Source organism: Arvicanthis niloticus, chromosome 4, assembly GCF_011762505.2.
Source record: "Arvicanthis niloticus isolate mArvNil1 chromosome 4, mArvNil1.pat.X, whole genome shotgun sequence".
In the NCBI taxonomy this organism is placed as follows: domain Eukaryota; kingdom Metazoa; phylum Chordata; class Mammalia; order Rodentia; family Muridae; genus Arvicanthis; species Arvicanthis niloticus.
The window spans coordinates 120,185,321-120,329,499 of NC_047661.1; the positions used below are offsets into that span (position 1 = coordinate 120,185,321).

Consider the following 144,179-nt stretch of genomic DNA (forward strand, 5'->3'; position numbering starts at 1 on the left):
TGGGTTCCATTCCCAGCAGCCACATCAGGCTGGTCGCAATTACTTACAACTCTAGTTTCAAGGAATCTGATTTCTTCTTGTCTATGTGGGCACATACATGCTCATGGAACACATACTGACACTTAAGCACATACCTATAGAAAAAAATAAGTTTCTAAAATATAAAAATATTATTATTACTAATATAAGAAAAAAGTCAATAATGCCTCAGTGAAACAAATACCTACTGAGAATGTGTTGGATGCACAAAGCACCGTGGAAAATTTTCCAAACAGGAGACACCCCATAGTTCACTAATTTGCAAGACAGCGATGAAGAGCAGACATACAACAAAAAGATATTATATGCCTTTAAGCAAGGATTATGTTCACTGTTGAGCCAGCACTTTCAGTTTGCAAATGATAGACCAACTGTGAATAGATTCTGTCTTGAAATTTTAGTTGAGTGTCTTCCCAGCGCCCACCCCCTCCACGTTCCCACTAACTGTGGATACTAGTATTTAGTAGAGTGGGCAAGTGGGAGGCAAAGGTTCACAGGCTTTTGTTATTCAATAATTGAGCCACAAATACACCTCTTCATACCTACTAAGCCTGTCTGCTTAATCATCTCTTTATGCTAAAAGGTTTAAGGCCAATCTTCATGTCTTAAAACTACGTGTGTCAGAGCGTGACAGATTTACTTGTCTTCTTTGATGTCCTGGCTTGAAAGACTTGAGTGCCATCGAATGTTGATCATTTATAATAGACACCTGGGTGGTAGAAGTTCACAAAAAGAGAGGAGACCAGATTCACTGGAGTTTAAAAAAAAGAAAAGAAACACAAAACTTGAAACTATGCAATACAACAGTGTTGTAAACTTCCTACTGTACAGCTACCCTGCAAGTCTCTGCTTCTTCCTGATGTGAAAGACTCACCTTGAGTCTTTGAATGTAATATAACATTCAAGGGTTGTTGCCTTTTCCGTATGAATATGGCTCATATATGCTGGTACAACCCCTTAAGATTTTAGGTGGCTCTTTTAAATGGAAATGAAAAAATAAACCCACTCAAATCCTCCTCAATGGCTCTGATTATCTTCTATTTCACATAACATGTATTTTATAGAGGGGCTAATCAAAACTCTGAGTTCTCCACTTCATAAGTAAGTAGCACTTTTACATAGATAAATGTAAATAAAGACTGAGCACTCCGGTTGTATTCGTTATAGTCTTATTTTCAAAAATGTTAAGTACCTTAAAAGGTGCCCAATTTTCATCTGACTCCCAGATATACAGCTTTATCTTCCTCTCTTCATAAAAATACAAACAAATATTCAACAGGGTAAAAAAAAATCCAAACTAGAAGGAAACAGTCATGACTTGGCAACATGGAAGGACATAAAAAAAAGGATTAGTACGATTAGTACAGTGAAATTGGTTTATGTTCGGTAGCAGAGATATTTGAGTGTTACTGAAGCTGAGGTAGTAATGGGGACAGTCTGTGTATCCACTCTGGGTTCCAGGCCCCCGCCCACTCACTCTTTCCACCTCTTCATTGTCTACACACAAGAGCAACCGTGTTTTACACATTCACAAAGACCCGTGTCCAATGGAAGATACTTTAGCTGGAAACAAAAACAGAAATGGTGGTGGTGGGAAGGAAGAGGGGGATGCATCCTCTAGGAAGGTACACATTAGATGAACACAGGCATGAGATCCACCAGTGAAATATGATCAAGGGAAATGAATGAGACCACATCTCTGCATCCTAATCCATCAATAACACCCAGAAACATGGAACATGGAGATATGTTCATACTGTTATAGATAAGCTGAAGACACATATCCAAACAAACCACCCTCACAGTGGCGCCACCTGCTATAAGAAGATTTTTTTGAACAGGTGAAATTTGACCTTTAAAGAAAATAAAAGCTAATAGGATTGTGTCTTTAATTGATAAAGATAATTTAAAAAGTTTTGTGTTTTCATAGAAAACCAGTGGATGTTATTCACTTGCCATTTATTTAGTCATTTGAGGAAAAGTAAAAAAATAAAATATAATAAAGCCAAATGCATTGTTGTTTTCCTTCTGAACAATTTTGGAAACATCAGAATCTGAGTTGGATTCATTTAGGGGTTTTGTTACAGAGGAACAAAAGTAAGCTTCAATTTAGTACTAGACAGCATACACTCTGAGAAGTTACCAAATAATCTGCACATTGGAGGCATGGAAACATTAACTACATCCAGCTTTCCTGTAAGGCTTTTGGTATGTTTCTCTGTTCCTTTGCAGTGCATGTCTGGAAATGAGGGCATAGAACAGTAGGTTTGATGGAGACAAAGCTCAGAGACCACTTGTTCATCAAGGAGCTTGCTGTCTGTCTTTGATGAAACAAGGTCCCTATTGTTGGGATTTTAATACTATATTTATGAGATTTGATTGTCGTTCAGAAATGCTGCAAATGAGACCTGGGAGAAGCAGAAGGTCATGTTCTAGTGGGTCCCATTGACATTTTTGTCTGCCTATCACGTCTCCAGTAACCTCACCACCAAAGGCGGAATTGCTCGATTTAGACTAATCTAACCTTTTTTTTTTTTTTTTTTTGCTTTATTTCCCTGTTCAAACAAATATTTGAAGCACCCTTGAATAAATTTTATTCCCCCAAACTTAGCCTCGCCTAAAATAATTAATAGTAGTAGTACAATGCAGTCAAAGCCAGGGGGCGGGGAGAGGAGGGGAAGCCTGGGAAGCACTCACCATGGAGGTTTTCTTCAAAGATCCTTGTGGTATTCCACTTTTGAGACATGTTTAGCACAGACGTTAAGGATTGGCAATTTGTTTAAAGAAATGGGTAAAATATTTAAAACCACCACTTTATTTAAACTATTGTGTGTTCTTCAGTAAACATTCAGTACATGATTGAACCCTGTATGAACTTGTGCTTGCTGTAGATAGAATCCAAGCTGGAAAAGAAAAGGAGCTGCTATTGAGAAAAGGACAAAAAACTTACATCTGCTTTTTTTTTTTTTTTTTTGCCCACACACAAGCACTTACCCCCTAAAATACCATGTGAGTGGGATCCTTTATTAAAATGCCCCAAGGTTTTTTTTTTCTTTTTTTTCTCCCTCTTGGCCTCAAAGTGCTAAACTGAAAGCAAGCTGTTAACAGAAATGAGTAATTATTGAAGCTCTAACAGGCAGCTTTCATTGAAGTTGATTACAGCAGCCGTATAATCACTTTTACGGATGCGGTAATCACAGTAGCGGAGGACGCTTCACTTGGCTCTTATTGTTTTCACTCAGGGTGGAGGTAGGGGGCCTGCAAGAAGCCGGTTTTACCACCTCTGTACAATTTCTGCTGCAAAAGAAATCTAGGCAGCCCTGAATGGAGTTGAGAATCATTTATTCTTTCTTTATTAGCATTTTCTCCTCCCTCACACAAGAGTCGGTTGGAGTCAGGAAACGGCTGTTATTCAATATGCAAGCCAGAGGTTGTAATGACCACTTGGAAGGGTATGACCAACAATTACGGGCCTTAATGAATTGGTGTAATCTAGTTGAGACTAAACACTAGTCGCAACTCTGGACTGTCTCTTGGTTAAATTAAAAGAACAGCAATGCAAAGGAAGTTAACAAGAATTAATTAGTTAGATCGAACTGAAAACCTACTCATTAGAGATGTTATAGGCAAAGTAAAAAACCTATCTTCAGTGCAATTAGGTAGACAAATGAATTGTACAACTGACTGACTCACACCTGCTAACAGCTAAGGGCTATAGTGCTATGTATGGGCTCTGCTTTCTCCAGTTCACGCATACTTGAAGAGTTTAATGGCTCTTACACTCTCATATCAGCCTCCGTTCCTTCAGATTCTGGCTTGCACATTTGATCTGAGTACGACCCACTGCAGCAGGGTTTTACCAAGTGCTGAAGCAAAGGATATGTCTGGAACCTCCTCATAGGGTCCATTGTCTTTAAAGGCATCCCAGAGAAGGTTCTGGATTTTTTTTTCATCAGAGAAGGAAATGGCATCTTATAGGCTATCTGTTTGCAGATATGCCTGCTTTCTAATTACTGAACCTTAAATCACTAAAAGACAGTCTGTGGTGCCTGTATGTTAGAAGCAAATAAATATTAATAATAGGACGGTAACTCTAGAATGGTTTATAGAACAGTTGTCTTTAATGATGCAGGGGGCTTGGAGTGTGGCTGAAGGGAGGCACCCAGACAAGGTCTGCTTTTCTTTGGAGGGCTGTACACAGATAAGGACAAAAGAATCCCTGGACATCTCAAGCTGGGACTTTTGGGGGAACTGTTATAATAATCATGTATGTTGGCATTTCCCCCCCAGATGTTTCTGGGCCTCTTCCTCCTGTGGATGCTGTTCTGGCTTCCTTGACTCTTGCTGGAAGTCTTCAGAGCTTTCTGTTTCCCACATTTGATCCTTCACTGGGGTTGGAGAAAGGTATCCAAGAAAGCAGAAGCAGTAGGCAAAAAATTCTAGACATGGATTCATCTGCTTGTATTTATGAATGGGGTGACAGGCGAGGGGTGATGCAGTCTTCCAGCAGTAGGATTGAAGGACAGGAATCAGGAGTCAGAAGTTTACTTCCCAGGGCTGCTCCTGTGTCTCAGGATGAACTTGAAATAACCTCTCTGTAGCCCATATTTTTGCTTTTTTAATAGGGCTGATCACCAGAGTTTCCAAAATTTATGGGTCAGTCACAGGGGGGGAATTTCTACCAGTGCCCCCTTTCACCACCTCTTAATCACTTCCCTGCTGCCGCAGCCATCTCGGTGTTCTTTGCAGAGGCACCAGGAACTTGTTTCCACACCAGCCTCTCTTTCCATTTTCTTTCCCAGTCAGAGGGGCAGAGGACACCACAAGCCAGCAGAGGGCCCCAACTGCCCCAGCCCCCTCCTCACATAGCACTCTTGTCCCTTACAGCAGGCCCCCTACTGGTGTGACAGAGAAAGGAGACACCAAAGAGACAGGAGGAAGACACATATTAAATACGCGTTTGCTTAGAAGTGCAAGTCAGTGAGTTTCTGAAGCCCGGGCCATAGTTTCTTCAAGCTTCAGAGAAGGCTGAGGATGGCTAGGTTCACTACTTTGAGTTGCCAGAAGGGGAAGCAACAAGCATATCAGCTGCAACCAGTTCATTTTATTATGTCACTCTAACGGCGGTTACAAAACCCAGTGTAATTCAAGGGCCCTCCCAGGCCTCCATAACCTCTAACCTATAGAGAGAAAGCTATTGAGCAAAAGCTTCTTTGACATTTCAGCCACTTCTGCTAACACACAATAAGCACACAAGTCATCAGAGAATGAGTTTAGTTTATTTAATGCAGGTCTTCCTTGCTCTAAGCTAAAGAAAGCCCTTTATGATGCTACCCAATTACAGGTCAGAAATAAACGACTAAGGCAACAATGTAGGGTAAAGGCTACAGGAAGACAAAGACGAGAAATGGCCTCTTCAACTGAGAGCAACGAGAACAAACCGTGAATATGCTCAGAAGGGTCAGAATACAAAGCATGCTTGGAAGTTTTCCCAGTCTCGTTTGAGAGCCTGTAGACAAGGGTGAGGCAGCTGAGAGCGGTTAAGGTTTTCACCCCACAGGCAACTTGTCGACCCGTGGGAGAATCTTCTCGGGACAAGAGTGGCATTGTTAGAGACCTAACAAGTGACTCTTGGTCTCATCATGCTGTTTCCCTTTATACAGCTGCTGGATGGCTGACAGCTTTGGCCTTTCTATAGGGTCCATTCACTTCAACTTATCTAGATCTTAAAACCTCTTTTGAGCAGCTTCCTGTTGCCCAGAGCAGTCCTAGCAAAGATGGCGGCATTTCCACGTGTAGCTAAGATGAAAGGCACTTCTCTCTTTTGACTTACTGATTAGATTTGCGTTAGTTTCTTGAGCTTCTATAACAAATCTTTACAAACTCTGTGGCTTCACAGAATCTGTTATTTTAGTTCTGAAGGCTACAAGGTGCTAATGATGCCCTGAGTTAATCAACCAGTTCTAGAGAAATCTTCTGAGCGCTGCAGTTGACCCTCGGCAATACGATAATTGACAGTGTTGATTCTTTAATCCAACACATCATTTCCAAAAGGGTGTTCTCCCGTGTACTGGGCCCTGGAGATTCTTTAGGTTAAAAAAAATGTAGAGGTAGGAGTTAAGATGTACTAGAGTCAAATGAGTTGGGAAAATCTGAACTCCTCCTTGGGGAGTCACAAATCACAGTAGTTCACTAAAGGTTTGATCTGACCCATGCTTGGGAAGCTGTTCAGCACTGTCAGATTCATTGTTTCTCCAAACTTAATTGATCAAAAAGGAGCAAAAAAGGAAGAAGAAGAAAAGAAGAATAAAGAAGAAGAAGGAGTAAGAAGAGGAGGAGGAGGAGGAGGAGGAGGAGGAGGAGGAGGAGGAGGAGGAAGAAGAAGAAGAAGAAGAAGAAGAAGAAGAAGAAGAAGAAGAAGAAGAAGAAGAAGAAGAAGAAGAAGAAGAAGAAGAAGAAGAAGAAGAAGATAGAGAGACAGATATTATTAACCACCTCGGAATACACTAAGAAAAACAGGACTTCTGAAACGTCAATAAGCAAACTATTGAATACTCTTCCCTAAAGCTCTTCCCTACGTGACTCATAACCTCCCTCTTATCTTTTATTTACCTAGTTTGAAACAAGCTCAATTATAATGCAGGCTCATATCCCATGAATTTAGCATGGGTGTAAGACTAATCTCAAGCAGAACACATTTCATAAAAATACCCTTTGGAAATTCTTTCCAGTGTCTGCCAGTTTGGTCAAATCCAAAAATTATGAGAAGTAAACCTTCATCTCATTTCACAATACTTTCTTTATTTCTTGTCCCAAGCTTCCCTTCTACTTGGTGTTTAAATGTTGTGCCACTTTCATTCATGTGAGAATTAATTGCCAAGATGACCAAGTTCCATTCTTATTTGACCAGTAAAAACCTGTGTAGATTCAGGAAAATCAACCACACAGACTGTGATGACAAAGTCTCAGGATATGGAGATGTTTTAGTCTTATTACTTCATGGGATTATTCTGAGGATGCCATTTAAAAAAAGTTGTGAAAAACTGTAAGCTTTAAAAGCTCTCTTCCCTCAAACATTTTATTTGTTCTTAGTATGCAAGGGGGGAGGAGTTAGGCATATTTGTATTTTGTAAAAGGAGGAATATAATACCACCAAATGACAACATTCACATATAAACAAATTCCTAAGTCAAATGATGTTCAAGGGTGATACTCAGGGGTGATCCTTAGGGATAATGCTCAGAGATGATGCTCAGGGTTGATGCTCAGGGGTGATCCTTAGGGATGATGCTCAGAGATGATGCTCAGGGATGATGCTCAGAGATGATGCTCAGAGATGATGCTCAGGGATGATGCATAGGGATGATGCTCAGGGATGATGCTCAGAGATGATGCTCAGAGATGATGCTCAGGGGTGATCCTTAGGGATGATGCTCAGAGATGATGCTCAGGGATGATGCTCAGAGATGATGCTCAGAGATGATGCTCAGGGATGATGCTCAGGGGTGATCCTTAGGGATGATGCTCAGAGATGATGCTCAGAGATGATACTCAGAGATGATACTCAGAGATGATGCTCAGGGATGATGCTCAGGGATGATGCTCAGGGATGATGCTCAGGGATGATACTCAGGGGTGATGTTTAAGAAGCTGTTATGTCCTCATTGTGCCTCAAGAATGCTAAACAATAATTAAAAAGAAGAAGGAGGAAGAAGAGATGACAGACAGACAGAGTCTAAGCTTAGACCATAATGCCTCACACCTACACCAGCTCTTCATTTGCTTTAATCTTTCAATGCTTCCATCTTGGAATTCTTAACAATTTTCAAACAAGGTACTACATTTCCACACTACTGCTAGTTCTGGAACCTGGGGCCTTGGGAGTATACTACCACAAAACTGCTTACCCAGCCTGGTGGCCCCTCATTTTTACTTTATTTATGGGCCTTAGAATCATGTAAACCATCCCAAACTCAACCCTTCCTTCTTGCCTCATAACTCTATTAGGACGGTATTGAAATCCCCCCCCACACACACACACACTACTTTCCAGATGACATTAGAAAGCATTCTAACTTCATTGTTCCTACCACTTCACATCTGCAAGTAACGTTCACCACTAACACACTCCATCCCAGTTCACCAAACGCTAAAAACCAACTCTGGAACTATTCCAAGTCTTGAGTCCCTTCATATTTTAAGTTTATGCATTTTGAAAAAACCCAGGCCACAAAGCCAGCTAGAAAATTTTAAATTATGGGCGTGGCCCTGTGTTATTTTTAAGCCATTAAATGGATCCTTTCAAAGTTTGAACTTTCGCAAACTTACTTCTGTGCCGAAAGCTTTTTAATGATCAGAAAATGGGAATTTGCAATAAAAAATGTTGACACAAGCCCACTCCAGGGGCAGGGTTTCTCTGTTCCCATCACAGCACGTGGGCAAGGTGGTAAGAGGAGCAACAATCTGTAACTGACAAGAAGCAGAGTCGCAGGGCAGGCTTGGAGGTCAGAGTGTGAGCTTCTGAAGCTGGGATGGATTATGTCACTGGACTTCACTGAGCATTCCTGCCAATTCTCCTGGCTGGTAGAGTCAGTGCCTGCTTGTTTCACTGCATTTACTTCAAGGTACAATAAAGAATAGTGTTGGTTCTGCTTGCTCAGAGAAAGACAGAGCTGAGGAAAGATTGCTGATGGGTTAGGCTTTGATGCTAAGAAGTCACCATTATCTTAGCCAATGGAGGTTGCTGAATGACTTTTAGAGATCTCTCTCTCTCTCTCTCTCTCTCTCTCTCTCTTTCTCAAAATATGTATCTTTATCTTGTATAGAATCACTTTCAGATCTCTTAATGACTTTGCTCTTTCAGACTCAGACAGGACATGCTGGATTTTCCCTCCCATCCTTGGCTTTGGATGGAACTGGAATGAATGACATCAGTGCTCTTCTTCAGCAACAGTGACAGTGGCTTGATTCCTGGGGTCTGCATGTAGCCAAGCCATCTCACTTGCAGCCCATCAACGTCACCCGGATGGCATGGCTCATAACAAAGCTTGTTATCACTGGGGCTGACTCAACAGATGGAGTCCAAAGGAGTGTTTACACAAGTTCTGTAGAAATAGTGGCTTTTAAAACACATGGGCAATTTTATGGTAGATTGAAGAAGAAAAAAGAAGCTACTTATCATTTAGATTAGTTTTTCCTATAAGGTTGTGAAAAAAAAAATGTTAAGGGAGATTAATCGCAGATCCCGCCCCCAAAGGAAGGTATACCTGGTAAGCATTAGAATGATTTTTCAGATAGAAGCAGAAAGTTGAAGTTGAGACTTCAGTTTAACCAAACTGTATAGTATTTTCAACAAGATTGGTATTCCTTTAGCAGACACTGGTGAACACAGTACCCATAAGACAGCTAATGATCTTTCTCATTCTTTAAGGGACAACTGAAGGACAGTGATTTGAAAGTGAAGTCATTCCCACATATAACCTTAAAATTATTAAATACTTGAAGATCACCACGTCTCAAATATCTAACAGACCTTTCTGAAAACCTGGAGATGAGCTAAATCTATGTTGTCTTACCCAGTTGTCACCAACCACGTGTGGCTTTCAGGCATTCTTCAAAGTGTGGCCATTGTGACCAAGCAATTAAAGTTGGGATTTTGTTTAATTAAAATGAAAATTGCCACACAAAACTAGAAGCTGCCCTGATGCTGAAGCACAGATTCCAATCGAATGTCTGTGTTAGAGCAGAGGAAAGGGAGCCTGGGAATGGTCAATGCCTTGTGTAAAGTCCCACACCGACCTAATAAAAATGTCTTGTATGCTCAGCAGTGGTAGCCAGTGGATGGTCCATAAGGAAGTTCTGTGGGGTCCGGTGTAAAGTAAGAACCATGGGAGCAAGAGTGCATGTTGTCCACCCTCAGATCATCTAAGCCTTAGTGTTTAATGGCTCTTTACTGGTACTACAGTTTTCTATACACAAGATTCCCAATATTGTTTCAAAGCTACAGAAGAGGAGACATCTTAAAAATGAAAAACTCAATATTTGTTCCCTAATTTTCTTTTTATTTTGTACTCAGCTGATACTGATGCCTCAGAGCCATAGATGAAACCCCGGGTAGGAAGCTCATTAGGGTGTGATACAACTCACTGCAGTGTCACCATCATTAGTAAGTAGCCCTTTCACATCTCCTTCATAATCCCCGCAGTGTGTACAAAACGCCTCCATATGTAATGACATATGTAGTTCTCTGACTAGATCTGGGGCTTTGAATTGATGTCCTCCTAAAACACAAGCATGCAAGTTATCTGGGGAGCGCTGTAGTATCTTTGTAATGTACGTCAAAGAGCAGACGTGAGGTGAATCTAGGGGAGAGACAGCAGTGCCGTTTTAGTGACGTCAGATTTAACAAAGGCACACCCTGATGCTGTTCTGTAGCCAGGTTCCAACAAGGGTAGGGAACACAGAAGGCTTCTGAACCCAACCCACACTGCCAGGCCCTGGGTGGAGGGGGGGCGGGGCGGCGGGGGCGGAAGGCCATAAACTGGTGAGTGTGAGGAGAGAAAGGACAGGGGGAATGAATGGGAACCATCAAAAGCACAGGGCACTGTCCCAATAGGCAAAGGTAAAATGGTAGGGAGGGAAGGGAGCTGCGCATGCCCACAGAGGTGAGACACTGCCTTAAGGCAGAAGGTTGACAAGGGCGAATTTAGAGGCAGCAATGAATGACTCAACAAGCGGGCCTCTCCTATTCCCGGGGACTTCCTGGATCCCCTTGCATTCACTATGCTAGTAGACAATGGGAGAAGGGCACTGTGTGAACTGGATGGACCTGTCGACCTAGCTGCCTGAGTGGGCAGGCAGCTGAGTGGGCAGTTATCTCCTGAGCTCCCTGCGCTGCTGGCCTGCAAGTGACAAAACCTGCCCCAGCAGCTGTTCCCCTCCAGACTCCAGTTGTGCAAGCCCTTTTAAGTACATTGCATAAGGTCCACCTGTGCTGGCTGGTGTCAGGGCCTTAATAACCCTGTTCCCTGTTGCCACACTCCTTCAAGCAGCTGCCAGAGAGACAAAACCTCCAAGAACCCTTCCTTCAAGAAGGTGAGAAATAGCAAAGGGCAGGAAGCCTGGAGGCATGGCCCATACTGAGAAAGAAGGAAGAAAGGCTGATGGGAGTAGAGGTAAGCCTGCATGAGGATGGAGGAAGGAAACCACAGATCCTAGGTGGCGAGTACCCAAGTCCTGCCTCTAGACTGGGAGGAGAAGTCTTTTAAGCATTTTGGACGGTGAATGAACACCACGTCAGGAGTTGATCCTAAAGCTCCCAGACAAAAGGGAGCAGAGCGCACACACTTCCTGCCGCAAAGGTCCATTTGCTTAGCTGCTTTGTTTTCTCTGAATTACTCACTTTGGACACCAAGGGCTTCTTGAAGTAATCAAACAGTCCTCTCCCCCCCACCCAACCCCCAGCTCACCTTGGGTTGAGGTTCTTGGCTTTTCCTAGGAGACCACAGGACTTTTGCCATGATGTACATATCCATTCTGTTTTATTGAAAATCGATTTTATCCCATCATATATATATATATATATATATATATATATATATATATATATATCCTAAGTTCAGTTTCCATTCCCTCTACTTCTTCCAAGTCCTCCCCATATCTCCTCCCAACCAAACCCACCCTCTCTTTGTCTCTCATTATAAAACAGCCTTCTGAGGGATAAGTATTAAAGTAAGATTAAAAAACTAACACATCAAAACTGGACAAAACCGAAGAAAAGAGCCCAAGAGAAGGCACAAGAAACAGAGGCCTATTTGTTCACTTCACACAATCAGAAATCCCATGAAAAATACTAAACTGAAGCATGAATATGCAGAGAAGCTACTTGGTGAAAAAGAGAGGAAAGAAAAATATATAAATAAAATTAAATATATAGAAATAGAAAATAAGATAAAAAATAATTGAGAAAAGGAATGGAGGGAGGGAGAGAGGGGAAAAGAAAGAGAGAGAGAGAGAGAGAGAGAGAGAGAGAGAGAGAGAGAGAGAGAAATCTGTAGCTTTGGTGGTTTCTGTTATTGTTGATATTCAGTTTTAATCTGTGGTGGTCTGATAGGAGGCAGGGTGTTATTTCAATTTTCTTTTATCTGTTGAGACTTAATTTGTGTCTGAGTATGTGGTCAGTCTTGGAGAATGTTCCAGGGGGTATTGGGAAGAAGGTATATTCTTTTGAGTTTAGGTGAAGTGTTCTGTAAACATCTGTTGGGTCCATTTGGTTTACAATCTCTGTTGGCTTCAGTATTTCTCTGTTTAGCTTTTGTCTGGATGACCTGTCCATTGGTGAGAGTTGGATATTGAATTCTTCCACTAGCAGTGTGTGAGGGTCAATGTATGATTTAATCTGTAATTATGTTTCCTTATGGACTTGGGTGCCCTTGTGCTTGCTGCATAAATGTTAAAAACTGAAATGTCATTTTGGTGGATTTTTTTCTTTGATGAGTATGTAGTATCCTTCTAGATCTCTTCTCATTAGTTCTGGCTTGCAGTCTATTTTGTCAGATATTAAAAATGCTACCCCAGCTTGCTTCTTCGGTCTGTTTTCTTGGAATATCTTTTCCAACCCTTAACCCTGGGAGGATGTCTATTCTTGACATTACAGTGTGTTTCTTGGATGCAACAGAAGGATAAATTCAATTTTTAGATCCATTTTGTTACTCTGTGCCTTATTATTGGGGAATAGAGACCATTGAAGTTGAAAAATATCAATTGGCAGTGTCTGTTGATTCCCACAATTTTGTTTTTGGTGTGTGTGTGTGTGTTTCCCCCTATTGATTTTCTGGTCTGAGATTATTAATTCCTTGTGTTTTCTTGGACATTGTTAACCTCTTTATGTTGGAGTTTTCCTTCCAACCCCTTTTGTAGGGCTGAATTTGTAGATACATATTGCTTAAATTTAGTTTCATCATGAAATGACTTATTTTCTATATCTATCGTGATTGAAATTTTTGTTGGATATAGTAGTCTGGGCTGACATCTGTGCTCTTTTAGAGTCTGTATGTCTAGGCCCCTCTGGCTTTTAGAGTCTCTACTAAGAAGGCAAGTGTTATTCTAATAGCTCTGCCTTTATATGTAACTTGCTCTTTTTCCCTTGCAGCTTTTAATACTTTTTTGTTGTTCTGTATGTTTAGTGTTTTGATTATTCTGTGCCAAAGACAATTTTCTTTCTAGTCTAGTCTATTTGGTGTTCTGTATGTTTCTTGCACCTTGAGAGTCATCTCCTTCTTTAATGTAGAAAAAAATTTTCTTTTATGATTTTGTTGAAAATATTTTCTGTCTCTTTGACCTAAGTTTCTTCTTCCTCTATTCCTATTGTTCTTAGATTTGGTTTTGCACAGTGGCCCAGATTTCCAGGATGTTTGAGCCTAGATTTTTTTTTTTAATTTAACGTTTTGTTACACTAAGGTACTCATTTCTTCTATCGTGTCTTCAGTGTCTGAGATTCTCTCCTCCATCTCTTGTATTCTGTTGGTGAGCCTTATCTCTGAGGTTTCTATTCAAGTTCCTAAATATTTTCATTTCCAGATTTCCTTCAGTTTAGGTTTTCTTAATTGATTCTACTTCCACTTTTGGGTCTTGAATGGTTTTATTCATTTCCTTCTAAGGTTTGTGTTTTCATAGATTTCTTTAGGAGATTTATTTATTTCCTCTTAAGGATGTCTATCATATTCATAAATGCCATTTTGAGCTTTCTGTCTTATGCTTCAACTATGTTGCAGCACTCAGGACCTGCTATGGTAGAGTTGCTGGACACTGGTAGAGACATATTGTCCTGGCTGTTATTGTGTCCTTATACTAGCATCTAGACATCTGGTTTTAGGAAGATTGTACTTTTACAATCTTTTTTGTTCCTTCATTTCTGTTGTCCTTTCTGATTCTTCACACAGTGTACTAGCTGTGTGTTGCTGGTATAAAATTCTTTGAGGAACCTAAGATGTGTTGCTACAGAAAAAAAAATGTGTTTCTGTGTATTGAGAGGTGACACTTAGGAATGGAGACACACTAGAAGGGAGCTGGGGGTATCCACACCAGGAAAAAAAGACAGATGTTCTACCAGGATCTGCTTAGTCTCCGGGAGTGGGGCAGAAAGTGAGGAGAGGTTACAATGGGTAGTCTGTTACAGAGCTAGGGAGAAGACTGGGGGATTGGACATGGAGGAGAAGAGGGAGAGTGAGGATCTGGACTCTGCCTACTTGCTTCTCTGGGAGCTTGGCCGGCAGGTTTCCAGAGAAGACTACTGGGGAATAACAGGATACCTGAAGAGGACGTTTTCGAAGTTTGGAGTGGGAGATGTTCATCATCTGCTGGAGATGGGGGCATAGAGTGGAGGGAGGCCAAAGCAGGTGATCTGTTACAGAGATGGGATGAGACAGGGGCATTAGATCTGGAGGCAAGACAGGATGTGGTGATCTGCAGCTGGCTTCCCTGGCCAGAGAGGTTTTCAGGTTCCCAAGGAGTGCCTGCAGGTGTTAGAGTTAGGATGATGGGGTGAATGGGAGTGGGGGGAGAAGATTGTAGGAGAAGGTCTCCATGACCATTGGCTATGGAAGTCAGAGAGGAAAGGGAAAGTACAGTTGGTGTTCTGCTACAGTGCTGGGGATGACATTACAGCAATTGGATTTGGAAGAATGGAGGGAGAGGTGAAGAGCTTCAGTCAGCAAACCCTCTTCGCTGATGGCAGTGGGATGTACATATTCTTTGACTAGTCACTAAATGCCTATGATATTAGAGTCACTTCTGTGAAAAAAAAAAAAAAAAAAACCAGAAACCTTCTCTTTTGGTCAGTTACTTGTTATATAACAAAATATATCACAAACAGTATGGTTTCTAAGGAATCATACAGGTGAAGACAAAAGAGTGAGTGGTTCACATATGGTTCACACTGTAGCTTCAAATGAAACATATGGTTAAAGACTCCCAACTATGGACTCTGGCTGCCACTTGAGCCTGGCCTGTTGCTGGTTCAAAGTTGTCTTTCTCCACATGTCTTTGTAGTTCATTCTATGATTCCTTTTTCAAATCCATGTGTCCTGTGAATTCTACATGGCCCCTCAGAAGAAAGATGAGAGCGTTCTTCTTGCCCCTCTGCTGTCTTATGCTCTGTCTCAACTGAGCTCTACTTTTTCCAAAGTCTCCTTCTATCTCAAACCAGGGCTCATTCATGGTCCCAGCTGAACTGGTTCTTCCAGCTTTCTCTAGCTTGCCTGTCTCTTGGAGACCCCCAAATAAGTTTACTTTTCTTCATAATTTTTCTCTAGAACCCAGAACTAGCCTGCTGTGTTTGGGAACCTTTTTCTTTCAGTTTTAGCAGACAGGTTTGGACAACTTTCATTATTTTCCTTAATCATTCCTTCACTTGTTTATTCTAAACTATGTAGTTATTAACTACCTATATTAGACAAAAGTGGCCAAGACAGGTAAAGGGGTGAGGAAAAAGAGAGGAGAAGAGAAGAGGAGGGGAGGGGAGGGGAGGGGAGGGGAGGGGAGGGGAGGGGAGGGGAGGGGAGGGGAGGGGGAAAGGAAGAGGAAAGAAAGGGGAGGGGGAGAGGAGGAGAGTAAATAAAGAAGTGAAAAAAGAGAGGGGAAGGAAGAAGACGAGAGAGAACAAACAAACTCTTGTTTTTTTTGAAATTTTATTTGTCTGGGAAAAGTCAAGTTAATAGAGATCTGTAATACAATGCCATTAGTGCTATGATTAAAGAAGTTCTACTTGATTAACAGATATAAAAGCCACCACAGCCTCACTTAGACTCCACTCAAGAGCAACCAGATAGGCTGTGTATGGCTGAAATGTCACTGTGAAGAGTCTTCATTGTACAGTCCTTTCTGGAAATGGTTCTTGTCTTCATCTTGAGCAGGGCTACCACAGTGCACCTCTGTACCAGATAATCATAGTCATTGGTAAATCATCACCTCCCAGACTCCTCAGTTCTCTTGCTTGTAGGATGCTGCCTCTGTTCCACAGAATCTCTGAATCTTTCCTCCTACAACCTCACACCTGGCAGAGAGAAGACACTGCTTTCTGCTCTACACTTGCTGCTTGGCAGGTCTATGTACTGTCATAATGACAGCACACTGTCACTCCTCCCTCCTCTACTGACCCCTCCCCTCTTCTCTTCTCTTCTCTTCTCTTCTCTTCTCTTCTCTTCTCTTCTCTTCTCTTCTCTTCACTTCTCTTCTCTTCTTCTCTTCACACTCTTCTCTGTATCTTTCTGCACCGGTGACATAGATGGCTCTAAGGAAACACTGATGGAGAGGTGTTATACATGCAAGACACACTTTTTAATGTTTGAATAATTGTAAACTTATACCGTGGTCTCTATTTACATGACTGCATTCACTTGTGTGTGGGTACTCATAAGTATGTGCATGGGAGACCAGTGGTTGACATCACCTGTTTGTCTCAGTCACATCTCTACCTTAGTTTTTGAAACAATGTCTCTCACTGAAACTGGAACTCATCAATGGGCTATACTGGCTGGTAAGCAAGCCCCAGGGATCCACCTGTCTCCTCCTACCCAGTGCTGTTGTACCCAGATTTTTCCAGGTGCTGGGAATATGAAAGAAGACCCCCTTTACTGATTCAGCATTTCCTACCCTTCCCCCAGACTCCATTTCTACAAAACACAGATTGATTCTGGGATTCTAAAGTATGGGGTGGTCTCTGAACAGTGTGTAAAATCCTAATTGCTGAACTCCCTTTCCAGCCACAAATACCCACTGAGTGTAGAGTAACAAGGGAGCCAACTCCTGTTTCCGGAGCTTCAGCAGTACAGAAAGGATAGTGAGAGGAATGCCAGTTGAAAGATTTGTGTTAACAGAAAAAAGAAAGGAAAAAAAAAAAAAAAGCCAGGATCCTGTTTGTTGTCCTTTCATGGGGTGCTTTGGGACTCTGGCTGGAGATTATTTTGGCCCACAGACACTTAAGCCTGTAGAACCTTCCCAAAAGCTTTCAAGAGGTTATAAATGGTATAAATTTGTGCTTTACTTAAGACCTCATAAAGCAAATGTCCTGCCTCCCAGACTGTCCACATTTATAGTACAGAACCTTCATCCCAGAGCAAAGAGTCTTTGAAGTTGAAATCTCTCTAGGTTTGAGAGTCAGGATCTTCCTTGAGTCTGTCCTGGTTACTATAATGGTGATTTTATGATTTTAACATGAGTCAGAATCAAAATCACCTGGAACGGTCTTAACAGTAAAAACCATTGGGCCCTACATCCAGACTTCATGATATGGTAGGTAAGGGGTAGGGCCTAAGCATACACATGTTTAACGAGGGCCCTGTGACAAACAGTTGTGGCCCAGTGATTGAGAACCACCACTTTGTGTAAACCATACAGTGCAGTGTGTTGACACTGCAACTCTCTTCAGGATTTCTCCCCCACCCCATTGTTAATTTTGAACTCCTCTGGACTGGGTAAAGCTTTACAGAATAAATCAAAGAGAAAATATAATTTGGCAGTGACACAATTACTAAAAGGCTTATAATTCTATACATCACTCCAACAGCTGGATTCTGTATCCTCTTTCTTCCCAAGGGATTTGGGAAAAGTCTCATAAACATTCTTAAAGTTTTACTGGTCTCTGACATTTGCAGGGGCTTCACTAACCTGTGTTTTGTATGGATAGTCCAAACCATGTCTTCTTATTGTCCTTATGATAAAGAACATGTAGTTTGAAGAAAAACTTCCCAATTCTTCTCACAACACAGTCTCTTGAATGAGAAGAAAACCAAGAGACACAGCAGTGTTGCCTTCAGATTTCCTTTGTATTCTTTCATTATTATTTTTGTTGTGTTTAATACTTTACATATATGTGGTTTTGCCTTCAAGTATATCTGTGCCCCAAGTGTGTGCCTGCAACCTGTGGAGGCAAGAAGGAGCTGCTAGATACAATGGGGCAGGAGTTATAGATGGTTATGAGCCTCTATGTGCATGCAGAAGATTGAACCCAGGTCCTCTAGAACAGCAGCCAGTGCTCTTAACCATTGAACCACTTTGCCAGCTGAGAGCAGAATCATTGTTTTGGGCCTAGTGTTTCTAGGACTCTAATTTGCCTGAGTCTATTGTGGAAATTTTTTTAAAGTATATAATTTCCTGGCAAAATCATTCCCCATTTTCCTCTCTCCCCTGTAACAAAACGAAGGCTCTACCAACAAAATTTAAAAGTCTTCAACAGTAGCTCTCCCTGGCTTTATGGATCAGAGGTGTGGTCGACTTGCGCATCTGCTGGTGTATTAACTTTAGGGTAATTTTTATTTGAATCACGATTCTCTCTATCTGCCTACACAACAACAAACATACACATTCTTTGTTATCACTATTTCATCCGAGAGTTATTAATCAATCATTAAAAGTTGCTTCATATCACCTACAGAAGATTATTAATGTCTTCTCGGTGCAAAGCTTACCTAAGCTGATGTTTTCACCCCAGTAGCAGTCCATCATAGGAGGCGCATTTCGGTTTGTGTTTAATTCACAAGCCCACCTTGTCCGAATGCAAGTGTCAAATGACAGGCTCACCAGGGACCTGACTGATGGGGAGATAGACACACAGAGAATGCATTTGACTGAAAAGACATCCGAATAGGTTTTCACTGGCAAGAATCAATAATAAAGACGTGTATTTAAAAGAATCAGGGAATGTTACATTTTCAAACTTAGCATTTAGAGCAAGATATTTCTATTTTTCAAAATCCCTATGAATATTTTTCATTTCCTATTTTGCTGTTTGTTAATAGTTTCAAGGCTTTTCAGTGCCTGGAACTGTTCTGGGTGGGAGATATTTGCAAGTCTCACAATGTACATCATTCAACCTTCTAAGTAAAACTTCTTATTACATTTTTCTATCTCCCTGAGCCTTAAAGATATGATAAACTAAACCCCCATTTTTAAATCCGTGCCCATCCATAGCCTTGGAGGCATCTTATGGAGCTGTTAGCAAAGAAGCCAGGCTTGGAAGAGCCTTAGATACAACAAATTCTTCAATAGAAATTGAATTTGTCATTTACATTCTTAGGGCCCGGGTCTCCCATAGCACGTTGAGGACAATATTACTTCTTATAAGTATGAGGGAGATGTTGGTAACATGTTGTCAAGTTCTCAGAGGAAAACATGGAACACAGAAGCAGGTATTTAGGCAGACCTTCTTGAGCCCAGGGAGGATTGAAGAAAATCTAGTCTCAAAGGACTGAGAAGGATGAAGCCTCTCATTATGATGCTTACCGGCAAAAAGAAACAGGCCCTTAAGTCTTTGTATTGGGTTGTGTTTTTTGGTTTTCGTTCTCAGTAGTAAAAAGCCATTATACGGTCAATAGATTGTTATTATTATATAAGAGAAAATATTTTCTGTTACTCCATAGAAAAGGTAGGACTTAAAGATCTTTGCCTATGCACGTTTATTAACATAAAACAGTGGTTGACAGAAAATCAGGGGTAAGATTAATAAGGTTTGAAAAAATTAAGTTGACCAAAGCAATAGTTAACCATTTCCCTGTTGGGAATATTTAGGCTGAAAAACCCAATATGCTGAAGAGAAATAGAAATTGCAGCACATGAGGTAATTTAAAATGCATATTCATGTATGCAAACATATAAACATGGAGAGAGTGCTAACATTGCAGCTAAAGAGAAGAAATGCAACTGTGCTGTTCAGTTCCTGGTGGTTATTTTAGATAGAAAGAAGGCAAGGACCTTGGGGCAACATTTTAATGTTAAAAAACCATCCCATCTATTGTCTAGAAGCAGTTTGACAGCTGGGAATTGGAACAACCTAAGTTCAATCGCTCACTCCCCGGCAATGGCAGCCAGTAAGCTGCATGACCCAGTTTATCCAGGCAACTATGATTGTAATGATTTAATGAGTGGATATCGGTCAAAGTGGTATTCATGTTAATCTTTGTTTTACACACACACACACACACACACACACACACACACACACACACAGAGGACACTCTGGAGCTTTAGAAAGAAGAGTAAAACGTTTAAAGCCCCGATTATACAGCAGTGGAAGGGAAGTATTTATCAATAAAGCTCTCAAAGCTAGAAGAAAAAGTCACAGTAGTATTAGGAAGTAGTGTGCCAACCACTCATTTTGTATTCTCCTAATTATAGATTTATCATAAGCAAGAAGGAAAAACAAAGTCAGTCAGTCACAGGATTTGACTTGATCCAAAACTTAACAATTATCTAATTTTAAGTTCTCAGTACCAGTCCGGGTAAAAGCCCAAAGAGTGACTGGCCTAAGGGCACTCAGGCAATTAACAGAAGAGTGGGGCAAAACCTTCAAACTTTATGAATCTGGGACCACTGTTTTGCCCTCCATTACTATTGGATCACTTTAAGGACCGTTCTCCCCAAGACACAAAACAACTAAATATGCTCAGCTCTTATATATGGGGTTGATCACAAATAAAGACATGTTACTCTCAGTTTTTATCCAAACATTTTCGCTGAAGGGCTTGTCATCAGCTTAGCTATAGCGAGATGGGGGCATGGCTGTCTTGAGTCACATGCCACAGTTCTTCCAGGTACAGAGCTGGATGTCTTCCCCATGCCCTCTTGCAGTCGTATGTGCACGTGTGATTGACCCCAAACAAACGGAATGGGAGCCACAGTGATGTATGCCAGCTCCTAGCCAGGCCTTCTGACATCCCCAACTCAACGCTGATCACCATTCTTTATGTCTAACCTGATATAGATCAAGACAGTGACTTTCACAATCCTGAGCTGAGGATGCTACTACAAACCGACAAACTGAAAGTCCATGAACCCCAACTTGGAAGAATGTAACCCAGCACAACCCAAACACTCAAAGAGGGAGGAGAGAAGCTCCCTCTACAATAAACCAGTGAATTATGGGAAGCATACACAGTGTGTCAGTTAATGGTACCTTCGCTAATGCACAAATTCAAGCATAATATATATATATATTCAGCTTTGAAAACGCTTGAGTGGCTTTCTTCCATCTGTAGTGGACATGTGGCATTCTTTATAAAACCTTGACAAATATAGGTGTGACATTATCTTTTCCAGAGAGTGTAGCGCAATATGAAAGTATATTGTTGATGGCAATTAAATATATATTTAAATATAAGCCATGAATGATTCAAACGCAAGGAGTAAAAGTTTGAGAGCATGGAGATGGTTTTAACTCAGCTAGAACTGCCGTATGGTTGCCTCATGCCTTGTATTTCTAATTATGTTTACAAGGAAATTAGGAGTTAGGCTCTAATCTGACAACTCCAAAATCAGATAAATAATGGACCAGGCAAAGGTCCGTGTTATCTGGGTGGTCTGAAGTGACACGGGTTGCCAATGGAAACGCATCATCTGAAAATGCCTCTCTGAATAAACAGCTCCATAATTTTCACAATCAGAGATATTGCAAAGATAAGCTTAAATATAGAAATACTGAGACATATGTGTGACTTCAGACACAGGAGGGTGGGTTTTCTGTGACATGTGTGAATTGTCTGTTGGAAGCTTTCTTGTTTTCTTTTTCTTACTTTTGTCTTCTGCTTTTCCTGTGGCAGATCTGCCGTCGGGACGTGAACCACAGCCATGCTTCATCCTTACTGTCCATGCTTTTTCGTAGGGCTCTGGAGACAGTCTTCAGTCTTACTAAGTGGGAAAATCCTTCACTTGGACTTTAAAGTTATATTATTATCCTAGGAGGTCAAAGGCTTTTAGAAATATGCACACGTCTGACCTCAAAGAGATTTTACACGTTTAAAAAGTCTTCACAGGAGGAAGTAACATCATCCCCGAGCTAACCTATGCTACATTGACAAATAAGAATGGACATTGAGAAGGTACAGTGGCCAAATTCTAACTCTGGCTATGACTTCAAATTTTCCTAAATCCCAGCTAATGGATTTATGTCCACTCTCTCTTAGAAATGGAAAGCTAGCCCAGAGGCTACACACACACACACACACACACACACACACACACACACAAAGCTAAATAACCATTGCCAGATGGAATGGATGGTCTGCAAAAAATGTCTTGACAAAGGAATCAAGCATCAATACCACACCTAAGAAGAAAAGGTAGATAAACTATTGCAATGGGAAAGACTGGAAGACTCGGTTGTTATCCAGAGACTTATTTCATGACCATAAGCACTACAACACACAGATTCAATGTGGAGAGTTAACCTTGCTCAGTATCAGTAAGGAAGTTGATCCAGTGGTATTACATGAGTTTACCTGCATAGAAGACTTAGTGGTGAGCCAAATGAGGAATAGTCTTACTCACTCTGTGTCAATGTTCCTGCTCAGTCAGGAAAGCCCTGGTGGTCCTAACTTTGATGTGTCCCCTCTGCAGTGTAAGTTCTCATACAAGTGCATCTCAGAGGAAACAAACAGAAAATCCAAGCTTGTTTGGACAAGGCAGTTTCAATTCTGAACCATAACCATAATAGAGTTTATAGTCTCTGTTCATTTTTGTCACTTTTAAAAATTGATTTTGTCTTATCTAAGTTTAATTTTAAATTTATTTTATAAGCAATGAAAAAATACCAATTTTTCTTCTACACAGAAGTTCCAAAGTTGCCCAGGCTATCTTCCATACGTGACACAGAGTTAATATTCCATAAAGAGTTATGGGGGCTGTAAGAATTCCTTTTTGGTGTGGATCATTCTTAGCCAATCTGTACTTAGTTCATTAAAAGAAATTAAAGACTACAGCTGCATACAATGATGTCCTGAAATTTTTACAACTCTGGACATGTAATCTCTGAGTTCAAGGCCATGCTGGTCTATAGAGAAAGTTCTAGGACAGCCAGGCCTACACAAAGAAGCCCTGTTTCAAAAATGAGACAAACAAACAGAAGAAAACAGAACAAGAATCTGTTATTAAAAAAATTTAGGCACCACAGTGGCCCATTTGCATAAAAACTGGACCCCTGACTGGGTCCCGCCCACATGGACATGCACCTCCTAAAGCAGAAGCCAGAGACAGCTCAAGTGCCCTGCAAAGCCAAACATGAAAACTGCCCAAAAGAGGCTGTGTGCCACTCCTGTGTCTGGGGTTTGTAATGTTAGTGTGTCTGTGGCTGACTCTGTCTGATTCTGAGGTCAGGCTCATCCACTGTTTGTTCACTACATTCTTCTAAGCCAAGGTTGACAATCAACTCTGTCACTGGCAGTGCCACTTAAGGAGAAAACACAAATAAAAATCCACTTACTCTGTATTAAAAACAAAAAAACTGGAAAGTCACATTTTAAGATCACTTTTAAAATAACAATAAAACCTACATCCTGAAGAATAAATTTGACAAACATGTATAAGACCATTCACAATGTTATGCTATGAAATACTGCAGAAGGAGACTTTCGATTTAAGTAAATAGAGAAAAAAATTGTCTTTTCATCTAAAGATTTGAATATTATTATCAACATTATCAATATCTTTATATCAAGATGAATATTATCAGAATGTTAATTCTCCTCCAAATTGATCTAGAAATTCAATGAAATCATAGCCAAATACATTTTTATTGACAGCAAAAGGAAATTTTAGACATTTGTAGCTGACTCTAAAATTTATGAGAATGAAACCTAGAACAGGGAAATCTCATAAAAAGTTAAAGTATTCTACTTGTCTACTGACATAAAAATATTCCCTAATAATAATAATAACTCCACCTCAGTAATGTTGAAAGGTACAGAGATCTGTCTATACAACAGGAGAGAACACTGGTAGCCAGACACAGGAACTCACAGCTGGTCAAACCCTGCCTGACAAGGACACCATGCCACTCCAAGGACAAAGAAAACTCTTTCCATAACTTAGTGTTAGCACCTGAGAATAAACATGAAAAATACAATGGATGTTGACCAGAGACTGGAGCGATGGCTCAGGCAGAAAGGCACTTGCAAACTAGCAGGAAGACCTGAGTTCCATTCCCCAAAACCCACCTAAAAAGCTGATTCTGATGCGTGCTTGCAATCCCGGTGCTGTAGCAGTGCAGACAAGAGAATCCCTGGGGAACTTGGGCAGCCAGACTTCTTACTTGGTGAGCTTCCAGTCAATGAGAGACCCTCTTTCAAAGGAGCCTGATCACAGTCCGGAGCATGATACCCAAGTGTGGGGAGCCGACAGAAGGCGGCTATCATCCTTGCAGCCATCTTGAGCCATATACCCTGACAAGAGACTTGTTTACAATAGCCTACAACAGCTGAGCACACTCTGATAACATCTTGTTTTAGATACCCAGGATTTTCCCTTAGGTGTATGAGACTTAAAGGTGTGATTTAGAGATAAGACCTAAGGGTGTGACTTAAAGGTGTGACTTAAAGGCATGGCTTAGAAGTGAGACATATAAAAGGTGAACGGCAGACAGAAAAAATTATTAGACATTTGGAAAAGGCACTAGGGATTAGGCACTTGGAACTTGGAAGAAAAACTTGGAACTGGGAAAGAGACTAGCAACCTGGAACTAAGGAGAAGGACAAAAGACTTGAGACAGAAGAAAGCAACTAGGAACTAGACACTTGGACTAGAGAACTGGAATTAGGACTTGAGACTTGGTACTAGGAACTAGGGAATAGGAACTAGGGACTTTGAGAGAAGAAGAGAGACTGAAGAATAAACAGGATTGAATCACACTCTGTCTGGTCTCCATTCTTTGTGTCTGTCCTTACTCTCTCTCTTGCTGAACCCCAACCCGTGGACTGGAGCAACTTGGGGCAGTGCAGGCCCTAACAACTTATCCCCCAAGGCTTTTGGCAGTGTGGGTTCCAACACTGATAGAGCAGTCCCCGACATTTTGGCCCCCAACGTGTGGTAGAGCGGTTGGCAACACCCAAGGAGGTCCTGTCTCCACATGTACTCCTGCATGCCTGCACATGCAATCCTACAGACATGTGTAGCCATGACACACTAAAAGGTACCAACACACATGTGTATGTATGCATGTGTGTGTATATATATATATATATATATATATATATATACAGACACACACACATTACACACATATAGGGTTAGGGTTAGGGCCAATATATACTGTGTATATACACAATATATGCACAGTTAGATATTGGCCAATACCTTACATCTTCTTCGTAAATGGTAATTTTAGGTGAACCACAGACTTAACCATAAGGGAGAATAATTTCATGAGGTTCATTCTCAGACAAGGTTTTCAAGAAGGGCATGAAAAATAACCAATCATTAAAGAAAAACAATATTTGAACTACAGGGGGAAAAATGAAATGTCTGCTTATCTAATAGTGCTGTTAAGAAAGTGATTCTTGGTTGGGTGTGGTGGCTCATGCCTTTAATCCCAGTTCTTGGGAGGCAGAGACAGGCTGATTTCTGTAGGTTTGAGGCAACCTAGCAAGTTGCAAGAAAGCTGGAGACTACACAGTGAAACTCTTGTCTCAAAAGAAAACAAAGAAAAGAAAAATAAAACTATCCTTTTAATATTCTTCCATTCCTCCATTTAGTGAATATGTGTCTGTCTGTGCATTTTTGTTTATATGTGTTTTATGAGAGGGAGAAGGAACACGGGGAGGGAGAGGAGTGTCTGGCAATACCAAGACAATTCACTCATTTTAAAAAACAATGAGGAAAAAAAGCATTTAAATGGACACTGTGGACACAAATATTCCACAAGAAAATGAAACATATTAAATATGAATAGCATTAGTCATCAAAGAAATATAAAGAAAACATGATGTCTCCTTATACCTGTAGCAATGGTGAGAGTTATTAACACTAGCTAACTGTTATTAAGAACAAGAAAGAGATGGCTCGGTAGTTAAGAGCATTAGCTGCTCTTCCAGAAGACCTGGGTTTGATTCCCAATACCCACATGGTAGCTCACAATCGTATGTAACTTCAGTTCCCTAGGATATGATACCACACTCTGGCCTCTGTGGGCACTGGGTATATACGTGGCGCACAGCTATGCATGTAGGAACACCCACATACATAAAATGATGTGTTGACAAGAATGTGGTAAAACGTACATTAATCTCTATTGATATTAAGACTATAAAATGCTAACAATGGTGATGCAGAGATGTTTGCAAAGTCTTACAGTGTAGAGCACACACCTACCTACATCCTGTGTTTAGTAACTTACCCAGTAGAAATGAAAGCAGATGCATACGAAAAGATTTGTATAGGAATGTTTATAGCTGCTTTCCTCATAATAACCAAAAACTGTAAAGATTTAAATGTCATCAAGTAGGAGAACAGATAAACAGGTTGTGGTATAGTTGCACACTGTAATATTCCTCAGCAATTAAAAGGATTAGCTTCAGATGTACACAATATGGATGCATCTCGTAGACACTATGTTGAGTCACAAGCCAGACACAAACAAATATATAGTGTATATATAGTCATTTCTATAAAGTTTGAGAACAAACAAGGGGAATCAGTCATCCTGGCAATTAAAAAAATCAGAGATGAATTGACAGAGATCTCAAGGGGGACTTCTGTTGGCCTCTGTTCCTTAATAAGCAGGCCTTCATGGGTGTCTATATTTGTGGGGAAAAAAACTACATAAAATTGCTCACTGAAGATCTATGGGTTCCAATGCGTGTACATTTTATTTAAAAGAGATGTAAAAGGGAAGGTAGCCATGGTGCAGCTCTCAGAAGAACTGAGCTGCTGTTGCGTTTTCCAGATGCCCACTCGTCCTTTCAAATATCCCTAGTCTTCATGCCTTCTCTCTGTCTCCTCCCCTGCCGCTCCAGTCCAGGGTCTGCCTTCTCTTCAGAGGCCACCCGAGTCTATGAAACACTGCCACAGAGGAAGAGCCATAGAAGCCAGGAAAGAAGACATAAAGTATTTTTTTGTTTAATATGCCCCACCCTTATGGCAAATATTTGACATTTCTCCAACATGAGTTAACTGGACTTCTTTCCAGGTGGTGATGAGTACCTACAGCAGCAGAAGTCATGATTAATATTTGCATGATTTATGGAATGCTTCTCATGCATGAGTTAGTGTCTTGATAGTCTATTAATATTCAAACCCTCCATTTGTTGATTTGCTTCATATATATATATATTTATATATATATATATATATATATATATATATATATATATATATATATATATATATAGAGAGAGAGAGAGAGAGAGAGCAAGCTGGCTTCAAACTATATAACTATATAACCTATGTAGATCTCAACTTGGCCATCATCTTCACAAATGCTAAGGGTACAGATATGGAGCTATCATGTTTGCTAGGTGGACAAGTTTTTTTTCAGCTAATGAAAGCACATTAAAGGTGAAATGGACCAACCATGCATTTGGATCTAACAAGGAAAGGAATCATTTTGACTTCGTTTTTGCAGTTCTGACACAGTTCATTCTCTTTGGGTTCTATAGAATCCAGTAAGCTGTGGTCACCCTGGATGGTCAAGTACACTGAGCTCCTTTGTCCCATCCACTCATTCTTTATGTCCCTCTAATTACCATCCACTGCACATTGTCTAGATACTGGAGATTTGTAGTAAATAAATCCATAGTCCTTGCTTTCAAGGACAATCATAACAGAAATTTAAATAATACAATACAGGGATGACAGTGTAAATAAATTCATTGCAAATTATTGTGGGAGTCCAAATGAAGTGACTGCAAACTGCATAAGGACTCTCTTTGGAAAGCAGAGGAGTTTAGATAAACAAAGAGAACCAAGAAGACAGAAATCAGGTGCCACAAAAAGGAACGGAGGCTTTATAGTCATTGTTGAAGACAAAGTAGTTTAAACAAGAGAAGGAGTACATTGGACAGATGGTTAGAGGGAGCAGTGACAAGGATAATAAAGAACATAAGGACTGTGGGGTGTTAGAGAAAGTTATCCTTTTACAAAAAAAAAAAAAAAATCACTGCCCAATGGGGCTGGAGTGATGGAGCAGTGGTTAAGAGCAGTGGTAGCTCTTTCAAAGGTTCTGAGTTCAGTTCCCAGCATCCACATGGCTCACAACAATCTATAACTGCAGTCTCATGGGGTCTTATGACCTCCTGTGACATGAAGATAGATGTACATGTGCACAAAACATCCATATACATTAAATAATAAAAATTAATAGAAACCACTAGGCAAGAAGGAGCAAACTGTCAAGGCAGGTTGGAAGACGGTGAGCCAGGAAGAGAGTGCTTAAACCTCATTTGATATGTGGGATATAAGTTGGGAAGTCAGTCAACAAAGCTCAGAAGTAATCTTGTAAACTCGGAGTCCTTGCCGCCATGTTTAAATGGCCTGGTCGGAGATAGTTCAGCAAATGAGCGTGCCAGAGCCTCAAGCCTGATGACTTGAGTTCTGAGTTCAATCCCCAGGCTATACTGCCCTCAGTGTACTCAGTTAGGATGGATCAGAACAGCATGAGGGAGGTTTTTAATTACCAGACACTAAGTGGATACAGCATTTGAGGGGCATAGCATTTTTATATGCATAAGAATACATCTACGATGGTCACCCATTCCTTGATTCCTCTACCCAGACACTGAGAACTTCCATAGGTCTCACCACATCTGCTCCAACATTCTTTGCAACGTCCTGCTAGGAAGGCTGATCTTTGAGGACCATAGACCCACGTGATCTCTCCCTGTCCGGTATCTACCTCAGTCAGACTGATGAGGGGTAACTGGGGGGCGAGAGGACAATGAGATGAGGGTCTCTGCCTCCCATCTTCCTACTCTGGCTTGGCTCCCACAGGCGACTGATTATCTCTGCCACAAGACATAGCTCCTGTTGCATTAATTTCCCATAAGCCTTAGTGGCCAGCAGTGTTCCCGGCCTGCCAAATCCCCTTCTTAACTCCAGCAGTCAAGAAGTGGCAGGCAATCCATGACTAACCTAAGATGCCCTGTGATCTTGTCTTCCTACAGTCTGACCACATGTTGGTTAATGGTCGGGTTATTCAGTCTTCAACAGTACAATTTAATTGTGCCTTTTGTCTCTGCAGAGACTCCCAATGACACACATACCCTTCTCATATTTTTACAGTCCTGACCCCACAGTAAAGATAACAGGGTCTCTTGAGTTCTCAAGTCTATAGTAAAAGGGATAATCAACAAAGAAGAGGGAAATCATCATAATGCTTAGAAGTGTGGTGTACTGGAAAGAAAGATGAGGAGCAGAACAATTGTGGACCATAGGGAAGCTGAGGAGCTCTTGCTCTGGATGGGAAATGTACTCAGGGTAGAGATGTGAGAAAAGCTGGTGTCCCATTAGGTTGTGATCCTCACATCCCTGATATGCCTTCTTGATTTGGCACAGAATGTAACAATGGAGCTAGGTGTTGTCAGTCTAACCAGATTCTCCTTTCTTTACTGTGGTTACATTGTATCAGTGGGCCTCTGTTGCAGAGTAAATGATTAAGTAGCGGTTGTAACAGTTAGCATACAAGTGACAAGGACGCTGGATACATAAACTTCAGTGGGGTGCAGAAGAGTAGACAGATGCAGGGTGACTGCAGATCCTGTAGAACTTGGTGAGGCATCTTGGTTGATAGCTGACTTCTTCTAGTGGCCCCTCAGTGCTGTTCCTGTTTACTAAGGTAGGAGGCCAATGAGAAGCCACTTTGGGAAGATGCGAGATCTAATTTGGAGATAAAACTGGGTTTCCCCTTACATGTTTAATGTTACAATGTATTCGCTTAGCAATTGAAACCATGGATACAGATAAAAGGAGACCTCTGGATCAGCGGTTTGAATGTATAAGCATTCAGCATCATCACCAAGCAGCAACTGACTCTTTGCAGGGAAATACTTAATGGTTTAGATGCTTACATAGAAATAGACCAAAACATTTATCATTTAAGTACATAGACAGGGAAGGGTGAACCAGTCAAAGAAAGAGAAAGAATTATCTGAGATGGTGAAGGAGAAAGAAGAAGGAAAATGGTCTCTGGAAACAAAGAAGGAAGCTGAAGAGGAAGATGTAATCCAGGGTGCTAAGGCGTGTAACAATAGGTTAAGGAAAGGTAGACAGAATCCATCAGATTGACTAATGGGGAGAGTTTTGACCCCATTAACTGGAGCAAATTCTACAGAGAAAAAAGAGCACACAAGCTGAGTTAATGTCTCACCTAAGGGGGTGGCAATCTCAAAGGAGAAGTTTGTACCTCTATTGAAGAAGCCACAGTTAAGGAGTCACAAGAACTGAGTTTGAGTTCCTGTCCTCCTCCTCCATTGTGTCCCTTGGGCTTTAAGACCCTTCGTTGTGTGACAGAAATAAGACTACTGTACAGAGCCAAATGGGGCAAATAAATGCACTGTTACCCATGCACTGCGTTCTGTGAGACAGGATGCTGTTTACCTACAGTCACGAGTGGTTCACTTTATTCCATGAATGATCCCTGAAGAGGCATGAATAAAATTGTATTTGGTGTTTAAAATTAGTTTCTTATTTAAGGGAACCTCTGGTGAGTCTCCTGGAAAGTGACACAACTTCCTTAACATCGAGGAGTCATTCTGAAAGCATTCCCTTCTTTGTCTCCTTCTTCTTTTCTATCTTTCTGCCTTCTTGTCTTTACGTCTCCCTCTTTTTCTTAGCCTGCCTCAGAAAATATAGTACACAAATAAAGCTAAGATGTGGCCTTCTTGTAATAGAAACTAATAAAGTTGGTCGTGGTGGGACACAGGAGGCATGTGCTGAGGCAGAAAGACAGAATGCCTAAAACTAGAAAGAGAAATAAATCCTTCTTAAAATTGTTCCATCAACCAATGCCACTATGGCAGAGTTCTGAGCCCAAGGACCATTAACTGACTATGAAATGCCCAAGGGCATCATAGGAGACTGGAGACACAGCAGGGGAAAAACATAAAGATGGAGGTAAACACCAGAGAAAGCAAGCCACACTGCAGAAACACAAAGAGGAAGAAAAGAGGAGGAGACAAAGAGTCGATGAAAAGGGGGGAAATTTGGAAAGCATGTGTTAAACTTTGGAGATCAGCGGAGATTGGAATTAAGACTACCATATCCTCTGACCTTTATTTCAGAGACTGCTGGAGCACTCAGTATATTTTCTCATCTATTAACATAATCATACGTGGTTGACATTGTGAAGGTTAAATGAGAAAAATCAAGTGAGTGTGCCATGGTCTGTACCCACCCTTTCATTCACGAGTGGATGCTACCGCCTTTAGCTAGGGAACTTTGTTTCCCAGGTCTGAATTTGCACACTGACCAGACAGACCAGAGTCAAAGAAGTCTTACAGGAAACTGTTTTTGCAAACAGCATTCCTTGGACTCTGGCTCTTGGGATATTTGCCAAGCCATGAATGTGGGCTCATTCAAACACCCCCCTGTTCATTTACTTCTAATGGTGTTCTCTGCCTTTATTAAAAATGAGTGACTCTCTCCACTTCATCTGACTCAGAGACTCTAAATACCACATGCACTGAAAACTGCATTCATAAACTGCTGAAAGTCACCATATTATTTATTCAGGATCGTCAGTGTCCCTGCCTCCTCAGATGACCCTACATTAACACACTGAAATTAGAAAGCCTGCGTTTTCAACATGACTTTGTTTAAATCGAGGTTACAGCACGTAGTTTGCACTTTAATAATGCTTATAGATCCTTCGTTTTTCTACAGAAATTAATTGCCTAAACCACAATGATTTATAGTCATACAGAACATGATTATTAATTTTCCTGATGATTATACCTGTGGGCAGCAACAAATACACGTGGTATAGACCTGACTTTGAATTGCTCCTAAGACCAAAATGTCCATAAGGTAATAACAACTAATTTTTACCTTAATCAACTTACACTTAAAAGAATTTAATATAGGGCACATGTGCCTTGTGGGAAAACTTGTTTGAAATATAAGGTGCTGAGTTATTTATGAGAATAATTATATATTTGTTGCTTTAGTTTGTGCTGGGAAATCAGGATCTGCAATGAATCTGAGATACATTAAAAAATATAATGAACTCGGTGGAGTTATACACATTCAAGAACCTTAGCACTGAGATAAATATATAACAGAGTGTAGCTACTCTGATTGTGGGAGAGAAAAGGATTATTATCACTAAACTGCACTGCTTTTTTTTTCTCCTCTTATCTGCCTAGTGTCTTGAAATGCTATCATTATTAACAGGACAGGGAAGGCACCGATACCTAAGTGAACGGCCTAGCCTTTCCTTCCTCGTTACCCACCTGAAAATTACTTTCAAGGGGCTTTGCCTTTTCTTCATGAGGACAGCTCTCTATTAGCTGCACATGATGATGCAGGGTAGACAGCTGGTCTAGAGGAACTGAACTCAGACCTTGCAGTCAGGCCTCTCCCAGCAGGCCCTGCTTTCAGTCTCTGGTGCTGGGGTGGCTCATTTGTTACTGTGGATGTGTTTCTCCTTATCAGGACACGAGTTGCAAAAAATGAGAAGGCACTGATTATTGGTTGATATGCATACCTTATATAATTCTGTATGTTCATATCCCAGAAATATTTAAGGCTTTTTCCCTGATTAGTGGCATTATGCAGTTATGCAAATAATCTGTTATATCTAGGCACATTATGCCGTTATGTAAATGATCTATTTCATTTATATTTCCCACAGAGTAATGGAGTAGGGGAGGAATGTTCTCCTGCATTTCCCCTGGGTTTTAATGAGTTCTTCAGACATATTCAGTTGGTTATCAGTCTGGATTTCTGACTGGGTGTGAGTTAGTCTTTCTGAACTAACCCCATACCTATCCTTAACTTTCCTATGTCGATTAGGTAAATATTTACTGAGTACTTATTGTGTAGCAACATTTGTGCAGGTGGGAATCAGCTAAAGCAGCTCAAAAAAAAATCTCTGGAATGAAAATTATTCACCTTGTGACATCTTTCTTTGACCACCTGGACTTCACAGTGAATGTTATTTAAGTCGAGCCCATTTCAAAATTCTTAGGCAGGCTGAAAATGGTTTTGTAAATTCAGATACTTTTTAAATACACAGGTAAATAATTTAGAACACCATGTAATAAAATTTAGAATATAAGCTTAATAATTTAAATATAGACATGTCATAGATAATGGGCTACTAATATAGAGATATAATTACAGCATGAATCTTAGGGAGGACTAAAATTTGCCTGCATCTGGAAAAGGAATGAAATCTTTGTTGACCTGAATTCTCATGTCTTGTTTCTCTCATCAAACATGCTAGCCTACTGGAATTTAGACCAGTTCGTCATATCCTTAGACCAGTTCATGGTTGAGAGTTTTCTGCTCCCCTGTTCACAGATGCTCGACTTTGACTGGGTCCCTCAACAAGCACCCGTTCCCAGTCTACAACAGAACCTGGCCTTTGCAGAATCTGGAAGAAGAGAAAGATTCTACCAAGAACCCAGAGGCAAAGTGTGCTGGCTGCTTAGACAGAGCATCCTGGGAGGCTTAAACACAGAGCATCCTGGGCAGCTGTAGCAAGTGCTCTTGTTAAGGATGTAAGAGAAAGCACAGTGCGGGCCTGAGTCTTTCTCAACCACACTTGTCAATAACAACGTGAACCGTTGTCTTATCTGAGTGAAGCGTGATAGAGGTTACTTAGAAAGACAATCTATAAATTCATATCTTCTCCCTTCCATGGTAATTCTAGTACATGGGATTCTAGCTCGGAATAGAGCAATTTGGGGTCTGAAAAACTCCAACAAGTTTGCTGGAGTTCTTAAAGGGAAGGAAACCAACCTATAATTCCTCCTGTGTCATCTTTTCTTCACTCTAAAATTAACCATTTCATGGTATGCATTTAACTATTATGTTGAATTAATGCTAAGTACTCAATCAGATAATGCTATTCAACTGCACTTATCAATGGGAGAATCTTGCCGAGGAAACTAAACAGAAAAAGTTCTTAAAACTATCTCCTGTCTATTCATTCTCAAGAGAATATACTAATAATTTTATTCTCCTGGCTATAATTCATTTCAAAAGCTTTTATTACGTATGGAAATCATATTGTCCCTGTCTTTCTCCTTCCCTGTAAGAACATTCTATGCTCAGTCTGTTGCCATGCAACTGCAGCTCCTTCCTCGGGAGCCGCGAACTCTTGCGTGTCTAGGCTCAGTCTTGATCACGTGACTTGGTTTGCCCAATTTCATCGGAGCTTACAGCTAGTTTAACTTCGTGAATGAGAACTTGAAGGACTTTCACACGTGTTCTCTCCATCTCTCTGCTGTTTTGTCTCCATCTGAAATGTGGTCTATCCCCCACAGGGATGGCTACTCCTAACTCTGGGCTGTGGAGTGCCGAACTCACACAGGGCAGAACAGAATCTACAACAGTCAAGCAACAGAACAGAAGCTTCCTGATGGAACGGAAGCTAACATGAGAGCTGTACCTGGAACTACCGTGCTGCCCAAAACTGGGCACAGTGCAGACAAGGCACTACTTTCTGCCTGTGTGGCGGAGTGAGAAACCAGGGCTACAAGAGAGATAGCAGTGAGCTTCCGTGATCAAAATCAATTTCAAACACACAGTACTCAACAGGAAGTAAGGACACACCTCTCCCTGAAACAGTTTTTAGAGGTTCAATACAGTTGTTCTCCCAACTGAAGTTTAAAAATAAAAGAGAATCTAGTAACCTGCTCTCGATTTAGCAGTTCCTCTGCCCCCACCATCTATTACTTTTTACCTACGATCGGTGGCCTCCCAACCAAGCCAAATAACTTGCTGAATACGGATTGAAGGGGATGCTTGAATTTGGACTGTGGCCTTGAAATCAAACACTCTGATTGGATCTGTGCTAACTCCCAACTCTATCACACATCCACCTTTACCGTGTGCTTACAGTGTCTGAAGGCCAGAAGTTTATCTGTAACATTGATTGAAAACTTGCAAAACTATATTTGATGAACTCATAAGAGCTTGTAGATTCTAATAGAATTCCAGGATATTTATGAGCTGAGATAAAATAACATAGTTACATCCTGAGGGTAACTGCAAGACACACAGGTCCAAGGTCGAGTGTCCACACATTTCTAAAAGTATGAGTCAACCTGATCTTGAGCCTTGTTCTAATACCGGGTAATATATTTACATATATATGTATGTATTCATGGATTATTGTGCCTTGTACTTTTCTTGTGTTTTCTGTGTTCAAGGACAAACACAAGATACACTTTAGAGTTTCCAGCTTAGCCCTGACAACAGAGTACATTTTACAGGAAAACAAAACAGAAACAAATCAAAAAAACCTAACAATGAGGTAGGAAAGATAAATATACAGATGCGAAAAGGATGAAAGAGAAAAGGATAGAAGGAAGGAGACTGTGAGGGGGGAAGTAGCAAGAAGAATGGATAACAAAGAGTGAGGAAAAGTGGGCCGAGGAGATGGACAACTGGCAGGAAAACAAGACTTGAGCTTTGAGTCGCCAGCATCCACACAGAAGAAGACAGGCACAAAGGTTCTCATGTGTAATCCTAATGTGGTGGACGTGGGGATAGGCAGGTCTGCAGAGCTCACTGGCCACTGAAATGGTGAGCTCCAGATAAAGTAGCCAGCATTGTGACTCGGGCCTTTACCCCAGGCTTTAGGAGGCAGAGGCAAGAAGACCTTTACTGGTTCAAGGACAGTCTACACAGTAAAATACAGGCCACCCAAAACTATATAGCATTTCTCTACCTCTCTGTCTCTCTTCCCATCTCTGCTCTCTGCTCTCTCTCTCAACTGTCTCTCTGCCTCTGTGTCTCATTCTGTTTCTGTCTCTCTACACACACATGTGACTGAGTGTGTTCTCTTTGCCTCTCTCTGTGTGATGGAACACCGGAAATGGAAAGTCCGGGATGAACTTAGGAAAGCTCTGATGCTTTTTGCTTTACTATTCTCTTTCTCTCTCTGTATCTCTTTCTGTCTCTACACACACAGAGAGAGAGAGAGAGGGAGAGAGAGCAAGACAGAGACAGAGAGAAGTGATTAAGTGACTCTCTATCTCTCAGCGCATCTCATTCTTTCTCTGTCTCTCTCTGTTTCACTGTCTCTGTCACTCTTTTTCTCTACACACGCAAACACACATGATTGAGGAAGGAACTGAGCATCAACCTCTGGCCTCATATACACATGCCAACATTCCAACACACACACAGAGAGAGAGAGAGAGAGAGAGAGAGAGAGAGAGTTATTTTGAAGCTTGTAACAAATATAAAAATAGGAGACAATATTTGAGGCGTGAGAGACCCAGAGGAACACCACCAGAAAGGAAAACATGGCAGTGACGATAAAAGGACAAAAGGTTTAAACCAGCCAACTGATTCTCACCAGAGGAAACACCGGAGATGGAAAGTCCGGGATGAACTTAGGAAAGCTCTGATGCTTTTGCTTTACTATTATCATTACATTTTTGTCTTTTTAACTTTTTATTATTGTAAATGGATAGCGCCAACAACCCTAGTATTGCATACCATCCATCATTCTCGGGGTTATATTACATGTATAAATCTGCAACAGTATTGGATGGAGACGCACCCAAAAGGGGAAGCACACATAAAAGTCAAAGATAAGCTATAACCTGACAAAGTACACAAACACCAGCTCTTCCAAATTATATACCCTTAGATTTCAAAGGCCCACTTTAAATTATGCCTGCCTTTCCTTTGCATTTTCAGGCCTGTTAAGCAGATCCCAAACTGGGTAGGGAGGCATGTTACTTATTTGGAACAAAATCATTTTTCATTGCAGTCAAGTAATTGAGGTTGGCAGGATTTCTGCACCCCAAACATGAGCAGGTAGGGGTGATCTGCCCCACAACAGAAAATATCTTCCACCACCTCCATGGGATCATCCTCCTGCATCATCAGAGATGGCTCTCTTCTGACTTTTGAAAATAAGTTACAAAAGAGTAGAGGATTGAGGTGTCAGTTCCTTTTGTGCAAGAAAGAAAAACTAAACAAAAGATTCCCTTGCCACATCTGTGCCCAGTGTTTGCCTGGCCATGGTTGAGTTTGTGTCTTCAGCAGTGGGTAGGCAGTACAGCACAGGCAGTTTGCCAGGTTCTGTCTAGGCCTCATGAGCCTAAGATTTACAGTTTTTAATCTTTTGTTCTGATGGGCATTCTAAATACCTGCTTCGTGTGATGTTTAATTTCTGCACAGCAGGCAGCAGTGTGTCCAGAAACAAGGATAAGCCACCGTTTTTGCCTGTGGTGGAGCGCCTAGGTTTCTACTGTATCCTTCCCTTTATCATCTCAACATTGTTTTTTTCTTTAAAGATGGGGTTTCTGTTGATTCCCTTGACCACTTATAAGATACATTTCTGGTCTTTATTTCATTATACGTGTATGTTTCTATATTTAGCAAGGTATTTTTTCTGTCACTTGCGACCTTACTTTTATTACTAGTTTTGAGACAGGCTCCCTCACTGAACCCTGTAGATACAGCTAAGATGACAGGGTAATAAGTCCCAGGGATCCTCCTGTCTCCTCGTTCACAGCATCAGAGTTACAGATCTACGCCACCATGCTCCAACTGGACATGTGTGCAGGATCCCAGACCCATAGGCTTACACGGCAAGCTCTCCTGACTCAGCCATGTCCTGACCCTCTAATATAATTCTCTATAGTTCATATTGCTCGCCAAGAATGGGATAGTCCACATCTGTATTGCTTTGGATACTTTTCAATCCAAGACTAACAAACAGCAGGAAAACCTGAGGCTGATTTCCTTCAACAAAATGGTATGTGGTGACATCAAAAGAAAATAGTTTATGCAGATAACAATAGCATAAACAGAAATTATTTTTCAGTTATGACTGATCACACAGTGAGCAAAGCATTCACTAATGTTTACACTATATATATATATATATATATATATATATATATATATATAGAGAGAGAGAGAGAGAGAGAGAGAGAGAGAGAGAGTTGTATACATTGATGCCTGTATACAAGGAAGACTTGGCCTCCTTAGAAGATTAAGTTCAGGTAGAGTAACCACACTCAAATAATGCAAAGCACGGTTTCTAAAAGAGAAAGCTACTGTTTGTAGTGGCTCTAGTGGGGGAGGCAAGCCAAACATTTGACCCCACAAGTAAATAAATTTAACTCACACAAACACACACACACACACACACACACACACACGCGCGCGCGCGCGCAAAGGAAAGGGGTGAAGCCAGAAATCTTCATACATGAAAAAAATAAAAAATAGTGAGCCAATGATAGAAAAGCCAGACATTCAGCTTCAGGAAGATTTCTTAAGTTAAAAGAAAAAGTAGGTCAGTTAAGAAGTATTTATTCAGTGTGTGTACCTAACCGGCCCCGTGTGAGATGCTTTCTACATGAAATATGTGCTTCTACACAATGAAAGCTCTCTGGCAACATTTCTCCAAATTATACCCATCCCTGCTTCCTCTAGGGTCACCTCTGGCCTTTCCTTACTTAGTTCACTTCAAGACTAAATAAATATGTAGACAAAGTCCAATACCGTAAGAATCTTTACCAAAAGATGTACCAGCAACAGGCTGGACAAGTCTTGGGAAGTAAGGAGAAGAAATTTCCAAGAACAAAGAACACAAAAAAAAAAACAAAAAAAAAAAAAAAAACAATTGTTCTGTACCTCAGTCTTCTCTAAATTGCAACTGTGAAAAATCACGCCACAAATCCAATATGATGGTAATAGTGATAATCAATAAATTTGGATAATGTTATTCATACTGATGATAATGTTAATCCAGGCTTATAGATATTGATTACTTAGCACGTGCCAGCATTATCAAAAATATATTCCATTCTGGAGTTCTCCCACCCGTGTCTGTCCCACACTGAAATGTCTCCAATGGCTTTGCACAGGTCTCAGAATGGAACAGAAGCCCTGACATAACACACCAAGCCTTGTTTATGGTCGCCTTTCCTCTTTGCCTAATTGCCCACTCTGTTGCTTTCCACATGGCTAGCCATCAAGGACATCCTTTAGCTTTTGTAGGACACTTGATCTCGCTCACCTTTGGACCCGTCCTATTTATTTTTGATGGTCTCAACTCCCACATCGCTCTCTGTAAGGAGCTCTCCTTAGATGGCCTGACACACTCCAGTGACTGGTTCCTCCTGTGCAGGCTGCCATCGTGACACAGATCCTCACATCTAACCAGTTTCTGTCCGTGACATTCTGCTAGACCCCCACATTCCATACAAACAGATACACTGAACGCTAAAGCTTACAGATCATGCTCAGCAAATACAGAGTAACTGAATGGAAATGTTCCTCCTTCTCTGTGTTGCAGAGAGACCCAAGGTGTGGAAGTGGCACTCTTGACTGTAAGAGATGGGAGGGTAACATGAAGCCGTGTGACTCATGCATGTTCAAGTCAGGTGAGACTCTTCAGAGAGCATCTTAATGTTTCCCCAGTACTCAAGCATAGAGATCTCCAAAGCAAGCTGACTAAGATGAATCTTTGTGCAGAAAGAAATGATGGAATATTCACTTACATTCATGCACAAAGCCAACCTTAAGTACATTTATTTGGCATATTGTCACTAGTGTCCATCATAGCGCGTACATCAGAAAGCTCAGGGAAAGGGGTGTGGATATATATGCCAAACATGCTTGCAAGTTCCCTGAACCACTAGACTGGCTTCATGGATTGTGTGTAACTTCAGTAACATTAGTTTTACAAGGTCGACACCTTGTGTTTTAAAGTTGTGGATGAACGTGAAGATTGAAGTTAGCACAGACTGCCAGGTCTATACAGATTGAAGACAGTGTCAGTAAGACAAGCACAAACTTCCACTCCTCCAGGCCACACTAATTCAATTCAGTTCGTTAAATAAGCATATAGTATCTGCACAGGCATGTGGGCCTCGTTGTGATATTTAATATGTGCACACATGTATTTGGTCATATTCATGCCCCATCTTTCCTCCCTTTCATGCTCTTCACTTCTCTGATATAGACAATGAAATTTTAGGTGACACTGAGCCAACAAAAATAATTTTTAAAAAAATTTAAAAGATCTCCATCTTCATTATCATCCATGACGAAGTTATGCTATGGATATTGTTAGTGACGTTGTTAAATATATACACATACATATACACATATGCAGACATATGTGCCCATGAGCTAGTGCATAACTCGTATTTGTAAGATAATAGAGCTGTGTGTGCTCAAGGGATATTTTTTTATTCAAGGGAACTCAGTTGAAAGTACTTCAAGTATGTTCCTTCAAAAGGAACAAGGACTGACTGTTTCTCCTTTTCTTTTCCATGTTTGTCATCCTGTCACCTAACATTTTCAAAGCAGAAAATTTTCAACTCCGCTTGATGGCCCATTCGCTTTCATATTCTCTCCTTAAACATCTTTCATTGAGGCCAACCTTCTACTGGCATAGAAGCCAATCCCCTGAATAAATGACAAGCAGGAAGTCATCATAGGACAGTGATGTAATAACTCTGTTAGATAGTCTCTTAATAACTTTATCAGTGCAAGAAAAACAAAAGAAAAAGACAAACACCAACACAAAAACATACTAGCAATTCTGAACACAGTAAAATATAAACCATGACCTCCTGCCTGTATAAACGGGTTAAAAATGTTAGTCTGAAAGGCAGAAAAACATTACAAAGGAGAGATTCCTGTCACTGGTTTTAAAATCTTCCTTGTTCTCCTGGTGCCATGAGCTGTAAGCAGGCCCCTTAAGTGTCCACACAACTTTAAGTGAGCATAGGCCCAAGCATAGAACCCTCCATCTCCCACCATGACATCACTAGTACCATTTGCAAGGTTTGCCCACACTTTATAATGTGTTTTTATACCAAGACACCTCATAAAATTTCACAAGGCCAAGTCATCAATAAATAATGCCTTCCATTTTTATTGGCTGGGGATTGAAAATGCAGAAACCATCAGTCTATAAGGTTCCGAAGAGTTTACTGGAAATCCTAGCAAAGAAACAGTTATCTTGAAGAAAAGGAGCATCTTCAAGGAGACGTTCAAGACTCCGCCCCTCTAAAGTTTGATGTATTAATGATCTGCTCAACCCAACATTTTTCTCTATGAGAACACCTCAGGATCCCATTGCCCATTGTCCTCTTTAGTGGGAAGTGAATGCTTATTGATCATAGGTATTGATCCAGTACTTTAGATTAAAAACAATAGTTTTCAAAGTCCACTCAGAAGAGTATGAGGACTAAAGGAAAAATGTAACTTGGGCTGGTTATGGGGGTGATTGATCACAGCCGGCTCTGCTGCCTCAGAGTGAGTTACTATGACACTGCTTCTCTGGGTGTTGGAGTCAGCCCTCAGTGACTGCATTGTGTATCAATGACTGATGTGGCTCTGAATATTCTATTGGACTCCCTTTCCAATCCATTTTCCATACCTGACTTACATAAAAGATGAGTCCCACTGAACCCCCCCATTAGGGAGTCTCCAAGTATGACTTTCAGAAATCTCTGCTGATTTCGGTTACCTGATAAGGCCAAGTCTCGCTTTGTTTACAATCATGGCGTTAAAGCTGAATGCGGCTCCTTTAAACAGTTTTCAAATGAAACATCTTCTGCCTGTATCAGTAACGTAAAAAAAAAAAAAATAGTTAAAATCCCACAAAGGACAAGGAAAGAGAACAGACGGGCACGGGAGACAGGAGAAGCTGCAGGAGACTCACTTCCTGAGACCGGTAACATTTGGACTTCATATCCTGACCCACCTTACTAAACATCATTCATTCATATCATTATAACTAAGTCAGATATGTATTTTTAACATTTGCAAGGGATTAGATTAAAGCCCATAGAAATGGCAGTGGCCATACTGTGACATAATGCCTTCCCCATCAGAATCCGGGATGGGAATCCATGATCTCTTTGTCCACAGAGGATCGGAGTCTGACTGGAAAAGGACAGCTGTTTTCATCTAGTTTGTCATCCCAGTCGGTGGAGTTCATACAATGGTCCATCACTAGGGATCATTACCATTGTTAACAAGGAAGAATAAAGCCCATGCCTTCGTCTTTCTTAGATGTAATAAGTCTTATGGAACAAGAGTACCCTAAAGGCCCTTTGCTTCTAAGATGATTAAACTGCATTCAGATGGCAGCCTGTAACCCACTTCTGGGCATAGTATCAAAGTGAGCTCCATAGGTGTGAGCTGAGGCAGTATACTATTCCTGCCTCCTGCCTCAGGTTTCACGCAAGAGTCGTTTGCATGTATTATCCTCAAGGAACAGATTGCCTTTTACCAAAATCCTATGCATTTTGGCACTTGGTGAGTGTCTTAGATGGCATTAACTGTAAAACATTTCTTTTTACATAATTATGGCTTTGTTTTGAGTGTGTGCTAAGATGGTTGTAAAAGTTTTAAATGTGAAGGGCTTCAGGAAGAAGGGGAGAAAATCTCTGAGAAAAAAAAAAAAAAAACGAAAGCCTATTGTTCACAATTAAAGTTCAAATTTTCCTGACAGGCTTTCAAACTGGAAAAGAAAAAAAATGAAAATGCTACACGGTTATTTTAATAATTGTTTCCCAAATTATAGCATTATTGAAAATGTATAGAAAATACAAGTCGTGGTAATTACTCAACACCTGCAGAATTAGAGCTATTGTTTTCCTGGTGTATTTATGTAGCAATAGGACAATCTTTGTCAATAACCAATGATGATGAATGCGGGAGACCCAGTGCTCATTCTAATAATGAGGAAGCTTCCTGGGGCTCAGCAAGGTCTTTGCCTCAGGCATTTACAGATTCCCAAACCCACTGTCCTTGCCACGAATGTGTTAATTGACACGCTTGTATAAATTTTAGTAAAGCCATAATATTTTTGCATGGCAACTATTAAAAAATATTTTTTCTCTTAATTTCACCGGGGAAGCTGAGACTCTGAATTTTTCCCCGTTGCAGGAGGGAATAATTTAGATTTTCTTCCATCCCTGTCAGAAGTTGAACAGACGAACAAAACAGATTCTTCAGAGACAATTTTACACAGAGTTACATCCATCCAATTCAATTATAAATTAAATTGACTAACGAACCATAGCTCATTATGGGAATCAATTACTCAGAACTGTCTTTGGACCAAAAATGTGGAAAATAAAAAATAATGGTCATACTTCAATATACCAGATTGTCAACGTTTGAGAGCTCTGTTTTTCTCTAGCTTGGCATAGTCCAACGCCAAGAAGAAATGATAAGCATTTGCACTGTTCCTAGAGATGTTACCATTTTATGAAGACTAGTTAATTCTTGAGTTTTGATCTCTTTGGGCTGTGTACCTCGGGCTTTTCTGAGATGACAGGCCAGCCCTGGAGTCATGGAGTCACGTGGGGATCATTCAGATCAACTTATGCAAATGTGTTGCTAAAAGGAGCCCTGCTCTCGCCTCTAGTGCTGCCCTAGCAATATGACTCAAAAGATCTGGGGAGGTCACGATAGAAACATTTTATTAGTAAAGCAGTTCTAATCGTGGGGTGGGGGAGGTCACGCCTCTACAAAATATCTCCCATCTGATTGTTAGATAAAAATAAATCCATGGGGAATCTAGCCACTAAAACAACGGCATCCTAAAGTGTTTTTCTTATTGTACCCGTGTCGCAGGTATTCTCCATGTGTTTAAAAGGGGGAAGGGGTGGGTAAAACTCTCCCCATTTTTTGTCGTGTCTCCTATTATTTGACTTCATTAGCAACATCAGGAAGTAAGTACTTTGAACATATATGAGTTAAAGGCAGCCTGTATACACAAAAACATAAGAACAGGCCATTTCTCAGTATGAAAGTCTGTCGTAGATCCACCTGTCATGACAAGAGGATCAAAGAACTATACCAAGACATTTGCTTGGGGACAGAATTGCTGAAGATGGCCTAAATTTGCTTCCTGCTTATACTTCCTGTTCAACGGATCATGGAAAATATCAAGGGTGTTTCTAACTGAGGGCTCTAAAGAACAGAGCTCCCTTTAGAACGCTCCTAGGGAGATTAGTCTCCTTCATGGAAGCCTGAAACAATTTATTCAAGAAAATCCACACTCCATATGAAAACAGGCTATTCCATATAAATATATAGCCCAGCAGCATTTTGTCTGGAAGCTTAGATATTAAAAACACCCATTTCTCAGAATAAACTGAATCTCATTTTTTTCCTATAAAATGTAATTGTTTTAAAAACATCAAACAAAAAGAAAAGCCACTGGAAATTTTCCAACTTGGTTTTGACTCATGCAGTGAGGAGGGGGACAGTTCCTTCCTTGTTTAGTTACTTATTTATAATTAGAAAAAATAACTATATACCTGTATGTTACGCAGAAAACGAAGATGAAGAAATGGTCCTGTAATTTTAAAAAAATAATTTGAGCATCTACTAAGAGATATCTTTAAAAAAAAAAAGTTCAGTCAATTGGACCACAGTTCAGGAACAAAAGGTCCAGGTTTCAGAACCAAAAGTTAAAAGATGATGTAATGTGTCTTGACTTGAATAATTCAGAGGGGAGGATGAGTGGCAGGCCAGGTAGTACCATCCTTGAGTTTTAACTACTTAGGCATTAGCACAGGAGGCTCGCACGTTCAAGGGAGCTACAGACTTGAGTTAAAGATAGCCTGTAAAGTCGCATGAGACTCAACGTCAAAGTAAAAAGTAGAACAGCGTTGGAAATATAATGGGTGGTGCAGTAATTGCCTCATATGCATGAAGCCTTAGGTGCATAAGTGAATATAACAATAACAACAATAACAACAACAAGAGAAAGCACAGGGTAGACTGTCTGGGTTCAACCCTAAAGGAACCCAAATCACCCCACTGTTTTCACGGGTTTCTCTACGTCAGGCCTGGTGGTAGATGCTAATTCCGCCATCACTGTTTAGTAGACACTGGGTAGGCAACCTCCCTAAGCTTCAGTCCAGCTCCTTAAAATAGAAAAAGTAACGGTATCAAGAATACTTAACACAAGGCCTGCCATACGGAGACTCAGCTCATCTAACTGTCATTCCTGGCAATGGGTATTCTTTTTACCATCTCACCGTGTACAGTAGCACAATTTCAAGTCTAAAGGGAAAGAGGGAGCATATCTTTTTACCTCATCCTTGGATATCCTTGGATATTTAGAGTATATCCTGCCCCATTTCCCAAATAGCCAGCCATGTGGGAACTGAGTACCCCTTACAGCTTCTTATAAGTGCTGAAGGAGATGCCCCGAGTCCAAGCTGAACAGCAGACTCTGTGAGGCACCAAGCTCAGCTGTCTTCCTTGGTCTCCACAGCCTACAAACACCTCCACTACTATCCTCCTCTTGGCCACACCACCAAGCCAAGCCGTGCTCAGGGACCACCCTCTAAGTATAGGCTGTCACAGAAGATGACTAATTGAATGATACCTGCCCAATAGGCTGTAACGCTCAGGCGTGGGAATCCAGATGAGTGTTTTTTGATAATTTGTCAGATTTTTGAAAGCTATGCTTCTTCAAGGCCTCACAAGAAGCCTAAGTGCCCTGCATGAATGTTTTGCTTTTGAGTCCACACTGAGCAGAATCTTTATCTCAAGTGAATACCTTTCTCTTCACTCCCTTGTGTAGCAAGAGGTAAAACATCTAAGTAAGAGAGGCTGAAGCCGGACTTGCATTATACTGCAGGGGTTCTTGGCAAAGCCTTCTGCTGTTTGAATTTTAACCAATTAGAAGAGCCAACCTTCTTTTATTTCAGAACTGTATTAAAAGATATCACATTCAAAGGCTGGACATGCCTGCAATTAATTACTGGTGTCCGGCCAAAGGTCTACCATTAGTTATTGCCATGACAACCTTTAGAAGGCCTTGGCCCACCTGTTGCAAGATAGAAACAGCATTAGGCAGTTGGTTCCTGCACTTGGCCTCCCCCTGGCCTATGGGGAATTCGTACTAATTAGAATTAGTTGTCCTTCTGTAGTCCAGTTCCTGACACAAATTGCATTCTGTAGCTTTTTGTTCCACTTGAGTTCACAGACAAAATAGCCCATGCCATGTTTGAAATGAAGCAAGGCAATATAAAAGGATTTTGCGTAATTGGCTAATATACTTTAACATTTTAACTAATATTTTCAGTGTCGTGTTTTTGGAAGGCACTTACTTAAGTTCTTCTCTTTGTACTCCAGAGCTGTTTATGATCACGCAGGAGGTAATTTTAATATGGCCTGTTCGGGTGTCATTAGCCCATTGTCAAGCTCAGCTGCCTATAGAGGGAACGAGCGACCTTTCCAAATGATGTCTCAAACGGCCCTGTGGTGATGGCGAAGAGACGGACAAACAACAGCAGAAACAAAAGGACACTTTCTCACATCTCACTAAAGAAAATCTTTATTGAAAACAGGAGCCTCTGGAAGAAGAACAGCAATGAAATAGAAAAGCAAGCAGCTGAAAGCAATGATTGGGTTGTGAGCATGCGTGGCCTTGCCCGGAAGCAGGAGCCACAGTGTGTGAGTACCAGCAGGGTGCGGCCACCAGACCCACAAAGGCTACCAGAGAGAGAGAAAGAGAGAGAGAGAGAGAGAGAGAGAGAGAGAGAGAGAGAGAGAGAGAGAGAGAGAGAGAGAGAGAGAGAGAGAGGGAGATCAGCATTCCCCAGGTGGGGTTAGATCTTAAGATTTGCTCTCAGAGTGACACTTGGGTTGAAGAGAGGGTCTGCTGTCTCTTAGGCTACATCTTGCTTTGTAAAGGGGACCGAAAGCATCGCCGTGATGTGAAGAAATGTACTGGAAGAAGGAAAGTCACATGATCTTTAGAACCTCATAGTGGAGTCACTTTCTAGAAAGAAAGAAAGAAAGAAAGAAAGAAAGAAAGAAAGAAAGAAAGAAAGAAAGAAAGAAAGAAAGGAAGAAAGAAAGAAAGAAAGAGAAAAAAAACCTCCAAAGCACAAGGGAAAGTTAACAGGCTACAGAGCACCTAAACTCTTCGCAGGGATAAAGGAGTCTGAAGTGCTAATTTCCCAGGCGCTGTAAACAAGCCACCATCCTTCCTCTGCCCACTGCTTCTCAAATTGAGTGGGTGAGTTTCCAAGATGCCAGAAGACAAATACGCTCATATTTTTGCTGAATTTCTTTCTATTCACGAGGGTTTCTAATCCAAGCCTCTTAGGCTTCCTACGAAACAAGCGAGATATAGTTTTACTTTTATTAAAAGCGACCCGGTAAGAGCTGAGTGTTCCTTTCACAATTGATGTGTTCTTGGTGGAAGACGACTGTTGCAAAACTACATTTGCTTGCTCACAAAGAAGGAGAGGTGAGCAAATGTAAGAGGTTTTAAAATAAAATCTATACCCATCCTAAATCCATTCTCTGAACTTCCATATCAACCTTGTATTGTTCGGGATGGGACTGCGGCCAACAACGAAGCTCTCTCTCTTCCTTTCTCAGACTTCAAATCTGAATTCTGAAATGATAAGAGGTACTTTAAAATTCTTAAAATAGATGGATTTAGGAATGTCTGAGCCAAGGTAGAGCCTAGTTACTCATAGATAAGCCAGAACTGCCTTCGTGAGTGTATTAAATGTAAAATGTATAAAATGTGCAAAATGTACAAAAAAAAATTCAAAGAAAATTTAACCGAAAATTACCTACCTTTTCAATCTTTTACAGGCCTATTTAGAAACAGCAACAACAAAAATATTATTTCTTAGAAACCAAGAATCTTGCAGATGGAAATGTCAATGTATTTATCAAGGATCAGACCTCAACAATTTTTCTCTGTGTTGGGCAATCTGAAGTTTTTAAAACTCCTTTTTTTTTCTTTGAGCCATGGGGGGGGGAGGGAGGAATTTGCTCGGGTATCTATACCAGATAACATCAGTAATAATAACAGAAGTGAATTCTAACCTCAGACAATACTAACCTCATCCCACCTCCAGCGGAATAGATCAGAAGAACTGACTGGCTTGGCAGCGTGAACAAACAGAGTGCTCCACAGAAAACACCCTTTGGCTTTCCAGAGTATCAAGGACCCCTGACAGACACTGATTCTAACATTCTTATGACAATAGCATCTCCATCCAGCTGGGGGTCCTGTGGAGAACTCAAAGCTACTCCTATTTGCCCATGGCGTTGCTTTAGACATCAAACATCAAGATTTATCCAAGGGCTGGAGAGATGGCTCAGTGGTTAAAAGAACTTAATGCTCTTCTAGAGGACCTGAGTTGTTTTGCCAGCTGGCACATGATGGCTCACAATCACCTCTAACTCCAGTTCCAGGGAATCTGGTGCCCTCTTTAGGCATCTGCAGGTACTGCATCCCAGTGATGCATATACATATGTGCAGGCAAAACATTCATACACACAAAACAAAGTTTTAAAAATATTATGAGGGGCCAGTTCTTATAGCAAATACTTTACATTCATCTGCTTCCTCTTCCTGATATGATTGGGGTGTATCTACTATGTTAATACTTAACGGCAGTATGTGTTCAACTCTAAGTTTAGATCTTTTCTGGTCAGGTATTAATTTCTCCAATGTAAATGTTTCCTACCTCAGGCATCTTGGTCTATGACGAGTAAGTGAGACATGAAAATACTTTTTACTGAAATGGGCCAAATAAAATCTAAGGAAAAACACAATAGTCTAATGTTCCAGACTCTTCTATTTCTGAACTTGTCTCTGAAGTGTGTTACCAATCTGAGCGCCTGGGAAGACAAGGCATGCCCCACCCCAAACCCACCAACATGCCTGGCACATAGTAGTGCCCAATAACTGTTTGGTAGATAGGTGAATGCAAGCATGACGGGATTCCATTAGACCTGCCGTGATAAAAAAGGAGCACTAAGCTTGATGCTCGCTTTTGTTCTACCTGTTTCATTGAATTGGGTGCAGTGAGGCCACCTCAGGCCCTTAGCACTTTAGTGAAGGACATGTGCTTTGGGGAAACCTGGAAGCAGCCAATACCTGAGACTCATGTGTATCCAGAAACTAAAATGTTCAAGATAGCAAAGAATAGCTTTCCTTTTTGTTCAGATAGAACTTCTGGCTCTCTCTATAATCCAAAATCATTCAGTTTCTTCTCTCTAGTGTGTGTATATGTGAGAGGGTAGCGGGTGTTTGGGTGTTGGAGAACACGCACATGTGTGAATGTGGAGGCCAGAGAACAATTGTGGGCATCATCGCCTGGAATGTCATCTACCTCCTTTGAGACAGGGTGTCTCATTGGCCTGTGGCTTACCAATTAGGCTAGAATGGCTATCCCAAGAGCCCAAGGGACCTGCAAGTCCCTGCTTCCCAGTTCTGTGATTACAAGCACATGCTACCACACCTGGTATTGGGGAGGGTTTGTTTTTGTTTTGCTTTGTTTATTTTTAAACATTTTATTTAATATTCACACATGTATATGATATGTTTTGAACAAACCCACCCCCTTCCCTCTTCCCTCTAGTACCACCTGTCATCCCACCTCCCCCAACCCTCACCCTCACCCTCACCCCCGCCACACACACACACACACACACACACACACACACACACACAACCTTCTCTGAATAAAAAGGAAAGAAAAGAGAAGAGAAGAAAGTCAGACTCCCTATGTTTGGGAGGCAGTTTCAAGGCCTAGTATGGCTCCACATATTCTTTTCTATAAAATAGAAGAATTTCCTCCTCTCCCACATGCCTCTTCCCTTTCTCCTCCTCTCCCTCCCTATCTGACTCTCCTCTGCCTCTCTCCTTTTTAAGTCAGCAAGGCAGTGTTCTAAGGAGTCAGGTTGCATAAGGTCCCAAAGCCAGTTTAAAGGACTGAGTAAAGTCATTTGTCAAAACTGTATGAATTTGTGATTCATGAGAGGCAAGAGGCAATTTCAGAAGATTGTTTTCCACCGCTGACATGACTGTCAAAATAAATGCGGGGAAAATAATTATAGCAATTAACAAAATAGTTCATTTTTCTTTGTCATGAGATACAGTTCAGTTTGATTTCTGATTAAGAGACGATTACCACCACATGCTTTTCCTTCAGAGCTGCTGACCACTGTCCACCTTCCCTTGGGTACAGACCAACGTCTTCACTATTGACTCACACTGGGAGAACAGTTATCAGTATTCAGATGCTCTGACTCCGTCTCTCAGCATTTTCCTTTTTATCTACACCCCTCCTAGCTACTCAGAAAAAAAAAATTTACATCATCATGTGCTAAAATTATGTTAGGGAAGAGCTCTCAGGACTGTGCTCTGATTGACTTTGGCCCTCCGCACACTGCATGACACTACAAATAAAGTTTATCTCACAAATCAGTCTTGGGGATTATCATACCCTCCAACCAAAACTTTTATAACATTCAACCTGTGGAGAAAAGGGTGTTGAGTGAGACTAATAAGCTTCAAGACGCGAAGGTACGAATCTGCAGATATCTATCTGTCCGTTTGGGGAACCCTTGGCATCAGAATAGCCCACAGTGAGCACAGCAAGGGTTCAGAATCATTATAAACAGGGCAGGAGAAAGTACATGCACTGAATTTCTTAGTAATTGAAGTGATTAGATAACTTGTTCTTGGATACTCATATCATCGCTCATTAAGCTGGACTGCATTTTCGAACATTTCATGCCAACTGTACCTTTAAAAAAATAAGTAAAAAAAATCTGTAGTGATTAAAGCTTGGCTAAGAGGTAAAAACCCTGTGGTTGTGGAGGCCCACAGCCCCCTAAGGTACCACAGCAAAACAGGCTGGCTTGAGTCCACACTCCGCTCCTCCCTTGGGGATCCTTGCATCAATTATACTAACTCTCTTGATTCCATTTCTGTTTTCAAGAAATTTGAGGCTATTGATAAGATGAACAACAGGTCATTTGCAGCTGCAGCATTCAGTGAGCTCATAATCCTCAGCAGGGCAGGAGTTGCCAGAGTAATGTAGGAAAAGACAAATAGTTCACTCTGTTTTCTGCACAAAATGTTAAGTTTGTAAATTAGTAGGATGTACGGCCTTTTGTTTGTTTGAGTGAAGAGGATAAGGGAGGGGGAAAAGGTGAGGTTTTTTTTTTGAACACATGATCTCATGCAGTCCCGATCACCTTCAATTTCCTGTATAGCCAAGAATAACCTTGAAATCCTGATTCCCCCTGCCTCTCCCTCCTAAATGATGGGTTTACAGGTGGGGGTACCACTACACCTGCTTTATGCAGTGCTGGGGTTCAAATCCAGTGTCATACATGTTAGGCAAGCAATCTAGCAGCCAAGCCTCAACCCCAGCAACCTAAGTCAGCGATTTCTAGAAATTAATCAAGAAAACTCAGTGATTTCAAACAAGTACTTCCATTTTTATAGGATTATATCAAACTGACCAGTTGGCTGACCTAGGCAAGCCTACGTCTATCTTAGTGCAGCAGGTTTATTTATATGGATTCAGCTGGTGAATGGGTCAAATGTTGCAAATTGGGATAATGTTTCTCATAAACATGACCTCTTAGCTGGGGAGACAAAGATGATCAAGCCATGGGTCTCTATGAGGCTCTCATGATGAACTCTGCAAGCATGACCTTGTTCCTTCTTTAGGCACAGTCATGTTTAATTGGCCAAAGCAAGTTTCAAAGACAGCCCTGATTCTAGGAGTAGGTAAGTAAGAGTCTACACCCATTAGAAGGAGCTATACGCTCACATGGCAAAGGCAGTGGCTGCAGAGAGATGAGAAACCAAGCTGATGTCTGGAGTTAGTCTACCACAGTCACAAGCACAGTCTGAAAGGGCTGTTACCCACAGGCGTGCCTTCAACTGTGAGGACACAACAAGAATCAAGGTCCAATCATCATTTTCAAGAATCACAGTTTGGAGTAGGCGAGAAGACCAGTCTTGGCTAAGTATGTCATAAACATCATGTTGGAGGTGACAGAAGATCTAGACTCACAGTCATTTCTGCTTAAGAATCTAGGAAAGGGATCCTACCTGTGACCCAGGCTTTGCTTGGGTCTTCACCCAGAAGTATGTGGTTTCTGGCTCATAGAAGGGATATCATACATATTTGACTGAAACATAGTAAAGAAGTAGAGGGAGACATACACAGAGAATGAAAAGGCCATTTTAACAAGACCCAGTATGAGGAAGGTAAAAGCAGACAACTGTTCACACACTTTTTAATGTAGCTGAATCATCACTGTGTGTTCAGACAGCAACAACTAGGAATAAGGACCCTTGAGGGATTTGGCGAGAGATGCCTACTGTCACACTCTCCTGAGTAGAGACAATTCACTCTGCCTTGTATAGATCCCTGCATCCTAGTCATACAAGCATCTCTGCAGCCCTCCATATGACAAAAGTGTGTTGGTGAGCTCAGGTGGGAGAGACCCCATTGCATGCTGTGAGGACCCAAACTGAAACTTCAGGATGCTTATTCTCAGTATCAGCCAGAGGCCTAAGATCCAGGACTACAGCATTTTCATTTAACCCTCATTGAGAGTAAGTGCTCACAAAGGATATGACACAGATGTGATTTTTTTTTTTTAATTTGGAACCTGAACTGTTTCAAAATACTATCTAGATTTTATGCAATCTTTATTTCTGGGTGGAAAAATGGGTAAGCCCAGTAGATTTTCTTAGTTCTTGTAAAGATATTGGTGGCCTTCTGAATAGCTGGCAAGATGGGATGCCATTCTTCTAGGTCTCTCCTATATTTTTCATTAGTCATCAGAAGTACCATGCTACAAGATGTTATCAGGATGTTTAGCTGTTTCAAGGATCTTTGCATCTTCTCTACAGACATGAATAATAACCACTCAAAGTGGCAGCTTATGAACCTTACCAAATATACCTAGAGTTTCCCATTTAGTGTAAATAGAATGCACAGATTAAAAGGTTTCAAAGTTTGCCTGCTTCAATACTGTTGCTCATAGCTTGGCTTTTTATAAAAGCCTCAGACAAAAACATCTCCGGGGACTAAAATCTAGCTCTATCGTTTGTATTTGGCTTTGTGGTATGAAATAGTTATGGTGATATGAATAACTATAAACGGTACCAGTCAATCAAAATAGGCATAAGAAGGCCCTGGGTGTACCCTTTATTCCTGAGTTGGAGAGTATTGAGGAGTATAGAAAATATGTAAATGTCTTTATATTAGTATTTAAAAACCTCATGAACAAATAAACTTAGGAAGTAAAGGGTTAATTTGGTTTAAACTTCCACATCACTGGTTATCACTGAAGTTAAGTCAGAGCAGGAACTCAAACAGGGCAGGAACATGGAGGCAGGACCTGATGTAAAGGAAACGAAGGAGTATTGCTTACTGGCTCACGCTCCATGGCTTATTCGGACTGCTTTCTTTTAGAATCCAGGACTATCAGTCCATGAACAACCTCACTGACCATCCTCACTGACAAGGGACTAGGCCCTCCCACATTAGTCATTAAGAAAATGGTCTATAGGCCTACCTACAACCCAATCACATCGAGGCATTTTCTCAACCTGAGTTCCTACCTCTCAGATGACTTTAGCCTGTGTCAAATTGACATAAAGCTAGCCGGCACAATGGAGTGCTATGGTGATCAGTATCTGAGAACAGAGATCTTTGGGGGAATCTGTACGTCTGCTTTTGACTAATCATGGCAGCTGAACGGTCCCATCAGAAACCTACCTTTCTAGTTACAGCCAGTCACAGACAAGTATTTTAAGGAAAGTGAAGCCAAGTGGTTTGTGCATGTGGAGAGAGGTGGAATGAGGAACCTCCATAACCACCTGATGTCATGGTGAGGTCTGGGCTATGGCTGAAAGCCAGATCTGGGTCCATGGCCCTAACTGTAGACAACACTGATGTCTATGGTCCTTGTTGTCACCAAACGCCATCCAGATGTCAATGGTCTGGCCTACAGCCTAAGACCATGTTGATATCTTGGGTTGTGCTGAGGCCAGGAGACATACTGATCTGAGTGACCTGCACTGCTACCTGAGGCCATAGTGACATCCAGACCTATGCTGCTGTGGGGGGCCATGTCTGGGTCCATGACCCTATCGTGGCCAGAATCTGTACTGATGTCAGAAGCCATGTTAGCACCAAAGGCTATATGAATGGGCTTGGTCTGGGCAGCTGCATGAGCCCATATTGATGTCCAAGTACTGTACTGAGCTGGCCCCTGGCCTGCTGTAGGAGAACTGTCCCTGTCCCTTGCTGGCCACTACACTTGAGAGTCGGCCCCACCCCTCACCTGTGGTGGGAGAGCTGGCCCTGCTTCTTGGTCTTGGGGAATCTGGCACTGTCCCTCACCTGGGCAACATGAAAGAGCTAGCTCTGGTGGTATGAGTGCAGGAAAGCTGGCCCCACCTCCACTAGCTATGGCACTTGGAATAACTTCCCCATGACCACCAACACTAACACTTCTAGTAGGGTGAGCTGGCCTGAGGGCCTGACAGCAGGAGAGCCAGCCCTACCCCCTCAATGACTGCAACATTCAGGAGAGTAGCCCCACACCTCACCTGGGCAGCAGAGTTGACCCTGGTAGACACAGGAGAGCTAGTGAGCTGATCAACTCAGCTTCTACCCAGGCCTAGATCCAGGGTTCTGAGTTCGCCCAACGCAACATCTACTCCATCTATGAACTACAGAAGCACAGTGAAGGGCCATTCATCCAGATCCAAAGCTCCAGGATCTCCATGACACAGGGCAACAACAGGATTTTAGAACAATCCTGGTGAGCATCCAGTATTGATAGTGTAGCAGAAGCCAGAGACCTCAAACCAGACCAATTATTCATTGTGATGAACCCTTGAGAATAAAGCTGTTTGAACAGAAGGGTATCTGCTGCTGTGACACACTGCAGCTTTCTTGGTGAGATTTTTGTGGTTTGTTTTTTTGTTTTGTTTTCTTTTGTTTTTTTATTTGGTTTTTGTGTTTGGTTTAGTTTGGTTTGCTTGGTTTTTTTTTGTTTTTGTTTTTTTTTTTTTTAAATCTTTTGGGGGTTTGGGGGATTGCAAAGGTGGAGGTTGGATATGAAGATAGTGACGTAAGGGGGAATGCATGATGTGAAATTCAATTAAAAAAATTTAAAACTACATTCACTAATTCTGTTAATAAAGAATACAACACAACATAATAAATATTATTTGCTTTTATTCCAAGTAACAGCAGCCACTATTTTCTTTAATTACAGGAAGAAACAATACACTTAGAAAATCAAGACAGATAAATTATACAAAATCAGTCTGAACCAACTAGAGTTGTCTCTGCACGACTGTTGTTAACATGTGTAACTGGTGGTCTGGAGGCTTGAGCGCTGGCAATGTGGGCTGTTGTCAATGAACTCATACAAAAACAATGGAGAATCTGGTCCTCAGTGTGGGCACTGGGCTTCATTTCCCTGTTGTTGTTTTTCTTGTCTTTAAAGGCAAATTCCTTACCCGTGCAGTAAGACTGGGGCTTCACAAACAGAACAAATGTTATTTTAAACCATCCAACGATAACAATTTAATCAAACATGATTGGCTTTCCCTAACTTTATTGGCCCTTTTCATTTTGAAAAGTAGCCATGTGAGTGGTTTGCTTTTTTATGTTTTTAATGAACAACGAGATAAGTGATTGTGCGAGCCAAAATGGACTAGTAATATTTGTTTCTGTGTCCTTACGGAACTAAGTTGGCCCGTCTTGCCACCACTACTGACTGGCCTGAAACTCCAGCCTTGTGGGTAAAGACAAAGGCATCATGAGCAGTGTCGCTTCTGCACCTTGACATACACTACCAGCCAACATCAAGGCAGCTCTACCATGCACAGTACTAACATCTGTGCCGCACCTTGTGGTTCCATGAAGCCATATAACTCCCATTTCACAGATGATACATTCCTTCTCAATACAGTCAATTCACACCCACAGTAAAGAGCAACCTGGACTCTTAAATGCTGTCCTCCAGTGTTCACTGCCTTCTCTGATCCTGTGATGGGCAGTGTGCTGGTACAGTTGGCTTTGGCAGGCAATGCTGGGATTCCAACAATAACAGAATGATACCCCTTCCTCAATCAATACTTCTCACACTACAGACCATCAGTAAAACACAAACATAAAAAGTAGCCTCTGAGCTTTAGATGGGCTTTTCTAAGATATTGAGTTACAGTGATTCCAATTAGAAGACTTCACTTGCTCACTCGGTGCTTTCTATAATTTATGGGGTCTGTGGTGGTATGTTCTCCTCTCAGCTGGACCGTCATTAAGGCATTTGTGAAGATACTTTTGCAGACTCATGAGTTGTTGGAGTACTTGCTTTGCAAGCATGAGGACCTAAGTTTATTCTACAAAATCCACATAAAACCTTGATGAAATGGTGTGCTTGGAATGCCAGCCCTGGGAAGGCAGAGGCAGGGGGATCCCTGGAGGTCGCTGAGTAGCTATCTTCTTCAAAGAGGAGTTTCAAATTCAGCAACAGAGTTGTATGTGAACAAAACAGAACACTAGAATTCAAAGAGGCAAACCCAGGGGCACTGAATCTTTCCAATCCCTACATTCCAATTCTGGTTTCGGGGCTGCTCTCCGCATATTTGAAAAGAATCCATACGCTTACTCTTCAGATAGATATTGTATCCACAAAGAGAACTCAAGTCTTTGGATTTGGGTCCTTGTCGTTTACTGAAAGTAAACTTTTACAAAGTAAGTGTATACTGTGAATTACAGGCAGACAGTCAAGCCACGTTCCAAGTCAAGATTGGTAGAATTTGGATGACGAAGGCACAGCAAGGTCTTTGTTCTCTGAGGAGAGTCACTATGGATGAGTACCGGAAAGGGACTTGAGGGGTACAAGGAAAGAGAGAGCAGCGCACTGCTGTCATGGATTCTATCCAGCCACCAGCCACCAGCCCCCGAACCCCTAAAAGCCACTTTACAAAAGAAAAGGGTGACTAGTAAGTTTATTTATGCTTTTTAAAAAGCACTGCCAATCCTAATTTATCAGTTACTGACTTGTGACAATTTATTCATTGTTCACTGTTAGGAGGCAGAAGTTACATAGAAGTGTATGATTGGTGAGCGTCTCTATTTCAATGTGGTATAATAGAGATAACACAGGCCCCAAAGCTCCGCAGCAGCCTTTTTGTCTGCTGTGTCTCTTTTCATTACTCTATCAGAATCTTCATTTAATATAATCCAAAAAAGCAAGGTAATTGCTTCACTTATCGGTTATCATCGCTCTCGCATACTTATCGTGTCAAAATTATTTATGTGGATAGGCCAGGTTGATCTGGCTGCATTCAGAAGCTTAAAAATTTGAATAACTGTCTGCCAGTTAGGTTATCAAAATTTCAGCATAAGCAATGAGCTTCTGTTTTCTGGAAGTTGGGGTGAGGGAAAGGGGTGGCCTCTGGTTGTGCTGATGGGAAGGGAGAGTCAGGCTTGGGCCTGGGACTCTAGACAATTGAACTTTCAATGAAAAACAAAAGAAATAACTTAGAATAGAGAGAGCAACTGGACATTCACTGTGCATGTCTGTGGCAACAGAAATGCCAATCTGCCCTGCCCTGACTTTTGCTATTTTTCTTAAACAAAGACCACAGAATACTATCTGTATGGGTAGATTATATATGATATATATACACAAATGAACACACACACACAGTACAATTGTCTCAGGGTCTTCACACACCTCTCTGATGGAAGATTCTCCCTAGATGGTTTTCAGATGCTTTTGTTCAACATTTTAATCGTTTGTCAGCTGTCAGGTATTCTGTCGCTATAAAGACATATTAGGCTAACATAAAATGTGGCAGGTTCTCAGTCTAGAAGCAAACATTTGTTTCTACAAAATAATTTTTGTTAGATATGTCTGATTTTGAGGCATCTTAATCTCTCTCTCTCTCTCTCTCTCTCTCTCTCTCTCTCTCTCTCTCTCCTTTTATAAATGTTGGTTGTGAGTATCCATCTAGTTCTGAATCAGGATCTATCCCTTTAGTAAGAGAGCAAAGTTAAATAAACATCAACTCTTTGTTTCAGAACCTGCATGTGTGTGTGTGTGTGTGTGTGTGTGTGTGTGTGTTTGCTTGCACGTGAATGCATGCGTAGCCTCAGATAATTCTGAATGCACAATCTTCCTGTTTCAAGTTACCAAATATGTTACTAGACATGGTTTTCAAATTTATTTCCTGCCTCTGTCTATATGAATGCCAGATTCTAAGCACAAGAGGCAAGGAAATATTCTCTCCTCTCCTTTATAGTGCTGGAACTAACACAAGCTACACATAATGGTTAATATTGATTATTGACTTAACAGGATAGATAATCACTAAAATGAAAGCATCTGGGAATATCTGTGAGGGATTGTATCCATTGGGCTCACTGAAGTGGGTCACAGCATCTCAAGGGCTTGGTCAAGATTACTATAAAGTGAGAACTTGACCCAAGCATGCTAGTTATCCATCTCTGTTTCCGACCTATACATGAAGTAGGACCAGATGCCTCAACTCTTGCTGCCATAATGTCCCCACCATGATGGACTATAACCCTCCCCCCAACCATGGCCCAAGCAAGCACTTCCTCCTTTAATTTGCCTTTTCTCAGTCATTTGGTCACAACACTGAGGACATTAGCAACACACTAAGCAGTCACTGTGCTCTGAGCTACTTCTCCAAGATTCCTAGAAAATCAGAAACTTTTCGTGAGCGCTGTGGGTTTGGACTTTCTTTCCAGTTCGGAGGACTTAAGATCTTGTGCATGCCAAGAAAAGATTCATCCACTAAGGTATATCACCACTTCCTCAGTGAGATGTCTTTGTCCTGTCTCTTCCAGAACCACCAGCCCTCTCCAGCATCTTCTACTTTGGAATGGAATGTGTTTGAGAAATGTGTCCTGTTCCAGAATAGCTCATGTCCATCTCACATGCAGCTAGCCATTATCACACCAGTTAGGAGATGCCTCATCTAGAGATGTCCTTGATAGACATGTGGTAGATGTCCTTGTAACTACCTTCCACTCATTTTAGGTTCTACAATAAATACTACATAGTAATGTCCACATTCTCTCAATTATACATGTAATCACATATGAAAATTAATATCAGATGAATATCAGAAATATTTATCTGGACTAATATTGTCAATTGAAATTCCTTTGTTGGAGTTAATTCTTCACTTACATGAATTGCCAAGGAGCTAATAATGCATAAAGAACACTGAGAACATTCTTGTGGTTTCCTCTTACTACTGTTTTGGTTAATTATCTTAAGCAGGACGAAGAATATATGTTTAAAAACCAGCATTTAAATTAACCTTTGATCGTGACCAGTACTCTAGACATTCGGCCTGAGGATGAAGTAGATCTTATGATCATTAAAGGCTCTTTTTAACACTGAGATTCAATTCGTCTTTAAGAATCAAAAATGAATCTAAAGAAAGAGTTACAACTGGGGTAATGGTCAATATCTCAATGCCCAGAAGAGTATCTGGTATTTAATGTGCATTCAAGAATGTGTTAAGTGAATTAATACATAAAGGAGCCAAAAGACTTGGCCCTAAACCTTAAAAATACCACTCAACTAACACTAAGCACCTGACACTTAAAGGGCCCTGTCTAAGGCCTCATTTATATCCCAACTCTTTAGATCAGTGGTTCTCATTCTTCCTAACTCTGTGACCCTTTAATACAGCTCCTCATGCTGTGGTGACACCCAACTATAAAATTATTTTGTTGCTACCTCAGAGCTATAATTTTGCTACTGTTATGAATTGTAATGTATATATCTAGTGTGCCAGATATCTGACATGTAACCCCTGTGAAACAGTCATTCAACATCCAAAGGGGTCACAAACCACAGATTAAGGACCACTGCTTTCGAGTCCTGCCCCATTACTAGGCAGTGACTCTTACTTACCTTGTATGCATCCTTGTGGACATACATACCCCGTCCCCTGCTGAAATTCTGAACTTGAAGTCAGCAGCCATGTCTATCCATAATGACTGATGAAGTTTTACACATATGAAATGTAAATAAATATCTAATGAAAGAGTGGCCTGATTTCTCTTGACATTATATGACGCTTTAGAACCTAACTATCAGCATGGTGTACCTACCCAATGTGCACCTCATTCTCTTAACTCTTTTCACGGTCTATGTTTTCCCCATCACTCTTGGCAGGGCTGCAACATAAGCCAAAATCAGAGTCAAGCATGGAGATGGGGATGTTAATGAATGCCTATTGAATGTCAGCTGGAAAAGGGACCTCGGTCCAGCTTGCTGTTAATGTGACTTTACTCCCTGTTTATTCATTTATTTGTTTGTTCATCATGTAGGATTTGATCACAGGCCAAGCACTGTGCTGCTTTTAGGATTGAAGGAGAAATACAATTATTTTTCTGACCTTGAGAGTTTAAAGCACAGTGATGGAGAACAGCTGTAGACATCTGTATAGTTTATGTCTAACTTTACTACTTGCTGATAGTGAAACGTTGAACCATTCACCTTACCTTCTCAGGACTCACCGGCCTCTAATGGGCAAATAAGAATAGTCATAGTGAGATTGTGGTCCCGTGATGTAGCTGCTAGCTCACAGCACAGTGTCTGGAAGGTAACAGACATCCAACAGACATTGGTTGTATCCAGATGCACAAACTACTGAGGAAACACAGAAGACAGAAAAATTAACTCAACATGTGAGGCAAGGAGGGTTTAAACTTGAGGGGTGTGTGGAGAAATTGTAATCTGAAGAAAGTAAGCAGTAGATCCTAGATGTGAAAACATCAATACAAATCCTGGATGCAATCTGAGAGTAAGTGAACACAGGCTGGACATGCTAAGGGACCTTGGGCGCCATTCCACACCATCACTGCTGAATGGCTCCCTACCCCCAGTTCAAATCTATTAATCCTTAATTAAAGCACAAAGTAGGAACACTCATTTCACATTATTTAGGTTGGTTTTTTAGTAATAATTTAATCTACTGGAATTGTCAGTCATTTGATTTTTAATTCTGAGATAAAGCAACCACTACCATGTTTATCTCATAGGCAAAATTTTAATCTATATGCTTCATGTTACTAAAGGAGCACTTGATGTCTGAATAAACATTGTGGACAGTTTTTGTACTTCTTTGAATCTAGATGACAACACACACGTCAACCATAGTGAACAATGTGCCCCAACCCAGATGCCTTCATTCAATTATATTAATAACAAAATGTGGACCAAAATCCTTATACATGGGGATAATAGATTAAAATTTACATTTTAAATATTTTCAATTAAAAGTGTGTTCCACTTTGGGTGCTTCATGTTCTGGTGATGTCACAGGTATGGATCAATTTCCTCTACTCTTCACTTTCACTGCTACTCAAGACCATCCAGAGTTATCCAGGTAGAAGTACACCATATCTACTGCTTTTTCTTTACACAAAGGTCATTCATTCTCAAACAACCTTTTATTCCATTTTAAAAATAGGTCCTTCCCTTGGCTTTTCTGCAGCGATCTGGGGTCCTGCCAATTCTCCACGGGTCTTCACATGTTATCATTCTTGGCTCTAGATTTACGTCAATTATTTTTCTGGCTGATCCAAGGTAGAGGTGTTAAAGCCCAACTAACAAAAATGTGTAATGCCTCAAAGTAAAGTCCAGTGCTTTCCTTCTAATTGTTATCTCTACCTTCTTTGAGCAGGCATGTCTCTATGGTTATTCTGTTGAGTGATACACACACACATGAAACTAGAAAGAATTTCAGGGAATAATTTAGAATCATCTAAAGCCCATAATGCTGTTGATCCATGGATCCTACTTGATCCATGAAGCATGTTTAGCAAAGTCTGGGAATCCTCTATGGGAATTCATCTATTTACAGTTAGGTAGATCTGTAGTAGCCCTGTAGAACAATGCTAGGTCAGCAACATGATTTCATTAGTTCAAGATGATAGGTAGACAATCTATTTGGCCTCCTGTCTGTTGCAAATCTCCATAGAAATACTGATGCCCACCAGAAACAAAGAAAGACCATAAAATTTAAAACCTTGGGACAAACTATAAACAAACAAACAGAAAGTGAAGGTGGGGAGAGAGAAACAGATCAGCATCAGCAGGGTAGAGCTTGAGGAAGATCCTTGCAGACATGAGTCAGATTGGAATACCTTGTTAGACAAACACGGGTATCAGGAACAACCTAACATACAGGGACAGGGAAGAGAAGATGTAATAAAAGTGGAAACTGCTTTCTTCCTACAAACTCTTAGATCTAGGATAAGGAGCCCCTTTTCCTCTGACTTGATTGGCAGCTGTGGTGCCCCAAGCCTGTTCCTGTTCTAGAAAGAAAAAGCCAGAGTTTGCCTTTGACACAGAGCCTGGTGGCTTCTTTTCCATTTAGTATGCTATCTTCTTTGATAAAATAGTCTATTTCATCTAGAAGGTTACCTGTGCCAGCCACTACACTAATAAGGTAGTCTTTTGTGCACAAAATTAGTTATTATTCAAAGATTACCAAACATTGAAGGGAAACCAAATTTTTTTTTTAAAAAAAAAAAAAAAGATAAATGTAAATACAGAAACAAATCTCCATGGAAACAGTTGTAATAGAAAGAATTAAGAAAACATTAAAACTTTAGGGGCTGGAGAGATGGCTTAGCAATTAGAACACACACTATTCTTGCAGAGAACCTGAGTTCACTTCTTGGCATTTATGTTCAGTGGCTAGCAACCACTTGTACCTCCAGATACAGTGGATCCAACTCCCTCTCTGGCCTCTTTATATGCATGCATATATATATATATATATATATATATATATATATATGTGTGTGTGTGTGTGTGTGTGTGTGTGTGTGTGTGTGTGTGTGTACGTACACAACCTCACAGACACACACACACAATTTAAACAAATAAGCTAAATCTTTTAAAATGTTTTAAGATTTTAATTATCCAAAGTCAAGAATATATTGTATTTGTTATATGAAAAGAGTCCCCTATGCTCTCTTAGAAAAAATTAATTTTACATTAAAAGTACCTATAAAGCATAAGTTCAGAAAACCTTAAACAAATCTATATATATGTTTTAGGAGACAGTAAAAAGAAAGGAACGGAAATAAGCAAAGAAATAACAAAAGAAAATGGAGAAATTTTCCTGCAATGGGAAAAATGCTAATCTAATAATTAACAAACCCAACAAATATCAAGTAGAGAAAATTATTCACTAAATACTAACATTTGTAAAACTTCAGATTATTAAACATGAAGTAAAATCTTCACCAAATTTTTAAGGATGAAAAAGAACAGTCACTGAATAAGAAATGAGTAGACAGATTTCCATCACTTTCAGCAATGTAGGGTACTGAAGGCTAAAGAGGATTTTAAACATAGTTCTGTATTACATGCAATAGTAAAGCCAAACAAGTTTAGAGATGAAAGAGGTCGGGAGGTTCACCTGGTATATTCTAATAATATGAGAACATAATCTCAAACAACCAAGAAGAGGAGGAGAAGGAGTGGGAGGAGGAGAAAACGTAATACAAGAGAAAGAATATAAGAACAACTTAAACCAATCCACAACTACAATGGACAAAGCTTATGAGCAGTAGGCATGAGTATAAACTAGAGGAAAATATGATTATTATGTTAATTTGGGATGATAATACAGATGCAAACACAGAAGTCAAAGAGTTCATAGAGAGATAAATTCAATGTTATAAGTTCAATGTTATACGATTTGGGCAATTTTTGAGAGGTGTGTGTGTGTGTGTGTGTGTGTGTGTGTGTGTGTATTTATCCTTCGAATTGTTCATTCAGTATGTGTTATGCTGTTTTCATCATATGTCTAATCGTACTCTACAATTCTAGAGAATAATATCATGAAACTATAAATCTGTTTATTATTTCAGAGTTTTACATCTATAAGTCAAACTATAAATGACACATGATAGACTTGTTTATGGTTACTGAGCCCAAGTGTGATACATTTACACCAATGTTACAATATAGATCTGTAACTTATTAAAATAATATTTCCATGTAAAATTCCCCCCACTAAAAAACGTCAGTATACTGGTTCAGTTGACTGAAGTCAACAAGGAGGAAAGAAAAAGAAAACTGTTGGTGAGTTGTTCTGTCTGGTCTCCACTAGCAAGAGGAAAATGCATCTAAAGCAGTGGATGGAAAATATTGGCTAACTAGAATAAGTTAGTAGAATAAGTAGGATAGTTTAGTAGTGTGAGTCAACAGAAAAATTAAAACAGCGACAACAAAAAAGGCACCAAGAATAAACATTAGAACTGAGCAGAGACTAAGGAGAAGACAGAATAATAAGTGTACAAACTTCCATCCACATCTGCAAGTCAGTGGATATTCTTACTTTCTTAAGAAAACTAAGAATACACTGGGTGGTAATGGAGCATGCCTTTATCTCATCACTCAAGAGGCAAAGACAGGTAGAACTATGAGTTCGAGGCCAGCCAGGTCTCTAGAGTGAGTTGCAGGACATCCAGAACTACAATTACACAGAGAAATCCTGTCCCAAAAAACCCAAACAAGCAAACAAACAATAGAGTGTGTTATTTAGCCACATGGTGGCAAATACCAGAATGCCCTGAGAGGCAGTGAATATCATTGCCTTTGGAAATATTTGAGAGAAATCTACATTTCATTCATTTTTCTTCTACACATGTATGAGCTATTATGTATTTACATGATAGTTGGCGGGTGGGGGGAGCACCACTACCACCAAAATAAAACAGAAGAATCTCAAAGTTGGGTGGGAAGGGTCTAAAAATAAAAACTCATAAATAGAAAATAACTTTAGCGAAGCTTCTGTCATGTAGACACGTATTTCCACTGAGAAGAATAAGAACAGGAATATCAGTCTTACCTATTTTGTCAGCATTTGCTATATATTTACTCTATATAAGATCCACGTATCTAATAACAACCCAGAGGCAAGATCTCCCATCATGAGCACACTCACTGTCTAGCTACAAAGACAGACATTAAACAAGCAAATCCTTGAACAAATTGTTCAATTGTTCTTGTACTAAGTGCTAGTAGGGGTAAGTAAGGACTAAGGGAAAAAACAACAGATAAACTTCGGCCACAGAGATTGGGCTGCCTCAGAAGCAAAGGCAGCTTTCATACTCATCAGCTCTGGGTACTGACATTCTAAGTCATCGATGTGTTGGGTATATCCAGTGTGAAATACTGATCTGACTAAAGTAGTTAAACTAGCTTCCACCTAAACAACATCCTGACTCTTACTCTTTATTGAAATAGTATTTTTACTTCTTTGAGAATTTCTTACATTATATTTTGAACATACTCATCCATACACAAACTCTTCCCCTAGCCATCCTCTCTAACTCCTGCCCCTTCCCATCTCTCTCTCTCTCTCCGTCTCCCTCTCCCTCTTTCCCTTTCCCTCTCTCCCTCTTTCCCTCTCCCTCTCTCCCTCTCCCTCTCTCCCTCTCCCTCTCCCTCTCCCTCTCCCTCTCCCTCTCCCTCTCCCTCTCCCTCTCCCTCTCCCTCTCCCTCTCCCTCTCCCTCTCCCTCTCCCTCTCCCTCTCCCTCTCCCTCTCCCTCTTTTCCTCCCTCCCCCTCCCCCTCCCCCTCCCCCTCCCCCCTCCCTCTCTCTGTCTCTCCATTGAGGGCAGCTTCTGTTACCCAGTTAGTCTTGAGATTGGGAACCTTTCTGCTTTGTGTTCAGCCTACCAGGCTCACACCACTAAAAAACAACAATAAAAACTGATTCCCCCTCTCGCAGCAGCTAGCAAACGCCAGTGGTAGTGTGATGATCTCTCCTTCCTCCCTCTATGCTGGGGCTTTTGCCTGGCTGGAGCTTGTATAGGTCTTGAGCATGTGCTACCATCACTGTGAATTTATATGTGCATCTGCCCTGTTGTTTCCAGAAAACAGTTTTCTTGCAGTTATCCACCACCTTGGCATACAATCTCTCTGTCCCCTCTTCCTGGAAGATCCCTGAGCCTTGAGATAAGAAGTGAATGTCTGATTTCAGAAATAAAAACACGTTTTTTTTATGTTTTCTGAATCTGAGACATGTCTCTGAAAATGTGATTCAACAATCAGTTAAATTTTAAAACGGTAATGTATTAGAAGTTAATAATTGGCTAGTATTGCTAAGAAGCCAGGTAAAGAGCAGCGCACCTTAACATTGGTATCTCTAGACCTGTGGAGAATTTCAGGTTGTGAAGGAGATAACTATAGGTCCTGCACTGAAGAACTACTTTCATGCCATTTCTACTGGGGTCCACTCATAGAATCTCTGAGGAACAGAAAGAATACTTTTACTCCTCCTGGATTCAACCAAGACTTAGGTCAGAGTGTGGGCTTAGGAGTCTTTTCACGTGACCACAGAGTTGACGAGACACTATAACCTATTCCAAGTTGAGAAGAGGTTTAGGAAGCATAGGGGGAGAATATATTCAATATTAGGACATGTTTATAATTTTAAAAAGTATCATTTTCTGGTCCTTAAACATATGGGATTTGTCATGTGCCCATGGGAGCCCACAAGTCCACAGGAGCCCGTCATGAGTTAGCTCAGTCACAATGAACCTGCTCTCTCTTGTGGAGCTGCTGACTCTCAGAGGCCAGAGCACACACACTGACCACTGTCAGACACACTATCCACGTTTCCTGCCTATTTTGAACAATGAGAGTTTGGCAGCCCTTTAAACTCAAGCATTTGACCATTTCACCAGACCAGGAGGGCAGGCCAGGACATCTTTGTTACCGGTTGCTCCCTTTGAAAATATCAATTAATGTCCATTCTGAGCTGAAAGCTGCACTCAGCAGCTGCTCTGGGTGGAACACACACAGGGCACGTCCGCTCTTGTGTGACTCATGCAAAGTCAACCAAGCAAGAAGTTTGGTTTTTCTCCTACCACAAATAAAGCTGTATTTCAACCTGGTGCTATTGTTCTTAAAATAACTAATTCAAAAATAAGTGCATCAAAGCCCAGTAACACAGAGAAACCAACAGACATCACATTCTTGATTGCCTCTATGCACTTCCCAATCTTGCATTTTTTCCCCCAAACACACAGTAAACTGAAGTCTGAGCAATCATTTCAAAGAGAGTTAAATTACAGATTGACTTTCTTGGAAAACCCAAAGAGAAAAGTATTCATTTTTGCAATGTTTGAACTTCTTTTTGCCTTTTCAGGACTGAAGGGTATTTGGATTTTTGGAGGGTTTGAAGTATGTGCACAAGTGTCTGCCCATGCATGCCTGCATTCACATGTATGTGTGCATGTGTGTTTAAGATCTCTTCTAAGTTTATGATTATATTCATAGTTTCTGCTTTGGAGAACACTTAATATATTATAAATCTATCTAGAAATGTCTTACAAATCTATACACAATATGTACTGTGGATCAGGCTGTTGTTTAAGCACTGTTTAAGCATATATGTATGCATATTATATACTAATATTTTACTACATATATGCATAGATAGATAGATAGATAGATAGATAGATAGATAGATAGATAGGACATATAAACTCCTGTAACTCTAGAAGGCTGGTGTTCAGAGAGGTTACATAACTCAACGGTTAAGACCATCCTAACACTGGTTGAGCTAACACTTAAGACCTCATAATACAGATATTCCTCCAAGAACCCCAAGGTAGAAAAAACAACTTCTAAGTAAATACCATGTTTTTACCTGACATCTGTTATTGTCTCATCAATGTTTTTCATAAGATGTGAGACCCTGGGGTGCCAGTGATTCTACCACTGTTTGGGCACCTCCTCCTCCTACCTGCATCTCTGGCCTGCCTGTCAAACAGTTAATGGTCTGTATACAAACACTTACATGAGCCAGTGAAGCTCAGCCTTGAAAAGAATCCTAGGGGAATTCTGTAAAGACTCTTTTACAATATGAATAATCATCCCTTAATTTATTCATCTGTACATTATGGGTTTCATATCATAGATTTTCTTCAGTCAGGGCCAATTACATTGAGGGTGTTGTAGGGTGGATGAATTTTCTTTGTTTTGATTTTTTTTTTTTTACTTCTGCATTTTCAATGTCTCCCAAATGTATCAGCTCTGCTTTGCCATCTTAGGATCTAAGACACCATCATTTGAATCTATACAACAGCAATCTTCTTCTCAAAGTGTATATACGTGAAAGACATGTAAACACAATCTTTGTTGGGGTTGATGTTTCCTGGAAGGGAAACTTTAGGCTCTCTTACTGATTTAGAATGCTTATTTGTTCAGACATAGAACAACAAAAATAAGTTTGTGGTGTTCAGGATATTATTTCTATTTATTTTAACTTTGTCAGGCCAGATCCAGTTCCCAAAGAAGATCAAATTAAACATTTACATCAACTCATTTCTTACTTTCTTGTCAAAATGCTATTTGATACACATAGGTGTTCCTGGAAATATCAGCCTGCCTTGAGGCTACCATCCCTTTGGGATGATCTAACCTGCTCTAAGAGATCTGCATTCTATAGGTTTAGTTTTCTGGGACTGAGGACTGAATCCAGCATGTAAGTACTCTGAGCAAACATGGGAAGGTTCGGATGAGGTCGTGCATTCCAGAGTTACCCAAGGGAGTCAGTGGTGGGATGTATAGCATGACAGTGAAGGCATGTAACGGTTTAGGTTGCCCTTGCTGAACCACAAATTTTCTTTATAAGAATCCCTTCAGGTTTGAGGCTCTGATTTAGCCTCCACATTGTAAGACAATGGCTTTCTCCATTGGTGGTGAGCAGTGGAGATGAATGGGGATATCCCTCTTGGTTTTCTGGAGGGTCTTGGAAATGCACTGTGTAACCCCTTTCATGTGATCCAGATCGTGTTATGGATTTGTTAACTTTGCAATATATTCAACTGAAACATCATAATTCTTCCCATGACAACAGTGTCTGATGCTACAGATGCACAGCCAGCAAGGTCAAGAGTTGACAGATGGAAGTTGGAGCCAGGCAATTACTGCTCCCCAACTATTAGAAAGAATGTAACCAAAGAAAGCTGGGGCCTTGTCTCTAACACACCAAACAATGAGAAGCAAGAAAACGACTCACATCTCATGTGAGTCTTTCTTGGATACAACAACCAATCCACGAATCACTGCCTTTCTTTGCCTGATAAAAGCCAAAACATTTTAAAGGCAGTAGCAGTTTATCTAAATTATTGGGTTTTTTTCTCCATCAGTCTTTATGCTTAATCTCATTTCCTTTTATGGATATGGCATTCCTTTTGAGTAGCTTTTAACCTTTTAAAAGTTGCCTTGACCTGAAGAGCCTAAAAAATTTAATATAATATTGAACAATAAAACTGAACAATTGAGTGCTTTTCTGACCAGCAGTCTGCATGCAGAATTATTGCAACAGAATTTCTGACTGATTTTTTTTAATTAAAATACCGATGTGTAGCTTACTTCTAGCCAAAACCTTCAGCTCTGACCCCTGCTTCACAGGTCCCATTGTCCCTTCTGCCCCGACAATATCTTGGTTTTGTCTTTCCCAGAGAAAAAAATGAGTTTTATTTTGTAGTACGTCAGCCTCAAAGAGCTCTCGCTTCGAGTGTCCAGTACCTCGTTCAGATGACTTTGAGGAACCCTCAGCCTAAGATTTTTCTTTTCAATCACATATGATGTAGACGGCCTTATGACTACACTCAATAAACCAAGCCTATTGTTTGCTTCGTATTCTCTCTCTCTCTCTCTCTCTCTCTCTCTCTCTCTCTCTCTCTCTCTCGTCTTGGGGCATTATCTATTTTGTGTTCAGTAAGATGTAAGACCAGAAGATGCTCCCCTACTAAAAAAACAAAGAAGGAAAAAAAAAAGAAAAAAAATTTTAGTGTTTGTAAAATTGAATTACAAATTCAAAAAGAAGAGAGGCAAGATGGCATTCCCAACAAGGGCAGAGCCTCCAGCAGAACGCCAACCTCGGTGGGCACGGTGGTGAGAGCTGACAGGGTGCAACTTCTCCTAGAGGAGCTTCCTCACTCCTGCTGCAACCCAGCTGGGATCCACACTTCAGCATCCTGAGCTGAGGAAGCCCTATTGTTAGGAATGTCAGTCAGCTGACATTTTGCCTCTCTATCTGAGTGGGGAATCTGCATTTTCTAAGCCAGTTGGCAGCGTGCACCCCCAAACAGCATCCCACTGCAGGCCAGCAGTATAGACTGTCACCCTGTGATAAGTGTGCCAGCTCAGTGGTGGGAAGGCTTCAGATGCCCTCCCTCGAACTACCATTCCAGTAAGCAGCACCACCTCCTCCTGCTCCTCCCCTCTCCCTTGTGCACTGAACATCAGGATCTCAGAGCTTCTCCTCCACCTAGTTACAATAACCCATCCTGGCCAGCAAGGCTTAAAATTGGACCACGGTTCAGGGGAGCAGTAGGCTTTCCCTGCAAGCACCCTAAATGTGTTAAACAGCCATGCCAGGTAGCTCACCCCTTTCTCAGAATCTACTGCTTACAGAAACCATCTGTCAATGAAAGTTCCTTTAACACACGTCCTCTGACCTAGCATTTGGAGGATAAACAGACTCACATTTATATAATTTTCTGTAGGACGGGATCCTCCCTGGTGTCAGAGCTCACTGCCTGCTCTGACTGAAGGCCTAGAAATGGAAAAGGGAGGGCAGGATTTGGAGCCCTGGTGACTGAGAATCTACCTCCAGCATGACTAGGCTTATACAGCTGAGGGCTTGACACGCAGGACTGTTTAGGTGGTTGGAATTATTTCATTTGGCACCGTGACTGCCTCAAATAATACATATTTTCAGAGAGAGAGAAACACTGCAAAAGTAAACTCGAACCAATTGGGACATTTATTCTTCAAGTCTAAAATTAATTTCCTGTATTTCTCTAGAAAAAAAAAAAAAGAAAAACAGCCTACTGGAACTGCTACCTCGTGAGAAGAAGGGAAAAAAAACATCAGAAACTGTTTCTTTTACACTGAGCCCAGTATCAGATGAAATGGAAGCGTGCAGGCTTCCTTCATGTTTAACCCACTGGAACGTTCCAGCCGAGGACTAGGGTCTGCAGACTGTTTTCGGTTAAGCCCCTGCTCCATTCCATGTTAGGTAATCAGATGTCATTTAGGCAAAATAAATGGGAAGTGCTCAAGGAATCAGAAAAGGTGAAAGATCAGAATCTGGTTTGGATAAAAGTTTAATTCTTCAGTTCCAACAGGCATAAGCCCTTGGAAGATGCTGAGCAAAGACAGACAGGAGTGGCCGAATAATGAAGATGGATGCGCCTTGTTATCAGCGAGCCGTTTACTAGGGCCTGACGTAACCTTAAACACTGCAGATAGCTCAGTGGCACTTGCCACTAAAGCCCTAATTAATGGATAGCAGGCCCTAAATTAACAATGTGCGTTTACAGATGAATTCTGGGCACTCATTAAATTATGTTCAAATACCAGGCTGAGACTGTTGGCTTATTCCTGCTGGATTACTCTTTTTACTGTGTGTTTAACAGGCATTTCCACAAGGGCCTTCCTGTCTTTAAGGGCTACAGGCCAGCTATGGAACGGAAAGAGACACAGGGCGTGGGGGGATTGAGCAAAGAGACAAGAACTCAGCTCTAAGTGACAATACCTAGGCCGTCATCTGTAATCAACAAACCATTGTATTTATCTGGTTCTCTCAATTAAGGCGAAAACCCCAAAGTTAGGATGGCAACCAACGCTGCCAAAGATGGACTAAGACTGTTCAGAGCACACCACCTATTACCCGCCCCTGCAATGCACTTTCAGCGGTGAGGCAGAATGCCTTCTGGGAAAGAGAGCTCCAAACAATACATAGAGCTTAATTTATAACCAATGAGGTTGATGGAGTTGGGGGTCTGGCTACGGTAGCCCCTGCCATTCTTATTGCCCTTAGCTGAAGCACCATGGCTCCAGTCAACCAAAAATGTGTTCAGCCACCAACAGGAAAGAGCAGAACTAATTATCTGCCCGCATTTTCTTTTTTCTTTTAAGGGTTTTTTAATGTAACAAGGTGTAGACCCTGTGTGGGAAGATGCGTATAAGGGTATTAAATTATATCACCTTCAACTCTCACAGAAGTAAAATAAAGGTAGACGCCAAATATAAGTAAGACGCAAGTTAAGTGGAAAGAAAAAAAAATTAAATTTCCGTGGGAGATGCCCGTATGGTGGTTTCCGGACGCACTTGGGATGGGCAGAGATACATTTCAGAAGGGAGAGCTTTTACAACCAGCTCCCTTTGGGTCACTTCTGCTCTGGCTAAAATCCTGAGGCAATCTGTGGGAAGGGAAAAGCACCTGAGATTTTGAGCAGTCAGTCTCTCCCTCCCTCCCACCCTCCCTCCCTCCTCCTTCTTTCTTTCTCTCCATCCACTCTAAGGAAAGCACAGCTGCCTGCCTGCTAAGGGCAAGGGCCAGAATTCCGTCTGCTGCTGTTCCAAGACCCATGTATGGTCAAAGGCAAGGGCACCCCCTTGTTTCTAGGGCTCCTTCCCACAATGGGCTTTGGAGAGTTGGGTGAGTGGGAACAGGCTACTCCCAGAGCTCTGTAGGGGCTGTGGAAAGGCAAGCCAGTTTGCCAACGGAAGACAAAAAATAACTCTTTAATTTTAAAATGCCCAAGGGACTTGTGCTAGGATGGAGACTGAAGCGAAGGGGGTGGAAAGCTGTGCTCTTGATGTCTGCCACCTACATATCCCTGGGGAATTAATTGGGAGGGAACTGATCAGAGTGGAGAAAACAGGTGTTTCCCTTTCCCCAAGGACATTTCTCATTTATTATATGTCTAGTCAAAAGTTTCTTTTTGAGCAGACTTTATCACATACAGATAGAGGCTGTGTAAAAAAAAAAAAATGCAAGCACCCCGAGCAATTATTTTAAGAGCTGCCCTCGTTCCACATTGTGTGACTGAATACAAATCCTTTATTCTTCCCGGTTTGACGATGAGATGGGGATTTAACCTCTGCTTGCCGTCATTATCAGTTCACTGCGCTTCTGAGTACAAACCACAAAGCTCCTGAAAATGTAAGTGACTGGATGTTTGCCCTTGCCCTGTTCCCCCCACATCCAAAGCAATCCAAACACAGAGCTTACTGGGAGCAGAGGGGATCAATAGGCAAGAGTTTCTTCTTACAACATTCCCCTGGAGTTCTCAGAACTCCATCCAGCGGCTCTCTAGTCCCAGTGGCCACACAATTAAGGAGACAGAAAAAAAAAATGTAGACTTCAGACAATGAAAGAGAATGAGCAAAGGATCGACGGAAATCACAGCCTCTCTCTCTCTCTCTCGGCCTCTATTATAAGCTGCATACCCTAGCTCATCATAGCGTATGTAAAGGCTGTGTTTCCTCAGGTTTCAAATGCCTGATGGTTCAATGAGAAATGGATGTCAAAATGAAGCAACAAAAGATCTGTCCCTTCCGTAACCCTGCCTGGCAAAACCTCGAGAATCCCTAGTCCATGGCTCTCTGATTCAAGGGGTCCCTGGGGAGTCTCACATGTGTCCCAAATCACTGTCAGTGTCCCCTGCTCCCACCCCGTGCCATTTTCTCTTCGTTCTCTGCCAGCCCTAACTCCCAGAATGACTCTCCAGATGTTAAATTTGACATCAGTCTGCTATCCTGATATTTCCAACCTGACATTGTCTCTTTTAAGAGACTGACCTTGGCCTAGAGAAGCCCTGCTGGGCCCACATAAAAGAAACCCATTCTTTCTCCATGTAGCAAGCATGTTTGTTGGACAGTTAAAGGTTAGCTTTTTGTTCTTAGGATGCTCTTCTCCTCAGGGGACAAGTCATCAACCCCAACCTGACAAACATGAGTTCTTCCTTCTGACCAAAGAGTTTTACTAGCTAATTGTGAGGGCCCAGGTAGATAAACTCAGATTGGCTTGACTATACAGTGGAGGTGCTCACATTGAGATCCTCAAAGCCCAGCAGTGTCAGCAATGTATATATACATGTATATAGGAATATATAATCTACATGTACTATATGTATACTAGTATATATGTGCATGTATGTGTGTGTGCTTATATATTCTAGTATATATGTATTTATCAAGTGAACCTTTTCATTTTTTAACCATTTGAATTAGGACCATCCTATTTGATATATAACAAGACAACAATTATACAATAACAATCAGTAAAGATTTTTCTTAAAAAACACACACACAACAAAAACAAATTTTAAAAACCCAGTGGTTGTACTGATATAGAATCCTAGATCCCCTTGGACCTATACTTCCAGTATCTTCAACATTTCTTAGTGCCCTACACTCAGGATCTACATACTCAACAAAAGTAACCTCATCCCCTAGATACAAGGGGGAAAGTAGAGAACTTAGTCCCAGGCTAGGAAGCCATCTCACTACAACAACTTTATGCTGGGAGAGAGAAGGCAGTAACACTGAGGAGCTAATCTCATCAGAGCACACCACTGATATGTGTCTTAACAAAAGAACTATAACCAAGAATATGTTCTCAACTTGATCTCTTCTGAAATCATTATATATCATGTATTTCCCATGCAGTGCCTATCATCAGTGTAAAACAAGGCTACTCCATTCCTGCTGGTTCTACTTTGCTTTCTATTGCTATGATATACACCATGGTCAAACGTGATTTGGGGAGAATAGAGTTTATTCCATCTTAGAGTTTATAGTCCATTATGGAAGGAAATCAAGACAGGACCTCAAGGAAGGAAGCTTGCTGCAAGGACTGAAGCAGAGGTCATGAAGAAATGCTTCTTACAGTTTGTTCTCCGTTGCTTGCTCAGTTCACTTCCTTAAACAACTCAGGACCACCTGCCCAGAGGTAATACTATACGCTGTGGTCTCAACCCTCCAACATCAATCATTAATCAAGAAAATGCCCCTGATGCTTATCTAATGTCAATCTGCTGGAGGCATTTTCTCATCTAATATCCACTCTTACCAGATGATCTTAGCTTATGTCAAGTTCACAAAAACATTCACTTATGCTGCACATTACAAAAAAAAAAAAAAAAAAAAAAAGGAAAGTGATAGATAAATCTCTTGAATGATGAGGAAAATGTGTAGAAGAGGGTGATGTAAATCTAATCTCTCATAAAAAGAAAAGGAACACTAGCAGAGATTGCCAAAATCAAAGTGTTCAGAAATCTGAAAATGAGCCGAACGAGTGTGACAGGTAGGAGTGCCTGTGTAAGCAAGACATCTGGAGTTTTACTTAAAAGGAAATATTTTAGCACATCGTTGGTGCCTTCTGTAGCCTTCAAACCCAACAGCCCCACAGTTAAACTGAAAACCAGCAACTAGCAAATATTGGAGATTTCCCAGAGAACAACTATTATTTGGATAGTCTTCTAAGCCCCCTGTACGCAACTAGGTGAATATGTCTTTATATGACTTGACTCAAATTCACTTGGATCTTTTACCTTGGGACCATATCCAAACAGTAGAAGTTAGGTGACATTGCATGCTGGAAGCAGCCGTTACAAAAAAAAAAGAACAAATGCTAATTTAAAACCTTAAGGCTTAAACTGGACAACGGAATGTTTTGTCATGACTTGAAAATTTTGGGGACTTTCCTAGGAATCTAAAACTCTGTATGCCATGGGCCTCTCTACATGCCCAAGTCAGACATGTAAAGTCCCTAAGCTCTTACTTTGGTCAATATTGGACACCAAGGAAGCAAGAAGTGATCCAGCATATACAAGGGAACATTGTGAAAACTAACAGGTAATTTTTTTTCTCCAAAACCATGGGGGCCAGAATGATGTTCTCAAAGAGCTGATAGAAAGATGAGAATTCTATATCCAGCAAAACTATCTTTGAATACATTCCAGATGAATAGGAACTAAGTTTGTGAATAGCTGGCTTGTCCTACAAGAGTTATGAAAGGCAATCCTAGACGAACTGAAAGAACATTAGACAGTAAATGAATGTGCGTGAAGAAACAGGGAAAGATCATGATAAAGGCAAATATGAAAAACTACAGATTTATCTTGTTTATGCTTTTCCTTGTAATATTTAAACACTGAACAGACCTAGTATAGTTTCTTAACCCACCATCCCAGCAGAATTGTGTCAGGCTAGAGGCAGAGGGATTTCTATATTCTATCACTTAGAAATTCAAAGTGAATATAGAAGGTATAGTTAATCCTATATATGTTATTCCACGACAGAGAGAGAGAAAGAGAGAGAGAGAGAGAGAGAGAGAGAGAGAGAGAGAGAGAGAGAGAGAGAGAGAGAGAGCGCACAAGTGCGTGCGCAAGCACTCACGCACTGGTGCTAGGAGGTCAACCTCAGATATCATTCCTCAAGAGCCATCTACCTTGTGTTCTGAGACAGAGTCTCTGATTGAAACCATTTTGTAAGCTTGGCTGGTAACCAGTAAACCTCTGGGATGCTCCTGTGTCATCTGCTTTAGCACTGGAATTACGAGGATACCAGGATGCCCAGCTTCGTACACAAGAACCTGCATCTTTATTCCTACAGTTTACCAACTGAGCTATCTTCCTAGTTCTTGTCTGTCTTAGATTTGGTGAGACATTCCAGATGTATGATGAGGTTGAGATATATCACCCTAAGATTTTACAAATCACAGTTAACTGACAAGGACCATAACAACACCTAGTAAAATCTATGCCGGCCGGGGAAACAACTAAACTGACACACATATTACTAGTCCGGGGGAAGGCGAGGCTACAGATTAAATGACAGGCACGGTTCAAGTCTCCACTCCTATTTAATTCCTGTATGATCTCTATAAATTACTCTAAGTCTCTTTTTGGTTTTTTATCCATAACTTAGAAAAAAAACAGTACCAGCTCAACCCAACCAATGAAGTTTACCAGCTCCAGGAAAGCTTCTAAAGCTGTGTTGCTGGACCAGAATTTGTCTTGGTTGGCAGTTTTCTGGTTTTTTGACTGTTGTGACTCCTTGCATCTGTCCTTATAATCATATTGGGAGGCTGGTCCTCCTGCCCACTTGTTGGGAAAGGAGGAGTAAGCATTTAGAGAAACCCTGCTCCTTTCTCTGCAGCTGCCTTCCACAGCCATTGCTCAGCCTCCACTTTGTGAGATCTGCTTTACAGGAAAAAAAAAAATCTGTGCATACTAAAGGTTCTCTGTAGGTGGAGGGGAAAATGTTCTCTAGAAAAATTTTAATATCATATAACACTTCTCCCCCACACTGCATTACACATAGATTGGGCAAGCCGCACACAGCCAATTACAGCATGAAACGTGATCCTGTGCCCACATGCTGAACTTCTCTTTGCACCCACCGGTGACCAAGATTGCTAATGTAGGACCCAGCTCACGGCCAGAGGCTCACCCAGACCCCTCCTCACTTTTTCTATTGGTGAAGAGAAAGGAAAAAAAGAGAGGTCATGTAGTCTGTTATCAGATAGAAACATATATACAGAATTCTGCCTAAAAAAATATATATACCACTCATATTGCCCATTCATTGACTCAAACTTGAAAATAATTAGAGCTGTTTTATCTAACTTAAAAAATTCCTCAGAGCATAAGGGAGATAAGCTGTCAAATGTAGTTTGGAGTCTTTTAAGCATTACATAATGATTGGGTGTAGAATAAAAGATATGTAAAACAAAATTAGGAAGGAAGAGTTCTCTTGTGTTGTCCTTTGATCTCGAATCATGCATAAGTATAGCGCTGTCTCTCTCTCTCTCTCTCTCTCTCTCTCTCTCTCTCTCTCTCTCTCTCTCTCTGTGTGTGTGTGGGGGGGGGGGTGGTCATGTTTTCTTTAGAGTGGGAATTGTCTTGTTTATTTAGAATCCGGGGTCTCAGAAGAGCAGGAGCCCTGATGCTGAGGAACTCAAGAGACATCCTGGTTTGTCATGGTCAGGCCAGAGCTATGACATTACAGACAAACAAAATTGCAGGAGGCAGGAAAGTTTGCATACTCGGTGACCATCTGCATAGCCTGGTCTATAGTAAGTACTCATGAATGGAAAAACATTTGCCGGTTTCATTTCAAAGTAAACTGTACAGTTTCACTTGTGAGAATGAATTACTGCTGCTGTTGTCTCTAGGAGAGCAGGCAGGGCAGGCTCAAGGCAAAACTCAGAGCCTGTGGGAGTGTTCCACCCTTCTCACCCAGTCAGCATGGCTCAGACTTCTCCTGACTCTTCGACTCTTCGGCTGCTTTTCTCTGAGTGCCTCACTTTCTTGACACCATCCTTGTTCAGGCAGCTCTATGGTCTAATTCAGTCTCCCTTTCATCTCCTCTACAGTTCCTCCAGACACTGTCACCCACAGAGCTTCCCACACCATTGGGCACAGTTGCACTGAGAAATGACATGCATGCCTCTATCACAGCATTGTGGTGAGTTTTGCATTTGTGTTCTGTTTCCTCATTGTCCCCAGCAAGACCTCTACTACCTCCCCCAAATGGCCATAAGGTACTCATCTTGGCCACGTGTGACCTGCTTTTGACACTTAGTCTCTATCTCATTATCTTACTGCAAGAATGCTATCACTGTATACTTGTTCTTGTGGGGACAGAGGGAGACGGGTGGGAGGAGGGGAAGGAGAATAAGAGAAGAGAAGGGGCAAAGGGAGATGGGACAGAGGAAGAAGGAGAGGGATAAAGGAATAGGGAGAGGGAGGGGAAGACGGGAGGTGATGTTATAGTTTTAGTTCAAAACCCAGCAGGGATGAAACCCCAGAGGAACTAATATCCCATTCAGTTATTTTGTTTGTTTGTTTTGTTTTGTTAGAACTGAAAATGAATATTTGTTCTAAATCACAAGGCAAATTAACAGCAATGGCTATTAAAATATTACATTTTGACTTATGTTTGTGGCTTTTACCAGGACAATTTTCTTCTTATTTGGATTTGGGTATGCTCGATAATACTGAAAGTAAAACCAAGTAGTTTGAAGCTATGGAGTAAACAAGGGGAGTTGAAACGTAGCTTTTGGTACGATGTGATAAGTGATAAGAACAGGATAAGCAAATTAGTCCTATATACACACTGAAGAAGGGCAGCAAGCCACTTGCTCATAGGAACACCTGCATCCTCAGAATGCTTCTTATCTTTTGCTTTTGAAATCATAGTATAATTACATCATTTCTCTCTCCCTTTCCTCCCCTATATGTCCCTCCTTGCTTTCTTTCAAATTCCATAGCCTCTTTTCTCATTAGTTATCTTCACATGCATATATGCATATGTATATACGCATATATCCCTAAAAGTAGCCCTAGTCTGTGTACTTGATCCTTGATCCATTCAGGCTGTATGGAAAAGGGCAGCATTTCAGTTCCAGCTGTCGGACTGCAGGAGTCCCTTCCGACTGGTTGAAAAGTCAGCGTTTTTTCTTCTCTTTTTTGTCATCTGTTTGGATAAGCTACCTTGACTTGCCTCCTACCATTCGATGGTAGGAAAAGACAATTTAGAGAAGGTGAATCTGGGAAGGACCTGCTTGCCATGTCCTAACATGGCTGGTGGCATGTCACAGCAAGAGAGAAGCAGATGAGTCCAACTGATTTCATAGCAAACCCATTCTCATGATGACAACTTTGCTCCCATGATAATCCATTATCCATCCCCCCACCATGACATAATCACCTCTAAAGGATCCAACCTACTAACTTTCTTGCCTTGAGGACATAATTTCTTTTTTTTAACTTTATTTATTTTATTTATATGAGAACACAGTAGTTGTCTTCAGACACACACCAGAAGAGGGCATCGGATCCCATTACAGATGGTTGTGAGCCACCATGTGGTTGCTGGGAATTGAACTCAGGACCTCTGGGAGAACAGTCGGTATTTTTAACCACTGAGCCATCTCTCCAGCCCGAGGGCTTAATTTCTCATACATAAATCTTGGGGTACACATTCAAGCCAGAGCAGGAACTACCCATATCAAGGGGGATAACCTGTTTCACTCAGGGTATTTACTTACATGTTAATTCCATCCAAAGAATACAGACACATCCTGCCTAATATTTGTCCAAATATCTAACCACCAGCAGCTCAGGTGACATAAAATAATCACAAACACACACTTGTCAGCTTGACCACCTACTAAACACTACAAAAATTTGAAACTCTTCTCAGAGGTATCTACTTTCTTTTTAATTTCTAAAATAGAAAAATGCATACACACACACACAACAACAACAACAACAACTGTGTGAAATAAAAGTGAATGGATTTCCCTCTAGCTTGTTCTGCTATCGCAGCCTAAGGTATCAGGCTTCACTGCCATCAGGACAGAACCTTCCACAAGGCACCTACAAAGTGTCTACAAAGTGAATTATCCATAATCTAATCTCAGCCTATTTTTCCCTCTCTTCTGCTCACTCCCAACATCCATAGCAACTTGCATAAATGAACAGAATAAGCATCTTTTAGGCACAGCTAATGCCCACATTTGTGGGATGTTGGGAGTGAGCAGAAGAGAAGAAAAGAGGCTGCGATTAGTTAGATTCCTGATAGTTCACTTTGAAGACACTCTGTAGATACCTTGCACCTATAACTGCTGTGTGTGTTGTTAAATGTGTGTCAAATAAATATCATTATAAGTTTCAGTTAGTGAGAAACACTGTGATCTAGTTGAAAAGACATGAGAAAAATAATCAGAGAACTTGACTTTGAATGCTGGCCCAGTCAGAAATATGAAAGAAAGATGAAAATAGACAACACACCATTTGACCCTCAGTTTTCTGACCTTTCCGGCATCTACCACATACTAGTGCTGTGAGATTCAGGCACTGTTGCAAATGGTACATATTATGTTGAATTATTTTTAGCCTCCACAATGTGCTCTTTATTTAAGCCTCGTTTCACTACCAAAAGGCAAAGATAAAACTTTATTTTAAAGTTCCTGATAGACCGAAGCCTCAACAAACTGCTATAAAGCCCCAGGAATCAAATAGAAAATGAAGGAGAGAAATACACCCAAGCTTTAGAATAGAAAACAAACAAAAACAAAAAACGAGGAGCAGAAATGACCAAGTCATAGTTGCAACTAAGAACTTCATAGTCCTTGGAAGATGCATTATGTTCATGACAGGAGGAAGAGATACTGTACTTTAAGAAAGCCTTCATTTATCATAAAAATGATACTGGCTATCCTGCAGACCAGCTGTGTAGCTCTCCAAGGGTGAAAGAGACAGGACAAATTGTGTCCAAGTATCCAGGGAAAGAGGGTCACAACTCTTTCAGGGTATCAGTGTAGCCCACTGGGCAGAGACAACAAAACAGCTCAATTTAAATGCCAGTAAAGCAGAGGTGGGTCCTGTCAGGAGGCAGAATACAGGGAACACTCATATCTCAGTTTATAATGGATGTGCTCTTATACTCGAAAAAACTTCGGTGAATTATGAAAGACATTTATCAGACATTAGAAAAATTCCAGTGTTGAGACAAAACTTACCATCATTTATCAGAGACTTGAAGCTCTGATGTATTTTTCATTGTGCAATATGGAAACACATGTGGATGAGTGGGTGGGTTTCTGGATCACCACCAAACTCACACTATTCCTAAGAGTGCTTGGATTCAGCCAGGTGCCAAATGGTTTGTGCTGGTCATAGAGATAAGAAACAAAACTTAGTGGAAAAAAATAGCACTGAAATCCAGCAATGACTTTCATGACACCCATAGTGTTTTTGCGATGTTCAGCATCCCACTGTAATGATAAATAGATTTAAGCATAACCCTGTGAGGTGTGCAACGTGTTCAACCTCAGACATCAGAGACTCCATCCCAAACCTGTGCTCTCAAGCTATCCTGTCTGATACTGGCTATCCTGCAGACCAGCTGTGTAGCCTAAGCTAATTCACTGAGACTTTCTACTCTTTATCAGTCTGCTTCTCCTTGTCCTGATCAGCTCTTAATTGTGACTAATCGATCTCAATGTTTCCTAGCATTGCTAAGTCTGAACCTAACATAAAAACATAGTGGTTCTCTGCATATTAATGTCTTCTTGTTTGTATGTTTCTCTCTCTCTCTCTCTCTCTCTCTCTCTCTCTCTCTCTCTCTCTCTCTCTCTCTGTGTGTGTGTGTGTGTGTGTGTGTGTGGTGTGTGTGTGTGTGTGTGTGTGTGTGTGTGTGTGTGTGTCTATCTATAGCTCGGTGAGGGGTGTCTGGGTGTGTATGTCTGGGTGTCTGAGTGTATGCATGTGTGCAGGTCCATATACCCAGTGCTGATGTGCCAAGGCCAGAGAAGAACACTGGGTGGCTTACTCTATAATTCTCTGCCTTACTTTCTTGAGACACTGTCTCTCAGTAAACCTGAACAAGGCTGATGGCCAGCAAGCTCCAACTCTCTTCTTGTCTCCACTACAGAGAGAGAGAGAGAGAGAGAGAGAACTGGGGTTACAGATGGGTATCCAGCCTTGACTGACTTGAAGAACGGGTACTAGAGATTCATGCCTATACAGCAAGCACTTTTATCTTGAGCCATCTCCCCAGACCTCACTCTCTTCTCTGATCTTTCCAACAGCCTCATGAAGAATGTCAAGAGACATACATCTATTTTCCCCATATATTAGTAAAACATGAAGTAAAAGAATGGCTATCCCATGTCTAACCTCTAGTGAGTATCAACTGATAAGAAAACATAGGTTTCAGGACAGCCTTAAACTTGACAAAGAACCTGTTGGCTCTTAGGTTGTATGACCCACGCAACGTGCACTCCTCTGTATATCTTATAATTTCCTCTTCAGGAGCTCCTTAAGAACAGCATAAAGACCTATCCAGCTGGAACCATTTACACAAACTGTATGGCTTAGAGGCAGGGAATGGACTTAATGACCCTGGGCTAATCAATTCCTGCTTCCTAACACAAGGAGCGATTGCAAAGTAATGATCCACCAGTCCCAGACAAACATCACAGTTACACATTAAATGAACTTTCTGATTCCTCATTCCATGATAAATGTACTCTTAATCCTGATTCCTGATCCATCATAAATTGCTCGTCTCTTCGGGGTCACTAAGTGACATTTGACTGGGAGTCGTAGGGTAAGTCGAGCTGGAGAGCCTCAGCTGGAGTGGGCGCAGCATTTGTAGGCATTGTGAGCGTTCACATTAATCTGCTGCCATCTGTCTTTATTTTGCTAACCCACTCAGTCGGACACCATAAATGTTAACAGACATAAAAATGCTTTTCTTCAACATTAGCCACACGTATCTTCTTGCTTCACCTCCAGAAGATCAGGCAGCCTCTGATTATCCCGGGCAATGCCACAATGAACCCATAGCAGCCTGAAGTGGCTCCGAAGAGCAATGCCATATAAGGCATTGTTCCAAACTCACCATCAAATTTTAGATTCCCTTTTGAGACTCTAATGCATCTGTGGTTGGCAGTGCATTCTACCCGTCTTAAGAAGAAAGATCTAGAATGCAGCCTTCAGCTTACCCTTGGAAAAGTAAGTTAATCCAATCTCTTCTTCTTCAAGCAAGGTATGATTCGGGTGGCTGTACTCCTTCCTCTGTGCCCCGACACCAAAGAGATTAACAAAAGCCAAAAGTCCCTGTGTTCTCACAACTATCTGTTTTAGGAAAAAGACATTCATTTACAACTGAAGTAGTTAAATTTCTAATACAAGTCTCGCCTTATGATATTTCGAGAGATTTGCCATCACTCTGGGCCCGTGAGAGTCCAGTGAGTTTTTAATCACTTTGATCTGGCTTTGACAATTTTTAAAAGGACAGAAAACTCTTACAGTTTGAAGTTATCTTAGAATTTTGCTGGGCCCCTTCATCCACACCACAGTGGATGCTGTAGTGTGCTGCCCAGATCTACTGTGGCAGGAAGAATGCTGTCAGCTGCCACAAGGATTGACCATTTATAGCTGTCAGCTGAGTTGCGAACTAGGACTTTCCCTAAAGACCCACCTAACCTAAGGTCATGGCCTCATCCTGTTAGGATTCAGATTTGCAATATTCTCCAAAGGCTCACAGGTGGAAAGGCTTAGTCCCCAACTTGTGCTGTTTGAAGTGTAGGAGATAAGGCCTAATTGGAGGAAGTAGTTACTGGGGACATGACTTTGAAATGTCCTTAGTGCCCCCCTCTTTCTCTCCTATGTCCACCATGAGGTGAGCTGTTTTACTGTCATGCCTTCCCACAATGATGTTTGTTACCACCGCTCATTTTGATGCTGTTTGACTCCTCCCTGATGCCTGTGTGTCCCTTTCTCTTCCTGGCAAGGGTGGGACACACTCAGACATATCCTCAGAATATGGCTCCTGAAGAAGCTTCCCTTCTAGTGAGGATCTTTGAAAATGGTGCGTTGTGAACCAGAATCGAATTCATAGCCTTAGGCTGGTTTGTCTGTGTTCTGATAGACCTGATCTTTGGGCTAGAGGGACCCTCCGTTCCAGAAATGGTTGTCACATGAGGCCCTCTAGAAGGACTTCATGATCCTGGGAAGATGATGTTGGTGTAAGGTGTATGAATGCCCACCTGTCATCTCAGCACTGAGAAGGTTGGCTGCAAGTTCTAGGCCAGACCATGCTTTGTAGAGATGATGCTAGTTCTGATCTGGGCTAGGCAGGAAGTCAATAAACGCCAAAACTGAGACACAAACAGGCCAGACTGAACTGCAAGGCTTTGTAGGATGCCCAAGTATCTTGGTCAAACAGGACTGGGTTTCAATTTGTGAGTCAACAATACACAGTGGTTATCTCTAGAGCCAAGGGACCCACATAGCACCCCCAACTTCTCATATAGCTGTACATGGATATCCCTAGAGCCTAGGGACTCACACAGCACCCCAACTTCTCATAGAGGTATATATGGGTATCCCTAGAGCCTAGAGTGTTTGATCCAGTTTTATCTCAGCCATCAGCCCTGCTACCAAAGGGTATGAGGTCAGAGGTGCACAGTCTCATCTTCATGTTTCTCTATGCTGGACCTTCTTTCTGTCTCCAGATCTGTCACTCCTGATTTGGCTTTGCAATTCCTGGGCTTGCCTTTATCAACCTCAAAGAACATTATCTTAAAAAGAAAGATTGAAATATAGACAAATTTAGCTTAGAAGCTGTTAAACATATATGTTCTCTAGCATCCTTAGAAGGAAGCAAACTTGATATAAAGTCAAGATAACAGCCCTAACTCCCACAATTTCCAAGCTCCTGAGTCTAACCCGCAATGACTGTCTGTGTGTCTACCTGGTTATCCCCTGGGAAGACTGTCTGTCAATCCAGCCCAGTATGCTTTCTGAAATCATTGGCTACATTACTGCCGTTTCTTCATAAAGTGGAAAATCCTCAAAATTGTCACTATTCATCAAAATACTTACTCTTTGGCAGCCCTATAAAGTTATTTCAGTTTTTTCCTAAGTGGTTGCTTACTTATAAAGCCTGTAATTTTAATATCCATCCATAATGACAAGGCAAAGTACATAATCTGACACAAATGTTGATCCAGAACCCAGGAGTGTGGCCACAAGAGAGAGAAGACTGAGGCGTGGGGAGGTGAGCTTTAATGGCTTGATGCTCTCGAGTTTTCCAAAAGCTTTTATTGAAAGATTTCTCTCAGTGATGCTGTTTTTGCAATTACATAGCAACAAAGCCATTTGAAATAACTTTTTTGACACTATACGCACAGAAACCTTAAATGGGGGGAGGGGGAGAAGGATTTGCAGAAAGAAGCCTTCCAGAAATGCTCTCTGCCAAATACTGAGGGTCAACACACAAAACAGAGAACTTGTTCTCCCAGAGTCGGGACAGGCACCACCCAGACTGTGAAAGGGCTAGATAAAGAGCCTCAGACTCCAGTCTGCCAGCCAATGAGAGGTTCTTGGGGTGACGTAATGCTTGAATCCTGATAGCCTTTTGAAAAGACATTGTGGTCGAAGATTTTTTTAAACCAGATGGAACTGGAATTTCCTCCCACACGAAGAGTCTTCCCTGCCTTCTGTACCATTTTCTTAGATGGAATTCTTCAAACGGAGTAGGTTTTCTCTTCAAATGTGTGACAAAATGCACTTTGGTAACCATGATGCGTATGTGGATCCTTTAAATGATACAGCCCTTGCCTATGGCCCCTTTTACCCTTACTTGGCTATGACAGGACTGCGTGTTTAGCGGAAACCTCTAGAAGACCCCATTTCATCTGAACCAGTTCTGATTGTCTGTTCTTCCATTGTCCCCCCTCTCCATGGTCTCCAGATGAAGGTGGTGGCCAGCGCTTTCTGCTCCAGCACACTCCACAGTAAGATGGAAAGCTGCTGAGGCCTATGTGGCAGTTCATGGTTCAAACTCTCTTCTACACCAGGACACTATGAACAACCACACATGCACATCTTCTACACTAGGACACTGTGAACAACCACACATGCGCATCTTCTATACTAGAACACTGTGAACAACTACCCATATGCATCTTCTACACCAGGACTCTGTGAACAACCACCCATATGCATCTTCTACACTAGGACACTGTGAATAACCACGTGTGTGCATCTTCTACACTAGGACACTGTGAACAACCACACGTGTGTCTTCTACACCAGGACACTGTGAACAACCACCCATATGCATCTTCTACACCAGGACTCTGTGAACAACCACACATGTGTGTCTTCTACACTAGGACACTGTGAATAACCACGTGTGTGCAACAGCTGTGCGTGGTAGCAAGTCTGATGGACTCAGAAAACCCACTGAAGGAAATCCTGAGACTCTGCAGAGTCTTGCACGCTATTGACCACTGCTCTGGAACATTCAGTAGTGACTAGAGAAATAAGCTCTGGACCTCTTATTTGATGATACCCTTTTAACTTAAACCTGGGCTATCAGACTCAGGTTCACAAAATACCATGCTAAGAACTACACATCTCCCACCTTCGGCTGAGAATCGAGATCTTCATGCCGACCACTTTCAGGTGTAAATACATTATTTCTTCTGAAGGAACGAATTCATCATTTTCACCCCATAAAAATCAAACCTTAAAAAATCATAAGGTCAGCTTATATGCATTCCCAAATCGGTTCTATTTCATACCTACTTTTAAAAATGCCATTAGTTTTAAAATGTAGATGAATGTCAAACATTTGGGCACTACATGAGCTCATATATGTAAACATTTTTCAGAGACAAAAAGCTATGAAAATGGAAGGGATGGGTATTTTTAAAGACCACCAACTCTTGTCATTATTACTGCCACTCCACAGGGCGGAGAGTCTCCAAGACAACAGAAGCCTCACTGCTTTTCCTTTCTATGATATCTGTCTATCAGCACAGTGCCTCAAGTACAGCAGATACTTGATACAAATGTCTAGTAATCATTTCATTTTAAACCCACAGATAAGGATTAAGTGTTTAATGTGTAAACCTGCTCACAGGTTGGTGAGAAAGACTACAGGAACAACCTTCTTAAGGCAACTTACTAGAATTCTCTAAGACCTTGTCCACTCTCACCAGAGAGGTCACACGTGCAGCCACCAGGGCTTTCTAAGTTGGACAGGCCGCTGTTATCGGTGGAACAAAGCCACAGATTTTTTAAGACTTTTGGCTACTATGAGGATAGTGGAACATTACCGAATACACCTCTTAATTAAAGTATTTTTAGCATTTAAAAAATATTTTGTTTATTCCATGTGTACACACATGTATACACATGTGTGCCACGTCACAAGTATGGACATCACAGGATAACTTACGGGATTCAGTTCTTTCCTTCTATCTGATGGATCCAGGGATCAAACTAAGGTCATCAGGCTTGGCAGCACGCACCTTTAACCCACTGAGCCACTTAAATTTTATTATTAAATTTAAAAATATTTTGTAATCACTCTATTAGCAAAAGTCATTTTGTCAATTCTGAGGCAGAATATTTAGCCTTGAAAAAGGAATAAAGTTCTGGTACATGCCATAGTATGGATAAACCTTGCAAATGAAATGAGCCAGATGGAAAAAAAATGAAATACTATGATTCCTTATTGAAAATATTCAGAATTAGAAAATTCATAGTGGAAGAAAGTAGTTAGAGGTGACAAGAAGCCAAGTGAAGGAGAGAATGCAAACTTGCCACCTAATGCTTACAGATGCATTCAGTGTGCCTACAGATGTGCTGCTTGAGATGATGAAAAATTGGAAATAGTGATTACAAAAATAATTAAAATCAGTTATATATTCAAAATCCTCAAGATAGCACATTTTATGTTATGTATGTTTAATATAATGCTTTTATTAACTCTGCAAACTTTAGACAATGTATTCCCATCATATTCACACTCTTCTCCCCACCTAACTCCTCCCACATCTACCCCTTCTTCCCCACCCCCTTCCAACTTCATGTCCTCTTTGTTACTTTTAACAGCCATCAAATCCAATTGTGCTGCCCACAAATTTATAAATGTAAGGCTACCACTTCAAATGCCATAGTCCTACCAGGAGTCACACACCCTTGAAGCAAACTTCTTTCTCCAGAAGTCATCTCTGTTAATATCTCATGGGTTAGGGATGGGTTTTCAGGAGCCCCTCCCCACTCTGTAATGTAAACTGGCTTCATCTTGTACAGGTCTTGTTCAGGCCACCAGAGCTTCTGTGCATTTAGAAGTGCAGTGGTGGTCTTCTCTTGTCCACAGGTCACTGTGTTTTATACTTTTTACCCCATTTTTCTTTAATATGATATATTCAACCTAATTTTGGCATTTGAGAGTTCTGAATTCTGGTATAAGAATGTTTGGCAGGTAAATAACAATAGTGTCCCCTACACCCATGATAGCATAAAGTTTTTGTTGTAATAATACAGTTTTGATTTACATAACTATGGTCTTGCTATTTGCCAGCTATGGGACCTTGGGCTAATTATTTAACCTTACAGTATCTTCTCTTCTCTAGCAGTAATACAGGGATAATTATAGAACCTACCTGTCAGGGTTATAGTGAAAACTGTGTAACACTTATGAACATTTTTGCACAGTGGCTACCTCATTAATATTATTAACTATCATTAATATTAGATAGGTGAAATTATTAGAAAAAGAACAAGTTATACTTTTGTTTTTAAGCTAGTGGGTTTTTTTTTTTTAGTTATATAACTGTCTTCGTAGAAACCATGAGCACATGAGAATAGAGTTCATAACGATGGTTCTAAATAAACAATCTGCTATTATAACCTGCTAAAACTGCTGCCTTGACTCTCTATGTTACTGGTAAACCCCAATTGCCATGATGAGTCCTGACTTGAGTTGTTCAGTCTTGCTGTGGGTGCATGGCCTTTCCATCATCTGTTCCACACTTCCCAACAGTCTGAGCCCTGGCCCCCTAAGTGCTGTGCTTCTAGAGAAGACTGACTCTTTCTTGGAATTAGAAATGGACCATCTGTCTCAAGCCAAACTAGATAAGTCATTCCTAGGTCCTCAACACAGTACAAGGTTTTAGTTATGAGTGTGACCAGTACTGCCCAAGAATTGTGACTCTCAAGCTTCCTCCAGAAAATCTTCTCCTAAGATTCTTCCTTTTCTGGACAGAACTGAAACCAAGGATGAGGATGAGAGCTGTTTCATGAACTTTAAAGATTCAAAAGGAAGAACGAAGCTCAGAAAACCAAACAGAAATAAGAAGCTATGATCTAGTCATAGCTGGCCATCCTATCTCTGGAGTTTCTAGCTTATTGGGCCAGTAAGTGTCTTTTATTGCTCATCCAAAATGTCTTGGCTGGTAAACATATTTATATATACATATATACATGTATACATACATGTATATATGCATATTATTAGTGGTTCTCAAACTTCCTAAGGCTATGACCCTTTAATACAATTTCTCATGTTGTGATTGCTTCCAACTATAAAGCTATTTTCATTACAATTTCATACCTGTAATCTTGCTACTGTTATGAATCATAGTGTAAATATTTGCTATGCAAACTATCTGATGTGTGACTCCTGTGAAAGGGTCATTTGATCCCCACAAAGGGGACATGATGACCCACAGGTTGAGAAACACTGATATATAAAGGTAGATATTATATAGCTATTCTAGATACCATAGATATATGTGTGTTATATACACATTATACACACACACAAACACACATGTCATTGCTTGGTCATGGTGGTACAAGCGTGTCTGTGATCTTGCACCAAGACAGAAGAGTCACTGCAATTGGAGGCCAGGCTGGGCTACCAAGGAAGCTCAAGACCAACTTGAACTACATAACAAGAGCCTACCTCAGAAAACAACCAACCAAGTCTCATCTTGCTGTATTCTCTTCTACCCTGAAACTTGCAGCCAAATTAACCTGGTTTTTATCTAGAGTCCAGTGAGCTGCTTCATAGGAGACATTTCTCACCACCCCTCTCTCTTGCCCTGGTCATCATGTCTCTCCCTCTCCTGCCCTGCACAGCTTACCACTGTCGATTCAGATTCATCCCTTCCCCTTTAGTCTTGGAACTCTGAGACAGGATCTTGTTTTTTCATCCCAGATCTGCCTCATTTTGAAGAGATCCTTTTGACTCCCAGATGCTGGGGTTGTAGGCACAAGACACCATACCTGGGATTTTCTATCAATTCACCATGGTCTAGCTCAAACAGCATTTCTTTAAAAAGCTGTCACAGATTTCCCAGTACAGGTCAAGTTCTCCTATTTTTGGCAGCCATAACAGGATAATGAGGTAATCATCTACTTAGTCGGCTGATGACTATCACTCTCATTTCTCTAGTCCACTCTAGCTGTGGTGCCTACCAGCTTATAGAACAACACCACACACATGCTGCCTAAATTAGTGGCCACATGAATTCCTAAGGCCAACTATGAGGATTTGGTATAGACCTTTGTGTGACTCGTGTGACTTGCAAACCTAGACGTAGTTGAAGATGAAGCTGAAGACAAGAACAAACTCCCAACCTGAAGATGAGAATGAGCAAACACACTCAGCAAGTACTGATTAGAAACATACTCTATACCAGACAAGGACTCACATACAGCCCACATCAGACCTGCCCTGGACCAAGAGCTCACTACTGAACTCTGTATGGGAAATACAGCCCTATGTAGGATTCCAGCTCACCACTTTGGTAATTTGTTCAAACATAGACAAAACTTACACTGAGCCTTTGGGCATGGGGAGAGTTTGATATCCTAAATTCAGAAAAGAATAATTCTTAACCTCCATATTTTGCTGTTTACTTTTTACCTGCCTTCCATCTCAAATTTTGGAGACAAATGGTATTTAGTTGCTGATGTGTTGAATTGTAAAATGTCCACCCATAGGCTCACCTATTTTGAACATTGGTTCCCCCGCTGCTGGTGGTAGAGTCATAGGTTGTAGAATCTTTAAGAGGTGGAGACTCACTGGAAGAAATCAGTTATGAGGGAGGACTTGAATTTAACAACCTGGCACCCATCTCCTATCCGCTCCCTACTTCCTGATTTCAGATATAATACAACCAGCTGCCTTATGCTCCTGTCACAAGCCTTCTCCACTGTGTTAAGACTGTGCCTCCTCAAATAACCCAAAAGAGAACCTTTCTTCCTTCCATTGCCTCTTTGCAAGTATTTGATAACAACTAGGAGGAAAATAACTAAGACAGTTTTCCAAGTGTGCAGAAGCACTCCATAAACTCCAGCCCTCTGTTCAGATTTGCCTCCTACCAGACCAATATCCAGCAGTCCGAGATAGGGGAGGCCTAGGGACAAAGCAAAACTCCAAGAGGGATGGCTGAATCAATTTCAGTCACAAACCATACAGAATCACAAAGGGCTCTCTGAGTCTACTGGCGGAGCCAGGCACTGAATAGGTAAGACCTCCATTCATACCTGGGCAAGGCTTTGCATGAGGTTTACAGCTCATTGCATGTTATTTTTGCTTTGTGGTCTTTGGTTTCCTCCTGTATATATCATGGATAAAGTACCTCACCTCTGAGGAAGAAATGAAGCAAGCCATGCAAGACACCATCCAGGTCTGACACACAGAGGATGTTGTATGTATGTGAACTGATTTTACTCTTCTTTCACTGGGGAGAGAAGGTAACTGACTAATGTGAGGTCTTCTCTCCCTCAGCTCTGAGCTCAGGATTCAGTGATGACCTGTGTTGATTCCATAAGAAGATGTTGCCTTGAAGACTGTGCTCAATCTCCCCCATGGGCCCACTTTACCCTGAAACAGCAGCGTAGTTGGGGAGACAGTTTAATGCCATTGCCTTACTTCCTGATAATGGCATTGTTGACATGTCAGCCCTCCATGTCAAAATGTTATGACAGCCATAATAAGTAAAATAAATTTAAAACATGTATTGATTTAAGTGTTACCATTTCTCTCCCCAATCAGTGACATAGGATGTCAACTGTGATATATTTGAAGCATATTTTAAGCAAGATAATTAACGAATTGGCTTTAGGAGTTCAGTATTTAACATATTTTATGATGCATTTTTAATGAAAACTTCCCACATGTGGAGACATATCAGGAGAAGCTGCTGCCCATGAGTCTAGCATACAAAACCAGCAGCATCCTTCCTTGCAGGGTTCCACATCCACCACACTACACCACGAGGTGAGAAGAAATAGGAATTGCTCACAGCACTGCGGTGGAAAAAGCAACCAACTCCGGTATTAAAAGAAAAATACTTGGAAGAAAAGAGTCACTTCCTCTTCTTTTATTCCTTCCTCCATCCCATTTCCATGGCCCCATCTTCTCACAACTGATGCTCTCAGAGGCAAGGATGGAGGCTGGTCAGGGACAACGTGAGACACATCTGAGCTATCTTCTGGGCCTCATGACACTTTCATAAGCCAACGTCATGATAGAAACCATGTTGAGGTGCCACAGGAGGTTAAAGGCCCCATAGCATCCCACAACAGAGTAGCTACCATTGCCCCACAGCATCCTGTAACAGAATAGCCACCATTGCACAAGTATGTGCAGCAGAGAAGGAGAGAAGGGAGAACAGAGGCTTCACCAGCAATTAGAGATTTCCTGACAGAGCCCATGCTAAACGAGTTATAGAGGCAATTATCCTAAAAATTTTGAAGTGGCCATTTGCTTGGTAACCTAGACCGACCTGACACCCGAACAGAGACTGCCATAAGCAGGGAATTTATGGTGGCCCGATGTGCGTTTAGCATAAATTACCTCAGGGAACAGATTTAAACCACTTGCGTTTTTAAAAATTATGCAACAACAAAAACAACTACAAAATGAGTTTATGCAAACTCAATCCTAGTTGCAGAAAGGGCTCCTCTAAGTCTTTATCTCCGAAGACATGGCCTTCCTTCTTCCCTGCTTGCTTTCTCCTGCTGGATGAAGATTCACAGCATCAATACATAATAACTGTATCTCACTCCATTACAGGTAGTTCAAGGCCGCTCTGTATAAACGATATGCATGGCTTTGTGTCTTCATCTTTAAAACCACCAAATATCTTGGTTGCAAAGATACGTTAGGTTTAATGCATCCTCCGCCATAAAAGTGCTGTTTAAGACTAATGAGCAAACGAATGTTTGTTTAAACCTCTTTGTGGAAATCAAACAAGCTTTCAACAGCTATTCATGTATTTACTGTCAGATGTGAATCATCACTTAGGTGCCTTGCCCTGAACTATTACCAGTTACTGCTCATAGTTCCCAGGCACTAATTCACATGCTGCAGCTTTTCTTTGCCCACCCCCTCCCTCTCTTCTTTCGTTTTGTCGGTACATCTTCAGAAAGGCTATATGTGTAAGGTTTCATCTTATCCTGGTAGAGTTGACAACACACAGGTCCAGCCTTACTGGGTGGCTATCTTAGAGCCAGCCACAGCCTTGGGGACTCTGCCAGTATTCTGGGTCCTGTGTTGAGACCCTCCTCACAAAATGAGTAGCAGGGAGGCACTTGCCCTGCCTCTGCCCCCACCCCTCCTCACCACATGCTTTTTCAGACTCAGCAACACCTGAAAAGCTCCCACAAGATTTACCCATTATATTAAATAACAGGTTTTAGAAGCCGGGAACTGTTATTCTAGTGTTACTGGGTGTCATTAAGGTTGCACGTCTATGCTTGTTTAATTTTTCTTCTGCCATTAAGCAAACTAAATGCTCCAAGGGTTTTTTGTTGTTTTGTGTTGGATTTTTTTTTTCTGTCTCAGTGGGGTCCACCCAGAATAGAAAAGAGTAAGTATTCCAGGGTTGTGTAACTGAGGGGTTTTTTGTTGTTGTTGTTGTCGTTGCTTTCATTATGAGGAAGGAATTAAAAAATCCCTCCTAGTCAGTACTTAAAATATCAAAGTCATTGTTTAGTGCCTTTGAGTCACTGTACAACTAATTCAATTGCACCGTGCAGCGCCGTTTCACGGTGTGTGAAACACACATCGTACATAGAAGTGATTGCAAAGTTGACTAAACACCAAATTAGTTTTTAAAGCCTGCAACTTCCCAGTGGAGTTTTTCAAACTGAATGGCACTGTTGTCTGGCAAAGTCAATGGTGGCCAAAAGGTAGCATTCCCTTCCGCTCTGTTAACATGACAATGTCTCCTGGTGCTATGGAGTCTGGAGAACATGCTGTCCTCTGGGAAGTGGGTGTGTGGACAATTCAACCTAACCTGCCCATCTGTCACTCAGGAGATTCGGCGCCACAACATGGACCTCCGTGGGCAAATGAAGAAGTGGCTAGCAGGTAACAGAGAGGCGTCTGGCCAAGTGAGACACCCCAGGAAAGTTACAAGCAGTTTGATAGTCACAAAATACAACAATTTGAGAATTAGAAAGACAGCTCTGCTGCCTCCTGGCCTTCTGATAATTCTTGAGTCAGTGAGCATCTGTGGGCCTCAGTTTCCAATTCTGAACCGTGATCAACAAATAAGGTTATTGGCTAGCTCTTGTTTATGTTCCGGGGATGTGCTACCGACACATCAAACCAACTTAGTCAGCCTGCGCCCTCAGTAACAATCATTGTCTTTTATAAATAATCACAGAGATCCACAGACAGCACTCTTACCAAGTGGGTATCTCCAACCAACCTTTGGCCATCCCAGGAAAGCTATGACTTGACCCAATACAAAATTGCGAACTTAGTTAAACCATTACACAGTTTGTGGGGGAAGGGGAAAATTTTTTAAAAACCAAAGTATGTGATTCTTGAGTGTTTTACTTGGTAAAAGGCAATGTGGCCCAGAACAGCTCAAACACTGGACAGCTCTGAAGCAACCACCACTGGTTAAACCCAAATGCACAAGACAACATGCTAAGGATAAGGAGGGTAACTAGACGTGACCCTTAGTTCTCATCATCTTCATCAATCTGCTTAGTCATTCACCCAGAAAATATATTTAAGAGCCTGGCTTGTACTAGGCATTAGGAAGACAAAATATTTTGAAACTTTGGGTCTCTTCACAAAGCTTCCACAAGAATATGTGGAAGGAGCAGATAGTAAGTAAGTTGGCCAATGGTTCCAGCTCTCACTTCCTTCTTGTCTCTGCTCTCACAGCTCAAGTCTGGTGTCTGGTTGCCTCAATCAACAGCTACTGAGCAAATAAACAAGTAAACAAAAGATGCCAAGGAGAAGTAAGAATTATGAAATTAAAAGCAAACAAAGAAAAAAAAAAAGAACCAAGAAAAGAGAACTCTCCCAGAAGGCAGTGGCAGTTCTTTGCAGAAGGGCCCTTGGCTGAAGAGGAACAACAAGCCTTGTTGTTGTCAAAATCACCTACCACTGAAACCATGATATCTTTTTCTGATTAAAACATTTATTCTTAGTTCCTTGCAAACTCTCATGGAACTGTAATAGAGAAATCTTGATATTTTTTCTCAAGTTTCTCAAATACTAACATCACCCCCCAACCAATAGTGCAGTATTACAACCAAGTAGAGACATGAGTGAACCCACAAGTATTTTTTTTCAGGGTTTCTAGGTGTAGCTTGCATTCATCTGTGTGTATGTTTGGTCTTACGTAATTTTTCAATTATGTCAGTTCATGTATCCACCCCATAGTCGTTTTCACAAACCATAGCCATTCTGTCCCTTCATCGCCCCCCCCACACACACACACACACACCACCCAGCCTGGGCAACCACTGAATCTATTCTCTGTTCCTGAACTCTTCAACAATTAGTAAAGTTGAAAGCAAAGGGGGTCATTATTACCAACAGCAGAACTGACAAGAGAAGAAAGAACATGTCTGGCAATGTGCATATACTCTCTCACATGTAATGTTACAGAACAAGAACATGATCTAACAGACATGGAACACTGACCTTACTCAAGCATTGCACAGACCCCTGTCCATAGTAACACCTTTAAAATCCCAAACAAGCACACAAAGACAATGCTACTGTTGCACAGACTTCATGGCCATTTAAGATACCTACCTACTCAGGGTCATGGGACACATATCATCAGGAGCCAGGAACCAATTCCAGGTCTGCTTGGTTATAAGATTTCCTTGTATAATTCTTGCTTACTAAACAAATCATTACAACTAATTTATTAAATAATTGCAAGGTGGGGGTGGTGTTCTGACGTTAAATTAGACAGTGAAATTATTAAATGGAATTAGAAAGTATCTCCCTTACCAACTTTTAGCAAGAACTAAAGAAACTTACTTGGAGTGCTCTATACAGCACAAAAATAAATAAATAAAAATCCTCAGTGTTGTCAGACTATGTGTGAGGAGAAACAGCCTTATGTGAACACTCATCCTATGTTATTACGAGCCATCCCTTCAAAGTACACTAGCTTACTTTACATGTTCTTAAGAATACTCGGTCTAAATGTTTCAAAACTTCACAATGTCCAACTCTAAACCCAAAGGAAGCTCTGAGACTGCACTGTAAATTCTACAGTGGAAGTTCGTCCCACAGAGAAGAGAGTCAGTGCATACCCTCCCCTTCCCCCATCACTGAATGAAGGAGTCATGTAGACTAAGAACCCCAGAGGATGTTCTGAAAGGAATAGAAAATGCCCAGTGGGTGGGGGATGGATCAGGAGGATTACACTAAATTTCACCTGGGATTTTCTCAAAAAAGGAGTATTCAGTGTCAGCTACTTTGTGCATTCTTAAGAACAAATAAAAATTTATAATAACATGCTATTGTTAACTTAATATTAATCTTAAAATTACATATTTTTGACCAGATCTCTGTATGGAATATGTCTATTTTTTCTCACAGTTTCAGCACATAATTGTCCATCTGTTATGTAATACTTTTCCTGGGAGGCATGACATAGGTCTCTATTTATTCCAGATAGGGAACTGGACAACAGACTAAAGTAACAATTACACCAAAGTCAAATTAGGTAAAGAAATGAGTTTATAGGTGAAGGATTACATACATGTTACATACAGGTCAGGAATGACTTAAAGGTAGTCAGAACACCAAAAAGCCCACCCCAACAAGATTGAATACTAAACAAAGCTAAAACCCTGATGGTCTCTGCTTGTAGCTCAGAGTCCTTTCAGTAGCCCTTATTATTCATATTACCTAGGAAAGGGAGGGACTTTATGCATGTAGTGAATTTCAGGAATTTCCTGAGACTTCTGAGTTGTTCCTAAGTCTTAGCAACCTTCCCTTTAGAACTCCCTGAATCCTAATGATGATCCTGAATGTTTCAATTCAGAGAAAAGTGCTACACAATCCTAGGTAGAGCACTGCCATCCATTGTACCAGGAACTTCTAATAACAGCTCCTTGCAGTTTGTGGATCAGGAAGCAGAGAACAGGACCCAATGACAGGTTGGACTGTAACTCTAGAATGCCTGCCCCCTAATGGCTTTTGTTTGCCAGATAGTAACCATGGCCTAAATGTTCCATACATCCTAGAACAGGCATCAGCTGGAGACCAAGTATTTAAGTATATGAGACTGTGGTTACAGTTCACATTCAAATCATAGTTATCTTTAAAACAGCAATAAGAAATCCATACACACAATAGTAGAACAAATGGGCTAAATTAAGATACAAAAGGCAAGACTTGTTCATGCAGGTTCTCTTGATACAGTTGTTTGTCTTCAGACCACTCAGAGCTAAGCTTCTGGATCAAGGGTAATCTGACCTGGCACTAATCAGAAGAGTGTAGTGGAGAGAATCTGAATAAAGTCATCAGTCTGTAAGAGTCAGGTAACCTTGATAAAGATGGTAGAGCCCTAACTCTAACTACAACAGCCAAATTGCTATGAATAACGAATGTGATTGCTTAGTGGTCAAGATTGGATGAAAATCAAATGAGATAAAGTATGTTCTATATCTTATAAAGAGTCTCTTTGTATATGAGAAGTCGGGAAGAGAAAGAAGACATCATGGGCAAGAGAGGAGAGAAGCTGAAGAGTGAAGGATATATGAATGAAGCCATCTTACATAGGAGCTGAAGGCAAACACAAGTCTTAAGAGCAATTTCTGAAGAGCCCGGTAGGTAACTCTGCCTGGAAGATCGCATCCTCAGAAACCTCTGCAGCCCATTTCTTTAACTACGATTGTAATCCAGCCATGTTTATAACTCTATCTCCAGACTTCCTGAGGCTAGCACAGGATTTTTGTTTCAGTTTGAGTTTGGTGTTTTAGTATTTTTGGTTTTGTTTGTTTGTTTATCTATCATTCCAAAAGAAGGCAGTAGATCGGGCAGGTTATTCTACTCTTGCAGTTTTAAGCCTCACCTTCTTTTTTTATGTTCAATTTTTTATTGGATATTTTATTTATTTACATTTCAGATGTCAAACCCTTTCTCTTGTTCACCTTCCTAGAAACCTCCATCCCATCCCCCTCCTCCTTTTTGCTTTTATACCATTTTAATAACATGCATATATTAAGGTCAGTTCTAGGTTGAGGGTCTAGCAATACAGTAGATGCAAATAGTCAAGAAACAAGCAAGACAATAAACACAAATAGTCAAAGAACAAGCAAGGCATTAAACACAATTACATGAACACTCCTGTGATCATTGGTTTTAAGGGCTTGTCAGGATGACCAAAATATCTGAGCCTACTTCTCTGTCTTAGGCCAAAGTCATTTTCATGTCTGAAGCATACTTCCTTATTCTAGCCTAAGATTTAGACTCCTGCCTGAAATTACTTTTTTGTTCTAGCCTAATGTCAGATTTCTGCCTGAAGCCTACTTCCTTGTCCTTGGCCAATGTCATGTTCCTGCCAAGCAACACATTTCCTTGTCCTTGGCCCATGTCAGATTCTTGCCAAGCAGCCCCAAAGGCTATCTGCCTCTCTCCCTTTTTTATTTCATTAACAAGACTGAGCCTGACTTAGATTGTTCTGACAAGAATGTCTTCTTTACCCATCATGGAATATGCATTATCCAAAGCAATGCATTTCTATCTTAGGTTAGTAAGTCTCTGTTCAGAATCTTACCTGTCCTTGATTTGCCAGCCTGTTAATTTAATAACTCTGTCTGGAAGTCCATTTTCAGGTTTGAGCCATGTGCTTCAGCTGCTAACATGTTGATGTTGTTAAAGATAAGCTTTAACATGATGGGCAGGAATAAAAGTATTCCCAGGACAAAAAGGGCTAGCATGATCAAGCTACATATGCCATTCTTGAAGCTTGGTCAAAATAGAAATACTGACCTAAGGTGATGGGTAATTTTATCTGCAGTATCTACCTTTAAGCCTCACCTTACAGAACAGTGCTACATCCTTTTCAGTCCAACCCTCTGCTTGCCATTTTTGTCATTAAACTCTTATAGCTCCTTGCCATGATTTTTCAGGCTGACTTGTTCCTTTTCACATATCTTCTCTACAGTAAAGGTTCTGTAGGAAAGTAGGACCTGGTCCATTTGGACCACCACCTCCCATCACCTGAGAGAGTATGGTACAAACTGGGTACCATTGCTTACAAGCCTTTAATGCTATGGGATTACTTACAGTCATCAAGACAGATAATGGGCCAGCCTATACTGGAAACAACTTTACATCATTTTGTAAGGAATTTGGTATCGAACATAAAACTGGAATTCCTTATAATCCAATGGGGCAAGGGCTTGTTGAAGGTGCGCATTGCACTCTGAAAAATTGGCTTTTAAAAACTGAAGAGGAGGAATTATACCCTCCAAGGTCACCAAAAGCACATCTTGCTTTTGTCTTATTTGTTTTAATGATTTTTGCAAACTGATGCTAAAGGTCAGTCTGCAGCAGATCACCACTGGCATCCAGTCACTTCCAGCCCATTTGCCAGGGTCAAATGGAGAGACCCCTAACTAATACATGAAATGGTCCACACCCTGTTTTAATTTGGAGTTGTGACTCAGTCTGTGTTTTTCACAAAAAGAAAATGGAGCCCTTTGGCTGCCTGAAAGATTTGTCCTTCAGTGAACACAGATCTTGAGCCTAATGATTATGATTCTCATGGTGAAGATGGCTCAAAATCCTTGTCAGCCAGCTGAGTTAACATGGCATACAGTCTCCACTCTTACTGGAGAGTAAGTGTGTTTTATCAATACTTAAAGCCACCCACTATATACCTGGTGGCCAGACTTTGTGTCTGATCCCTGCCAATTAGCAGCTGGATTAGATACCTTGGACATTCCCGCTTATAACTTTATTTTCTACACTGCTTGAATAATCCTGTTGCTTTTAACCTTTGAACTTTGTATCTTAAACAGATTGGTTGCCATCACACAGGATCACTCTCAGAAAGCTCAGCTATTCATCATGGCAGTTATCCATCACTATGAAGAATTGCATTGAGTACATGATCACAAGTCCTTTGGTATGAATGTGGCTTTGGTCTGTATGGGAAAGAGTGTGCCATAGACAAAGACAGTAAAGACAGGTAAAAGTAATCTTGAGCTCCTATAGACCTAAGAAAGAAGCATACATCAATAATGTTATGTATGTTCTCCATGACAGGTAATAAGGAGCAATATTAGACACCAACCTAAGGCAGGCACAGTCACCTGGCCACTCTTTAACCTAGATGGGATGAAATCTTGTGCCCCATCCAGCCTCTGGCACTGTTCATCTTTAAAAAACTAATAAGGGGGAATTGTGCCCTACCCCCAGCCTTGAGCAGGCCTGAAAGACCTTGTTTACCACAATAGACCAAATAATAGGACCTAGGTGGAGTTACCCATCTTGGCTGCACGTACAACTTGCTACAGGAACTTAGAAGAATAGACTGCCCTCTCAGCTTACCTTGAGATGTCTCTGGCTGTGACAAAGGATGTGTTCCCCCACCCATCTCCAGCAGTGACAAAGGATAGGTTCCCCCACCCATCTCCAGCTGAAACAAAACGGGGTTTGGTGAGGCTTTCCCTTTAAATTAAAAAAGCTGAATATTAAACTTCAAGCCTTGATCAGAAAACTTTGTCTTGTCTTCATGCTTCTCTCACCTCTCTGTCTCCCCCTTTTCATTTCCAACCGCCTTTTCAGATGAACTCAGTTCGCCCATGGCCACGGGTGGCTACAAAATATTATTTAGTATGTTTACCAAATGAATGAATACGGTCCATTATTGAAATCTTTTCACAGTGTTTAATATCTTATCTTTGTCTATTGTTCTAAATCTGTTTATCTTTGTTTTAGTTCCTCCTAAATCAAGGCTTGTTTGCCAATAATTTACTTTGAAAGGTAATATCCCAGGCTGGAAAGAGGAAGAATGAAAACTCCAGAGTTTCATTATATGGGTGGTTGATGGAGGAAGAGGGTATTTGCCAAGAGATACAATAGCTCCTAGAACATGGAGAACCCAGCACTCATCCACATTCTACACAAACAAGACAGCCAAGAGAAAGGAGCTTAGCCCTTGTCCTTGAGAAAATTGTGTTTTGGATGAATTTTGAAACAAGAAATGTTTATGACCTATTTATTGGTGCCAAAGGGAATTAAGATTTTTCAGTGACAAACACAAGCCTAGAACTATGTAGATAGATAGATAGATAGATAGATAGATAGATAGATAGATAAAAATAAATAGAGGATAGGTAAATAAATAGAAGATAGATGATAGATAAATGATGATAATGATGATGATGATGATAGACAGACAAACAAATAGATGAAAAGATTTTACTTTATTAAAGCAACAACAACTTGTATATTTTGGGCACTACCTTTTAACTAAATTTTTCACAAGAGTACATAATCTCATTGATTCTTACAATTAAGTAAGTAAGGATAGTTTTGTCTGTATTTAAGAAATGGGAAAGATAGACATGGTAGCACAGGTTTGTAGTCCTAGTTCTTGGTAAGCTAAGGCAAGAAGATTCACGTTCAGCCTGGGTTATATAGTAGACCTTGAATGAGAGGGAATGTAAGCAGACAGAAGGATGGGTTTCCTGAAATGGGAGGGAAGAGAACTCACTCAGGTCCCACTACTAATACACAGATTTGTGTTATTGTTGTTTTACTCAATATCTTATTTTATATATATATATTATATATATATATATATATATATAATATATATCACATAGGAATATACGTTGTATAACACAAATTAAAAAAACCTATACAACCTCAGAGAAGGCCATAATAATAATAATAACCTATGTCTGTAAATCTCAGAATTTCAAAGCCGGAGGCAGGAAAACCACGAATTTAAGACCAACTACAAATAAGACTCAGTCTCAAAAAATAGAACAACGCCAAACTCAGAGAAGAATTAGAACAAGAAAATAAATTTTAAAGATTATCATCACAGTGAAAGAAAGAAGAAGAGAAGAGGAGGAAAGGGAAGAGAAAAAAAGACAACAATACTTGGCATGGGTGTGTTCATTGGCTTAACTCTGGTGACCATGTCGGCAGGTAGAGGTGGATCAAAGCAGTATGTCATATGAAGACTTTAAATCTATACAGTAAATCACTCCATTTGAGAGAACAGCTATGGGACAGACTTAGTACTAACGCTGTTTCATTAAGAGCGTGGAGCTTGAGTTTTTGAGAAATTAATAGAAGGAGGCAGAAGAAAATGAGGAGGTTAAAGGCCAGAGTCCTGGTCATGAGAGGCTCTGCAGAGACTGTTACACAAGAGGATCCATGGTACATGAGAGCCTGTCCACCACAGAACTACCCGGGTCCCCTTCTGTAAGTCAGTTGTTTGCTATGGAGCAACACGCATGAAGGATACATCCCAAACAATCTGGGTCAAACGACGAAGAAGAAAAGAACAACAGCCACGAAACACAATCCAGAGTGTGGCGATTATTCTGAGACCCCAGAACCTCAGGGAAAAAAAAACATTTTTTCACAGCATATTTTAAAAGGCATATATTCTGTTTTTGTCGACAGACAATGGTGGGATGCTCATGACGTTTAATTTCCTTGACTTCTGACCCTGCTGTGCAATTTCAGTGGCGGCTTATCAGAGTACACTGGACTGTACAGAGTCCTTAGAAACTGCCTGGTGACTTTTCCAGAACCTACCCTTCACGATAGCATCTGTGCTGTTTGCATCTTGTAAGTCTTTCTTCTCCAATAAGATGCAGCTAACAAAGGCTTCCAAACCAACGCACAATAAAGAAGAAAGCCGAAACAAAATTCAGATGATGAGGGAGCCAAAATATCCCTCACATCCTCCTACCCCAACTGTTCTAAACCTTCTCCCATTTTCAACAACAACAACCAAAAAAAAAAAAAAAAAAAATTGGAATATTGCCTTGGGTCTACTAAATCATTAGCAAATTAAGAACCTGTTTTTAATAACATTTAACTTGTAAATAATGCATTAATTGACTAGCCTGAATGTTAGCTGGAGCATTTGAAATTCTGCTACTAAATTTATAATGAAAGAAATGTGCTGTAACAGTGGGCTATATGGTAAGTATAACAGATTAAATATGACAGTTGATATTTGTGAAAATGGGGTTATAATTAGAGGACACCTGCAGCTGTTTTCCAACCAAAACAACAGAAATTACACTTGCATAAAGCACACACGTGGGTCACAGTCTCTGCTGCTGTGTTTCTTTTGTTCACCATGAGTTGTTTTGCCCTTTGTCGGGTCATATGTCTAAGTGAGCAACAAGTGATGACTGTGTGCAGGATGTGCTTTATCAGCCCCCTAAGTGATACATCCCGGGGAGGGGGAAAGGGCATGACTACGTTTTCCCTTCTGAGACACTAGTTACTAAAAACAAGAGGCATGGTGTTGTATGTCTGCTCAGAGCTCCAGGAAGCCATGAAGGAGAAACCACTGGGCATACTCACCTGTGGAGCAGCAGCAGCAACAGAAGCACAAAGAATGTGACCCCTTCACTGCTAGACATTAATAAAGATGTAAATGGTGATATCCATAAAGAAGTTCTGGAAGTAGGGACTGAAGCAAGATATAGATAGATAGATAGATAGATAGATAGATAGATAGATAGATAGATAGATAGATAGATAGATAGATAGATAGATCTAGATATAGATCTGCAAGGACTAATGAATAACAAAGTGCTATAAATTCTCCAGTTTCTTCTTTCATTTATTCCACAAGTGGAGATAAGGACCTTTCGGTGTCTGTACTAACCTGGGCTCTGAGATACACAGTAACCAAAGCATGATCTTGTTTTGTGTCTAACCAAGGCTAAACTGGACTGAGGACCTATCCATAAACCACAAGAAACAGAGCATGTAAATCAGGGAGAGAGGGGAAATATTTAGAAGCAGGCCACAGGCCATCCTATCAAACATAGCAAGGAAGCTAAGTAAGATAAAGGCAAAAGAAGCTTCCTATGGATTTTTCAAAGCCATCAGTGGCCTTGGTTAAAAGATGTACACATATGTATACATACATACATACGTACATACGTACATACATGTGTTGGGATAGAAACCAGATCACAGGAGACACAATGAATAAGAGAGAACATAGACAAAATAAGTGTGGGTTTTTCAGAAGTCTAATCAGGAAAAGTACAGGAAGGGGGAGGAAGGGGTGGGGAGAGAGGGAGTTACATTTCCTAGAGATCTGAACACATTGCACATGCCAAGTGGTGGTCACAGCCACTGCGCACAGAGAATCTTGGCACATTAACATCCATGTGTGCATCTCAGTTATACTTTTTTTCCTATCAGAAGTGGAAATTCTGTTCCAGTATTCCAAAATATTAGCTTCTCATTTAATATGCTAATTATCCTCCCTGTTACAGAGAACCGTGTTGAAGCTTCGGTGCACACTCTTCACTGTTGCCTGTTATCGACTTGTAGTTGACTTGGTCAATAAATTTGCATTTTTTTTCGCATGACAATTTTCCCAATTTACCACTTCGTTCTAACTGCGTTATCTTCAACTGTATGAAATCATCACCGCCTTCGTAGGTAAAAAAAAAAAAAAAAACCCTCTGGAATATTGGCAATTTCATACGGTTCAACCTAGCAGTGGACAGGGAACGGGAACATAAGGGTGAGACCTAAGGTAAGAAGACAGAAATAAACAAGAAAGCTGGGACAAAGGGTATTGGAAGAGTAAAACAACAAATACAAAAAAGTAATCTTTTTGTCTGGGTTAGGTGTGTGTTCCCAAGGGAAATAATTTTTGAGCATGTAGCCTGATAGTAATAATAACACTTTTAGGGAGTACGGATGGCTCAGGGGATCAATTGGGACCGAGGGAGTGGGGCATCTTACTAGCAATCTGCCCAATTTAGTCAGACTAACTTGCAATTTTACACAACTAAACATCTCTACAGGTCCGAGACCAGCAAACCCAAGAAAAACACGTTTGGGATGACGCCTCCCACTAACTTTTTCCTTGTGATACGACAATGCTTCCGTCTTCAAAATGAAGGCAGGGACGATCTGCTTACAGATTGTCCAGAGTGAGAAGTGTCGGATCCTGAAAGGAGTGCTTGTACAGAGAGAAAGTCATTTTTCCAAACTGCCTGCACTAAAAATAAACCAAATTCTGTCTCAGGGGACAGCTACCCAGTCCCCTTCACAGACAGTAAATTCACTGTGGTGAGAGGCTGAGGTGGAGGAAAAAAAAAAAAAAAAAAAAAAACCTTCTGAGAGGAAGAAAAACATCCTAATGAGGACACCAGTGGTGAGCTGGTGGGAAGTGAGCTACCACTGGGAACGCATCACCTGACTCTTTTCTCCCGAGCTGGGTCATTGGACAAATCTATGGAGGACAAAACCCCATAGTGGTACACAGTTTGGGCTCTGGCTAAGTTCTTGGCATGTCCGTTGTCAGTGGTCACAATCACATATTTGTAAACAAAGAGGAAAAGACTCACTAAGATAAAGACTAAGACTCCTGTGTTAATGGAAGGAAACTCGGAAGCACCGGAGCCCACAGACCAGGGCTGCATCAGTTGGGACATAGGAGGCTTCGTTCGTTCCCACTCTTTTTTCTCTCTGACAGGAGAAAATGGCTAGGCATTCACGTCATTGCTTCCTGCAAGACACCGGAAGTCATGAAGCCAGAAGCCTGGTAGCATAGTATCATGAGGAAAACTACCCAAGCTTTTTGTTAAGCTATGAAAACCCCCTGGTAGACAAAGAATAAAGAATTCTTTACCAAATTTGGATTTTTTTTTTTCTCTTACTGAATTGAGAGCACAGCTCCTTCTTCCCACTGCTTCTTATTTCGTTGTATTTTTAAGTAGACCCTGAGAGTGCAGACTGTATGAGCATCTCAGTGACAGGTCTGGATGGGACCTGCTCTCCCTGCTTATATTATGTGTCTTATAAAATTGGGCACCGTTTCTTTTAAAATTATAATGCCCATAACATCTGTGATGAAATGCATGCTTCTACTCCCTGAAGGTAGGGTATTTTCTAAATTCTAAAGCTAAATAACCCTCAGGCCCAGACGTAAAATTATACCCAGAAATTCATCCGAAGTGTCTAATCTCCTTGAGGTTACCCCCGAGGGCTAGATGTCAATCATGGTTGAGAAGAGGTAATTTGCCCGATTGTATTGTTTGAGGAGGATTTTTTTTTCCTGCTACACCTGGAAAAATTTGTAGCTAATTATATGATTGTTCCAAATTATTTGTTTTCCTTCTGAAAAGAAGCATGTACTTTCTTATCCCATTGACATCAGATGTAGGTATGGACTTGTCTTCCGTAATAAAATGTAAGCTAAAGTGACAATTAGCACTTCCTGAGAGGAGCTTGGTGGGCATCATGTGACTCTGCCATTGTTCTTTCCCTTCTGCCAGAGAAGAGCACCATATAAGTGTGGAGTCTTCCTTCAGACTCAGACCCAGAAGGAGAATATCCAGAGGCATATTCAATTGACCTCCAGCGACACATAGCCGGGAAGAATCCAGTCGACCGTAAGCCACTGAAAATGTGTTCACTTCTCATTAGAGAGTAACGTGGAGAATGCTGACTGAAAGAGGAGCAAAACCACCAGGTACAGAAAACCAGTGGTCTGCTTCCAGAAACCTGTACACCCCAGCATAGGTGCCTGTGTCAACACAGGTAAGGAGAAGAATCAAGGACCAGAGAAAAACATAGGGAAAGAGATGCCAGGGAATTATGTGTGGTGGTCCAGAAGGCTTGCTTACGTTTCATCAGCAACAGTTTAGCATGTTTCATTCCTTTCCGGTCTTTCCTCCTGTGTTCTCAGCACTGGAGGAAATAGCTTTCTCCAAGAATACTGGTTTGCAAAAATAAATAAATAAATAAATAAATAAATAAAAATAAATTTTGAAAAAATTTAAAAAAAAAAAAAGAATACTGGTTTGAAAAGGCCCAGACAGAGTAGCTCCAGGAAACAAAGGCCTCTCTCACACTTTCTTCACACTCCCTGTCAATCAGGCAATAGTTGCCTAATTTCTTAACCCTCCTAGTCACTCACTCTCCAAAACAATCTATACCTCCTTTTACTTCCCAAACGTCCAAATACATCTATTAGGACACCTGGGCTTATGATGTCTTACATCATCAAGAAAAACTCTCTGAAAGAATGACTGGCTTCCAATTGCTGTCTTCCCATTCTTTCTTGACACTTCCCCAGTCAGGCTGCATCTGCACACCTCTGCAGGTGACATTTTATCAAGGTGACAAAGATTCTTCTTAACTAAGCTCATGGCCATTCTCAGCCTCATCTTACTCAGTTAACAAGAAGATTTGGACCAGACACCTCTACTCTTTGAAACTGTTTTTTTTTTTTTTTTCTGCTGGGTTTCCAAGATTTGCTTAATTGGCTTTATTCTCTATGTTCAGGTCTTTACTCTGCTTCTCCCGATGTTTCTTCTCATCTTGGCACTTACTCCCCAGGCTCAGGCTCTGGACCTTGTCTCTCTTCTATTATTCTACACTATTGAAAACTTAATCTGATATCTTGGGTATAATAAATTCATGCCTGTAGCCCAGCCCCCTCCACCAACCTCCGTATCCATATGTCACGGCACAAGCGTGATCCAAGCGTGAACTGACACCTACGACACATCTGGTGCCTGACGTCTAAACCAAGTCCTAGCTCCGTCTCCAGCACCATGACTTGTTCTTCTCACTGTCTTCATCTGAGCAACTGGCTACTCTTGGTTCATTTTAAATCCCCAAATGATCTGATGCCCCCTCTGCCCTCTGTGGGCAATGCATCCATACGGTGTTCAGACATTCAGGCACATCACCTGTATACATAGATAAAATGTTTAAAACAGAACAAACCTCCACAACGTTTCTGTTGCTCCTCTTCTACCCAAGTCCTAACCGTCCAGTAAATCTTGGTTCCACCTTCAAATATACCCAGAACTCCAACACTCCCCTTTGCTTCTCGCTGCTACCGTTCTCTGGGTGACATCTTTTGAGTCTTTGCTTTGTTTTTGTTATTCCGTGATCACACCAGCCCTGCTTCCATCGAAGTCCCTCTGTCTGTACTTGCTGCTGTTGCCTACACTGTGCCCTTTGAGGCCTCACTTCCTCCGGGAAGTAGGAAACAGAGTGACCCCAGTTCATCCACTCGCCATCTCTCAAGTGAAGTCTTCCATCCACGCTCTATTCTTCTCCTGTACATTGTTCTGCTAAAGACATACAAAACACACCCTGCAATGTACTTACTAGGCCTCAACCCTCAACCTCAAGTGTAAGTTCCATCACAGAGGAGAGTTTTTGATAGCATTTCACCTTTTATACCTAACACACAGGAGGCTCGACAAACATTTGCAGAAAGAACTGATTAGACTTCTTAAAAATGATCTTATTGATGTCCCAGATCAGTATTAATTTTATATTAATTCTCTGCCATTGTTGGTTTTCTCAGTCTCCAGGGCCATTCTATTAATTGTTATCTTCCAAGTCAGAATTTCATGTACTTCTTTTTCTAATTTAATATAACATTTTCTAACCTTACCTTCCAACCTGCATTGCCACTTCCTTACTAGGTAGATTTGCTGGTTGGATCTAGTGTTTTATTACCCTTACTTAGAGTCGTAAATGAATATTGTCATTAACATGAGTTATACAGGGTCTCTAGTGGTCCAAGGGAAGAAACTGCCTTTTCAAGGTTGCACATCTCATCCTTGGCTTACAGCCCTACTTTGCATCTACTGTGACAACCACCCATCTTCTAACCAACTGAGACAACCTCCCATTTGTTGTGAGAAATATTAAAAAAGAGCCACAAGCTCCCATGCTATTCCCAGCTACTCTCTGCCCTGCAGTCTCACTGCCTCTTGGCTAGCCCCAGTTGGCAGTCTTCCCTTTTCCAGTTTGCCTGCCTCAGAGCCTCCTGTACCTTCTCAACCATCCACCCCCTGTGGTTGGTGGTCACAAATCCCCTTAACCCAGTAAATCAAAACTCTAGAAGCTTATAATTAATCAGTCAGATTTATATATCAATAAATTCTCAATTCACAAGATGCCCAAACAATAATTTCAGAGCCAATTGATAATGATATAAATTGCCCTCCTAGATAAGACAAATTGTCCTATAATTATCCATCTCTTATAAGATATTTATAGCTACCTGTGGCTATTCAAAGCCACACAAAATCTGGATCATCTTCCTCTTGCTCCGTCTTCCTTCCTTCTCTTTCTGTCCTGTCTCTGAAACCCTTAGCTCTGCCTCCCTTTTCCCTGTCCAATCACAGGCTTCTTGTTGTATTAATATTTAAACTGGTTGGACAGAGAAAATTTTGCTACACCCATCCTCTGCACACACTGTGACAACCATGTGACCCCTGATCCACGGGGACAACCACCCATCCTCTGACCTATTGTAACAACCACCCCACCTCTGACCCACTGGGACAACCACCCGAACTCTGACCCACTGGGACAACCACCCGTCTTCCTTCCAGCTGCTGTGAGTAAAATGAGTGCCTTCTCATTTCTCACATCCGTTTTTTTTAAATATTCCTCTAGTTACTTCACTTTGATATCTTCATAGATTTGCTTTTATCTCGTTTTGCAAGAATATTTGTACAAAGTAAAAAGGGACAGTTTCCATAGAACTTAAACAAAACCCCTACAGACGTTACTAAAGTTTTCATTAGATTCTTTTTAAGATGTATTATGCATAAATATGCAAAGGATATGTTAGAATTTAAACTCCAGAACTAAAATGTTTCAGAGAACTATGATTAAGCTGTTAATAATACTGCTTTCCTCAAAAGGATGTTGCAAAGATTCTGTGAGAAATGTATATTACCTGGTACAGGAACGACAGAGGGCATACATATTAAGATGTGCAGTTCTGTGCTTGATATACAGGGGTTCTGTGTGTACCTGTTTCTCTGTGGCCCTGCTAATACTATACAATTAATACTGAGACCCAATTTTGTCTCTCAATATAAAAATGCTGAAACTTTTTAATGGCCCAATTAGTTATAGTAATTCATCATTCTACTTCCTAGAGCAATTTAGAATGTGCTGTCGGAATGCTAATTATTTAAAGAGAGCCACAACACAGATGCCCCAGAGCCACTGAGTGACAACAGGTATCACCATCCCCATTTTGCTGATGACATAAAACAATGCTGAGGTATTTGAATCCACTCAGACAAGTGGAGCAAGGGAAGAACGGGAGCCAGAACTTTGATGGTCTAATTTGGAGTTGCTCACTGATTCAGACATCCCTGTAAAAGCTAGAGGTTATTTTTCTACTCATGGACACATGAAGTCTATCAAGCCCATGAGTCTGGGGGAACTCTATTTTAGCCAATAAAACAGAGCTGAAGTGAAGCTGGGCCGATGCTGGTCTAGGTCTTAGGAAATCAGCATTTTCTAATTCTGAGCTCTTGGAATACTCTCTCTAGGATGCTAAGTCACCATGTAAGAAGTCTAAGGCTACCCTATTAGGGCCATGTACAGACAATTACCCCAGTACATAGTCCCAGCTAGGACCCACCTTCCAGACAAACTTGCCATGTTGTCAGTATTGAGTGAAATCCATCCTAACTCTCCTAACAGACCTACACACCAGTCAAACATTACCAAATGACTTCAGTTAAGTTGTCATAGAGCAGAGCGATCTCCCTGCAGAGCTCTATGTCTAATTCCCAAGCAGCAAAATCTTAATGCTGTGAAAGAGTGGCGACTGATAGCCATGCTTAAGCGTAACTTATTATGCAGTAATAAATGATAGGACCCGAACCTGCTACTTAGCTATTGTCACAGCAAGAGCTCAGCCCACCTTTTTAGAACCAGAAAGTGGATAGAAGCTTATGAAGATGGGTGGACCCAAGAAGTACTACTAATGACTATTTATGGGGGGTTAAATATTATATCATAATATGATAACTATTGGAGGCCAGTGCCCTGCTTCTGGGATGGCAGAAATTTTGTTGATATTGCCTGTGGCAGTCTAGACAGTAGAAAATACAACCAATAAGCTCAGAAGTATATTGCATGAGCAGCTTTAGAAGATTTGATAGGAGGATCAGAAGTTCAAAGCCAGCCTTGGCCATATAACGAATTTCAAATATCTTGGATTACATAAGGTTGTCTCAAACACACACATTGAAGTAATGAATTTGGCTACATTTTAATGTCTGAAGGGAATACCAAAAGTGCTGACTGATTATTTTTAACATTTATAAAATACTACAAATTGAGAAAAATAAGTGAAAGAATAAATGCTAATTATGTGTAATATATAATTATATATGTTCTTTTGTTATATTACTGCTCTAATAAAAATGATGTGGTAGCAAGCAATTATTCAGACAGTGCACAGACAAAGGTGTGCTTCTTTCTTCCCCATTTCTGAGTGAGGACATTTGTTGCATTCATCATCTGTCTCAACACTGCATGTTGGAGAATGGGTACCACATAACGTGTTGCTTTCCTCAGAGGTTGGAAGGAACCACACTCAGAGGAACATACTACATCTGATTGGAACGACAAGATCCTGGATCTTCTGCCAAAACCCAATGCTGCCTGGGTCCTGCTGCTATTACAAAATGAGAACTTAAGTGTTTTTTTTTTTTTCAGTTAAGATGAAAGCATTCTAGCAAAGAAAGGGGATTGTTGGGGTTTAAAGATTATAACAAAGTCTCTAATACCCTTTCCACTGAGGAGTAGGATACATACCACAGCCCTAGAATTGGGGTACATTCCATGGCTTTCTTTGGTCTTGAGAACATAGCCTAATAATGCAAACCTGTCATCCTAGCAGGTATATAATGAGGTAAGCAGATGTCAACTTTAAGGCCAGCCTGGGCTATGTAGTAAGACACATGGAGAGATGATAGAGAGATAGATAGATAGATAGATAGATAGATAGATAGATAGATAGATAGATAGAATGAATATGACAGAACTGATATAGAGCTGAATCTGCTTAGCTTCTCTACATACCATCTGCAGGAGCCCAAGTCTACACAGGCATCCTACTTGAGATCCCAGCCTTCTGAGCATCTCTGTCAAGGCACTGAACTCAAGGAAAAAGCCATCTTGGTGTATCTAGTTCAGCTAGACCTCATGTCTAGTGCTGAGTATCGAACCAAGTGATCTCAGGTGACTCCCCATGCATCATAGGTACCCAGCCTACCACTATTAAACTACTGAATAAAAAATGTAAGACATACTGAGATGTCATTCTAAACCATTAAATTTGGGAGTAATTTGTTACATAGCAAGAGATAATCAGGGCACTTTCTAGACTATATATGAGCAAATGGAGTGAGGTATACTCTCACAATCGATTATGCTTTCTAAGGAAGCAACGGGTTGACTTTTTGTAAAGGAAATCACATATCAAATGACTAAGCCATAAAGCATGCAGATAATAGTCACAACCCCACTTAGTCCATAAGAATGCGGACAGGAACAAATGAGATCATGTATATGAAAGACATTCAAAAGCCTTTTCCACTAAAGACACTGCCACTATTTTTAAAGGGATATCCAAGAGCAAAAGATCTCTTTGCAATCCAAATAATCACACCGTTCTTACCACTTTGGAAGTTCAGTATGCCACATATCTGAATCTTGCAAACACCCACATATTTACAAGAGAATAAAATTTCTGTCCTGTTAATGTGGACTGGAGTCAGTGCTGGGTTAAAGCAGTGTTTGTTAACAGAGTACCATGATCCATTTCAGTGCAATATTGACCTGCAGCAGATATGTTCTAACTTAGACAAATAAGGCATGAGAGATACTGGTTCATTCAATCAAGCAGGCAATGCCTGAGGATGGGAGGCAGCGGGATTCAGGCAGTAACTGGCTTGAGGTGGACTCTCTACCCCTGGGCTGTGGCTTAGCCTCATCCTTATACTTGACAAAGAGTGATGTATGCATAACAGAAACAGACAGAAGGGTGCTCAGATAGCCTTCTATGACGAGGCAGAAGTGTTGTAAAGGTGCAGGAGTAGACTGCTACTGTTAAGAGATCTGACAGTGTAGGAAACTCTCCAACTTCAGGCTATGGAGCTAAAATTCCATAAGCAACACATAGTGTTTTCATGACAGCACTGAGAGAAAGAGAGAGACAGAGACAGAGAGAGAGAGAGAGAGAGAGAGAGAGAGAGAGAAAGGCTTTCTAAGGTCCTTCCTTAAGTTTACTGACAAGGCAAATCTGAAAGCATGTGGACACATGCTCACACATGGGCATGTATGACTACATACGCAGGTGTCCACAGCCACAGTCCTCATGATCCAAACTCTTCATTTGACTAGAGGAGACATAAAGAAGAATGCCCATCCCACAGCTACCATGTCTCGGTGGGACCACTTGCAGCATCTTCCAGTGTCTATGCCTCTTTGAACCCACTCCTTTCTGCAGAGCAGCCAAAACTTAAAAACTTAAAGCCCCCTTCTCTGAACACCATTTGCTAGGTGGACTGCATGTGGCTGACAAGTGATGTTTGGATCTTGGCTCATCTAGTTCTGAGGAACATGGAAGGAGAGAGCATTTCTATCTGATAGAAAGATCAAACCGATTAGAGGACCTGGAAGGTCAATGCAAATACTACAAGAAGAGACTTAGATTCTAGGAAGGCACTAAAAACAAAACAAACCCCCATGTGACTGCTCATCCCCATTATCAGGATTTAGAATTATCCATCAAAGTTTAACTAAAAAGAAAGACTCACCCTGAGTGACCATGGTACTGAGACGTGGCGCTTACTAAGCACTCTACAAGTGGCAAATTATGACTAGTTGCCAACTAGAAGATGCCATCTATAAACCGTTTAACCAAACAACCAGGAAATGAAGGTATTTTGTTTATTTTATAGAGCCAGAAATTGGAGAATGGGATTGCACAGACTCACACAAAGAAATTTGGATTTGTTCTGAGGCCTGCGTGGTCCATCATGTGATCTCTCATCTGATAGCTCCACTTCTATCAGAACATCAGCTAATGTTGCTTTCCATCTGTACTGCCAATGCTTTCTTGACTACTATAAATTAACATGGAGCTTCTCAAATTCTAGTGTATGTCTTAATGCCCAAGAGAGAAAGATACTACCAATATGTAGTCTACCTATTCTAAGGGAAAATGTGGGAAAAGAATTATATATATATATATATATATATATATATATATATATATATATATATATATACACACACACATACACACACATATACATATATAAATTATAATATATATTACATATAATATATAATTATATATGTTATATATATAATTATATATATATGTGTAACATATATGTGTGTGTATGCTACAGATAGTACATAAATATCAAAGCCAGTGAAATGCAGAGAAAATAAGTCTAGGGTAAGAGTCAGGCACTTTGCTCCGCGCCCCCCCAACCCACACACATACTGTGTTTCTCTCCATTCTCCAGGCTGCTTCTGTGCACTTATTTATGTACCTTAAGCCACAAAGAAGACTAAGCCCACCTCTCACTTTATTAAAAAGCACAGAGAATCCTGTCTCATTATTAGATGATCCTGTGTACATCCACATGCACAGTGATCAACGTGAGCAGCTGTCCTGACTATAGATCCAGAAATACTGAACAGAGTAATGAGTTGGTTTAAAACTCAGATCCCAAACTGAAGCTAGATCACTCATATATACTTCCTAGACCTCTCAGGTGAGCAGCGGGGCTGGGAATCACAGCCTTAGCCTTGGACCACTCTGCAGGGTCAGCATTGTCACCATGATTTTAGACCAGAGGATGGCCAAACCTTGCATCCAGGCGTCTATACAATAGAACAAATATATTGATCAGGCAAAGCTTTAATACAAGATATTTGACCTTCATTGTTGTATGGTCCGGTGACATAATATATTGTAAAACATATTTATAAATGAAGTATGGGAAAAGAGAAGCAGATATTATGGTATCAAGTGTTTGATTCAAGGCTGGGGATTGAACCTGGGCTGTTGCAGTTGATAGACAAGCACATTGCCACTGAATTCATAGCTGCAAACCATGGTTTCTATTTTGAAACTGAATTAGAAGCCTAAAGATCAGTAGGCCAGGCCTATCCAGGAGTGGCATTCCGTTCAAATTCAATCATCCTGCATACAAATGAAGTAGAGTCAATAAGATTGCATGACAGGAAAAGCATATGAGCTTCAACCCGGAGCCCCAGTAGCCAGCCTTACACTATATTGAGTGAATGATGTGAGTTCAAAAAGTTAATGAAACTGAACGTGTAGATGTAGTTAATGAAATTGAACATGTACTAGAAAGATTCCAAGGACTTACAGTAACACTGTCTTAGTTAGGGTTTCCGTTACTGTGACAAAACACCATGACCAAAAGTAAGTTGGGAAGGAAAGAGTATGTTTGGCTTATGCTTCCAGATCATAGTCCATCATTGGAGGAAGTAGGAAAAGGAACTCAAGCAGCTTTCTTACAGAACCTAGAACCACCAGCCCAGGGATGGAACCAGCCACAATGGGCTGGGCCCTCCTTTATCATAATTAATTAAAATATGCCTTTCAGCCAGAGCTTATAGAGGAAGTTTTCTCAATTTAGGCTCCTTCCTGTCAGATAACTCCACTTGGTGTGTCACTGACATAACACTAGCCAGCACAAGTATCCAGTGTGGAGATGAGTTACGATTGTTTACAAGAGTCAAGTCTGCCTGGAGTCGTGGTAAAAAGAATGCCACCAGTCAGTCAGAGGAGAAAGAGTCACATATAAATATCAACATCACCCTGACCATCTGCATAAACAAATATTTACTGAAGAACTAATTACACCATGTATAGGGCCGATAGTTCCACGCAAATGAATAAGCATGTGTACAATGGTTATTGTCCAGTTTGAAGAGATATTTTTGTATATTATCTCAACTAAGTATGTTTGAGGTTTTGTCTTCAAGATGGAGCTAATAACATTATCTGCAGAATGACCCTGAGAGTGACCATACTCCTTGGCATGAAAAGATACATGGAGGAGAGGAAAAATGGATACAAGCAATATAATCCTTCAGAATATCTGGACACCAACCCCTCTCCTAACAAAGAAAAGCTTTAAAAACTTGTAAGACTCAAGCTTGCCAGCTTTCTAGCTTGTAATCTCATTTCAGTAATCTCAATATCTTAGCACGTAGTTATTGTATTTGGTATAAAAAATTAAAGAAAAAAATGAAAGAAATACTTTAATGATGAACTGGGTCCTACATAAATGAGCAGCTGCTCTGTTGCTCTGCCCAGGAGCAATCCATGTTCATGGAAGCTGAACTCCAGCTTGACTCTCCTCTGCCTCCCTCAGGGCATATTTTAGGTCTAGTGGGTTGACTTCCGGAATCTCTGATATTGAGGAGAAAAGCTAGCCATTTCCTCATGCCAGAATTTTTCTGAGCTGATGGTCCCCAAAGATTTTGTTTCTCGACTGAAAGATAATTGACCAGAACCGTTATGTCAATCAGGAAAGGTTAGAGCGTGGTGTAATCTGGGCTATAATCATCGCCTTTATTTTTTATTTTATTTGGTGGCTAAATAGTCACTCTTGAAACCAGCCTGTTCTGCATGTTAAATATCAACCTAAGTCCAAAATATTCCACCAGATGGTTTCTTATTAAAACTCAATAAAAGCGAACAGAAGGAAAATCCCGGCACAGGAGGAGCCAAATCACCCAAAGATGCTCAAACTAAGACCTCTTCTGAGACTTATTATCACAACAGAACATCTCACCAGCTTCAGGCCCCTCCTGAGATGACACAGGCAGGCAGGCAAAGTCTACACATTTTCTTTATATTTCTGTTGAAGCGATAGCTACATATTTCTTGCTTTTCTAAACCAAATGCTACCACCTTTCTTTCTCTGGGCTTCAAATCCTTTCTCCTCTGCTCACTTGTCCTCTAGTCCCAAAGAGCTTCAAGCTTTTTCACCATCTCCACTGCTTCTAGTAAAATGCATAGTGCAATAGAAATGGCAAGAGTTGAGTTTGGGGATACCCTCTGAAGTGTAACACTGCTCCTCAAGTTAGGGGACCTAGAACATGTCCTTCAAAGTTACCAAGGCTTCTGTGGTTTCTTTTCAATGATGAAATACTTTGGAATGGGTGATATTGAACACTTAAGAGTCTGTAGCAACAGTTTCCATAAGTTCAGCAATATTCACCAGCTCCTGAAGTGAAGAAAAGGTACCAGAGTTGTTTTATGGTAAATATGTTAAAACAAAATTATAGTTTCATGATCATAGATTGTTTTCAAAAAGTTGCTGCATGGTAATTATACCATCTAGCAAAGTAAAAGGTCAAGAGATTGCTTCATTCTTGGCATGATTTGGAAATCTAGGATTATATATGTTAATTAAGATTTCAGATAAATGCAGGTAGGCAATCCTAAGTAGGAAAATGTGTACAAAATCTAGTCTATATATCAGGATAAAGGGGGAGCAGCAGCAAGGCAATAAAGAGTCAAGAAGGAAGTGGGGAGGCCATAAAGCAAAATAACACAAAAACAAGGATGTCTGCTATAAAAATAAACGTAAATAGATTTAAAGTCTTTATTAAAATGTCAAGGCTCTCAAATTTTATCAAGGAACAAAATTTATTTATATACTGAATTTTAAAATTCCATATATGAATTAAAAATTAAAATGTTGGCCTGAGGCTGGAGAGATGGCTAAACAGACACTGGAGAGGATCAAGTGCTTCCCAAGTAAGCAGGAAGAAACCAACTTCAATTCCTTAGCTCCCCAGCGTGCACACTAAAGACCCAATGGGGCAATGTGTGCCTGTAACCCTGGCCCTCAAGGGTTAAAGATCAAAGGCCCCAGGGGCTCACTGGCCTGAGGCTCTAGCTAATCAGTAAGCTCCAGGTTCATTGAGCGACTCTGTAAAAAGAAAAGTGAAGCAAGACTGAGGAAGACACCTGTAGTTGACCTTTGACCCCACAGGCCAGGCATGGAGGTACTTACACACACACACACACACACACACACACACACACACACAAGATTGGCAAAGAAACTAGAATTGTCAATAGTACAGAGTAGGCAAAAGACAGAAGAAAAGTAAAACTACACATTTAGAGTGCTTAAAAATTAGATTGCACAATACAGGAACCAGGCAGAACTACTATGGAGCTAATAACTAACAGTAAACTACTTAAAGCTTAGGGCTATTTAGAATACTGAGAGGATAGTTTTGACTTAGGAGCTTCGTTGAAACTATCTTATCAGTATTCCTGAGCTTTGAAAGAACAGTTCACACATCATATATACTACTTCAGTACAAAAAGCACTTACACATTTTCACCCAACTGCTAACAAGTTAGTTTGGCACAGTTTCCTATGGGTTTATCCTTGTAAAGACTAACAAGTATTATAAAGTTTGGGAGAAATCTTGGCCTACAGAAGCACCAACTCACTGCATAAAACCGATACCAAAACCTGTGTCAGTAGAATGCATTAGAATCCTGTGATTGTCCTCAATCAACTGATCTCTCACTTTAAAACGAAACAATAGCAAAAGAGTAGAAAAGGTTCTTTCATGTGAAATAATTTGGTAAAAGTTGTGCTTTTAAAAGAAAACTATAGGAACCCAGGTTAAATACAGATGCAAATCTACCAGATGGGTAGGGACCGTGTAAGCACAAAAGCTGAGACAGAGTTAAGTCATGAAGGAAAGTTAAAAAGATCTCACAGCATTAAAGGCAGAAATCTTCTCAACAGCCAAAAGTTGCTATAAATTGTGTTAAAAGGCATCTGTAGCAACTATAAAATATTCTAAAAAAAAAAAATGACAGATTCGATAATGAGAGAGAGAGACTCGGGAGAGCCTACAAGCTCAAGCTACTACGCTTGTGCAGAAAAGTTTATGTAGTCTTTCTGATATGACATGGATGGAAAGGAACTAGGAAAACCAGCTCTACCACTGGCACAAGGATTTGAGCAGGCATTTGTTTGGCCATGCATAAGTTAGCAATATTAAGAGTAACACTACTCCCTGGGATTCATGGGTACATTACAGGGAGAAGTGCAGTCTGTCGCAGAAGAAATACTAAAGAAATGCTAACTATAGTCATATTCACTGAGGTACAGGGGTGTGATTAATTGCACTCTTGGCTCTCTTTCCCACCATCAGAGTTAAGACAATGAGAGCCTGCCACAGAAACCCAAGAGGTGAGCAGCTGTACACAGTCATAAAGACTGCCTGAACCTGGCTGGAGAAGCAGCCAATTTGGCGAACCCCAACCCTATCCCTTTCCTTCCCAATAAACCCCACCACTGACAGCAGGCCTGCCCCTGAGGCAGGAGGATGCTTAAAAAGCACAATCTTTCCTAATGGATGAGCTACCCTATGTGAGGAACCACTAGCAACTCCAGAAAAAAAAAACGAACTCCAAAGCCTCTGCTCCTCGAAGAATCTTTTTGGAAAATGAGTAAGTTGATGCCCAGCTGCCATAGGAGTCCTGGCCCTGGCAATGAGGGTTGGGGAAGAGCCAATCACGTGTTTCCATAACTGTCCTTCCTGGTTAGTGAAGGGGGTCCTCCACCCTAGGAACACGAGGGCTAAGTGTTCTCTACCCACCCCATCTCATTCCACACAAGTAGAATGATTAATCAGTGGGTATTGTACATGCAGTCACTCAAAATTATGGCTCTGGGAGATTTCCTGATACTAGAACATTGTCACAGTATCATGTAGGGGGATGGGAAGAGTAGATAGAGTACCACACATATTTGTATTTGCAAAGGACAGTTCTGGAAGAAATACACTAACATGCTAAATGTGGCTTCCCTTTTGAGAGTGAATGTGGGTGGTGTGAGGATTTGGTTTTGTTAGAGAGGATTTCTATTGTCGAAGGAAGTAAGGATAGACGCATAAAAATAGATGTACTTGGTCACTCCCGGCCCGGAACACTGGTTCCTTCCAGTCTGGGCCAGAGCACTGAGCAGATCTTGGGTGGCAGCTCTGCCCCTAACATCCAAGAACCCAGAGGAAGCAGGGATCCCAGGCACTCGAACTCAGGCAGTGTCCTAGGTAAGCAGACAGCAGGGCCCGCCCTAAACAGGGAGTAACTGGGAACCAATAGGACCCAGGAAGTCACTCCTGGCCGGGAACACTGATTCCTTCCGATCTGGGCCAGAGCACTAAGCAGATCTTGTGTGGCAGCTCTGTCCCCAACCTCCAAGAACCCAGAGGAAGCAGGGATCCCAGGCGCTCTAACTTGGACAGTGTCTTAGAAACTAGTTCTCAGATCTGAGGCCTAGATCAGACCTCTGCCAGGTCTGCTGTTGTGTGGACCCCGGATTCCACCTGAAACATACTGGAAGGTCCACTCAGTCCAGATCCACAGAGGAACAAATGAACTCAGAGCTTCAGACAACATATCCTGAGATATTCTAGAGGAGACACTGCACCCAGAACAGCAGACACCTAGCTGGACTACTACCTTGGAGGCACCATATCCTGAGGCATCCTAGAGGTACCACTGTAATCAGTGCAGCTGGAAAAGATCACAGAGATATCTGGACCCCTAGGAGATCAGACACAAGCTAGATAACTAGAAAGACAGGCTTCAGTCAGAGACAGCAAGTACAGGCAGCACTAGAGTTAACCAGATGGCAAAAGGCAAGAGCAAGAATGTAAGCAACAGAAACCAAAGTTACATGGCATCATCAGAACCCAGCTCCCCCATCAGAGCAAGCCCTGAACACCCCATCACACCAGAAAAGCAGGAATCAGAATTAAAATCACTTCTCATGATGATGATAGAGGGCTTTAAGAAAGACATAAATAACACTCTCAAAGAACTTAAGGAGAGCACTGGTAGACAGATAGAAACCCTTAAAGAGGAAACACAAAAATCCCTTAAGGAATTTCAAGAAAATGCAACCAAACGGGAAAAGGAATTAAACAGAACCATGCAGGATCTAAAAATGGAAGTAGAAACAATAAAGAAATCACAAAGGGACAATACCCTGGAGATAGAAAACCTAAAAAAAAAGATCAGGAGTCATAGACACAAGTATCACCAACAGAATACAAGAGATGGAAGAGAGAATCTCATGTGCAGAAGATACCATGGAAAACATTGACACAACTGTCAAAGAAAATGCAAAATACAAAAAGCTACTAACCCAAAATATACAAGAAATCCAAGACACAATGAGAAGGCCAAACCTAAGGATAATAGGTATAGATGAGGGGGAAGACTCCCAACTAAAAGGACCAGTAAATATCCTCAACAAAATTATAGAGGAAAACTTCCCTAACCTAAAGAAAGAGATGTCCATAAATATACAAGAAGCTTACAGAACTCCAAATAGTTTAGACCAGAAAAGAAATACTTCCCGCCATATAATAGTCAAAACATCAAATGTACAAAACAAAGAAAAAATACTAAAAGCAGTAAGGGAAAAAGGCAAAGTAACATATAAAGGCAGACCTATAAGAATTACACCAGACTTCTCACCAGAGACCATAAAAGCCAGAAGATCCTGGACCGATATCATACAGACCCTAAGAGAACACAAATGCCAGCCCAGACTACTATACCCAGCAAAACTGTCAATCATTATTGATGGAGAAACCAAAATATTCCATGACAAATCCAAATTTACACAGTATCTCAACAGAAATCCAGCACTTCAAAGAATAATTGGTGGAAAACTCCAACACAAGGAGGGAAACTACAACCTAGAAAAAGCAAGAAAGTAATCTTCCAAAAACCCCAAAAGAAGATAGTTACACAAACATATCTCCACGGATGTTAGTCCAAAAGCTTGGATTAGCGAAGACTCAACCCACAGACCACATGAAGCTCATGAAGAAGGACGACCAAGAGGGGATGCCTCAGTTCTACTTAGAACGAGAAATAAAAATGCTCAAGGGAGCAAATAGGGAAACAAAACATGGAACAGAAACTGAAGGAGGGGCCATCAGGAGACCTTTCCACCTGGGTATTCACCCCATGTACAGCCACCTAATCTAAACACTGTTGTGGATGGCTGGAAGTGCATAATGTGAGGAACATGATATAGCTGTCTCTTTAGAGGTCAGCCAAAGACTAAAACACTCAGAGGACAATGTTCACAATTAACCACTGATATGATCAGGGGTTTCCCAATGGAGAACTTAGTGAGAGGACTGAAGGAGCAGAAAGGGTTACTGACCCCAGGTGGAAAGCAACAATACCAAACAACCAGAGCCCCCCCCCCCCCAGGTCTAAACCTACCAGCCTGGGAACACATAGGGAGGGACCCAAGACTCCAGAGGTATATGTAGGGGAGGATGGCCCCAGTCGGACATAGGTGGGAGAGGAGTTTCTTGGTCCCATAAAAAAAAATGAATGAAAAATGAATGAATGAACACACAGTGGGGGGGGGATGTGAGGGCGGGGAGGGGATAGTGAGGGGGGTAGGTGTGGTCACTGCCTCATAGAAGCATGAGGAGGGGGATGGGATAGGTTTCTGGGTGGTGGGAGGAAGTAGGCTAAGGGGATAAAATCTGAAATGTAAATACTACAAACAATTTTAAGAAGCGGGGAAAAAAAAAGTCTTCAGAACCAACATCTTTAAAAAAGAAATGTCAGGCCCCTGGGGGTGGGAAATTTTTTTTTTCTTGATACTAAAACTTGTTCTGAGAATTGTATATTGCAGAATACACAGCCTTGGTGTATCTACTCATCAAGCATACTGAGCAGACCTGCCCAAACCTCTGATGTCCTGGAATTCCACCTGGATTCAGTGAAGACACAGCATCAGAGGCTTATCAACTTACTCTCCCCCCGACCCCTCTTCTAAAATCTCAACGCCCTTAATCAGCTTGAAGAAGTTAAAGAAGAGTCAGCGCCCCTATTCCCTGAGCTTGGGGGCTAATGTGGTTAATAATGGTCTGTCTTTCTAGGGACAAGTAGTGGTTTTGTTGAAACAGGGGGGATTAGCTAGGACTTACTGCATAGCCATAACCTACTGGTAGAAATCTGTATAATTATTATCAAGATGAAGTTATAAATTCTTAAATGGTACAAAATTTACTTTGATCTCAAATTTAAGGTTTTCATTGGTACGAGCTCCTTATTAATATAAAAGTGAGATGAATATTGATACGCTCATGGGCATTGTGCCTGTATAACACCTTTAGGAATACAGGGCCTAGACCCAGCCCTTTTTTAACTTTTTTAACTTATTTGGAACGGTTAACCTATGAGTTAAGGGACTATAGCAAATTCATATTTTTGAGTTTATTGTTAGGGTGCTTTCCATATTTTACTTAGAAATAGCTGAGAGGAGTTAACAGAAAACAGTCCAGGTTACCTTACATGGATAGTTGGTTTTCAAAACATCAGAAGTCCATAGAACTGATGCTACAAATATTTATATATTAATGTTCATATTGATTAGAGACCTGTCTGCTCCTGACAGCTTCCTGTCGTGGATTCTAAGAAGAAATTGAGCATCCTTGGAGTTACTCCAGTTGTGTGGTAACAGCCACTAGGCAAGAATTGCCTCTTTCCATCTACAGACAAATTACTGTCCAGAAAAGGACATACATGCAGAATAGTCGACTGATTATATCTGCCTAGACACAGTAGTCAGTCCTTAATAATCCTGCATCACCAAGGTCTGTCAGATGATTCTGGGCCAGAAGGCTGAAGAACAGATGCTCCAACGTTCGGTAGTATAGGGGCTTTTCAGGTGTTCAGAGGTCTCTATAAATTGGCTAAGTTTTAGAAGCTATGATTTGTGCTTCCCACAATTATAGTTAACTCAGTCATTCTGGATTTCTGACGGGGTTGAAAACTTATAGCTATTTACCATAAGAGAAAAGATTTGAGTGGATGGTCGGCAGCTGACATTCATCCTAAAGCCAGGTTCAGAACTTAATGTTTTAGTTAGGATAGATGACAGAGGTGCTGGTTAGTCAACAAAATGATGGACTGGGTATTAAGACTATCTTGTACCTCACTGGTACAAATTGGCATAATTATGCTCTAATTGTATTTTGAGAGAAAAGTTTTATTTTAACAGGAAGGGTGATGTGTAGGAGGAGCTAAGGTAGGAGGAGTACTGAGAGGAAAAAAAGGAGTAAGAAGAGGAGGAGAAGAAGGATAGGAGAAGCTAGGTGATGAAAGAGAGAAAGAGGGGGGAGACAGGGAGGCAGATATTTATGTATCTCCACCAGTCAAAGATAGTTGTTATATCTAGGTCGGTCAGTGAGTTACACCTCTGATTGAACAATTCCAAACTTATAACGCTTATGATTAACATTATTTTTTAAAAATGTATAAATGCAAAAAGGAAACGGGGGCATGGGATAGGGGTTTTCTAAGGGGGGGGGGAATGGGGAAAGGGGATGGCATCTGAAGTGTAAATAAAATATCTAATAAAAAAAAAATAGATGTACTTGCACTAATGGTTAGCTCACATTAGACTCCAGCCGCTCTCTATGGAAAGCTTAGCTGGGGTAAACAAGATACTGCCCAAAGCAAGGAGCAGCAGAGACTGGAGAGCAGCGCCCAGACAGTCTACATTTGGACGTGGTGAGGAAAGGAGAAAAGATAGTATACTTGTTTCCTCCTCTCTATAGGGTGTGTGTTCTCCAGGCCTAATAACACTCACATACAGAAAAAAAACCACGTCAACTTCCTTCCCTCCTGGAAGACAGTGTTAATTCTTCTTACCCGCTGGGGTTGGGTAGAGAACATTTCTTCCTCATGTTCCTAGGATGAAGGAACTCCCTTCCCTAACCAGACAGTCTACTGTATTCTGTGAAATTTTCTACAATTGTTATCACTTTACTGTTCAGAAGTAAAAAGGGGGGAATATGATTGCTTCCCAGCTTTTTAAGACCATTGCAATCCCTCCAACTCACAGGGTCCTAATTTTAAAAGATTTAAAACATAGGGATTGCTGCTTGCCACTAGGGTTTTAGAAATGCGTGATTAAGGATGGACTTTTCCTTCTGTTTCTATATGTGCATCTGTATGTTTTTATAAGTATGCATTATTCTCAAAATTAAAATATAAGCTATTAAATTCTGCCCTTAAAAAATATAGTGTTTAAAATACAAGCTCCTACATCAGGAACCCCGAGTGGGGAGAAAAACAAAGCAAAGTCAAATATATGCATATGTATAAACTTCAAAGCTTATGATTGAGTTTAGGTACACTACAATCCACCTAGCAACTAGGCATTTTATATCAGGGCTTTATTTCTGTGAGGTTCAAGGGCAACCAAAGGGGCATTATAAATATTAATAAAAACTTCAAAAGCTAAAGCACATTTTTATGGAGTTAGGAGCATAAACTGAAAGAATTAATTTGGGAAGGAGAGGCTATTTTTCTATGGTGGTTTTGTTTCGCTTTTGCCGAGTTCCAATTCTGTCACAAAAAGGAAAACTGTGAAGCTCGTTGGTTCTAGAAGAGATGATTCTTGCTTGTGTGTCAGGCCATTCACACACAGCAGATAGAGAACAGTTTCCAGCCAGAGTATCTGCTGAAATGTCTGCTTCCTGGTCTGATCTTTGAGACCCCTAACCTAAGAAGAGCAATCCAACATGGTCCATGGTTCACCAAATCTGAGGATTGTGAAGGGTAAAAACATAAAAGTCTCACAGCCCTTATAAAAATGAAAGCTAAGTTCAGTGGACAGAAAGGATAACAATTCAAGAGGTAGCTGCCAAATGGTGAAGTGGGGGAGGGGGTAGCAGTGGCTGGCTCTGCCCTCTCCCTTAACACTCCACTCCTGGTGTAAGGCTGAGAGCCACCCAATCAAACATAATCATCCCAAACCGTGTTCTATTTACAGACTGTCCTTCATCCCAAGAGTTTGCAGGACTTTGTAGGCGTTTATCTTCCCATCACCCTTGGAAAGCAAGTTGGATCAAGAGTTATCTCCTTTTTACAGGCTGAGCAACCAGGGCATGTAAACAGGTCTTCGCAACTCCTGGTGAGCCAGGTAGGTAAAGGCAAGAGGCTGGTGGTATTTTGTTGCTCAAGGGAAGGACAGGCCAGAACACTTCAAGGTTGAACTTTACCTTCCCATTCCAAAGGCATTCCTTTGATGATTAGACAGCTATGGCGGCACAGTAGGCAAATGGCTAGATACATAAGAGAGCAGTGAGACTCATCACAGAGCATGGAGAGAGCTTTCCTTCAACTCCTAAAATTCCAGAGAGACCGTTAAATTCTTAAAGTCAAGGCATTGCTATCTCAACGCCTGCCCCCTTGCAAAGTGTAAACACCTCTGAGGCGTACTACACTTCACCACTTTTACACAGCAGCATTACACAATTAATTTATTAAGTTTGCATCTAATTATATTGTTAGCTGAATCCCGAGGCTCAATGGAACTAGCCACTCACACAGATACTTGATAGAAGTAAGTCTCTGCTTACGGTTTAACATTTTGAGTCCTCTCTGAAAAGAAGCTATGTGTTAAATAATTGATTGCTTAGCTGGAAAAATAGGGTCAGATTGTTCTGATGGAAGCTGAGCCATAGAAGGATAAGAGTCAGTCCTGATTCAGCCCTGCCAGTCAGTCACCAGGCATGGGTCCCCGGACAAGCCATTTCTCTTCTGCTCCAAGAGTATCTTCAAGTTGTATCTTGGACATACTTCCCCAGGGCAAATAATGAAGCAAGGATTAAGAACAGGTTTGGGTAGCAGTCTCAGGGAACACCAAGGGCACTGTGGAACATCAGCAAAGCTGGCTTTGATGCGAGGGAACCATAGTGTAAGCAACTGCTGTTGGTCCCTTTGAGGGCTCTGGGAAATAGAAGGCTCACCTGAGATTGTCTCACTAAACAGAGATGGTGTGTGTGTGTGTGTGTGTGTGTGTGTGTGTGTGTGTGTACTGGGGATAGTATCCCAGGCACTCCACAAGTCATGGGTAAAGTCTTCATCCTAGGCTGAAAACTTTCCAGAACTTTTTGCCAACACAAGTATTTTCCTGAGGTCAAGATACACCACCCTCAAGCAGAAAGTTCTTCCTAACATGGCAGCTAATCTGTGGTAGGTATCTTGAGTCAAGCACAGAAGCAGAGACGGTACTAACAATACCTGTAACATATATACCTGCTCTGTAGCTGTTTCAGTTCACAGAGTCAGAGAAAGATGCAATGCAACACTTAATATAGCTTTGATTACCTAATGAAGAGCCAGGGAAAGGTCGTTGTTTTGATTGTTACTATTGCTACGTTCCTAAAAATTAAGTGGAACCAGGTTTACAGTTGTGCTAGGGGACTTGGAGGCAGAAAATACCGCTAGAAGTTCCTGGGCAAGTCTAAGAAGCCTTGAATTTAAAGGGAAAATCCAATGAGTGTGAGGTATGTGATATTTCCTTTAGAATTCTGCCTGTGATTGATTCTATGGGGTGTGGCTGGGTCAGCATGGCCAGATCTCTAAAGAGTGTCACAAAGGAGCCGGGGGTATGGTTGGGTTGTAGAGCATCTGCCTACTGTGAGCAAAGCCCTGAGTTCAGCTCTTAGCACCATGTGAAAGCAGGTGTGGTAATGAACATCTGTCATCCCAATGCTTTAAAGGTAGGAAGGTCAGAAGTTCAAGGCTATCCTGACTAGACAGTTGATTCAGGGACGGTGCATGTGCTCTCTCTCTCTCTCTCTCTCTCTCTCTCTCTCTCTCTCTCTCTCTCTAAGAAGAAGAAGAAGCCTGGCAGTGGTGGCACACGCCTTTAATCCCAGCACTTGGGAGGCAGAGGCAGAAGGATTTCTGAGTTCGAAGCCAGCCTGGTCTACAGAGTGAGTTCCAGGACAGCCAAGGCTACACAGAGAAACCCTGTCTCGAAAAACCAAAAAAAGAAGGAGGAGGAGGAGGAGGAGGAAGAGGAGGAGGAGGAAGAGGAAAGAAGAAGAAGAAGAAGAAGAAGGAGAAGGAGAAGGAGAAGGAGAAGGAGAAGGAGAAGGAGAAGGAGAAGGAGAAGGAGAAGAAAGGAAGGAGGGGGAAGAGGAGGAGAGGCAGGAGAAATAAGCCGATAGGGGGTGAAAGAAGAAGAAAAAGAGGGGGACAGGGAGAGGATGATAGTTAGAGGGGCTGGAGAAGTGATTCGGGGTTTGAACCACATCCTGCTCTTCCAGAGAACCAAAGTTGACCATCCCTACATTGAGAGGCTCAAGCCTAAAAGTATCTTCCTGGCACCCAGTGCTCCCTTCTGGACCCCTTAACTCCATGCACACTCACATAATATACATACCCACACAGGTTCATATAATTAAAAACAAAACAGATCTTACAGTGATGGGACCTACAGATACGTGAGTTTAAGGACAGGATAGCCTGGGCTACACAAGGCTCTGCCCTGCCACTGCCATGTAAAAAAGGCCACTGAGAAGAAACGTGGGGAGGGGAGGGCATACATCCTGGCAATGAGCCTCCCAAGATGTGAGCGTGTCCCAACAACGGAAAACCCCAGCCTGTCTCTAGAAGGAGCGGTAGCTGACTGGAAGGGAAGCTGCAGTAAATACTTCTGCCTAACTTGGATCAGAGCGCAGCTTTTATGAAGTTTAGTTCCAACTTTAGACCCAACTCGGTCAGCGTGAATCCCCACAAATTAACTCCCAGGGCAAACACGGCTGTTAGAGGAGAAGATGGAAACTGCAGCCAAGCAGCTGGGCCTGTCAGTCCAGTGGCTGCAGAAGGACTCTCTGAGGCTGAAGAGGAATATAAAGAGTGAGGCGAAGCCGGGACAGCAGGCACGGAGGCTCTTGCTAGCCATCGGACCACAGTTCCCTCTGTACAAGTCCGGGCTTCTGCCTAGTACTGAGACCACGGCTTACAAAAGGAAACTGTTGTTTGGCAGGTGGGACATTTCAATTGCGCTCATTTCTTGCTTACTCAAACATAGTTTCACAAGGAATTATTATCGCTATCTGAGTCTATGTTGCTTCAGAAACAAACATCTTTCTCTCCATATCAGAGGCAAGGGGTTCTACCCCTCTGATGCTCTGTAGCAGACCTGTGAGGAACTCACGAAATATGAAAGGATAAAACAACCTTCAGAATAAACTGTATGGAAATGTTGTCTTCTGACCTCCAGCGACTACGATAAGTTCCTACAATAAAATTCTCATTTATAAAACAGAGGCAGGCTGGGTCAACAAGATGCTTGACGTACGTGCACTAGCATCTAATTCCATCTACAAAAGTCATGTTAAAAAGGGCTGTTGTGACCGTGGACACTTGTAATCCCAGGAGGCAGACACTGGGCTCACTAGTCAGCCAACCTAGCATAATGGTCGGCTCTAAAACAAGGAGGAGCCCCTGCTTCAAAAATGTAGTGGAAAGCGTTAGTGACGAATCACACCAGAGGTTTCTTCTGCGCGCATTCATATGCATTCATATTCTCTCTCTCTCTCTCTCTCTCTCTCTCTCTCTCTCTCTCTCTCTCTCCACATGCACATACACTCATGCATGCACACACAAGAACACAAATGCACACACGCATGCGCACACACACACATATACGTACAATGAGTCACAAAGGGTGGTCCTACAGGACAGGTCCAGGGTGATCTAGAACCTTGCTAGATCCCTCATCAACCCACAAGACTGTTCTCTGTGCTGTCTGTCTCTGGCGGCCTACCCTGAGCTCCATCTCGCCATAACACGTCCACCTTCTCTTGCAGCCCTGTTCATTAGGAAGTCCCCCTCTCACTCCCAGGGGATATGAACTGAACCTCTGTCTTTTCACACTATGGGCTTCTGAGGGACCATGCAGAGTAGAGCCATATATGGGCTTTGTTCTAATGGAAGCTATAATCATGACACTATGTGCGTCCTACCCACCACCAAAGCTATTTCAAGGGGCATTCTTTTTCTAGATTTGAATAACAACAATCATAATGGAGACTCTACCTTCTCTGCAAAGACAGAAACAAACAAAACCCTTAAGAAACATCAGCCTAGCTTCCCTCTTTTTTTCTTTCTCCCTGTCCCTTCAGGGTGCAGGCTTCTCCCCACCCTATGGCCAACTTTTCTTTTTGTTTTGCCTCCTCAGAAGCAGGAATTTTCTTTTCTCCCAAGGAAGCCTTGCCTTGATGGGAGTCACATGCACGTGTCAATGCTGGAATAAATGTCCCATGGTTAAAATCCAGTTATAAACTCCTCTTCTGCAGATTGTACAACTCAGCAGTAAGAATTTTCTCTCTGCAGAAAACTGGGGCATAATCAAGTCTTTCAATGAAGGGCAGAAAAGGAAAATCAGAGAAAATCAATTCCGTATTTTTTAGGTGTGGAATGCAGATAAAGGAAACGTTCTCACAACATTTTTGTGGGCGGAAAGCACTCATTTTTTTTCCTCCTCTTTAAGGCCGAGTCTTTTTCCAGTGCATGCTGTGACCTTATGCTGCCATTCCATGCACTGACCTGGATCCTCCCCCAAGTGACTGCACCAATAGACTTTGACAACTGGTAGAAAGCACTAGAGATCACCAGCACAGAGCCCTGCTCCTCAGCTGCCTGACATCAGCAAGGTCTCTAATCCCCTTCCCAGTCTGTTCCCTCATCTATAAATTGAAGCTAATAAATCTGCTCCTAAAAGATTGTTCTGAGGAATAATAAGAATACAGAGAACTCAAAATATCTCATAGAAAGTCTCAGCAAACTAGAGGAGCTGATACAGGCAACTATCCTTATTGTATCATTTGAAGTACTGTTTTGCACAACAGTCTTTATTATTTTGAATTCCAGTGAAGACAAACTTCATCAGAGATGGAAAACTCACCGTGGCAAAGTGAGACCGTACTCTGGGACACAGTAAAGCACCTCCAAGTCCCAACAGCCCAGCACAATGTGGTCTTGTTTGCCATCAGTCTCAAACCCAGGGCATGTGTTCCTGCACACACTGTTATATCTTCCATAACCCATGTGCTGTAACTCGCTCTCCATAGTAACAATATTTGAGTGGGACCTTTAAGGAGTAAAGTTACAAGGGCAGAGCCATAGTATCACTTCTTATAAGCAAAGAGCAACCCTCACCAGACAATAAACCTCGTGATGCCTTGAATCTCAGCCTCTAGAACTTTGGAAAATAAATTTTGTTTTTATAAAGTACCCAGCCCATGGCATTCTGTTAGCAGCCCACATAGTCCGTGATGGACACACTCAGGTGGATAACTTTTCTAAGTTGTAACTTGGGTGTCTAGGCTTCTGCCACCAAGAGCTTCTCCCATCTTCTTCATGTCCTGGGATCATTGGCTTCCAGATATCCAGATGAGAAGATCAGAATTGAAGTCCATATGGGATATTTAAAGGCCACATCCCGGTATCCAGCACTCGGCTGCTTGACCCCAAGAAGCCTGAAGGGACTGTGCAAGGCAGTTCATGTGGTCCTTCACAGGAGACCCACACACTGCCGGGAACAGTAGAAGAATGGAGACACCAAGCATTCTACTCTTCTCGTTGAAAGAAGCAGGACATGGTTAGGGGAGGGAGGGTGCACAGGCCAAAGGAAAGATGAAACCGGTCACTAGTTTATTAAAGACATTTAAATAGAAAATAACCCTCAGGTGACATGAAGCAAAATTATGCAGAGAAAAAAAAAGTTTTGATGCTTCGCTCACTCCTCTCTCCTCTGCTCTCCCTTTTTAATCAGTGTCTGTGGCTGCCTGCTAGCCTCCCAGACCCCCAGCATAGGGCCCCCAAGCACCCCAGACCCTCATAGAACTGCTTCATATTTCAGACAATGATGTCCATTAAAAGATGCCTTATTTCCTCAGAGCCATATTGTCTGATAGATGACAGCTAATTAATCTGATAAAGTAATTCATGCAGCTCAAATAATAGTTATTGTGGGAATTGTTACTAGGCCCATGTAACCTGTATTTTTAATAGGTTGCTTCTAGAGACAATGCCTTAACCTAAATAAATTGCTCCAAAGGTAAGGACTGCTCAAACGCCGAGAACCGCGGTCCTCACAGCACGTTTGACAAGGACAGAAGTGTCGCAGAATCAGCTCTGATACAGACAGTAAGAACCCTCGCTTCATTTCTTTTACTGAACATTTACAGTGATTAAGGCAGAGGTTTCTGTGTGTCTAAAACATTTTGCTATGAGGTTGGAGCACGTAGCAAGGACAGGTTCTTAGAAAAGCATTACCTACTGAGCAAAAAGTGTTCTATTGCTGCAAAAGATTCCTGGTATCGATTGATTTCCTTCCTAAATATGGAAATCCCGTTCACGTGAAGAGCAATAAAACAAAATGACTCCATAGGGGTCATTGAAATGCTTCTAATTGTGTTCATGAATTAAAATCCCTCATTGCCTACCGATTCAGAAGAATCACGTTTGCCCTGCTTCCTCCTGAAGAAAGGATGCTGTGGTTTGGGGTTTCGTTTAGAGTTTTATTTTGGGACATTTACAAAGCATAAGGCTTTGCAGTGGATGGCACAGGAGCACCCCAGGCCCATTTGGCATGAGCTGTTTCCCTGGGCGTAGATTCATAAAGAAGCAGATTCCCAGCTCTGCATCCAGAGTATAAGATACAAGGTTGTCTTTTATGCTGTCGGTCATGAATGGAACAGGCCTGTCTTCTGTGATACAATGATTACCCAGAGAAGATCTGTTCCGTTAAGAAATCAGGAACAGTCTAGGAAAATACTTCAGTCAGTTAGATGCTTTCAAGCCCAAGGACCTGAGTTCAGATCCACCACCACCCACATAAAAAGCCCAAGGTACATCTGTAATCCCAGCAGAGGGAAGACAGACAGGACAGAGAAAGGACAATCTCTGGGACCCAGAATGATGGCCAGATAAATCAACAAGTTCTGGATTCAGGGAGAGACACTGCCTTGTAAGGTGGAGGACAACCAAGTTTCTTGACTTTGGCCTCTGACCTACAAACACACACACACATACAAACACACACACAAATATATTTTAGTATATGTAAATGTAAAATATGAAATGCAAAATCCACACAATAAGACATAATAAGTAGTGGTAATAAAACAGGAAATATCACAGTAATTGAGCTGGCTCTGGGATTTGGGGACAGCTGCCAGAGGAGAAGTATGACAAGCACGTCACCCATGCTAAGACAGTCTGAGCAACAACCACACAGCTTACACATTTAACAAGAAGACAAAACTCAAATTATCCAGGAGATGGTGAATTCCAGACTTCATTAACAAGCCACTGGGTTGTACTCTGAGAGTTGCTTTTTGATGCCTTACAAGTTATGTTGGCAAAGGTCTAGCCCACTCTCCTGTAAATTCAACTACATAAGATCAACTGATGCCACAAAGAAATTTTTAGAAAGAAGCAGGCCAAATGACTTCCTTTGCTCTTCAGAGAAGCCACATCAAGTCAAGCCTGAGTCTTGGTGATAAAAACAGGGCTTCCTTCTGAAGTGGTAGTTTCCATCCCTTACATCTTAGGGCTGATGACCAATTGCCATCAGTCAGCAGCAATTTCCAAGGGGAAAGCTGTCCTTTGTGTTCAGCCAGCCATGCTTACTGGAGCAGAGGGCATCTTTACAGGTGCAGAAGGTATCACGCATACCCACCATTGGGACTTCTTATTAAATGCAGATTCTAGTTCAGGAAGTGGTGGTTAAGACACAGGCTCTGCATTTCTCGGCTTCCACCCCACACCAAGCCACTTTCATTCCTCAGGCCATGTTGAGATGTGAAACCAGATAACTCCGCAGTGACTTGGGTGCGGTAGCCACGGGGACAGAGTGAAAGCCATGATGATCACGTGACTCCTTCAGACTCTTGAGCAGAAATCCTGCTCAGAGGCACCATTAGGTAGGCACCATCCTTGACTTCCCAGGAGAGAAAGGCTGTGCCCCTCCAAAATCTGTTAGCTGCTGTCTCATGATTAGAACACATTTGCACAGAGCACCGAGGCCTCCAAGTCTTAGTAGCCACCAGAAAATCTGCAGAATGGAGAAGCCAGTGAACCTTCTCTCAGATACCTGAAAACCAGGGGTGCCTCTCTCTATGGAAACTACTGAAGAAGCAAGTCAGGGGAGGGCCCAGCAACAGCAGGAGAGAGAATCAGCAGGCACTCAGGACTCCTGGGTGGTTTTACCTGATGATTTGAATGTTGCCACAGGAAACAGGCGACTCCATGCTGTTTGCAAGCACAGATGGAGGCCGATCTTGTGGCCTGTGTGACCCAGGAAAAAGTTCTATAGGTGAAACACTCCGTAGCTTTCAAAGCTGTGTCTTTTCCCCGTGACACCATGACACACTGAGATCCGCCAGCTTCCTGCTGCCCACTGTTGGCATGGGTCACAGTCACAGAAGGGCCCGGAGGTAGGTGTGTTTTGTCCTAGACCCCCCTCCTATGCCCATAACTCTGAAACTACATGACATCTTAACCTTTTAAGAATTTCTTCAAGACAGCATTTAAAAACACCCAAATCTTTCTTGACCTTTACATTTTAACGGAGGATTTTTTTTTCTTAAATTGATGTTACAATAATTTTTTTAAGCTGTGGCATTTTTAAAGCTACTTCAAGAGGAACTTCACTTTCCCTAACCTACACTATTTGAGACCAATCATTAATCATGAAGGGAAGACACAAAGATTCAAACTCTTCTTTATTATGTTGTCGTGTTTGTTACATTTTCTTTCTATCAGCCAGTATGGTGTTCCTCCCTTTTTCTTTTATCTATAGGTTGTTGAATGTGTTTCCCAGGCCCCAGCTCTCTGTGTTCACTACAACACCCTCTTCAGCCGTGGCTCAGGTATCCGAGAACTCCTTCTGACTGGTTTGCAGAGAACAGTGACAGATCTACCTGAATCTGACAAAGACACAAATTCTAAGCAGACCTTTTTATATGTGAAAGTACAAGTCAGCCGTCACATACCAAGCTTTTGGGTTCTCTCACCTCACAAAGGCAAGTCTTAAAGAGACAACATGGGACAAGGAAGCTCAGTTTCACAGGCCTTAAGCCAGAGGTCACAAAAATAGATAAGCATTCAGAAACTACTGAGGTCCCAATATTGGCCGGCTGTTATCATAGTAAATCAGTAGTTCCAAACCTGATGTTTCTAGCCATGAACTTAGATGGGAGGAAAAAAAAAAAAATTGCATCTTGATTTGTACCAATCGCTAAATGGAATTTAGTATTTTGTTCTGTTAGGAGCACAGGAGGGAAAACACTATGATATTAAGAAAGTCCTTACTGTGTCACAACAAAATCCCAAATATCTTCCTAATACTTTACACTGACTACAGAGGTCTGGAAATCTTGCTCCCGTTCACCACTACTTGAAAATGTGGTGGTTATTAGTCTGGCTGCTAGATCTTATCATTTAATGCACTAATAAAAGAACATATATATTATCTATCACACGGTTGTATATTTTAATACTTTGATAGTAATATTGCAGTGCTGTTTCTTCCCCTTAAATTAAACATGGATTTTGGGTTGGGCATTTTAAAGCATAACCATGGGAAGGGTCTACAGGCTTCATCAGAAGTCAAAAGAGTTTGTGGCACACACAGAAAATGGTGAAGAAGCCTCCTTTGCACCTCCTGCATCCCAGTTGACCATGTCATTTGAATGTGTACAAACTGGAATGCTTATGAGACTTTTTTCAGTTGGATTAATTAAATTCAGCAGCATTTCCAAACTCTTTCTTTAGTATTCAGCATAGAGATATCTGTCCATTTGTAGCACTCATTCATTTAACATATCTATGACTTCTGTTGGTCCACAAGACAAGAGTTATAAAGGGTTAATGAATGAGAGTCATGGCAATTCCTTTCAAGATTCTAGACTTTAAGACGTCAAATCATTCCCACAAATTCCTTACTGAGTTATAAGCACTGTGCACCAGGAGTCTCATCATGTGCAATATCCACACCGAAGTATCAAAAATCAATCCGTCCAGCCATAAGCTGGGTAATGTCAAAGGACAAAAAATTTCATGGGCACATTCACCCAGTAGTCACTTATTAAAAGGTAATTTGATATGAAAGGCAAACAAGTGATTCTAGATGACTCCCAGGATTCTGATGACTGCCAGAGTGGACAATACCACGTATGACAGGAAACAGACCATGGGTTAATAAGATGGCTTAGAAGCAGAGACACTAACAACATGAGTTTGATCCCAGGACCCACAGAATGGAAGGAAAGAAGAGGCCCCTGCAAATTGTCCTTTGACCTCTACAAGCATGTCATAACATGCTTGGGAACCCACCTCCCCCCCCCACCCCACATACAATAAATTAATAAATGCAAAAAAATAGCAAGAACTAGACTATGTGTGAGGGGAAAAGACAGGGCAGGCAGTGAAAACCTACTGCATTTTTTTTCTTGGTTATTTTGAGATCCATGATTGAGAACATGAATCTAAGGCTGAGAAAATGAAAGCTTATATATGAATGTCAACATGGTTGTAAGCAAAGGCCCACTGTTACACACTGTCAGGAAGACAGAGGACACAAACACACACACGGTCTTAAGCAAAGCAGGAGAAAGTACCAGAAACCCTAAGTAGAGCAGAGCATTCAAACGGTAACACAAGGCATATACACGTTAGAGGGCCAGGCACACACCTGAAGGGATGGACATTGTTAACTGAGCAAGTACATTCTGAAAGGATGTATGCACACACTCACACTGTGCACACTTGAGCATATACAATAACTAAGTATTTTAAAAGCATAATAAAGTTAATCTTTCACTATTATCACTACCAAAGCAGACAAAAATGTGCTTAATTGCCTACATTTACTAGAGATTTTTTTTTTAAATGGAGCATTTAACAAGAGCTGCCAACGATGACAAAACAAAGCAACAGAAATACATTTTTTAAGTGTACAATGACCCTTCGTACAAATGAACTTAGGACTATCTGGCTACTCCCCTGAAAGATCATGCAACAAAATGAACTTCAGCTCACACGCTGCACTTCATTAAATATGTTCTAACAAATATCCAAGAATATAAGAAACCACCTTAAATTAGAAATGCAAACTCTGAGAGCAGAAATGAACAAAATAAATGGAGAAATTAGATAAAGTTGGCTCAACTCTACAAAATAGTAGGAAGGAAAGGCAATATTGCCTAAAGAAGATGTTATAGGGTGAGTACCCAAGGCAAGTAGGCTCCTAGGAAAAGTTCCTGAAGGACAGGGAAGGGAGAGAGAACAGTAGCCCGGAACCAGGAGGCCAGCATGCAGGACAATATGGTGAAGATTAGACAAACCAATACAGATGCAGGGTGGCAGGGACAGGGTCCAGGTCACTTTATTCCCCAAGTAAGAGAAAGAAAAAATGACAATCACTCTTAAAAGGTGTAATATAAGAAAGTTCTACAGATATAAAATGGCCTGAATTTGCACACTGAAAAAACAGAGTAGAAACCTTGGAAAATTAATGAAGAATAATGAAAACTAAGGCATATTTTAGAAAGACTAGAAATTAAAAATACAATGTTGAAATCCACAAGGAGCTCTGGGCTAAAAAGAAGGAAGAGACAGAAAGGCAGACAGACAGACAGACAGACAGACAGAGACTACTTATCAGCAAACAAATTCAACTGATATCAGAGTTTGGAAAAACCAATATACAAAGGAGCCAAAAATGGAAAAAAAAAAAAAAAAGACTTAAAATCTTTTAAAAACATGAGCAAAGGATTATTATGTAGCATAATGTTTAATACCGAAGGGCTTACAGAATTCTGTGCCCATAAACTGCGCTTGGTAAAATGAGATTTCTCCAATCAAATTATGGCTGGAAGAAAATGTCAGCAACAGGAAGACCTGTTAGCAATCAATTAAACATAAAAATGTACATAAAAAATCAAAATAAGCCGGGCGGTGGTGGTGCACGCCTTTAATCTCAGCACTTGGGGGGCAGAGGCAGGTGGATTTCTGAGTTCGAGGTTAGCCTGGTCTACAGAGTGAGTTCCAGGACAGCCAGGGCTGTACAGAAAAACCCTGTCTCGAAAAAACAAAAAAATAATAAAATAAAATAAGATACAGCATGGGGGGGGGGGAGAAAAAATAAAGAAAAAGAAAGAAAAAATACAGCATTGTGACAGTGTAAAAATATTACAGCTGGGGAATAGGAGTGAAGAAAATCAGAGATTCTTATATTGTTGCAGAGACAAAGTACATGATGGAAGGATGGACGCTGTGCCTTGGGGAATGTGTTAACAAAGCAGGGAAGCCACGGGTGTCAGAAAAAGAAAAGGGGTACATAAAAATACAAAGTAAGAGTTTTAAGCAGGAAAATGATAATAAACGAAAAGACTTTAAAATCTCTCTGTAAATAAATTGACAAGATGGATAATTTCTTAAAGAAAATACATTAAGCTAGTAAGCTAGAAATCAAATTAATTTCCGTATTTTTTTTAAAAAAGATTATTAAGGAACAGCCTCACAAAACCAATCACCAAACACATGTGATTTGGGAGACAAGTGTGTCAAACAAACCCCCAAGCCTCCCAAGTTCTCCGCACTGTTCCAAAGCACTCAGAAGCAAAGAAAGTGTTTCAATCTTTCTTAATGCAACAAACAGAAACAAAGAAAATAAGGGGGAAAGCACTCATCATTATCAGCTCATAGGTGATGGAATCAGAGCAAAGAGGCCTAAGGGGGCAAACACCATAAAAGTTTCTCCAGATACAAAGTTGCTGTCAGGGCTGGGGAGCTCTCTCAGTGGTTAAAAGCAAAGGACTGGGGCCCACTTCCCAGAACCCTCATGGAGGCTCAAAAGAATCTGTAATTATAGTTCCAAAGGATCAACCTCTCTCCTCTGGCCTCCCCAGGCACATACATACCCCAGGCACATACATAACGTTCTGCAAATACATACGGGATGGCAAAACACATTAAAAAATAGAATTATTTTTGTTGTTGTTTTTTGTCTTAGTTTCCTTTCAAGTTGCCATGACAAAATGCCCCGACAAAACCAAAGTAAAGAAGAAAGGGTTCATTTGGTATAAAATTTCAGATTGCAGTCCATCGTTGTAGAGATGTCAAGATGGCAGGAACCTAAGCAGGTAGTCATATCACATCCACAGTCAAGAACAGAGAGCAATGAATTAGTACACGGATGCTTGTGCTCAGATCACTTTCTCCACTCTTACGTAGTTCAGAATCCTCTTCTTAGGGAATGGTGCCACCCATAGTGGATGGGACTTCCACCTCAGTTGGCATAATCAAGATAATCTCCCACAGACAAGTTCACAAAGCAACAACCTCTCATTGAGACCCCCTTCCAGAGTGACTTTAGAGTGTATCAAGTTGACAATTACAACCAATCATCACAGTTGCAATGAAAAATTGCTAGAAAAAAAAACATTATCATTTGACAAAACGTAGTATATTTGACTTATTGTTATATTTGACTTATTTATTATTATATAAAACTTATTATCATTTGACAAAACTATATTAATGGTAATGCTATTCCTATAAATAGAAAAAGATGACAATTTCCTCAATGTGATTAGTGCTAAAACTCACTCTCTTACTTAATGAAGAGATAATAGAGATTAAGACTCTAACAATTTCATAGAACAAGAGTATGTGCTGGAGCATGAATAGAAGATAGTTAAATAGACAAAAATACGAGTGGAATGAGTGTAGAATTAGACCCACTATGAACAGAAATTCATTGTTTCACAAAAGTAGCAAAATTACTGGAGTAATGGGAAACTTTTAAACAAATAGTTTGAAGCTACTAGGTAGTCATTTGGGAGGAAAAGATCAAATGAGACCCATTTCTCACAGGCAGCAGTAGAATAAACAGAGTGGATTAAGGTTCTAAATATAAAAACTGAAACCATATCATATGACGAAAATGACTAAGTTATTATTTAACGTTTGTTTAAAAAATAGCAGATTTCTAACTATGATTTAAAAATCATTTTAGTAACAATGGCAACATATAAATAGTGATTATGAAATAGGGGGAATCTTCATAGTGTATACTGGAGCAGACAGACTAATATTAAGTACATAGGAATCTCAAAACTATAAGAACAAAAGATCAAAATACTGATTTAAAAAAAAATTAAGAAAGGTGAAAAATAAGTTAAGTGTGTACCTTACTTGTTAGTGAAGGTGTGATGAAGGACTAGTCACCCGTAGTTTCCTATGGAGAGTTCAAATTGATGTAATACTACACTAGCTGTAAAGGAACATTACATATACTAGTAATTCCACTTCCTAAGGGCTGTAGCTCCAATAATGAACAAAATGTATCAGTATCAATGTATTTATTCCTACCCTGATTGCAACTGCAAAGCACTGGAAACACACTGCAAACAGACACGAAAGAACAAATACACTGGGAAACCCGCCTCAGAACGGAGTACTATGCAACTGAATAAAACAGTAGTGAAATATCTAGAACCAACAGGAGATGCCTTCTGTAAGAGATTAAGTGTAGAAGGAGTAACCAAACTCAAACCCGAAGTGCACTGTCCTCTGTGCATGAGACCAGATAATGAAACTACAGAGGCATTTTCTCCTTATATTAAAAAAAGGGAAGCCGGCGGTGGTGGCGCACGCCTTTAATCCCAGCACTAGGGAGGCAGAGGCAGGTGGATTTCTGTGTTCGAGGCTAGCCTGGTCTACAGAGTGAGTTCCAGGACAGCCAGGACTACACAGAGAAACCCTGTCTCGAAAAACAAAAAAATAAATAAATAAATAAATAAATAAAACAAAAAAACAAACAAACAAAACAAAAAACAAAAAAGGGGGGGGGAGATTCCAAATGGATCAACAGGGCTTGAATAAACTCAAAATAATTCCCTCAAAGTACCTTTCTAGTACAGAGGGGAACATAGTAGCTATCTGATAGGAAAACCAGCAGCCCCCAACTTAATGAAGCAATCAAGCTTAAAATAATCAGTAATAGGACACATAAAGAATCAGCATCCTTGGGTAGGATGTTATAAAGAGTGACAGTATCCTTCTGTGGTATCCTTGCATTACCTCATCTCAACCGTGAAAGCACATTAAGTAAACATCAGTTAAAAGGGGTTCTACCAAGTTGGTAGGTACCCTGAGAAAAGTGCCAAGATTACAAGGGATGAGGAGGCTGAGGAACAGCCAGCAAGGAGGAGATACCTAATGGCAATGAATATCTAAAAGCAGTACAGGGCTCTTGAAGATCGCTTTGGGACAGGAAGGGGACATTTGCCAACCACTGTTGTGCTTTGAATGAACCCTGTAGCTTAGTTGATAATGTATGACAGTTCATTCTCTACTCCTGGTGGTTGCATTATGGTGCAAGGAGAGATTCAATGCACACCAAAGTAGGGCGAGGGACACAAGGAAACTCTGCTGAGCATAATGGCAATTTTCATGAGTCTAAAACTAGTTCAAAAATTAAATGTAGGTTTAAAAGCGTTAACAAACAAACATATATATCTCTTACCTTATATTGATGGATTTCTGAAAACTTCCATCTTTCCACAGCTGTCCTAGAAAAGTTTCAAAACACTTTCAAAAACCACTTAGAGTTTTCACTCTCGGTGATCAGAAGATTGCCAAGTTGGTGAAGACAATGAGAGAGGGAGACTGAAGGGGCAGCCGAGGAGGTGGAGCAACCAGTGAAGACACTTTCAGATGACCTCGTTTGTGTTGTTAAATTTACTCATAACCTGAAATGCGCTACAGTCCACACAAGGGCACAAAAACCATCAGGTAAATTCAAGGGCTTAAAAAAAATGCATCTAACCACCTCCTGTCCAAAATATTGGCGCTTAACCTTTTTCCTGAAGATGCAATCTGCTCACTACACCCTAGCGGACTCAGAGACCCAGATTGCCACAGGAGCAGAACCGTTGCCTTGTCCTGATTCCATAGGTCTGTGCTGCGTTATCAGCTTGAGATCCTAGGGGGATGTGGAGATGTGCCTACTGCCTGCACAGAGGGAGAGAATGCATGATGTACGTCCTTCACAGGACTTTTGTCCTTAAAAGCTATTTTAGGGAATCCATTGCAATCCTGTTCCCCCAACAACCATATCAGGAGATGCGTGTCCCCCTATCTTAAGAATAGAGAAAATGAGAGAAAAAGTTTCAAAATGCCAGAGGAGCTCCCAAGAAAGCTGGGGTGGATAAAGATACCACCAGACACAGTATCTCCAGCTTTTGGGTCCTTGGCTATGCTTCTTGGTGAATGTGTAAGAACAAGTAGCCACAGAAAAAGCTGCTGCCATGGACAAGGCCATCACATTCAAGGCATGATGCTGGATGTTCTTTATTCTTTTCAAAGCCATCTTCACATAGATTGTTTGATGTATTCCTCAATCTGTATAGTAAAGCTGGTAGGAGATCATTCCTTTTTCTAATCATCCCATACCAATGATGCTTTAAACTTCATAGAGCCCTTTTATTGTGTGACTTTATTTAGCTCCCACCACAAGGAAAACAAAAAGCAGTTATCACCCTGTTCCAGTTGACTGAGAGGCAACGACTGTTGACCCAGTGTCACCTATAGCAAGAGTGTCACACGTGCATCGCAACTGTACCAGACACACAACAAAACGGGGAAGGGGAAATCGTGAGTTTCTGACTAAGCCTCCATAAAGAATCTGCTTGAGCTGTCATGATAGGAGGGACCTGATGGGGTCATTCTGCTCAGCTGTGATCCCATTGGGACTGGGCAGAGACAACCCTGGACACTGGTTGTACATGTCAGTACAAGGCAGAGCAGCACCTGCCCGTCTGCAGGGATCTTTGTGGCTGGCTCGGGAGCCCTTCCAAGGAAGTCAGAAAGCCAGGTGGGATGTACACAAATTCACTGATTAAAGTTCAGAAAGAATCCTCAGCTGTTTGAGATAGCCATTGGGATAGCTCCTATTATGTAAAAATGTGGCTGAGCCAGCTTACTATGCTTCTTGCCCTCCTGTATCTTAAAAGATCTAGCGCTCACCCTGCCTCACCCAGGAGAACTGGTTTTTATTGACACCACTGCTCGCCCTTCAGCATGCTTCTGGGTCCCATGGTGTCCCAGATTTGCTCCACAGGCTTACAAAAGACAAAAGGAGCCAGAAAAACTGGAAGGGACAGCAGGCTGCAGAAATGACGTAGGCAGGCAGAGGACCTTTACCTCCTGGCAATGTTTAAGAGAGTGCCCAAAGGACCACTTCTGGCCATTCCTCTATTGATCCCACGTGTCAGTCGGACAAAGTGCACTTATCTGACAGCTGTCACCTTCCTTACGGTGACATCAAAAACGACTGCTTCTCGCTGCCATCAGCCTGCACTCTGGAGGTGGCCAGGTGTGGCGGACACACACACAGATGCAGCACACTATGAGAGAACCCTAAGGCCTTTTCCTCCAGGCTGGTAAGATTTGTGGTTCAGCCCCGTCTGGGCTTATGTAGCTTCATTCGGGGATACTTTCACCTGTGCGAAGCAGGTGATAAATAGTGCAGTGTGTCACTGCACAGATTCCTGGAGTTGAAGGTCATAAGGAAGAGACCAAACCCCAGGAACCTCAGGGATGTTTCCAGCCACACTTGTAAATCCAAACAATCTCACAGTTGTGAAATGGAAAGTTTGTGGGGAAAAAACAAATGCTTTGGTTATTACACCGTTACTACATTCATAAAATATATTTCATCGGGTGGGGGGAGTTTACACAGGGGGTAATGAGATTTTTACTTTATACATTATTTATCACCGCTTAATCCAGGTACTGTGGGATATTTTTTTTTTTATTCCTTCCTTTTCACAGCTACAAAACACATCGGTATTTCTAATTTATTTCTGCTTACAATACAGATGTTCTCAATTGTGTTTCT

At 41.1% G+C, this 144,179-nt stretch overlaps 1 long non-coding RNA gene across 1 annotated transcript; it reads right to left on the bottom strand.

Annotated features, from left to right (window-relative positions):
- Positions 1-54,999: 54,999 nt before the first annotated feature.
- LOC143442149 (uncharacterized) lies at positions 55,000-109,638 on the bottom strand. The gene is made up of 4 exons (XR_013110161.1): positions 109,565-109,638; positions 108,268-108,620; positions 60,345-60,492; positions 55,000-56,679 (listed from the first exon to the last, which is right to left on the bottom strand). It is a non-coding gene; the product is annotated as an uncharacterized LOC143442149 (long non-coding RNA).
- Between the last annotated feature and the right edge of the window lie 34,541 nt (positions 109,639-144,179).